General features: G+C 47.4%; 3 protein-coding genes and 1 pseudogene across 4 annotated transcripts; 2 read left to right on the plus strand and 2 right to left on the minus strand.

The window, feature by feature from the left end:
- The first annotated feature begins 34 nt into the window (after nucleotides 1–34).
- On the plus strand, nucleotides 35–2,115 carry Arl4d (ADP ribosylation factor like GTPase 4D). Its single transcript, XM_059269743.1, has 2 exons — nucleotides 35–119; nucleotides 890–2,115. Exon 2 carries the CDS (start codon nucleotides 995–997, stop codon nucleotides 1,598–1,600), a length of 606 nt encoding a protein of 201 aa, XP_059125726.1. The 5' UTR covers nucleotides 35–119; nucleotides 890–994; the 3' UTR covers nucleotides 1,601–2,115.
- A 30,540-nt stretch (nucleotides 2,116–32,655) lies between these two features.
- Nucleotides 32,656–34,119, minus strand: LOC131916411 (large ribosomal subunit protein uL18-like; annotated as a pseudogene).
- Nucleotides 34,120–76,348: 42,229 nt separating this feature from the next.
- Nucleotides 76,349–116,766, plus strand: Dhx8 (DEAH-box helicase 8). Of its 2 annotated transcripts, XM_059271858.1 has the most exons (23): nucleotides 76,349–76,715; nucleotides 81,989–82,074; nucleotides 82,842–82,914; nucleotides 83,298–83,383; nucleotides 85,031–85,140; nucleotides 85,497–85,916; nucleotides 87,341–87,485; nucleotides 87,578–87,781; nucleotides 88,445–88,532; nucleotides 90,896–90,993; nucleotides 92,895–93,042; nucleotides 96,633–96,814; nucleotides 97,834–98,028; nucleotides 98,314–98,499; nucleotides 98,596–98,806; nucleotides 100,099–100,280; nucleotides 102,099–102,239; nucleotides 105,950–106,105; nucleotides 111,485–111,622; nucleotides 113,055–113,183; nucleotides 113,343–113,539; nucleotides 114,116–114,295; nucleotides 115,789–116,766. In XM_059271858.1, exons 1-23 carry the CDS (start codon nucleotides 76,568–76,570, stop codon nucleotides 116,006–116,008), a joined length of 3,723 nt encoding a protein of 1,240 aa, XP_059127841.1. In that variant the 5' UTR covers nucleotides 76,349–76,567; the 3' UTR covers nucleotides 116,009–116,766. The 2 variants fall into 2 exon arrangements, with proteins under 2 accessions (XP_059127841.1, XP_059127840.1); XM_059271857.1 differs by lacking the exons at nucleotides 76,349–76,715; nucleotides 81,989–82,074 and having other exon boundaries at nucleotides 82,787–82,914; nucleotides 115,789–116,764.
- Nucleotides 116,767–119,227: 2,461 nt separating this feature from the next.
- Nucleotides 119,228–121,412, minus strand: Etv4 (ETS variant transcription factor 4). The gene is made up of 5 exons (XM_059269745.1): nucleotides 121,307–121,412; nucleotides 121,082–121,150; nucleotides 120,721–120,893; nucleotides 120,371–120,472; nucleotides 119,228–120,057 (listed from the first exon to the last, which is right to left on the minus strand). The coding sequence occupies exons 1-5, from the start codon at nucleotides 121,359–121,361 to the stop codon at nucleotides 119,833–119,835; spliced, it is 624 nt and encodes a 207-aa protein (XP_059125728.1). The 5' UTR covers nucleotides 121,362–121,412; the 3' UTR covers nucleotides 119,228–119,832.
- Between the last annotated feature and the right edge of the window lie 5,102 nt (nucleotides 121,413–126,514).

The raw sequence follows: 126,514 nt of genomic DNA on the forward strand, positions 1-126,514 counted from the left end.
GTCACGAGAGGGTTTTTAATGCTCAACCTGAGCGGCGGCGCCGCCAGGTCCGCTGTGGATGGAACGCGGCGTGCGGGGCTCCGGTCCGCGTCGCTGGCGGGGAGTGCGGCTGACTGAAGGTAAAGGGGGGTGTCCGGGCGGTGCAGGGCCTCCGGCTTGCGGGGTTTGGGGGAGCCGGTGGCGGCAACGGGAGGAAGGCAGGCAGGACAGTGGCAGGACCGTGGGGATGGCGCTCACAGCCCCCGAGGGCGTGTCGGCGGTGTGGGTTTGCGGAGGGCGTGTGGGAGCCGGACAGGGTCGGGGCTCGCTCTTCGGGCACACTGCCCGACCGTCTCCCTCCTGCGAGGATTCTCCTCCGGGGAACGGAGGTCATAGCGTCTGCTTCCACTCCTCAAGCTGGGAGAGGCGCAGTAAAACGACCTTCCGCGGGATCTAGCCCGCAGGATCCCGCACCCTCGAGGATCATAGCCCCTGAGGGTTTCTCTGGCCTGGGACCTCTCCTAGGGCCCCTTGGGCAGGAGGACGCCTGTGTTACACCTGTAGCTTTTTTTTTTTTTTTTTTTTTTTTTGGTTAAGAAAAGGGGAAGAAGGAAGACACGTGAGATGTGAGCGGTTAGAAGCGCCTGCCCTAAAGCCTGAGGACCCCATTAGATCCCTGAGACCCACATACTCACTTGTCCTGACTCCCACACCCAAGCTGTGTGTGGCTTATACATGCACAAAATCATTTTTTAATGTGGAAAAAGAGGCACCTAACAGCCTTTTTTAATAAAAGGGATTTTTAGAAGGGTGGGATGTTGATTTAGGAAAGGATCCAGAAGCGGCAAATTGATGTTTATTCTAAACGGTTCTTTTTTTTTTTTTTCTCTCTTGACTTTTCCTTGTTTAGATAACCCAGTTTGTGCTACCTGCCGTTTCAAGGTCTCCTCCTCCTCCTGGCCTCTACTGGAGCCCCAGACCTGCTCCTTAGGTCCACCCTGCACCCTAGCTCGCCATGGGGAACCACTTGACTGACATGGCACCCACAGCCTCATCCTTTTTACCCCACTTTCAGGCCCTACATGTTGTGGTCATTGGGTTGGACTCAGCTGGGAAAACTTCCCTTCTTTACCGCCTCAAGTTCAAGGAGTTTGTCCAGAGTGTCCCCACCAAGGGCTTCAACACTGAGAAGATCCGAGTGCCCTTGGGGGGGTCCCGTGGAATCACTTTCCAGGTGTGGGATGTTGGGGGTCAGGAGAAGCTGCGGCCGCTGTGGCGCTCCTACACCCGCCGGACAGATGGACTGGTGTTTGTGGTGGACTCTGCCGAGACCGAAAGGTTAGAGGAGGCCAAGGTGGAGCTACACCGGATCAGCAAGGCCTCAGACAACCAGGGGGTGCCAGTGCTGGTGCTGGCCAACAAGCAGGACCAGCCCGGGGCGCTGAGTGCGGCGGAGGTGGAGAAGAGGCTGGCAGTCCGGGAGCTGGCAGCCGCCACGCTCACCCATGTGCAGGGCTGCAGTGCCGTGGACGGGCTGGGCCTGCAGCCAGGACTGGAGCGTCTGTATGAGATGATTCTGAAGAGGAAGAAAGCACCTCGGGCAAGCAAGAAGAGACGGTGACCCGAGACTGCCCCTACCCTACCTACTAGGGGTCAGTACAGATGATAGGCAGGGCCCGTGACCTCTCAGCCAGCCTGGGTGCTGGACCTCTCCACCTCAAAGGACTGAAGGAGCATGGGGAGGGGGTCCTGATTCGGTGCCACGTGGGGGAGGGGAGATGAAGCGTCTTCTGTGCTCCTCACCTCTAGAGGGTAGAGGCTGCAAGAGCGGAGACATACATGTAAATGCTGACTCTACCTCGACCCTGGTTCTCGGTTTCCTTCCCTAGCGTTTTATTTGGATGTGTATTTTTATTTTTTGCAGGGGGAGGGTGCACAGAGAGTTGCCCAGAGAATGCATTTGGGATGAATGGAGAACACCTCCTCTCGCCCCACGGTTGGGGGAGGGGTCTCCTCAGCTGCTCTTCTAGTCACAATCTTTTGGTGTCTGTGAAAGTGCCAAGAGTCCCCTCCCCCCCAGTTTGTAGATCCCCACCCCTTTTTATAAGCTTGTGTGTCCTCTCTATTACTGTTTTTTAGCATTTGCCTATAAGTTATTAAAGTTGGATGATTCTAGCTCATGTTTTGATCTGGCAATTTCTTCTCACTTACGTAGCCCTATGGAGAGTTCGGGATGTACATGGAGCGTTGGGGGAGGGGGACTGCTTCTCCTGAACTGACAAACACTGACAAATTAGACTGTGTACTTATGGGGTGGCCAGTACAAATTCTGCAGGTAATTGAAAACCCCTAAGGCTGTTGCTGCCTGATCTAGTTTTAGGGGTCATGGCTCCTTTCTGACTTCTCACCTCCTCTGGTCCTTGCTTCTGAGACCAGCTGCTCCTGTGGTCTACCTGTGGGAAGTCTGTCTGCTCTTAGGTCTATCAGTACCCAAGCCCTTGAGGTATTCTGACCATCGCTGCTGCCCTAGAACTCACGTTGGTCTGATTTCTATCCCCCCGCCCCCACCCCCTTGGAGGATGTGGCAGGAATGGAAAGTAATTCCTGGCCTTAAGCCACCTCCAAGAGCTCAATCCTGCTGACTGCAGTTCTCTGGCAGCAGCTGGTGCTGGGGAGACCTGCATTGGCCTGGTGACTAAGCCTGAGTCTTCAGCAATGGGAACAGCTCTTCTCCCCAGAGGGGACAGCAGTCATAACCTACCCACTCCCAACCTGTGAGACAAGATGGGGGAAACACCATCTGCACACGTTACTGGAACAAGCGGAGGGTGGTGAGGTACACACCTGCAGTCTACACCAGCCTTTGGAGGGTGGAGGCAGGAGGGTCAGGAATCCAAGGCTAGTCTGGGTGACGTGAGACCCTGCCCCCCACACAATAGGTGGTAAGATAACACGTTAAGGTTGCCAGGTCGCCGAGATCCTGCTTAGGCTTCCAGGGGCCCCGCCCCCTGCAGGAAGGCCAGCCGCGTCTGAGCAGAACAATACGATTCTCCTAATCTTGCTGGCTGGGAGTCCCGAGGAAGCCAAGGACCGTCTTTTCCAGCCCCCAGTCCCACCTACAGCCTTGGTGCAAACGAGATCCTTAGAGTTGCTTGACAACCCTGCCCTGGGATCTGATAAAAGGCAGGGGGGAGGGGGGTATCTCGGCAGCTCTCTCTGGGGGAGGCTTCTTTTCCAAAAGCCGAAGCTTGCTGCAGAGTCTAGGCCCATCTAGATTTGTCCTTCAACTCCCTCGAAGCTCTTGACAGGACGGGGGTGGGGGTGAGTGTGCACTGATCCGGAAGGGTGCCTAAGTATGCGTCCGTGTGAGGGACTGCTTGACGGAGCTGCTGGGCTGGTTCTGCCAGGAACGTGTGCTACCTGACCTCTGTGACACACCTGATTGATGGCTTTCAGTCCTTTGGACCTGAGTCCTGCAGCTTGGGGACAGTCCCAGGCTGGGAAGGATAGGGGCTGGAAGAGCGCTTGCCCTGGGAGATCTTTCCTCCCCACCCCAATTCTGCTTTCATCAAAAATCTTCAATGACACGTTTTTGTTGTTGTTCTTTTTTGTTCTTTTTAGCATCTAGTCACCTCTAGGATTAAGGTCTTTAGATCTGGGGAAAGATGTTCAGGGATGTGTTCCCTGCTCTATCTCTCCAAGGGGCTTTCTGAGGCTCCGGCTGTTGACTGACTCAGCTAAACACCAGTCCTTCTTAGCTCTTTAGAACCAGAACCTTCTCGTTTACGTTCTAGCCATGGGGCAGGTCAGGGATCATGGTCCACAGGAGGCCTGTAACTGTTCCAGGCCCCAGACCCCTTGGACTTCACTGTTCAGCTGGCCGTGGTGGAGGAAGGAGGGAAGGCTGGCAGAGAGCTATAAAAGCCAGTTGCTTTGACAGCATGGTGGAGAGAAGGGAGCCCTGGGGAATTCTTAGTCAAAAACCACACTGTGTAGCTGGGGTGTGGGGGACACTGGGAGCTTTGGAATAACCCTGCCTTGACTCATCCATAGGACCAGAGAGCTGCAGAGGAGGATTGCCTTCCTGTCTTCTGGACAGGGAGATGGGGTTTCCCGCTCTCCAGCCCTGCCTGGGGGTTCTGAATTTTGGACACTGGGCCAATGAGGTGGGCAAGGACTGGAGGCAGGTTGTATTGCCTTTGATCTGTAAAGTATAATTTTCTCTCACTGAGGCGAGGGTCCCTGGAGCAGGAGTGGCGGCTGGAACTGGATACCTGTAAAGGGAAGTTGGAAGGAGACCTGTAGGCCTAGGGTCCGGCTCCCTTCTGATTCAGCCTTCCCCTCACCGGCCACCACCCTCTTTTCTTGCCTAAGTCTGAAGGTACAATCCAAAGGGAGGGCATTTTCCTAACAAACCTTCCCTCCTTGGAACCACTCCTTCTGGGGGCAGAGATGGTAGTGGGCTCCATTCCTCTGCCCACTTCAGTCCTTTGGTACCGCACATGCGCTCAAAGAAAAGAGAGAGCCCCTAAGGATCAGCGTGGGCAGGGGACCACAGGACACACAGCTACACTGGCATCCTTGCTCGCAGGCGAACAAGATGCCATCACTGAGCTTTCGACTCCCACCCTCCCTCCCTCGCTCCCGTTCCCTCTCCTTGATTAGATTAAGGCCCAGCTTTTGGCTTCTCCCCTCACTCCCTTCCTGGGGAGAGGAAGGTCTTATCTCCTAACCTAACGGAGCTCTTGCTTCAAATCTGGCCAGAAAGTCCACACCCTCCTTTCATACTATGTAGCGTTAGCCTTTCTTTTCTTTTTTTCTTCTTCTCCTCCTTCTCCTTCTTCATTTTCTTCTTCTTTTTTTTCTTTGTTTGTTTGGTATTTGGGAACAGGGTTTCTCTGTGTAGCCCTGGCTGTCCTGGAACTCACTCTGTAGACCAGGCTGTCCTCGAACTCACAGAGATCTGCCTGCCTCTGCCTCCCAAGTGCTGGGATTAATGGTGTGTGCCACCACCTCTGTCTGGCTCATCTGTCTTTTTTTTTCTTTTTATTTATTTATTTATTTAATTTTTTTTCTGGAGCTGAGGATCGAACCCAGGGTCTTGCGCTTGCTAGGCAAGCACTCTACCACTGAGCTAAATCCCCAACCCCTTCTTTTTTTTTTTTTTTTTTTAATAATTTGTTTTCGTTTTATGTGCATTGGTGTTTTGCCTGCATATATGTCTGTGTGAGGGTGTCAGATCCGCTGGAACTGGAGTTACAGACAGTTGTGAGCTGCCATGGGGGTACTGGGAATAGAACCTGGGGCCTCTGGAAGAGCAGCCCGTGCTTAACCACTGAGCCATCTCTCCAGCCCCTCCTCAGTCTTTCTTAAGGCAGACATCTCCCAGAGGGCCCGGCTCAGCCCAACACAAAAGCATAAACTAAGCAGTCTGCATAACTTTTGAAAACTCAGGTGCACGTTCTCCAGCTTGAAAATTTGTAGATGACAACATTGTATCTCAGTATGAGAAAGTCTGGCAAAGGCTGGGCTTGGTAGCACAGGCCTAATACTGGCTCTTGGGAGGAATCAGAGTCAGGCAGATCACTGTGAATTTGAGGTCAGCCAGGGCTGGTGACACTTTGTCTTTAAAAAAAAAAAAAATTAGGCCTCATGGCAAAGCATGGCCTATTTTCCATCGGGGGCCTGTTTTGAAGGGGGGCCAGTGGATGATTAGAAGGGGAAAATCAGAGGAGAGGAGACTTCGAAGTCCCACTCCCAAGTCCCCCCTTATCTCCACATTCCCTCCCCCTACCTTGACCCAGTACATTCCTTGGAAGGAGCAGGCCGCACTACATTTCCAAGGGCATTTACTGCTGAGGAGTCTGGGTGGAATCATGAGATCTCCTCCCCTGGTTGAGGCAGAAGAAAAAAAAAATCTTTCCTTTAAAAAAAAAAAAGTGTTGTTAGCCGGGTGGTGGTGGCGCATACCTTTAATCCCAGCACTCGGGAGGCAGAGGCAGGAGGGTCTCTGAGTTTGAGGCCAGCCTGGGCTACCAAGTGAGTTCCAGGACAGGCTCCAAAGCTACCAGACAAACCCTGTCTTGAAAAAAAAAAAAAAGGTGTTTAGCCAGTGACCCCAGTACTAGGAAGATTGAGGCAGGAAGATTGTATAGAGTTCCATGCCAAACTATGCTACAGAGTGTGAGCCCATCTCAAAACAAAGAAATACTGGGTTGGAGCTTGGGAATCTCCTACCAGTTATATTTCTTCTAAAAACTGTTAAAAACTGTCACTGGTTGGCTGGGTAGGGTGGTGCATACTTCTGATCCCAGATCTTGGGAGACTGAGGCAGGAAGACCTCTGTGAGTTCGAGTCAAACTGTTCCACATAGAATTCCAGGCTGTCTGACATAAAGAAACTTTGTCTCAACAAACAAACAAACAAAAAACCGTTCTGGGACAAGGGAGCAGGAAAGATGGCTCAGTCATTAGGAGAACTGGCTACTCTTCCAGAGATCCTGGGTTCAAGTCTCAGCAGGCACATGGTAGCTCACAAGTGTCCTTCATTCCATCACCCTAGTACCAGGGACCCATGCCGTACAAACGCATACACACAGGAACAAAGTAAGAAAAAACTTGTACTGACCATTCTCCATGGCAAAGGTGATATATCTTACTATGAAAGAAATCCAAACTTAGAAAATGCCTTGCCAGGTGTCACACACCTTTAATCCCAGAACTCAGGAGGCAGAGGCAGGCAGATCTCTGAGTTTGAGGCCAGCCCGGTCTATAGAGCAAGTCCCAGGACAACCAGGGCTACAAAGAGAAAACCTGTCTCGGAAAACCAGAAAAAGAAAGTAGAGAAACAACCTAATCTAAACTTGAGCTAAGCCTTATGAACAAGTTTTGAATCTATTCTTCCGAGTGTTTTTCTTTGCATAGGGATAAAAAGCTATGTCTCTCCAACCACACACAGGGTTATGTAAGGTGTCCTGTTCAGTTTTGCTCTTTTCATTTATATCTTGGACATGATTCATTGCTGACACCTGTGATTTTTCTCATTCTTTTTGATGACTACATGAAATTTCATTATGTGAATGTATCATCATTTTATTAACGAGCTTATAGTGAATTGAGTGTGTGAATGAACCATGAACCTCCTTGTGTATTTGTATACACTCGGGAAAACTTCCTTGTGTCTAACAGTGCTACGTGGGTGGGTAAGATGACCTAGTAGGTTAAGTCCTCTGCTGCCAAGCCGGATCACTAGGGTTTGACCCCCTGCATGATGGAAGGAGCGAACTGACCCCTGATACTTGTCCTCTGACTCTGAAAGTTGTTTTCTGACTTCCACACTTGCACCATGGCACACTCACACAGATACACACACGTGCACACAAAATCAGTTTTGTTTTTGTTCGTTTTTTATTAGTAGAGTTGGGAGTAGTGGCATATCCCTTCAATCTTAATGTGTGCATCTCTGTGAGTTCAAGCCCAGCCTGGTCTATGTAGTGAGGCCCACTAAGGCTGCACAGTGAGATCCTGTCTCGAAAAGCAAAACAAACAAAAAAACAAATACAATTTTTTTAAAGGGGGGATATGTGGCCAGGCGTGGTGGCACACGTCTTTTAGTCCCAGTCCCAGTGGGAAGCAGAGGCAACAAGGCTAGCCTGGGCTACATAGCTTTTTCTGTTTTTAAAGGTGCATTGAGGATATGTATTTAAGGCTTCGCCAGAGTTTGAGGGAGAGAGAAGTTTAAAGTTTATCCAACCCCACCCTCCAACGCTGATCTCCAGGCCTCTGTGTACTGTTGGTACATAGTGTCTTTGCTTGGAGAGGGCAGAAATACACTGAGTAACTGGGTAGAGGATTCACTTGGGTGGGGAGTACAGCTCAGTCTCACCACCACTGCCGGCTGCCTGGCTGGTGGCGGGGGCTGGCAGATGGTGAGGCTCCCCAGCACCGGCGGCGGCTTGTCACAAACGTCAGGCAAAGGAGGCGAAGCAAGCCCCGAAATAAATCCTGGGGTGGAGGGGACTTGGCTCGGGGAGGGAGGCTGAGACCAGAAATGCTTGCTCAGAACTGAGCAGGGAGGAAGTCTCCAGCCCCAAAGAGGACAGAGGAGGTTCTGGAACATGCCTTCTGCCCCCATGCCCTCGCCTGCGCCCCCGAGTGACCCCCGCCTAGCCCTTACAGTGGGGATTCCCTCTAAATGCCATAGTTGAAGGACCCTGATGGCTCTGATTGCTAGAGCGCTCTGGGCTGTTTGGGGCCTGGCCATTCTGGTTCCCTCAGACCTCTCCGTTAATCCTGGCGTACCTCCCCACTACCCCTCAGTGGAGTGGGGTGGGAAGGAGGAGGCTAATCTCCTTCGTACCCTGCATGCCCTTCCTGGTTAATCTAGTAGAAAGGTCCTTGAGGATGGGAGAGGTTACAGCTGCTTCTAAAGTGTGTTGAAAGTGAGGTGTCTTGTCTCCCTCACCCTGCTTGTGTGGGATTAAACACAGGCTAAGCACTCTGCTGTTGAGATATAACTCCAGAACAAACACACAAACAAACAGATTTATCTTATTATTTTTAATTCTGTGTGTGTGCCTCTATGTGTCTATGTGTAGGTATATGTACGTGAATGAAGGTGCCCGTCAGGGCCAGAAGAGGGTGTCAGATCCTCTGGAGGTCCCTTAGAGGCTGTTGTGAGCCTCCTGGTGTGGGTGCTGGGACCTGAACTCCTGTCCTCTGGAAGAGCAGTACTTAGCCCCAAAGCCATCTCTTCAACCCCATTTTTCCAAATTTTTTTAATGTTTGGGGGTTTGTTTTTGTTTTTGTCTTTTTTTTTTTTTCCCCCCAAGACAGGGTTTCTCTGTGTAGCTTTGTGCCTTTCCTGGAACTCACTCTGTAGACCAGGCTGGCCTCGAACTCACAAAGATCCGCCTGGCTCTACCTCCCAAGTGCTGGGATTAAAGGCGTGCGCCACCACCACCTGGCTTGTTTTGGGTTTTGAGACAGGGTCTCAGTATGTAGCTAGGACTGGTGAAAACTCATGGTCTTCCTACCTCAACTCTTCAGTGTCAGGATTATAGGCATGTTATGTACCACCACGTCCAGCTGGTTCTGTGCTTTGGTTTGTGGTTTTATTTTATATACACAGGGTTTCTCTGTGTAGCTTTGCGCCTTTTCTGGAACTTGCTCTATAGTCCAGGCGAGCCTCAAACTCACAGAGATCTGCCTGCCTCTGCCTCCTGAGTGCTGGGATTAAAGGTGTGTGCCACCGCCACCACCACCCAGCTTATTTTATATTTTTTAGATTTGATTTTAATTTTATGTGCGTTGGTATTTTGCCATGGATGTTGGGTCCCCTGGAACTGGAGTTACAGACAGTTGTGAGGTGCCATGTGGGTACCGGGAATTGAACCCAGGTCCTCTGGAAGAGCAGTTAGTGCTCTTAACCACTGAGCCATCTCTCCAGCCCTGGTTTGTGTTTTTATAAAGTCACCCACTGTGTTCCACTCTAGGGCAGAACCACTTTGTGCTTTCCCGAGTTCCCTGAGCCTTAAGGGGGAGAACAGAGCCCCCAGTCTGTCCAGACTACATCCCAGGAGTGACCCACAAAGTAACTGAAGGGTAAGATGACCTTGAACTAACTGTGATCATGACCAGGTTATTCCCCCCTCCTGGGTTTACCCATCCTATATCTAAATCTATAAATGAAGGCCTTAGATGGTGTGTTGGGCAGTCAACAAGTTACGTCAACTTGGCACAAGCTATATTCACCTGAGAGGAGGGAACCTCAATTGAGAAAATGGGCTGTAGACAAGCCTGAGGAGCATTTTCTTAATTAGTGATTGATATGGGAGGGCCCAGCCCATTGTGAGTGATGCCAGGGTGGAAGCATTTAATCCCAGCACTCAGGAGGCAGAGATAGGAGGATCTCTGAGTTTGAGGCTAGCCTGGTCTACAAACGGAGTTCCAGGACAGCCAGGACAGTTACACAGAGAAGGTCTGTCTCCAAAACCAAAAACCAAAAACCAAAAACCAAAAACCAAACAAATAAAACAAAACAAAACAACAAAAAAAAAAAAAAAAAAAAAGGAAAAGAAAAAGGCATGCTGAGCAAGCCATGTGGAGCAAGCCAGTAAGCAGCACTCCTCCCCGGCCTCTGCATCAGCTCTTGCCTCCAGGTTCCCGCCCCGCTTGTGTTCCTGACTTCCTCCAGTGATGAACAGTGACATGGAAGTGTAAGCCGAACAAACCCTTTCCTCCTCAACCCCAAGTTGATTTTGGTCACGGTGTTTCAACATGGCCTTGTTTTTCTGATCCTTCTCCAGTCTCTCAAGTCCTGGGACTACAGGCATGCACCAGCAAGCTCAGCTTAGGCCAGGGGTAGGCAAGAGTAGTTATTTTTGGAGACAGCCTCACACAGTAGGACTCTGACTGACCTGGAACTCATTATCAGGCAGGAACTTTCGTTGCTGTTGTTTTGTGCTACTAGAAATTGAACCCAGGGCCTCATGGATGCTTGGCAAACACTCTCAACACTGACCCACACCTCCCAGCTCCTGGTTCATTTTATAATTATCAATAGGAAATGAAAGTAACACTCTCTCCCTCCCTCCCCCTCCTTTTATCACCCTGTGAAATGAAATTTTGGGCTAAGTTTGTTTGCCTTCTGACTTCTAGGCAGGGACCTAGTCTGTTCACTGCTCTGTCCCCAAGCAGTACCTATCTTTGGTGTCCCCAAAGGCTGGAGGGTGGGGTAGGAAGTGGTTTTAGTTTATAAATGTTGACAGTCTCCAGGAAGGACGGCCAGCAGGTAAGATTGGAGACCTTATCCTGGAAGACTTCCAGGAGGAGGAGAGGTAAACAAAATAACTCTGAGCCAGAACAAAGCATCCCGATTAAGGAGAGATTCTGATCACAGAGCATCCTGATTAAGGAGGGACTCTGAGCACAAAGCATCCCGATTAAGGAGGGACTCTGAGCACAAAGCATCTCCATTAGGGAGGGACTCTGAGCACTGGCCTAGAACAGTCTTGGCCCTGCCAGTCACTCAGGAGGGAAGGCCTGAGTCTGGAGGGTAATAAACCCAGTTTCGTTCCTCCCTTCCCTGTAAATACCTGACCTAGGACACTCCCCAGAGACTGTCCACCACTCCCCTCCCCCAGCTCTTCACTGTCACCTGAGGACATTCAAGTTCTAGGAGATGCCTGAGATGGCCCATTCCTGGGCCAACAAGATGGCATTGTAGGTAAAGGTGGCTGCTGAGCCCCGTCCCCGAGACCCACATGGTGGGAGGAGAGATCTGACCTCCACGTGCGTCCTGACACACCGCGCGCGCGCACACACACACACACTCACACACACCAACCAACCACACACACACACAGACACACACAGACACACACACACACGCACACACACACACTCAATGAAATATAATTTAAAAACTGAAGATGTTTTTTAGTTAGTTTCATCTGTTGGTGGTACACGCTTGTAATCCCAGCACCCGGGAGGTAGAGGCAGAAGGTTCGAGGTTGTTGCTGGAGAGATGGTTCAGTGGTTAAGAGCATTAACTGCTCTTCTAGAAGACCTGGGTTTGGTCCTCGGCACCCATGTGGAAGCTCACAACCATCTATAACTCCAGTTCCAGGGATATCAGACCCCCTCTTCTGGCCTTCTTGGCCTTCTCAGAAACCAGGTGTGTGGCAGACAGACAGACAAGCAGGCAAAGCACCTATATACATTTTAAAAAAGAGTCCAAGGTCAAGGTCATCCTTGACTATATATTGATATGTTGAGTTCCTTTGCTGCCAGCCTGAACTACATGAGACCCTATCTCAAAAACAAGTTATTAATTAATTAAATATATATATATATATATATATATATATATATATATATATTGTTTTTAGAGACAGGGTTTCTCTGTGTAGCTTTGTGCCTTTTCCTGGAACTCACTCTGTAGCCCAGGCTGGCCTCGAACTCACAGAGATCCTCCTGCCTCTTCCTCCCGAGTACTGGGATTAAAGGCATGGGCCACCACCGCCCGGCTTAAAAAAATTGTTTTTAAGATAGGGTTTTTCTGTGTAGCCCTGGCTGTCCTGAAACTTACTCTGCTTTAAAAAAAAAAAAAAAAAAAAAAGGTTTAATTTGTTTTTATCATTTCTTTTCTTTAAATTTTTTTTATTTATTATGTTTGTTTTTTAGATAAGGGTTCACTATGTAGCTGGCCTGGAACTCTCTTTATCAGTGGTTCTCAGTCTTCCTAATGCTGTGACCCCTTAATGCAGTTCCATAAAATCATTTTTGTTGCTACTTCATAACTGTAATTTTGCAACCATTACGAATCACAATGTAGATACCTATATTTTCCTATGGTCTTAGGCGATCCCTGTGAAATGGTTGTTGGACCCCCAAGGGGGTCATGACCCACGTGTTGAGAACTGCTACTCTCTATAGACCACAGGCTGGCCTAAAACTCATGGAAATGCATCAGCCTCTGCCTCCAGAGTTCTGGGATTAAAGTCCTGAGATACCAGGCCTGGCCTTATCTGGTTTTTTGTTTGTTTATTTTGGCTTCTTTTGGCGCAAAGTCTCCTGTGGCCCAGACTGGCATCTAGTTCACTTTGTAGCTGAAGTGAAGTCCTGATTCTTCTGCCTCCATCTCTCCAGGGCGGTGCTGACAGGCACGTCCATAGTCTCCCCTCCTCCTCATCTTTCTTCTTCATCTGCAGTGTTGGAGTTCAGCCATGGCCTTGCACACACTTGGCAAGCCCTATACCACTGAACGACATCGTTAGCCCACATCTCTTTCCTTTTAACCTTTAAAAAATGTGGCTGCCAGAGCTGGGAGTGTGGCTAAGTGATAGTTTGTCTAGCAAGTTAAAGGCCCTAGGTTCAACCCTCAGGACCCTAAACAGACAAAAAAGAATGTGGCTTCAGGAAACATGGAAGTCACACCTGTGGGTCATGCCTGTTGACGATGTGGGTCTAGATATTTGGGAAAGGAGACATTAGTGAAAGATGTGTTGCTGCTCTTCCTACCCACTGAAGTCGGAGGAGAAAAGGCCCAAACCTTCAGCATCCAGAACAGACTTGCAGGGAGGCCCCTTGGCAGGGAGAACTGAAAAAACCCGAAAGATCTGCCTGCTCCCTTCCTGGAAGGTTCTCAGGGCAGCAGCAAGATTTGCATATCTTGAATGATTTTAAGATATCTTCACACTATGGTCTTCCATGACCCATGACTCAAACCTAACCTAGTTAGGCAGTGATCTCCCAAGCTCTCCCTCCCCACTTTTTTTTTTTTTTTTTGAGATAGGGTCTCACTATGTGGCTCTGGCTGTCCTGGAACTTGCTATGTAGACCAGGCTGGCCTGGAACTCCCGGGGATTGCCTTCCCCTGTTCCCTGAGTGCTGGGATTAAAGGTGTGTGCCACCACACCTGGCTTCATCTTAGCTTCTTTAAGGGTGTTTTTATTCTACAGATACTTCTTAACTCCACCTGGTGACAAGCCCAGGTACGTGACATCCACAGAAGATTCCTGACACGATTTCACCCAATAGTGTCTGATCTCTCATCAGACTGCTGGAGCAGCAGCCACAGTATTGACAGCCTGAGGTTACATCATCCTGCCCCTTCACCCCCCACCCCCCAAGGTGCTGGAGCAGTGGGAGGGCTTCCTCCCTCGGGAGGATGATGCCAGCTGGGGATCTAGATAATCCAGAGATCTGCCTCTAATTTTGTACAAACATAAGCAGGTAGTGTATATGTAAGCTGGATGTTAACGTACGTGTGTGTGTGTGTGTGTGTGTGTGTGTGTGTGTGTGTGTGTGTGTGTGTGTTTTGAGTGGAGAGGGCAGTCCTAGAATAACCCCCTTAACCCATGTATCTGCCATCCAGAGCATGAATCCAGTCACATTGTTCATCAGTTGGAGCAGTCTGAGTGGTATTTAGGGTTGGCGATCTGACACATTCTAGCCACTGGAGATACAATGTTTATACAAAGATACGTTTTAACTTGTTGCTCTTGCACAGGACCTGGGGTCTGTTCCTATCACCCACATGTTGGCTCATAGCCATGCATACTTCCAGATCCAGGGGATCCAGTGGGTACCAATAGGCATTCTCATATACACATAAAATAAATAAACCCAATAAAATAAAAGGAAGTGGATTGGGGAGTTAGGTCTTTAGTTCAGTGGCTGAGTACATGCTCACTCTACACAGGCTGTAGTACCATCCCATCAGCATAAAGGAGAAAACTGTCTCTCATTTGCTCATGGAGACACAAACAAGGGTCCCTGGTTTACATGGAGCAGTCTCTCTAGAGAAAGGGAAACAAAATGGGTCACAGGAGCCAAGCAAGGCTGCCTTCACAGCTCAGAGTCCGGCTCCGACTGGACCCTGCAGAAAGCTTTGGAGATGCATTCCGCAAAGAATCCTGCCTGGTAGCTAAGGCTGATGGTTCACATCTGTGACCCCAATGGTTCAGGAGGCAGAGACCAGAGGATGGCTATGTGTTCGGGACCAGGTTGGGCTACATAGTAAGACTGTCTCAGACAAAACCAAAAAGAACCTTTCTCCTCCTCTTCTTCCTCTTCCTCCTCCTCCTCCTTCCTTTCCCAGTGAATTTTTATTAGTAGTTGCATCATGATTTAGGGTCCCAGGGTAGGGACCATCATATACCAGGTTCCCCTTTACTCTCTGAAAGGACAGAGAACAGGAAAGAACCAGGTCGGATCTTCCCAGGAAACGTGCCTTCTGCTCTGGGGCCATCCCAGGCTGAGACCCTTGATACTGAGCAGAGGGACTTGTGTATACACTGGTACCACTCACATGCAGAGATATCCTCAGTACACACACACACACACACACACACACACACACACACACACACACCTTATGGTCATTCCCTTCTTGAAGTGGTGGAAGTACTGGTTAAAAAAAAAAAAAAAAAAAAAAAAAACCAACTAAAAACCCTTTACTCCTAAAAGAAAGAAGGGGAAAACCAAAAACAAACTGCACGAGGTGATCCATGCCTGCAGCCCCAGAGCTGGGAACATGGGTTGAGGAGCACCAGGAGCTGGGCCAGCCTTGGCTATATAGTGAGTTTGAGGTCAGCCTGGGCTACAGGAGACCCTGACTCAGAGAAAAAAAATAAGATGGGCATGGTGGCAGAGGCAGGCAGATCTCTGTGAGTTTGAGGCCAGCCTGGTCTACATGTGAGTTCCAGGATAGCCAGGGCTATGTAGAGAGACCCTGTCTTAAAAAACCAAAAACAAACTAAACCCCAATGAAACAAAATAAAGTTAAGCATAGGGGAGCAGGCCAGTAATCATAGTGCTTGGGAAGCAGAGGCAAGAAAGTCAGGAGTTCAAGGCCCTTAGCTATATATTGAGTTTGAGGCCAGGCTTGGGCTACATGAGACCTGAGCTCAATCACATCTCCATGCCTCCTGCACACACACACACACACACACACACACACACACACACACACACACTCCGCAGAAGAAGGCTGGTCTTTTATGCCTACATCATCAGATGACTAGCTGCTGGTAGCTCTGTGCATCCTCTAGGCCGAGGGCAAGTGTCCAAAGAAGGGAAGCTTTTGGCAGCCAACACATGCCCCCCGCCATCCCCTGACAGTGTAGGGGGTCTAGGTGGAGTCTCAAGGGCATCTATTCAGTGTGTAGCTGGAAAATGCAGGCTGACCCGAGACACTGCCTCCATCACTACTCACGTTGCAGTTCAGCCCCCCCCCCCTTCTCTGGGTACTCTTCCTCTCCCTCATCTGTCCTCACCCCACCTCATTCCACCCTCCATTCTCAACCCCTGGATCCTGCCTTTGATCTTGCCTGGTTGACCTTGACATTTATCCGGAAGTCAGGATGAAGCCCTGAGCTTCTTTGAGAACCACTGGGGAGCTGGGCCTCGGGGTTTTCCCTGACTGTTGCCCTTGCTCAGTGGGTCCTTAACTGCCACAGCAGAAGGCTCTGGGGTCCCAGGGGACGTCAGACATGAACTCCTTCTCTTGGATTTTCTTTTTACTGGTTCTATCCAACCTCACTTCCTGTCACAGAGAAAGGACTGCTCAGGAGCAAGTCACACACCCCTACCACCACGATTACACACACACACACACACACACACACACACACACACACACACACACACACACACCCCACACCACCCCGAAGCTCAACTCCTACTTAGATAACACAGGACACATTCCCTTGACCGGGAAGGGCGGGCCTGGCCTGGTTTCCTTTGAAACTTTAGATCAGAAACGACACCTCCTTTCCTGGTCCTTTCCCTGTTCACCACCCAGTGCTAAGCTGGCAGGAGAGTAGAGGAGATGGCTGGTTAGTGGGAGGGGTGGGCCCAGGGGTGGAGGTGAGCAGGCTGATGTCTGAACCTTTCTCTTCTTCTGGCACAGCCCTATCTAGAGGAGCCAGAATCCTGAAGCAAGGGGCAAAGGAGAAGAAATAAACGTTCTTTCTGGGCATCTGGCTGCTGTTTTACATCCAAGATCAAACCAGAGAGCTTGGTGTCATGTCCTCATACCCGCCTGTCCTTTGGTCCCTAGCATATGGTTGTCCTGTGGTGGATGTGCCTCACACACACACACATACATACATGTACACACACACACACACACACACACACACACACACACACACACACACCCCTACATTGTTGAAGGTTGCCGTTGCCTCCTGGGAAGGGAGTGAGGGAAAAGCTCCCATCTCATGTGGGTGGTCACATACCTGTCCTCCTGGGAGGTGACACTTGCACTCCACCTCCACAGGTTTCAGGTGAGCCTCACCCTAGCCTTGGTCCCATGCTGTCAGGGTGGGCAGCAGGGACTGAAGGATCGAGCTGGCCTAGTGCCAGCAAGGAGGGCACTCTTAGCTGCTCCTGGATGTGCCAGCAAAGCAACTCTCCCAAGGACTAAATCTGAATGAAACTCCGCTGAGGGCCCAGTGACAGTGTTTGGTCCAGATTGCTGGAAAAGCCTCATGGATGCCTGAGAAAAACACCCAGAGACCTCTTAAGGATGGGAGGGGGGTCCCATCCTTCCTGATGAGTTGTGTGAAGGCTAAACTTGGGGCCTTGGCTGGACAAAATGAGACTGGTAGCCCGAAGTATTTGCCATCCCTGAATTGGGACTGCCTGACTGGATGTGTCTTCACCCCATTAGGCAGGGGCTGGGACTGTAATTGCTGTAATTCGTTGATGAATGCAATTTGCAGCCGGCTTCTCTCTGTGTGACAGGCCTCAATTACAGCTGCCAAGGGATCCAGGGACTGGATGTTGTTTTCATCTCCTTTGCCCGGTCTCCCCACCCCAAAACAAGAGGGGTTCTTAAGACTAGTTAGGTGAACAGCCATTTACCCACTTATGCCTGGAGGTGGAATTTTAGAAGAAATGGTAGTGGAGAGAAAGAAAAAAGTATGAAATGGTGTATGGGTTTATTTATCGATTTGATTTGATCCAGGGTATCTTTGTGCAGCCCCGGCTGGCCTGGAACTCTCGGGATGGAAGCAGATTCTCCTGACCTGTCTCCCAAGGGCTGGAATTGCAGGCATGCGCCACTATACCTGGCTTGTTGTTGTTGATTGCGTATGTGTTGTTTTGACAGGTTGTAGCTAAGGATGAGCTTGGGTTTCTGATCCCACTGTCCCACTTCCTCAGTGCTCAGATTACGGGCCATGCCATCATGGTTTTATGGGTGCTTCGGACTGAATCCAGGGGATCTAGGCAAGCATTGTATAAAAGGAGCCACATAACCAGCCCCTTGATTTGCTTATTTCTTTTTTAAAAGACAGCGTTACTCTGCTCTCCAGTCAGCCTTCTCAGCCCTTTTAAAATTTGTCTTTTTTCTCCACCAGCCTGGAAGAAGGTTGGTGCCAACTCCCACTTATATTCATTTCCCTGGGCACTGTCTGGCACAGGGCAAGCATTGGATAATGTTTTGATTTTTTTTTTCCCCCAGAGCTGAGGACCAAACCCAGGGCCTTGTGCTTGCTAGGCATGAATTTTTTAATTAATTCATTAATTTTGAGACAAGGTTTCTCTGTGTATCCCTGGCTGTCCTGGAACTCACTCTGTAGACCAGAGTGGCCTCGAACTCAGAGATCTGCCTGCCTCTGCCTCCCGAGTGCTGGGATTAAACGTGTGTGCCACCATGCATGGCCAATTTTTTTTTTTTTTCTAATTTAAGACAGAATCTTACTACATAGCCATGGCTGACCTAGAACTAGCTCTGCAGACCAGGCTGGCCTTGAACTCACAGAGATCAACCTGCTTCTGCCTCACTCATCCTGACTTTAAAGGTATGTATTACCATGCTAGGCTGGGCGTGTTTTTAAGACAGATTGATGTTCTTAGGTAGATGGATAGATGGAGTTGATAAATGGACAGATGGATGGATGGACTAGAAAATGTATAGGTGGATGGATGGGCAGAGAGGAAGTTGACTAGAGAGAAGGCTGAGTTGGGCTGGAACAACTGGACTGTCTTTGGATATGTTCCTTCTGCATCCCCATCCCCCACAACTGCTTTTTGTTTGGCTTTGGGAGTAACTAACACACCTACATTTAGGTCCAAGAACCAAATCAACTTCCAGAGCCAGTTAGAAGTTAGTTAAAAGTGTCATCCTGGAGTAATTGATGGCTTTGCCTCCCCCCACAGAAAGTTAGGGTTTAACCACACAAACACAGTGTTTGATGAAAATACTTCCAACAGACAGCTGATGGCAGTGCCGAAGACTGCCTACAAGTACAACTGTTTAAAAATACGAGACAAGGGAGAGAGTAGGAGGCACGGGGGGGGGGGGGGGGGGGGGCGCGGGGGGCGCGGGGGGCGGGAGCGTTTGGTGCCTTGCAGCTGGTGAGATAATCAAAACGCCGGGACCGGAAAGGCGGGAGTTAAGATGGGAGGCATCTTAGGACTTCTCAGGGGTCAGGACAAGGGACTATGAGTAGAAAGTTTCCAAAGAAGATGGAAGGTTGGTGAGATGTGGTAGGGAAAGATGCTTGTCGCTTGTGGCCAAGCCTGATTGATGACCTGAGTTGGATCATTGGGAACCACGTGGTGGGAGCAGAGATATGACTCCTCTAAGTTGTCCTCTGATTTCCACATGTGCAATGTGGTGTGTGTGTGTGTGTGTGTGTGTGTGTGTGTGTGTGTGTGTGTGACTGATGGGAACCAGGGCCTCGCTCATACTTTCCAACTGAATTATACACCTCTAACATACATGACTCTGTATGACTGTATCTTTTTTTTTTTTTGAGACAGGGTCTTACTGTGTAGCCCTGACAGGCCTGGAACTCACTCTGTAATCCAAGATGGGCTCAAATTCACAGAGATCTACCTGCCTCTGCCTCCTGAGTGCTGGGACTAAACATGGCCCCTATTCATGACATGTGGGTGTGGGAACAGGAACACACACACACACACACATACACGCCACTGTGTGTATGTAGAGGGCAGAGGGCAGCTTTCAGGAATGTTCTCTCCTTCCGTCATGGCTCCCAGGTTGCTCAGCTTGTGAAGTAAGGGATTTTTACACACTGCCTGCACCTACTTTTCATTTAGCAACAGTATTTTGAGCTTCTGTTCTGCCGAAGGCCAGCCTAAGAACTTCAGCCCACCAGGCCTGAGGACAGGAAGCCCAGTCTGCCTGTCTTTTCTTCCCCACTCCTCCTGGGTGATCTCATCCACACCCATGGTTCACTACAGCCTGACTTCCAAGCCTTCTCTCCTCCAAGACAAGCCCCACCTCACCTCCTTGCTGGTTTTCAGCTCCTGGCTGCCCCTGGGAACCTTGAACTCAGGAAATGGCGAGCAGGTCTTGCCTGGGCTTCCTCTAAGCTTGATCTTAGCTTCCCTGTCTCCAATTGCAGCACCCTTGTTCTCCCAACATCCACGTGGGAACCTGGGACCCTCCTTTCTTGGCCCCTGTCCCCCATACTTGTGACCATGACCAGTAAACCAACCTGTTAAAGACCTGAAGGTCTGCCTTGGCTCCCTGCACATGAAACTCTGAACTGAGGTCCCCACCTGCTTTTCTCTGGGGTATGGTCCCAAGTTCTGTCACCTCTTGTCCTCCCATCTTGTGCTCCGGGTTGGGTGCCAGGCAGAATTTTCCAAAATGGGAGTATGGGTCAGGCACATATATCCTAAAATCTTTTGCTCAAGTCCCAGCTGCGGGTTTTGTTTTTGTGGAAATGGGAGCGGACAGAACCTCACTCTGCAGCTTGGGCTGGCATCAAATTCTCTGTTACCCAGGCTGGCCTTGAACTCACAATCTTCCTGCCTCGGAAGTAGCTGGAGTTATAGGCACGTACCACCATTCTTGGTTGTGGGTTTTGTTGCTGTTGTTGTTTTTGGTGTTTCCCTGACAGTTGAACTCCAGGGAGGCATCACATTCACTGTTTAACCAACCTAGCTGGCCTTCAACTCATGAAACGTCAGTGTCCAGGAGTCTTATGTTGTTTATTTATGTGTGTCTGTGCCTGTGCGAGCAAGAGCCCTCGAAGGACAGAAGAAGGCATGGGATGCCCTGGAATGGAGTCACAGTTGGTGGTAAGCCACCTAACATTCGAGGGGACTAGGAGTTAGGTCCCTGATAGGCAGACAGACAGGGAAAGCGGCCACCGCTAAACGATAATGATGGCAAGCTTCTCACTTCATCCTCATTCTCTGGAGACAAAGGTCAGACAGCTTGAGACAGAGGCACACTGAAGACTGTTTAAAAACAAACAACAAACAAACAAAAAACAACCCAAGCTGGACCACGGTGGTGGTGCACACCTTTAATCCTGGCACTGGGGAGGCAGAGGCAGGCGGGCCGATCTCTGATCTACAAAGTCAGTTCCAGAACAGCCAGGGCTGTTACACAAAGAAACCCTGCCTCTAAAAACAAAACAATAACCCAACAAACCCACCAACCCTCTAGAAGAGACCAGGTTTCAGCTTGGCATCCCCAGTCCTTGCCCACCCCTGCTGAGCCTTGCTCTGTGTGTGTCTGTTTATCTGTCTTGCTGTATGTGTGCGTCTTCAACTTTAATAAAAGTAGTTTTCATCTGTTGACTCTACAGCCAGGTCTGAGATTTTTCCCTGCTCCCTCCCATCTGTTTCACTGGAGATTTTTTTTCCTGCCTTTTAATTCTATTGATTGATTGATTTAATGTTTATTGGTGTTTTGCTTGTGTGTAGGGTGTCAAGCTCCCTGGAACTGGAGTTACAGACAGTTGTGAGCTGCCATGTGGGTGCTGGGAATTGAACCGGGTCCTTTGGAAGAGCAGCCAGTGCTCTTAACTACTAAGTCATCTCTCCAGCCTCTGCCTCTTAATTTTTTAACTGCTAGAGAAATGAACCCAATCCAGATCCTTATATGGTAACGTGTGTGCTGAGACTTGAACTTAGATCCTCTTGGAAGAGTAGCCTGCTCTCCTAACTGATGAGTCATATCTCTAGCTCAGGATTTTTTTGTTTTTTGTTTTTGTTTTTTAAGACAGACATACATGCACATACACACAAATCTGTTTTTAGTGTTTCTGTGTACATAATTCTAGGGATGAATATATAATGATCAAAGAAAGGCCATCAGTTTGAGAGGGGGACAGGAGAGGGGTTGGAAGGAGAAAAGAGAAGTGGGAAAGTGATGTAATTACATCTTAATTAATTAATTATTTTTTATTTTTTATTTTTAATTAATTTTTTTTTTTCGAGACAAGGTTTCTCTGTGTAGCCTTGGCTGTCCTGGGACTCAGTCTGTGAGTAAGGCTGGCCTTGAACTCAGAGACTGTCACCTGTCTCTGCCTCCCAAGTGTTGGGATTAATTAATTACACCACCACCCATGTAATTACATTTTAATTAAAAAATTTTTAAAAAAATCAATGGATCAGTGTGGTGGTACACACTTGTATCTCAGCACTTGAGAAAATGAGGCAGGGGGATTATCCCAAGTTCCAGGCTAGTCTGGGCTATATAGCAAGGCTTTGCCTAAAACAAAACAAAGCAAAAACCCTCTGCAGTGACACATGCCTGTGATCCCAGCACTCTGGAGGCAAAGGAGGGAAAGTCTGGGTGAATTTGAGGCCAGCCTCGTCAACATATGGAGTTCCAAGTGAGGGCTGCATAGTGAAATTCTGAAAACAAACAAAACAAAACCTCAACTAATAAAATAAATCGAAAATCCTAAAAAAAAAAAAAAAAAAAAAAAAAATGAAAACAAAAACATTCTGAGTTCTTCCAAACACACATCCTGGTACCCGTGGCCGGCCACTCTCAGCCCCAGGCCTCGGCACAGGGTGCTGCTATAGCCTAGGCATGACTTTTCCCCATTTTCACCAACTTAGTTCCTCCCAGGGAAGTCTGTCTGACCATCTCTCTGGCCCGACTTTATGCCCGCACCGTACCTAGTGCCCTCCTCTTCCCCGGCAGTATATTACACGTCGGCTTGTGTCTCTCCCACTCAAACGTGTGAGTTCTGGGGCAAGCACACTGTTTTTTTCTTGTCTGTAATCTTTACTGTGTGTGTGTTGCCCGGCACATAGGGTGCTGGGTTAAATGTTCATTAAATGAGTGTCTAATCTGAGCTCTCTATTGTCCTTTGGCCCATCCTTCCTTTGGGGAAAGCCTATTCAATAATGTTTATGATAGGACTTGGGATGTGCCATGCAAACCGGAACGGTTTTCTCCCTCCTCTTCCTCCGTCTCCCAGAATTCACAGGAGCCCCACCCTTGGCATAGACGCAGGCCACTTATCCTGCGGAGCGTCAGCTGCCACGCAGCCCTCCCCTTCCTCCCCAGCTCTGTCTTCCCTCAGCACAAATCCTTTTTCCTTTTTGGGTGTTCAGAGCTCCGAGAGCAGAGGGCTGAGTGGGAGGGAGGCAGCAGTGGGCTGTCTACAGGGAGGCAGGAACGGGGTGTGGGGGATCCAAGATGTGGGTGGAAGCGCTGCTATGGGGAACCTTTTGAGGGAGAAAGAAAATTTAGCTATTTTAGAGTCATGTTGGGAGGGGTAGCTGGGATACACTCTGGGGCTGAATCCTCTGGAGCGTTGATAAGCAGAGATCGGGGGAGGGTGGGTTAGTTAGCTAGTTTTAATTATTTAGTTAGGCTCTCCCCTGCCTCAGCTTTCTGAGTACTGGCATTACAGGCAGGTGCCACCATGCCTGGCTTTAAGCAGTGACTATGAAATGTCCTTTCTGTGGAGGGAGCCTGGCTGGGCACATGGGTGTGTACATGTGGGTGAGCAGCCATCTGTTCCTTTGCAGGGAAGTCCCCCAGCCCTCATCGGAAGGTGCAAGAGGGAAGGGCCACATTCTCTTAGTTCCTCCAGGGACACCGCTGCGGTGGTGCGTAGAGGAGGCCAGCAGTATTCGTGACACACCAGCCTTAGTCACCACCTGCCTACAGGGATTCTCTGCCCATCAAGATGAACCTCAAATAAAAACATGACTTAGCGTGCCAAGCTGTGTCTGGGAGACCCCAGCCGCCACGGATGGGGCTGAGTCACTGTGCTACCCATCTCCAGGCGCCCACAGAGAGTATGCTGAGGACCAGTCCCTCCTTCCCGCATGCTAGTGGAGTATCAGGCCCTGGGCTGGTGCAGCTGGTGGGAGACTCAGGATGGCTTGCTCACCAGGCTGTCTCCACAGGCCCTGACCAGCTACATCATTATCTCTGCCTCTTAGACAGTCTTTACAACTCAGAATGTGCTTTCAGGAATAGAGGTGGGTAGGTGGTGCATACCTTCTATCCCAGCACTCAAGGAGTAGAGGCAGGCAGATCTCTCTGTAAGTTCAAGGCCAGCCTGGTCTACATAGTGAGTTCCAGGCCATCTGCCTGGAAAAAATAAAAACACACAAAGGGACTGGGAAAGAAGATCTAACAAGTTACCTTCTGTCGGAAGTGACTCAGTGTCTGCCTAGGATGAACATATGATGCTCCTGGAGAAACAGCATAGGTGCCTAGAGAGATTGCTCAGTGGTGAAGATTATTGGCTGTTCTTCCAAAGGACCTGGGTTCGATTCCCAACATCCATAGGCAGGTCACAAACCAGCTGTAATTCCAGTTGCAGGGGATCTGACACTCTCTTCTGGCCTCCATAGCTCTCACGGGCACTAGACACCAGGCATATGGTACACACCCATTCATGTAGTGTGTACCTACACACATACAATAGGATTTTTTTTTTTTTTTTTTTAAAGACAGGGTTTCTCTGTGTAGTCCTGGCTGTCCTGGAACTTACATTGTAGACCAGGCTGGCCTCGAACTCACAGAGATCTGCCAGCCTCTGTCTTGTGAGTGCTGGGATTAGTTTAGGGGTGTGCACCACCATCACCTGACTGGAATGTGTGTTCTTTTTTTTTTTTTGGTTTTTCGAGACAGGGTTTCTCTGTGTAGCTTTGCGCCTTTTCTGGAACTCACTTGGTAGCCCAGGCTGGCCTCGAACTCACAGAGATCCGCCTGGCTCTGCCTCTCAAGTGCTGGGATTAAAGGCGTGCGCCACCACTGCCCGGCTGGAATGTGTGTTCTTAACACTCTACTTTCTCTCTTTCCTTCCTTCCTTCATTCACTCACATGACTAACATTCCCCAAGCCCTTCCTTGTGCCTTTCTTTGAGTACTGGACCTGAAAGGATATTGGAAAGCCACATCTGGTTCTTGTCCTCAAGTTCTGAGCAATCTATAGAACAGAATTCCTGAGGGTTCCAGACTTGTGCAATCAGTGCCAGGAAGAAGGGACCCAGAGGGACCCTAACATTTCAGAGTCCTGTTATTGTTCCTCCCCACGTCCAACCTCCCTCAGGAAAACCTGAGTTTTCCCCTGCTCTCGTGGGCCCAGGGGAGACAGCAGATGGACATCTCCTTGCTGTAGCCTTACACTAGCTGCCCTTCTGTCTCCCCACCAGGCATGTATAGAACCCGTCTGGCCGCGATGGCGGAGGCGGGGACACTTGGAGTGCAGCCTGGCGGGTAGGTTATTTATTCCATCACTCAGCTCACAATACAATCCCAAACTTCCCTTGATTTGGCTAATTCAAGAGATTAAGGCCCAGATGTGATGGGGGCAGGGCTGCCACTAAAGTGTCACAAACCCCTCATTTTGTACCAGCTGATGGGAGACCATAATTGTCCAGATGGTAAGAAAGGGTGATTAGTCCCTTTTTTTATATCAAACCCCAAGGGAGTTGAGAATTAATCACAGAGCCTGGTGGGAGGGGCTCTCCTCTCTCGTGGCTCCCTCTCTGGCTGGTGAGAAACTTCCCAATGAATATGCAGGAGAGGATGCTTCCAACTTAGCCCTGGTCCATTCGAGCTACAGCTTGATTCTGGAAGGCTCTGTGCTCAGCTTCTCTCTTTATGTCCTCTACACACACACACACACACACACACACACACACACACACATACACACACACACACACACACACACACACACACACACACACACACACGCTCACACTCTCCTGCTTACCCTGCTTAATATGTTTTTAGTTCTTTGTTGTTGTTGTTTGGTTGTTTTTTTTTTTTTTTTTTTTTTTTTTTCCAGACAGGGTTTCTCTGTGTAGTTTTGATGCTTGTCCTGGATCTCACTCTGTAGACCAGGCTGGCCTTGAACTCACAGAGATCCACCTGGCTCTGCCTCCTGAGTGCTGGGATCAAAGGCGTGCGCCACCACCGCCCGACTATGTTTTTAGTTCTTGATAACACTTGCCAAGTTAATGTTCACCAGGATTGACCTCAGCTATTTGAACTCCTTATAAGATTTGCTTCTGTACATTTTTTATTTTATTTTGCTACCAGGTGAGCAGCCAAATTCCCTTCCCAGAGGGGGGCAGAATGGAAATGACTCTTTTACTAGCTGATCCTTTCTGGTTGCATCCCCCGCTCCCCCCCCTCTCTAGGTATCCTTGTAAGATCTGAAGCTATGCTGTCTACTTCTTCAGTCTGGAAGTTCTTTGTTTGGCCTCTTTCTGGAGTCCGTCCTCCTCCTCTTCTGTCTTTTATTTCTCCGTCCTCCTCTCTCCCTGTCCCACTCCTCTCCCAGTTCTGTCTCAGCCCTTTCCCACTCCGTCCCTCCCTCCTTAAGCAGCACATGCAGGTGGTTGCCAATTCAACACTCCTCCTCCTCCTCCTCCTCCTCCTCCTCTGTTTTCCTCTGATTTTTGATTTTGTGAGATTCACAATGTGTCTCACAATGTGTAGCCCTGGCTGCCTGGAATTCACTCTGTAGACCAGGCTGGCCTCGAACTTACAGAGATCCATCTGCCTCTGCCTCCTGAGTGTTGGGATTAAAGGTGTGCGCCACCACGCCAAGCTCATTTTCTTCTTGTTTAGGGAAGGCGGTCTCTCCTTGGTGCCAGTAGATGAGTTATGATTGGTGCAAGCAATCATGTTAACCATTTGTCTTGGTCCAGGTTTTATTTGAGGGTGGACACATAGCGCAGTGCTTGACAATGGTGAGCATGTAAGCTGGGGGGATTTCAGACAAAAACATGTGAGGAGAAGCTGCCCTTCATGCTTTGAAAAAGATTTGAGGATGGACTGGGAAAGCTGCAGCATCCTTCTGCAGGCCAGCAGGGCTGTCCACAGGAAGCCGCCCGAGATTCTGTGGGCCAGCAGAGCTGTCCACAGGAAGCCGCCCGGGAGCTTGGTTGCGGTGAAGCCCGTGAACAGTGGATCCTGGAATGAACTGTCTGGTCTCAGGTTTAAGATGCCGTAGAGTTGGCATTTCTACGGCCAACATCGGCCAGCATTCCTGACAGTCTAGGGGAAACTTTGGAGTCTCCAGTGACGTCAGCTCGGCCTTGTTGTCTCCTAAGTTTAGGTGTTTTGTTTGACTCCTTGTCCTGTAGCTTCACAGATATCTTCACTTGAATGTCTGAAGCCTAAAACAAGATCCCATGTGTTGCTGGGAGGGATGGTAATGCCTGTAATCCCAGCACTTGGGAGGCAGAGGCAGGTGGATCTGTGTGAGTTCAAGGCCAGACTGATCCACATAGTGAGTTCCAGGATAGCCAGAGATACAAAATAGAGAGACCTGTCTCAAAACAAAACAACCAAAAACCCACCACTACCACCAAAAAACCACCTTGGACTAAGGCAGCTTATAAATGGAGGCATTTAATTGGGTTTATGGTTTCAGAGGGTTAGAGTCCAGGATGGCCGAGCAAAGGTATGATGGCAAAAACATCTGAGAGTTCACATCACAAATAGGAGGTAGAGAGTACACACTGGGAATGTCGCAACTCTAGAAACCTCTAGCTCATCCCTAGTGACACACCTCCTCCAACAAGGACACACCTCCTAACCCTTCCCAAGCAGTTCCACCCACTGGGGACCAAGTATTCAAACATACGAGCCTATGGGAGCCATTTCTCATCCAAACCACCACAACAAACAGATAAATGCCAACAACAGAAATCAAACCAAACAAAAAACCCTAAATACACCTTATATCCTCTTACTGTTTTTTTTTTTAATTTTTTCGAAACACAGTTTCATGTAGCCCAAGCTGGCTTCTTCAATCTTTTTTTTTTTTTTTTAACGATTTTTTTTTTTTATTTATTATGGATATACACACCAGAAGAGGGCATCAGATCCCACTATAGATGGTTGTGAGCCACCATGTGATTGCTGGGGATTGAACTCAGGACCTCTGGAAGAGCAGCCAGTGCTCTTAACCGCTGAGTCATCTCTCCAGCCCCCAAAGTCCCTAGCACTCTTAAATCATATGTGGTGGTGTATGCTTGTAATCACAACACTCAGAAGGTAGAGACAGGAGGACCAAGAATTTAAGGTTAATCTTGGCTACAGATTGAGTTGAAGGACAACCTTGGCTACCTGAAACTCACCTGCCCTGCCCACCTCCCCCCACCCCCTGCAACTTTTATTTTGGAGACAGGGTCTCACTCTGTAGCCCTGGCTGTCCTCAAACTCACAAACCTGTGTCTGCTTCCTGAATACTAGGATTAAAGACTACCACATTGGGCATGGAACTCTATCTAAAAACAAAAAAAGCTTCAGAGGAAGAACTTAGCTTTAAAAAAAAAAAAAGTGGCTGGGCGGTGGTGGCGCACGCCTTTAATCCCAGCACTCGGGAGGCAGAGCCAGGTGGATCTCTGTGAGTTCGAGGCCAGCCTGGGCTACAGAGTAAGCTCCAGGAAAGGTGCAAAGCTACACAGAGAAACCCTGTCTCGAGGGAAAAAAAAAAAAAAAAAAGAAGTGCTTGAAACTGTGCAGATGCTTGTTTAATAGTCTCCCAGGCTGTGCAGTCTGGAAGCAGGACTGCTCGGCAGTTCAGTGAGGTGTAGGAACCGAGATGCTGTTGGCTTAGAATCACTGAGATTCCTCAGGACTGCAACAATACAGCCTCAAAAATAAATAAATAACAAACAAACAAATAAATAAAATTTAAAAAGAATGCAGCCTCAGCACCCATTGTCTGAAATCCAGACAATGGTCTTCCAGGGAGGAGAGTGGAGGGCTCTTGGTTGCTTGCACCTTCTGAAAACCTCTCTTTGGTGGGAGGCAGTTCCTTCTAGGTACACCTCTTGAATTCCAAGCCGGAACTATGTTATGTACCTCTTTGGATCAATCGCACTGTGGTTTGGAGATAAGGTGTTCTCCCCAAAGGCTCATGTGTTGAATGAAGGCTTGGTCCCCAGCTGGTGCCACTGAGAGCGGACTGGACCATGAGGACACTCACTTTCATCATCAGTGACTTAGTCTGCCGATGGGTTCGTATTGGATGCGCTGGCAAGATGTGGACTAGGAGGAAGTGGGTGGACTTGGAAGGGTTTATCTTGTCCTTAGATTCTTTCTCCTCACTCCAACCCCTCTCTCTGTCCCGTTACGGTTCCATGAGGTATTTTCCTCTGCCATACCTTCCACCATGGTGCCATGATGTTTCTGTTTTTGTCACAGGCCTAAAAACAACAGAACCCTAGCCGGTCACTCTGAGCCAAAATCAATCGTTCCCCCTTTAATTGATTTTCTCTGTGACAAAAAGTGACTAACATGGATCAATTCCTGGCAAAGGGAATGGTAATGACCAAGATTGGAAAAGACAATTCTGACTCGTCCTCGGCCCAATTCTGACTCGTCCTCGGCCCTGGGGACTGTCCCTCAAGAGCACCTCTTTTGATTATTTTGGTTTTTTTTTTTTCCCTCTCTTTAAAAAAAAAGATTTATTTTGGACAGGGCATAATGGTGCATATGTTTAATGCCAGCACTTGGGAAGCAGAGGCAGGCAGATCTCTGAGGGTTAGAGGCTTTGGAGACCCACGGAGCTGTAGATACAGGTGACTGAGCTGCCTGACAAGGCTTCCGGGAACTGAACTCTGTTCTCTGAAAGGGAAGTATGAGTTTTTAACTGCTGAGCCTTCTCTCCAGCCTCTCCCGCTTGGTATCTTTTTTGGGTAGGGTAGGTTAGGTTGTTTTGAGCCTGGGTGACCAGAGGTGACCCTGAGTTCCTTCTGCTTCCATCTTTCTTTCAAGCGATGGGATGACTGGCATGCACACCACACCTGATATTTTTGTTGTTAATTTTTCCCTCATGAACTCTGTAGTCTAGGCTGGCCAGGAACTCACTACATAGCTCAGGCTGACCTTAAATTTGAGGTGACCCCCCCCATTTCAGCCTCTAGAGTATGAGAATGGCAGCCGAGAACCATCACACTGTACAAAAGCAGGCATTTCCACTGATTTTCTCTGTTCTGGGTCTGAGTTCTTTCAGGGCTGATTTCTTGAGCACTTCTTAGCTCCTTCCCATAGCTCCATGGTGAAGTGCTTCCCGCTGGTACAGTCCCTGAAGACTCCACATTTAATGACTTTCATAGAGGGTGATAAAACACCATGACCAAGGCAGCTTACAGAAGGAAGGGCTTGTTTGGGGCTTCTGACTCCAGAAGGGTAAGAGCCTGTCCCCACCACACCCAGGAAGTATGACAGCAGGCAGACGCGGCAGCAGGAATAGCTAAGAGCTCCCTTCTCAAACTGCAAGCAGCAAGCACAGAGAGAGAGAGAGTGAACTGAGTGTGAAACCTCAAAACCCACCCCGCAGTGACACACTTCCTCCAGCAAGGCCACACCTCCTAACAGCCTTACCAACTGGGGACCAAGTATGTAAGTGCCTGGGCTATGGGAGGAGGCTCATTCAGATCATCACATCCTAGCCAAGGCTGATAGTGTGCAGTTCTGTGAGTGCAAACCACAGGCCTCTAGCCTGGCCGCTGCACACACTGGTGAGGGGTGTTCTCTGCATGTGCCGTCAGTGTCGTTGGCCAGAACAGGATGGAGCTGAAATTTCAGCTTTAGCTCAGCTTGGCCAAGCTGTGTCCTGTGACACGAACTTGTGTCTCTTTGAATAGAGAAGCATTTTTCCAGTGTTTCAAAAGGCCGCACTGCCTTCTAGGGAAGTACTACTACCCACATATACTCCCAGCAGTATTACATGGGACTCTCCCTGCATCCCTCCCTCCCCATTACTACGTATTTCCACTTGAGAAACTCTTTCAATCTCCTTTTTAAGAGAGTTTTTTTCTTACTTAAAAATATTTAGTTTATGTGTATGAGTGTTTGCTCGCATGCATGTAAGTGTACTGCGTGTGCACCTGATGTCTATGAGAGCCAGAAGAGAGCATCGGATCCTCTGGAACTGGAGTTACAGGCACTTGTGAGCTGTCATGTGGGTGCTGGGAACCTAACCTGGGTCCTCTGCAAGAGCAGCAGTGCTTATGACTGATGGGCCATCTCTCCAGCCCTCCTCTTGTATTTATTGTTGCTGTGTGTATGGATGATGTATGTGTGGGTGCATAGCCAGAGGAGAACTTTATGGGGTTGGTCCTCTTCCCAAATTTGTGTGCTCTGAAGGTTGAACTCAGGTCTTTAGCTTTTTAAAGCAAGCAGTTCACTCTGTGAGCATCTCACTGACCCCTAAATATTTCTTCTTAAGATTATATTTGTTGGAGTGGAGAGATGGCTCCATGGGTAAGAGCAAAGACCAACACGGCAGTTCTCAACTTCAGTTGAGAAGTTCTGTAACTTCAGTTCCAGGGGATCTGATGCTTTTTTCTGACCTCCAAAGGCACCAGACATATACATGATGTATAGACATACACACAGGAAAAACACACATACATATAAGATAATAATAAAATGTTTTGATTTGTTTACTGCACATATATGTGTGTGCATATAAACTTGGGCCAACACACCAAGGTGTTTTTTTGTTTTGTGTAATGAATCTTTCTTGTTGGACTTTCTTTGGACTGCCAGCCCCCCAAATAATGACACAGAGACTCATTAATTATGAAAGCTTGGCCTTTAGCTTAGGCTTGTTCCCAACTAGCTTATTTCTCCTCCATTCTGTATGTCTGACTCTTTCTGTGTCTGGATGGCTTGAGCCTGCCTCCCTTATTCCCAGAGTTCCTATCTCTGCCCAGAAGTCCCACTTATCCTCTCCTGCCTGGCTATTGGCCATTCAGCTCTTTATTAAACCAATCAGGTGCCTTAGGCAAGTGAGGTAAAATGGGGACACATCTTTACACAGTTTGCTCAAATATCCCGAAATGATTTTTTGTTTTGTTTTGTTTTTTGATACAGGGTTTCTCTATATAGCTCTGGTTGTCCTGGATCTCGCTCTGTAGACCAGAATGGGCTTCAAACTTAGATCCACCTGCCTCTGCCTCCCGAGTACTGGGATTAAAGGTGTACTCACAGCTACACACACAGGTAGAAGTCAGGACAAGTGGTGGGAGTTGGTTCTTTCCTTCCATCAGGTGGGCATGGGGATCCAACTCAGGTCCTCAGCCATGGCAGCAAGCACCATTACCTGCTGAGCCCTCCCTCCCCCCCCAAAAAAAGAGTAGAATGACCTTGAATTGACCCTCCTGCCTCCATTTCCCAAGTGCTGAGATTACAGGCATGTACCACACCATGCCTGCTTAGAAAATCTTTAATAAGCTCTGTGGCCTGACCTTGGCTCCAACATTTCTCTAAGCTCTTGTTTTCTCTCCCCCAGCTTATCTCCCTGCACATCTCAGATTCTCCTGTGACTCAGGTCTGTGAGAACCCCTTATTTGGGGTTAGGGGCCACTTCCAGCCCATTTCTCATTTTATTAGTCTTTTGCCAAACTGAGTGTGTGCGTACACTGTCTCACTTGAATTCCTTTCTTGCTCCCTGCTTATTCTCAAAGACGTGGCTCAGATCCCACCTCCTGCTGGAACATTCCATGGCCTTTCTAGTCTACCCTCTTATCTATCACCTCTGAATTCCTTCAGTTCAGTGGGTCTTAACCTTGACTACTTGTTGAGATAAACCAAGGAGTTTTAGAAAATGCCATTGCCAGTGGAGCATGGCAGTACACACACCTGTCATCCCAGCCCCTGGAACACTGAGGCAGGAGGATCAAGAGTTTGAGGCGAGCCTGGGCTATACAGCAAAAGCCTGCCTCAACAACAACAAGAAAGTTATTAATACTTACTTAGCTTGTTTGTAGGTGTATATTTTGAGACAGTCTCATGTAGTACAGGCTGGTCTCAAATTCACTCTGTAGTCAAGGATGACTTTGAACTCCTGATTCTTCTTCATCTGCCTCCCAAGTGCTGGGATTATAGGTGTGTGCCACAACAGTTAATTCAAATGTATGTCGTTAATTTTTTTTTTGGCTGCTTAGTCAATAAGTTTATTATCTTTATGAAAAAATCTTCATAGAAAATTGCTTTAGCTCCCAGCAGCCCTTTCCTGAGCTCTGAGGAAGCTTGCCTTCTTTTGAGCAGCCCGATCTTTCTTCTGGGCAAGAGACATTTTGGGTCGATTCCACCTCTTCTTCACTTCTCTCTTGGGCTTCTTCTCATAGACTGGATTCTCTCAGATAGCAGCGTGAGCTTTCTTATACATCTCCTCCATCACGTCTGGCGTCACGTTGTTCTTGAGGTACTGAGAGAACTGTTTCTTATAAGCATCTTCGTCTTCCTCCATCAGGTAGCGCATGTAGTCTGCGACATTCTGACCCATGATGTGCTTACGGTGTACTTCTGCATTGAACTCCTTGTTTTCAGAATCATAACCAGGGAATCGTTTGGTACTATGAGGAATAGACAAGCCTCCATCCACAGCTCCCTTCAGGGCCCCAAAAACTTTATTGCCAGTTGTAGTCAGGGCAAGACCTGCATCCAAATAGCAAGTGAAGGCACCAGGCTGACCATCAATGCTTTCCACATTGTATTCATCTCCAGTCACCTCCACATGGCCTTCATAGATCTTGTCCATGCCAAACCTACTGAGAAGCTGAAAGACTCCCTGACGGCAGTCTTCCCTCAGGAGAGACCCTCGCCCAAGGAGCACACCGAGACCACGAATCAGATGCAAACAGCAAGAGGCTTTATTCCGGAACACGGGTACCCGGGGCGACACAGTCTCTCAAGAAGCTCAAGTGACTGGCGCGCCCACGGGCTGGAGCAGAGGGTTTTTATAGGGTCGGGCACGGGTACAGAAACAAGAAGCCTGGTTACCGGGTTCTGATTGGGTGATGCAAATGAGGCCAGTTCTGATTGGATGAGGCCAGGTTCAAACCCAGGTCAGCTCGTGGTTTTTCCCCCGAGCTTCTGTCTAGGGTATAGGGGGTTTTCCCGACCTTTTTCTGACCTTTTAGTTCCTCGCTCTGGGGCTAGGTGGCTGACTGAACTCCTCGGTACCTCTCAGGCCTTTTTTCCAAAAGCAACTGAGCTAAGCTATGTTAGGCAGGGAGGCTGGGTGTCTTTCAAAGCCTGCGGGCCAGCAGCAGGCCAGTGCAATAGGCCGCAGCATAATCTGTCAGGCCAACTTTCACACTGTACTTGGGCAGCTCGTGTGCATATGCTGCGCACACGATCATGTCCCCTTCTATACGGGCATAGGCAATCTGGCAGATGATATCTCTGTTGGTTACACGAACTACCATCCTGTAGTTGGGTGTGTTGTACTTACTTTTGTCTTGGATCACCAATCGTTTCCGAGCATAGTAGTCAGTTTTACCCTCTCGCCCGCCTTCTAAATCTCACTTGGTATCTCTTAAAGTAGGCCTTATTCTTGACAACTTTCACAAACCCCATCCTGTGGAACAACAACCCGCAACCGCGGCTCCACACAGACCTGCCAGCCGGCGGTGCTAGGGGGAAAAAAAGACTGGAGTGTCGTGCGCATGCGCAGTATGTCTAATTTTTTTTTTTTTAAACACTGCTGAAGATCGAACCCAGGGCCTCACATACGCTAGGCAAGCACTCAACCAACTGAGCTACATTCCCAGCCCTAAATTATTATGATCTAGCGGTCCAAGCTTGTCTGCAAAAGCAATGTTTGAGACCAGTAGGTGGTTGGGAAAGTTGGCTGGGTGGGCACATGTAACTGTGACAGTATTGAAATACTGTGCAGGGGCCAGGCGGTGGTGGTGCACGCCTTTAAATCCCAGGACTCAGGAAGCAGAGGCAGGAGGATCTCTGTGAGTTTGAGGCCAGCCTGGGCTACAGAGTGAGTTCCAGGATAGTCTCCAAAACTACACAGAGAAACCCTGTCTCGAAAAACAAAAAACAAAAAACAAAACAACAACAACGAAAATATTGTGCAGAGGCCAATGAGCCCGCTCAGCAGTTAAAGGCACTTGCTGTCAATCATAATGACCTGAGTTCCATCCCTAGGACTCACATGGTGGAAGGAAGGAAAGACTAACTCATGCAAGCTGTCCTCTGACTTCCATATTTATAACATTTATTTTTACCAAATAAATGAAATATAGTGAAATACTCAACAGTGTTAATATTGTCAGCCTTGGCTGAGGGGCTTGCTCATGTCCAGAATCCAAAGTATGACAATACTGTGGAATTCTTGGTTTAAAGAACTGGCTGATGCCTTGAATATCTTAAGATCAATGTTTGTCTTTTAGTTTAGGGGCAAAACCAGAAAAAAATGGTTCCCTTCCCCAAGGAGGTGGTGTCCCAGGTGCCAGTGCTGACTCAGCTCCCAGCTGAAAAAAGGGAATGCATTTTCTTCAGAAAAGGGATTTTTCAAAGCAAGAGTGGGATTGGGGTAAGGAGAAGGCACAAGAACTTGCTTTGGAAGAGGAACAGGTGAGAGAGGGGCTGGAAGAAGGCCTGTAAAGTGTCATGGAGGCCAGACACAACTGTAAAGAGACCCAGTTACCACAGTTTCCTCCTCTCCCTGGTCATTTGTCAAAGCTGTGGTGGCGGACTGAAGTTCATCTCCACTGTTTGCTCAATGAAGCTTGAGACAGTCCCTTAATCCCTCAAGGGACCACAATAAACATAAAACCAGATCCTTAGCTTTTCTTTTTTCCTTTTTTTGAGACAGGGTTTCTCTGTGTAGCTCTGGCTGTCCTAGATCTCACTCTGTAGATCAGGTTAGCCTTGAACTCACAGAGATCTGCCTGCCTCTGTCTCCTGTGTGCTGGCATTAAAGGTCTTTAATGATTATAAATAAATAAATAAATAAATAAATAAATAAATAAATAATAATAATAATAATTATAATATTTTGTGTCTGGGTGTTTTGCCTAAATGTTAGGTCTGTGTCTTTGGAGAGCACTGGATCCCCTAGGACCGGAGCTACAGATAGTTGTGAGCTGCCATGTGGGTTCTGGGAATTGAACCTGGATCCTCTGCAAGAGCAGCTAGTGTACTTAACTGATGAGCCCCAGTTTATCTATTTTTAAGTGTGTTTGTCTGGGCACCAGGTATATGTGTGGTGCACAGACGTACATGCAGACAAAACTCCATCCATATAAAATAAAATAAGAATAAAACAAGCTGGGCAGTGATGGTGCACGCCTTTAATCCCAGCACTTGGGAGGTAGAGGCAGGAGGATCTTTGTGAGTTTGAGGCCAGCCTGGTCTACAGAGCAAGATCCAGGATAGCCAGGACTTCATAGAGAAACCCTGTCTAAAAAAAAAAAATTGTTTCAGTTCTGTATGTCTGTGTGTGAGCATGCTGTGTGCGTGTGAAAGGGCCTCGTAGGTATCCTTAGAAGCCAGAAGAGGGTGTTCGATCCTCTGGAGCTGTAGTTCTGGAGATGGTGAGCTACCCAGTGTGGGTGCAGGAAACAAACTTGGGTCGTCTGGAAGAGCAGCAATCACACACTAACCCCGATTCTAAGTTAATTTAAGAGATTTTTTTCTTCTGGTTTAAAATATTTATTGAGATTCTATTTTTATTTTAGGTATATGAGTGCAGTGTGTGTGGTACCCTCAGAGTTCAAAAGAGGATGTTTGATCCCTTGGGATTGGAGTTACAGATGGTTGTGAGCCACTCGATGGGTGTTGGGAATTGAACCCTGGTCCTCTGGAAGAGCAGTCAGTGTTTGTAACTGCTGAGCCATCTTTTGTTTTTGTAGAGAGGGTTTTGTATTATTCTCCAGGCTGGTCTGGAACTCAGGGTGGCTTTTAATCCATGGCAATCTGGCCTCAGCTTCCTGAGTGCTGCAGTTATAGATTGTAGGACTCCATTCCTAGTTTAACTTCATAGTTTTTTTTTCTTTTTTCTTTTGGTTTTTCGAGACAGGGTTTCTCTGTGTAGCTTTGCGCCTTTCCTGGAACTCACTCTGTAGCCCAGGCTGGCCTCGAACTCACAGAGATCTGCCTGCCTCTGCCGATAGTTTTTTTTTCATTGTTGTTGTTGAGACAGGTTCTCACCATGTAGTCTGGATGTAGAACTGGCTAGCCTTGAACTCAGAGATCTGCCTGCCTGTCTCTGGGATTAAAGATGTGCACCATTCCTGACTAGATTTTTTTTTTAATAATATAATCTGTTCCCTGTGTGAGTGTAAACATTCATGTGCATCCACATGTGTTCATTAATTGCCTTCCGTGATACATATTCATTTAAATTTTATTTATATGAGTATTTTACGTGCATGTATGTATGTTCATCTGGGCATCAGATTCCCTAGAACTGGAGTCACAGACAGTTGGGAGCCACTATGTAGGCGCTAGGAATTGAACCCAGGTCCTCTGAGAGAGCAGTCAGTGCTCTTAACTTCTGAGCTGTCTCTCCAGGACTCCACTTGATGTATTGAGGCAGTATCTATCACTGACATAGAGCTTGCTGATTTGCCTCACTCTAGCAGCTAACTTGCCCCATGGTTCCCTAGTTCATGCCTCTGGAGTGCTGGGAGTATAGACAGGCTGTCACACCTGCCCAGTGTACCCACGGAGCCAATGCCCCAGCCTCATTCATTTGATAGCTTTAAAAAATAATCTTGGCCGGGGGCAGTGGCTCAGTAGGTAAAGGTATGGGAAGCCCAGCTATGAGACTCATGTAAAAGGTGGAAGGAGAGAACCGTTCCACCAAGTTATCTCCTGAGCTCCACGGCCCACGTGCACTTCCGCTCTCCCCACCATATGATATACCCATGTGCACACACACAAATACACATGTTGATTAGAATAAATAAAAAATAATCGTAACAATCTTATATGAATCCCGTAGTGTTTTTATTTAACAGCTTTTGCCGCCTCAGAATTGGTGTTTGCAGGTCATGCATGGCTGGGCATAACCCAGAAAGACAGGATGGCTTAACTGGTCCTTTGTCTCCGGGGTGTTGGCTTTTGCCACAGTGGGAAACTGCGCTAAAGACAGATAAACAAACGCCTCTTCCAAGCGCACCCTGCCTGCTGGGTTACTGGATCCGGGCTGAGACCCTGGGTTCCCGCTCACAAATGAATTAGCAGCAGAGAAAGGCTGGATGGTTGTTTTAAGGGTGGAGTTGAAAACCTCTCTCCTGTCTCCAGTAAAGGGAGACTCTATGGAGATTATATAAAAATGTCTGATTTTGCTCTAGCGAACACACTTGCCTCCTTCAAACCTAAGGGCTGGCGGTGTCCTTCCCCAGCCCGGGGGTGGGGAAGCTGCCTTTGTGTGGCTTCCAGGCCTTATGCGCTCTTTTGGAGTTTGATTTGCTGAGCAGGGAGGCATCGTAAGTGGCTCAGCTCTCGGGATGAATGGCTAAGTGAGGACACTGATGAACAATTTGCACCCAAGAGGCGGTTTGGGGGTTTGGTGAATAGCCCGTGATTGTAGATAAACACCACCTGCCACGCGGTCCACCGCAGCCCCCCCTTCTTCTGGGGAGGGAGAGTTCTCTACAGAGCGGGGGAAGCTGGCCTCCTTTCTCTCCACTCTCCAGCGCTTTTATGCTAATGCTTTGGAAAAACTGGATTTCCAGGCAGTCTAACCGGTTCCTCTGGGGAGCAGAAAGAGCCTCTTCCTAACGAGCTTCCTGTTCCTTTGGATTAAGATGGAAATGGGCAACCAACCGCAGAGGCCCTGGTCGCGTGGCCTGGGGATTGAAGATTTACTGGAAGGAGACTCCAAGATCCCATAGATCCTTGGGAGGCTAAAAATCTGCATTTGCTGTTACTTCATTTTGTGACCCGGTCTATGTATGTGAATTTGAGTCCCTTTTGCCTCAGACTCTGGAATGCTAGGATTATGCACCTCTCTCTGGAGATTAATTTAATTAATTTGAATCCCATTGGGATTAAAATCCTGCACCACCCCAGCTGGTCCTAAAAACACTCCAAAAATTATGTGTGTAATTCTTTAAATTTTTATTTAAAATTTAAAATTTAATAACATGTGTGTGTCATAGGAGGTTGGAGGACAACCTTTTAATTTTATTTTTTGAGACAGGGTCTCTTTTTGTAGTCCTGGATGTCCTGGAATTCACTATGTAGACCAGGCTGGCCTTCTCTTCACAGAAATCCACCTATCTGCATCCTGAGTGCTGGGATTAAAGAGGATAACCTTTGGGAGTTTGTCTTTTACCACATAAGTCAAGGGATTGGACTCAGGTCATCAGGTCCGGTTGTATGCATCTCTACCTGATGAGGCATTTTGCCAGCCCTGAAATGCTTTTTTTTTTTTTTTTTTTTTTTTTTTTTTTTTTTTTTTATAAATGATCATTGGTGTTTTGCCTGCATGTATGTCTGTGTGAAGGTGTCAGAAGCCCTGGAAGTGGAGTTACAGACAGGTGTGAGCTGCCATGTGGGTGCTGGGAATTGAAGCCAGGTCCTTTGAAAGAGCAGCCAATGCTCTTAACCACTGAGCCATCCCTCCGGTCCGGACCTGAAGCACTTTTAAGACACGGTCTTACTGTGAAGTCTGGGTCGGCCTCCAATGAGTGTTCCTGAGCTTCTTGCCTCAGACTCTAGCCCTGTGATGACAGGTGTGCACCACCCCACCCAGCTAAAAGGTGAAAATGTTGGTGAAATAGGTGCGCTAAGCTGCTGGGAAACCCTGCAAATTATTCAGTACTTCTTGGAAAGTGTCATGAACTTCGTGCCAAGAGCCAGAAAGATGCCCACACCCACTGACTCAATATTCCTGTTGCTGAGAATTATCTGAACAATTAAAACAGAAGCAGAGCTAGACGCGTGAAGGACACAGTGCAGCGTTACTTCTAAAACCGAACACCCAAACCCGGGAAGCTTGGAAGTTAGCTAAACCTTTCAGATGATTAAAACACATCCCTGCAATAGAGCATTGCACAGACACTTCAGTGGGCTGGGCATGTGGCTTGGCTGGTAACCGTTTGTCTAGCATACATGAGGCCCTGGGTTCAAGCCTCACTATCATATGAACTAGGATGGTGGTGCACGGCTATAATCCTGTTACTAGGGAGGTGGAGGCAGAAGAATAGCAGTTGAGGGTCATTCTTGGCTGTATATCAAGTTCAAGGTCAGCCTGGGTTATAAGTCTCATGTATTTTTAAAAAGAAAAAAGAAAAAAACAGGACTGGAGATATGGTTCAACAGTGAAGAGCATGTACCACTTTAGCAGATGACTGGAGTTTGGTTCTCAGAAGCCATCTCAGGCAGCTCACAGAGGCCTGTGACTCTAACTCTAATGCCCTCTTCTGGCCTGTGTGGGCATCTGCACTCATGTGCACATACCCAGAAACAGACACACTCATATTTCAAATAATTAAAAATAAAAAGTAAGGAGCTGGAGAGACAGCTGATCAGTTAAGAGCACTGACTGCTCTTCCAGAGAACCTGGGTTGGTTTCCCAGCCTCCACATAGCAGCTCACAGCTGTCGGTAACTCCAGTTTCCAGGGGATCTGACACCTGGGGTACATGCATGCAGGTCATTGCTCACACACATAAAAAAATAAAAATAAAAATTTTCTTTTCAAAGAAGGGTACTGGCTGTAGTAGTTCAGGCCTTTAATCCCAGCACTTGGGAGGCATACGTAGGTAGATCTCTGTAAGTTGGAGGTCAGTCTGGTCTACATAGTGAGTTCCAGAACGGCCGAGACTAAACAGAGAGACCCTGTCTCTGGAGAGTAGGGGGAGAAAGAATAGCTTTACATTTTTTACAATTATTTAATTACTTATTTATTTGTGTGTGTGTGTGTGTGTGTGTGTGTGTGTGTGTGTGAGAGAGAGAGAGAGAGAGAGAGAGAGAGAGGTGGTGCAGAAGTCAGAAGACAGTTTGCAGGAGTTGGCCCTCCCCTACCCCATGAGTTCTGGGGGATGAAGTCGGGACATCAGGCTTGGTGGCAGCGCTCTTACCCATTGGGTTACTTTGTGTTCCCTTGCAGTATTTTAGTGTCACATTCTTTCTCCTCCTGGTAGAAAGCATTACTAATTCCTGCTCTTCTTTCTCCTCCTGGTAGAAAGCATTACTAATTCCTGCTCTTCTTTCCTCCCAGGTTGGCTTTTTAGGGAGACTAAACGAGAAACAGAAAACTGTCTGTGCTCATGAGGGCTGCTGGAGGTAACTCCACCATACACAACTTCTTATCCATATTATTCTGGTTCGTTAAGACTGGAGAGGCCAGGGGTACAGCTTAGGGATAGAATACTTGCTGAGCATGCACGAGACCTTAGGTTTGATCCAGGAACTAAAACCAACACAATACACACATGCATGAACACACTCTTTCTCACATACAAACCTAGAACAAAAACAAAAGGCTGGGCATCCCCTCCAGTCTCTGCCCATCTGAGCCCCGGGTTGGGGAGTGCCAATGTGAGGATTCTGGGTGCTCTCAGGCACACTCAGTAAAGCTGTATACGGTTCTATGGGGCAAGCACTGTGGAAAAAGGAAAAGAGACACAAGCTACTGCTACCCTGAAAAGGCTCTCAGAATAGAAGATTTATTCCTTTTTCAACCAAAACATAACAACAACAAAAAAAGACTAAGAAGAAAAAAATGTTTATCCCAGTGGTTTTCAGATGAGGTTTATTTTGGAATCCTGCCTCTCGATTACTACCACCGGGATTTAGCAATTGGAGGGAAGGATGGACCTGAGCAGCAAATTATCTCACTCATGTCCCTGATGCCCCTGGGTGGAAACAAACAACTGGCTAGTTCCCACTTTGGATGTGGGTATGCAGGCTGTCCATAGTGCAACTCTCGACGGTTTTATTCACGTGATGGTTAAGAATGGGGATTCTGAAACCAGAGACCCTGAAACTAGCTGGAAGCCCTTGGGCACATTGTGTATCTTCTGTGCACCTCTGTCTCTCTTTTGTAGTGTGAATAGTATCATAGCTTACAATAATAGTATAAGAATCTCAAGGATTTTCTTAGGGCCAACATTAGTTACTTGTTTTTCATTTTAGTTTTTTGAGACAAGTTCTCTTTCTACAGCCCCAGCTCACCTGAAACTTGTAACCCTCCTGCCTCAGCCTCCCAAATCACGGGATTGTAGAAGACTGATTAATACAGACAGAGCTTAGAACAGTTCTTGGTGCATAGTAAATGCTCAGTTAATTTCAGATGATGATTATTCTCTGAACAGTATTTGCTGTTCTTGCAGAGGATCTGAGTTAGGTTCCCAGCACCCATGTCAGGCAGTTCTCAACCGCCTGTAGCTCCAGCTCCAGGGCCATCAGGTTCCGTCTTCTGGACTCTGCAAGGTATCTACACTTTTATGTGCACATGCCTCCACACAGACACATACATATATACATAATTAAAACAATATAAAAAGATAAAAAAAAAACACTGAGAATGTCTAAGAAGAAGAAAAGAAAAGTGAGTGAGAGAGAGACAGAACAGAGACAGAGACAGAGACCTGGAGCGACACAAAAGGCTGCCTTCAGCCAGGTGTGGTGGAGCACTGTATCTGGCTCTTTTATTTTTGTTTTGTTTTTTAAAATTAAAGAAATTAACCAGATGTGGTGGCTCATGCCTTTAATCCCAGCATTTAGGAGGCAGAGGCAGGCGGATCTCTGAGTTCTAGGACAGCCTGGTCTACAGAGTGAGTTCCAGGACAGCTAGGGCTGCACAGTGAGACTCTGTCTCAAAAAAAAAGAAAAGAAAAGAAAATTATGTTTACTTACTCATTCTGTGGGTAGGTATTGGCACATGTAGTCTGAGGACAGCTTGCAGAAGTTAGCTTTCTCCTTCTACCAGGTGAGTCCTCAGGATCGAACTCAGCTCCTCAGGCTTGGCCTCAAGTGCCTTTGCCTACTGAATCATCTTACTGGCCCTGGTTTTTTGAGACAAGGTCATGCTGTGTAGCCCTGGCTGGCCTAGAACTCACTATGTAGCTGAGGCTAGCTTACAATTTGAAGCAATCCTCTCCCTCAGCCTTCTGGATGCTGGGATTGCAGGAGTGAGCCATCACACAGGGATTTAGTCCCTGAAATTCCGTAATTGGTGACCCATGTCTCAGTGACCCATGTCTCAGTGTAGCAGTTGGGTCTTTGAAAACACAAATGTCCTGGGAAGGGAGACCCAGAAGTCTCCAACATCCAACAGGCATATGTTTATTAAGTGGCATCCTTCCTCCTCATTAGTCCCCTAGCAACAAATGGAGGCAGCAAGAGCATGTGGGGCAAAGGGAAGAGGTCTCACACTGCAGAGCATCCTCCATCAGAACTGCTGACGGCTCATCAACCATGTTTACTGACGGAGCAGTGGCCCTTAAGGAGTGGGAGAGAATGTTCTGATCTGTTTGTCTGGCTTGGTGAGCAGTGGGAACGACTGTGGCTGTTTACTTTGCCAAGGACTGATCTGGCCTGATTGCTCTGAGGTCAGAGCAGAGCTGGCTGGGTCTGGCTTTTGGCTTCCAGAAACAGTTGTTCATCAACCATTTGCTCAGCCTCACTGGCTCTCGAATTTTGCCACACATTGAAATGATCTGGGAATGTGCAGGACCCTCACCGCACCTCAGACTAATTACGATAGCGTGTCAGAGGAGGGTTGCCAGGCATCAAAGGCTTTAAAGACCCCTGGGGGTTCCACTAAGCATTTGGTATCTGAGGCACCTTCAGTGACACGTGACAGGTGAGAACTTGTTCCCATCCTCCAGACACAATACTTGATTTTTGTTGTGTTTTTTCTTTAAGGCTCAGTCTTACTATGTAGTCCAGGCTGGTCTCCAATTCCTGATCCTCCTGCTTCTGACTCCTGAGTGCTGGGATTACAGCCACATGCCACCCATATATAGTGTTGGGGAACTGAACCTAGGGCCTTATGCATGCTAGGCAAGTTCTCTACCAAATGAGCTACATCTCCTCCCTTTTCTTTTCTTTTTTCTTTTTTTGGAGCTGAAGATCGAACCCAGGGACTTGTGCTTGCTAGGCAAGCAAGCGCTCTACCACTGAGCTAAATCCCCAACCCCTCATTGTTTTATTTTATATTATCAGAGAGTAATTTGTTTCTGTTTATGTAGTTTTATTAATTATTTTGTGAATATGTAACTCTCAGATCCTAAAACTCATTCTCTCTCTTTTTGAAAATTATATTTATTTGTGTGTGTGTGTGTGTGTGTGTGTGTGTGTGTGTGTGTGTGTGTGTAAAGGCATGGGTATGTGTGCCTTGGCATGTGTGTAGAGGTCAGAGGACAGCTTGTAGCAGTCAGTTCTCTCCTTCCACCATGTGGGTCCTGGGGTATCATATTGATGTTGTCAAACTTGACAACTTTGCCCACTGAGCCATCTTGCTGGGCCGCAAAATTCCCTCTCTCGGAGTATACAGTTTCTGGAGATGCGTATCTGTAATTCCAGACATCAGGAGGCCGAGCCAGGAAGGGGCTGAGGTCAAAAGCATCCAGGAGTAACAGAGTCCCTAGCTCATCAGTAGTTCTCTCCTCTCTCTCATCCCTAGAGATGAATCTTCTTCTCTGTCTCTATGAATTCACCCTTTGCTTCCTTTTTCTTTTTGGTTGCTTGAGACATGGTCTCATGTAGTCAGGCTGGCCTCAAAGTCCTATATAATGGAGAATGGCCTTGAATTCCTGATCCTTCTGCTTCCACCTTCCAAAGTGCTAGGGATCTTTCTTTTTCTTTTCTTTTTTTTTCTTTTTTCTTTTTTTGAGACAGCCCTCTCTATAGTCCCAGCTGATCTTGGAGACAGCCCTCTCTATAGCCCCAGCTGATCTTGGAGATAGCCCTCTCTATAGCCCTAGCCGATCGTGGGTTTATAGAGATCCACCTGCTTCTGCCTCCCTAGTGCTGGGATGATAGTTGCTCGTTTTGGGGCATTTCATAAGAATAGAATCCAACAGTGTGTAGCCCTTTGTGTCAGACTTATTTCACTTAGCATAATGTTTTCAAGATGCACAGTGAGTTGGTCTGGATGGACAGACATGCTTTTAATCTCAACACTCAGGAGGCAGAGGCAGGAGGAGCTCTGTGAGTCCCAGATCAGCGTGGTCTATAGAGTAAACTCTAGGATAGCCAGGACAAAATAGAGACCCTGTCTCAAAAAAAAAAAAAAAAAAAGACAATGAGTGTTACAGCGTGTGTTGTTCCTCCATTCTTCTTTTCATTGCTGAATAATGGCATTGTATTCCAATGTTGTCTACTCACTCAGCTGATGAACACTTGGGTTGCTTCCCACCTTTTGACTATTGTGAATAACAAATGCTGCTATAAACACTTGGGTACATGTTTTTGTTTGAACACACATTTTTATTCTATTGAATACTTAGACATGTAGACATTCATTGATTAAAAGACTTGGGGAGCAGATTTAGGATCCTCAGAACCCACCTAAAAGTCTGGTGTCTGCAGCTCTGATGTAATTCCATCCTGAGGGAGGCAGAAGACGTAAAAAAAATTATAAAATCAAGTTGGACTATGTGGTGACATCCTTAATTCCAACACTCGGAAAGCAGAGGTGGATCTCTGGATTCTAGGCCAGTGGCTTCATAGTGCAAGCCTGTCACAAGTAAATAATACATAAATAAGTAAATAAATAAATAAAATAAAAATAAAGGTCTGGAGAGATGGCTTCAGGTTAAGAGTGATTGCTGACGGGTGGTGGTGGCGCACGCCTTTAATCCCAGCACTCAGGAGGCAGAGGCAGGCGGATCTCTGAGTTTGAGGCCAGCCTGGTCTACAGAGTGAGTTCCAGAACTGCCAGAGCTACATAGAGAAACCTTGTCTTGAAAAAAAAACAAAAACAAAAGAAGAGCCAGAGCGATGGCTGTTCTTGCAGAGAATGTGGGTTGAATTCCCAGCACCCACATGGAGACTCGTAACTCTTTAACTCCAAAAAATATTTTTAATGAAAAAAAAAAAAAGCCAATCTTTAAATAAAACCACAACAAAAGAACGGGCCTGGGGAGATGGAGAGTGGGTAATGGGCTTGCCATGCCAGCTTGAGGACCAGAGCGGCTCAGAGAACCCAGAGCTCACGAACTTGGCTAGTCTGGCTAAGCAACTTGCCTTAGGGACTCCAGGTCTCTAGTCTCTGCCTCTCCTGGTGACAGGTGCTTTTACCTCCTTAAGGAAATCCAGGGACACCCTGTTCTGGTTTTAGATATGGTCCTGGGAACCCAGGGTCTTGCGAATACTAGGCAATGACTCCACCACTGAGCTACACCCAGATGCTCATGTGGTATTCTATAATAATTGTTATTATTATTATTATGTTTTTAGAGTTTTGAGACAGGGTCTCTGTGTGGCTTTGACTAGTCTTCGACTCTATATAGACCAGGCTATTCCTGGAACTCACAGAGATCTGCCTGCCTCTGCCTCCTGAGTGCTGGGATCAGCTCCTGGTGGTATTTGAGCTGAGCCCCACGGACTGGAAGGACCTCCAGGAACTAAGATGAACGGATTGAAAAGGCAGCAGATGCTCTTTGGAAACCCGCATTTGCCCCGTCCTACATTCTGCCCTGTCCTACATTCTGCCCCAAAGAGGGTAGTGTTTCTCCTCTTTCCCTTGTTCCGCCCCCTCCCTCTTCATCCTGGGCTTCCCCTGCAGTCCTTCTCCTCCCTCATCTCCTCTCTCTCATCTCATCTTCTATGGCCTCTGGCGTCCTTGGCTTTTTTACAAGGTCACTGAGTTTTGGGTCAGTGCTAGTCCAAGCCACAGGGTCACCTTTATCTGCGTATCAGGACACCGCTTCAGGGCTCTCCTGCTGCAGCCTGGTGCCAGGGCTCAGTGAGACTTTGGACGGGGGAGTGGGGGAGGGGGGTAGGGGTGGGAGGTGGGGTATGGTGGGCTAGAGTGAGGATGGGGGGGTTCATTTCCAGTCCAGTACTGAGTGAGTTTCTGGGCAGCTATCAGGCCTGCGTAGGAACTGCAGCTGTACCAGTCCGATCTTGTTCAGTTAATAATTTACTGCCGGGGAAATGGGAGTAAAATGAGCCCGGAGGCATATCGTATGTGAACTTTGGGGTACCTCTGACAGCAATTTGTGTAATTTGTCCAGACAGATCCTAAAGCTGTCTGAATTCTAATGTTCTGCCTGCCACCCTGACCCCGTGGGTCCATTTTATTAACATGGTTGCCTTTGATTTATGTTCATTTTATTGCTCTGGTTTCTCTGTTCAACTCATGACCGGTGTGGTGCTGAGTGAGTGTGGAAATGACTTTGTGAGGAATTAGGTTCCCAGGTGTCCTTGTGTGAAGAGACCCGCCGGCAGCTACAGCTAGCTCTCTGCTCCGCTTTGCCTTGCTGAGACATCTTGCAGCAAACCCCTGTGTGCAGGGCTAGCTTTAACATTCTGTGCTGAGTGTCTGCTGGGTTCCCTACTTCTAATGCTGTAAATAGAGTTCAGGAACCTCTAAGGTCATCATGTCCTTTTCTCCTGTCCGGAGGCCATCCTGAAATCCTGATTGTTGAAGACCTTCTAGAAGGTCTTGGCAACTGTGTCCAAGAATCTTACAGTTCCATCCATCAAAGGTTTTGTAAAACTTACACAGAAGTAAAGGATTTGCTTAGTTGGAGATGAAAATATATATCTGTAATTCCAGCATGGGGGTAGCTGAGACAGGAGGATTGTTACAGAGTGAGACCCTGTCTCAAAATAAAAGCAAGACACAAAGGACAGGTGAGAGCGAGGAAGGAAGAAGAGGTGGCCAGATATGATAAATTAACACAGACTGGAAGCCTTAGGTGCTCAGGAGGCGAGGCAGGAGTGTGGTAAGCTTACAGTCTGCCTGGGTTATAGAGTAAGTTTGGGCTAGCCTGGGCAACTTAATGGGCCCTTGGCTCAACCTAAAAAGGTAGCCAGCTTGATGGTGCACACCTTTTTTTTTTTTTTTTTTTTTTTTTTTTTTTTTTTTTTTTTTTTTTTTGTGGTTTTTCGAGACAGGGTTTCTCTGTGTAGCTTTGCGCCTTTCCTGGAACTCGCTTTGGAGACCAGGCTGGCCTTGAACTCACAGAGATCCGCCTGGCTCTGCCTCCCGAGTGCTGGGATTAAAGGCGTGCGCCACCACCGCCCGGCCGATGGTGCACACCTTTAATCCCAGGGCTCCAGATGCAGAGATAGGGAAATTCTTATGAGCTCACCCAGCCTGGTTTCCATTGAGAGTTCCAGGACTGTCAGAGCTACATAGAGAAACCCTGTCTCAAAATAATGATGATAATAATGAATAATAATAGCAATAATAATGGTGATAATAAGTGTAATCTTAAGAAGAAAGAAGGGGTTGGGGATTTAGCTCAGTGGTAGAGCACTTGCCCTGGGTTCAGTCCTCAGCTCCAGAAAAAAAAAAAAGAAAGAAAGAAAAGAAAAGTTCCACTTAAAAATTCTAGTGTATTCTGGCAAATCTCCGTCCACAGGCCAACAGGTCAGTTGCCTAATCATATTCTTCCAGTCACTTAAAGTTGTTTAACCTTTGGGGAAACACCACCACAACCAGGCTGCCTTAAGTGAGGATCAAAGGAGCTGAAAGTGCTAAGCCCATCATGCCAGCCCCGCACGCCTCCTCAGTCAGTCCATGCCAGGAAATGAGGAATTTCAGATGCAAATGTCTGGAGGTCACATCTGGCTCATCAGCCCCTCAAATGCCGTCTCCAGAGGCGCTGGAAGAGTCCAGTGGGTCCTGTCAGCTCCTGGTGATGGATGGCTCACATCAGCTGGGCTGTCCCAGGGGCATTCTTCAATGCATCCCTCGTCCACCTGCCTCCTGGACTTCCAATCTGTCACTAGCACAGGACAATTTAATCACTGTAAAGAGGCTGCCCCTGGGCATGTAGGCCAATGACTCTAGAGGGACAGCCAGTTTCTCCTTTCACCTCAGCTATCCTAAGCACAGGAGGTTTGCATTTGCCAATCACAGGTCAGGGCAGAGAAGGACCCAAGGCAGCCTTGAACTCCGAATCAGAACACCTGGATCCGGGTCTTAGCACATCAATTCTGTACCAGCAGAATTGATGGTCACTTAACCTTTCTGATCATTGGTGTCCCCTGCAGTAATATGAAGCTAACAACTCCCAATTATCACATGAGGAGTTTGTCACAGAACTCAGACAAATAATTTAGTGGAAAAACAGCATATGAACTTAAAGTGTTTTTGTTTTTGTTGGTATTTTTTCGAGACAGGGCTTCTCTGTATAACAGCTCTGGCTGTCCTGGAACTCACTTTGTAGACCAAGCTGGCCTTGAACTCACAGAGATCCACCTGCCTCTGCCTCCCGAATGCTGGGATAAAAGGCGTGTGCCACCACTGCTTGGCCCTTGTTCTGCTTTTTTAAATTCAGGCTGGGCTGGAGCTCACTACATACATAGTCCATGGTTGCCTCTAACTCACCGAGAGTCTTCTGCTTCAGCCTGCTGAGTGCTGAGTGACAGATGTGAGCCATTACCCACCTTCTGTGTGCTGCATCTTTTACTGTGTGTATGTTTACAAGTGTATGAGCATGAATGTGTGTGTACACACGTGTGTGGAGGTCAGAGGTGACATTGGGTGTGCCTCATTCTTGTGTCCCAAGCAGTTAGCCGTCTCCCCAACCTTATCTTTTTTGTTTTGGTTTTTGAAAGGATTTCTCTTTGTAGCTCATGCTGGCCTCAAACTCACTATGTGGAAGAGACTAGGTTTGAATCGACATTAACTCTATTGCCTGAGCCTCAAAGGGCTGGGATTCTAGTCATGTGCCACCATGCTCAGTGTATGAACTGTGAAATGTTCTGCAAATGTAAAGCATTTTGGAGCTGGGGGTGTGGACAGCAGGTCTTAAGTGATTTCTTTCTTTTTGAAAAAGATTTATTTGCTATGCATGTGACTACATGTGTGTATGTGACTGCATGTATGTTTGTTCATTGTGTGTATGGGTGCCCACAGAGGCCAGGCAGCATCAGCCCCATTATCATCCAGGAACTTGCTAAGAAGGCAGTGTTCCAACCTAATTAAAGCTAGAGTTTCTCCCAAGCTCTTACCTTGGCACCTGGCAGTCCCTGGAGAATGAGGTGTTCTTGCAACTGAAAAAACCAGGCCACTTTCTCAGCACTCCTGGGAGGGAGTATCTTCCCAAAAGTGCCTGGGAAGGGAGGAAGTGCTGGGCCCTGGGGCCAGGGAGGGAGCCTTTCTCACACCATAAGCTGAGTGAGAGTGTTGTAGTAAAGGCTGCATCCACCCTGTCCACTGATGACGGGCTGGCAGGAAACCCTTTTATCCTCCAAAGTGAAGAGACAAGTGGTAATAACAGTTTGGTGGAGGCCGAGTGTGTGTGTGTGTGTGTGTGTGTGTGTGTGTGTGTGTGTGTGTGTGTGAGAGAGAGAGAGAGAGAGAGAGAGAGAGAGAGAGAGAGAGAGAGAGAATGGTTTAGCCTAGATGGCCGCATACCTACTATGAGGAGCAGTTAGGTCTGTCCTGTAGTGAGCTACAAATTAAGACTGTGAGAGGTTCAGTGGGTGAAGATCCTTGCCACCAAGGCTGATAAACTGAAGTTCATCCCAGGAACTCACACGGTGGAGGAAGAGACCAGACTCCAGTAAGTTGTCCTTTGACTGCCATACAAGATGCTCCTATGCTCTCCTCCCAACAAATACATTAAAAACAAGAAAACAACAAACCAACCCCTAACCTCCAGGGGCTGGGGAGAGCAGAGCTGGTAAAGTGCTCGCCACACAAGCCAGGAAACCTGAGTTCAGATCCCTAACTCCCACGTAAAAGCCAGACACAGCAGCAAGCGGGAGTCTGTAATCCCAGTGCTGGGGTGGGCAGGGACAGCTGGTCCTTGGAACTCATTGGCCAGCTAGCCTAGCTGAACTGATGAGTGCCAAGAGTCAGTAAGAGATCTTATCTGGCCAGGGCAGTGGTGGCACAAGCCTTTAATCCCAGCACTCGGGAGGCAGAGGCAGGCGGATCTCTGTGAGTTCGAAGCCAGCCTGGTTTACAGAGTGAGTTTCAGGAAAGGCGCAAAGCTACACAGAGAAACCCTGTCTCGAAAAACAAACAAACAAACAAACAAAAGGGCAGGTGTAGTAGCCACACTGTAGATATCAGCACTTGGAGGTGGAGGCAGAAAGATCTCAAGTTCCACACCAGTCTGAATGACCTAGTTAGTTAGTAAGACCTTGTCTCAACAACCCCTAAACCAAACAAACAAAAGACAAAAACAAGAAAAAAGAAGAGGGAGGGAGAAATTAGCTTCCAGTACCTTCCGTCTCCAGGGTCAATATGGCACCCGAGGCTGCCAGTTTCTCCGTCTTTGCTAGTGTTAGACCCGACACCTTCCCGCCCACAGGTGGGGAAGACACAGGAGGAAAGCAGGTTTGCTCTGGGCTAGGAGGGAGTCCAAAGGTGGGAAGACAATCAGGCCCAGCCAGGGCAGATCGGGCCTCAGTGGAGCTCACGTTGTTCCATACTTGAGGACAGAAATCAATTCTGAACTGTGACAAAGCCTGGAGGTGAGAAGTGGCTGGTGCTTGATGTGGGAAATGAAGTATTACATGCTGGGAGCGAGGTGGCAGAGCGCTAGCCCTGGGTTCCATCCCCAGCAGAGCAGGAAAATATAACTGTAATACTCTAGCCTCCTTAGCACAAGCTCCAGAAGCAGGGGTAACTCACCAGGCTGAGGAAGCTTGGAAGGCTGAAGACAGGGTCTGGCTCCTGGTCTGATGGCAGACGCTAGCGGTCCCTCATCTGTGTTCCCCTTTCTCTGGGATCTTGGGCTTAGAAACTGGATGTGAGTTAGGTATGTTGGGGCAGGCATGCAGTCCCAGCACGTGGGAGACTGAAGTAGGAGGAGCAGTGAGTTTGAGGATAGCCTGGGCTACACAGAGAGAAGTGTTTCGGGACTGGAGTGCTGGCCCAGCTGTTTAAGAGCACTAGGTGTTCTTGCAAAGGAATCTAGCCAATTGTGTGTGTGTGTGTGTGTGTGTGTGTAAACAAATGTGCAGGTGGGTATAGTACAACAAGAAGAAAAAAAAGAAAGGAAGGACTGAGTGCAGGTAGTGGATATGAGTTATGAAAGAGGACATGAAGCCGGGCGGTGGTGGCACATGCCTTTAATCCCAGCACTCGGGAGGCAGAGCCAGGCGGATCTCTGTGAGTTCGAGGCCAGCCTGGTCTACAGAGCGAGATCCAGGAAAGGCGCAAAGCTACACAGAGAAACCCTGTCTCGGAAAAAAACAAAAACAAAAACAAAACAAAACAAAACAAAAAAAAAACAAGAAAGAGGACATGAACATAATTACTTTTCTGGTTCCAATTCTGTCATGGATATTTTGGTTTTGATGATTGTACTGGCTAATTTTGTATGCCAACTTAACACAAGCTAGAGTCATCAGAGAGGAAGGAGCCTCAGTTGAGGAAATGCCTCCATGAGATCCAGCTGTAAGGCATTTTCTCAATTAATGATCAATGGGGAGGACCCAACCCATGGTGGGTGGTGCCATCCCTGGGCTGGTGGTCCTGGGCTCTATAAGAAAGCAGGCTGAGCAAGTCATGGGAAGCAAGCCAGTAAGCAGCTCCACTCCATGGCCTCTGCATCAGCTCCTGCCTCCGGGATCCTGCCTTGCTTGGATTCCTGCCCTAACTTTCTTCGGTGATGAACAGCAATGTGGAAGTGTAAGGTGAATAAACCCTTTCCTCCCCAACTTGCTTTTTGATCATGGTGTTTCATGATTCACAGCAATAGAATCCCTAAGACAGTGATCCAAAAGTATATTAGTATCTAATAAAATATATTAGATACTGAAAATGTAAAATTTAATGTAAAGGTCCACAGCTATTCCAAATGTCCAGTTGAACTGTACATGGGGTTATATAGTTTTTGACTCTGGTTAAATTTGGTATGTAAGGCTAGGTGGTGGTGGTACACACCCTTAATCCCAGCACTCAGGAGGCAGAGCTGATCTCTGTGAGTTCGAGGCCAGCCGTCTATAGAGTGAGACCCAGGACAGGAACTAAAACTACACAGAGAAACCCTGGCTCAAAAAACAAAACAAAAAAAATTTTTTTGGTATGTGATATTTTAATTTATGTGCAAGTATTTTTGTAATAAAATTTATAAACACATGCATTTGGGGATTGGAAAGCTGATTTAGTGGTTAAGAACATTGCCTGCTCTTATAGACAATCCAGGTTTGGTTCCCAGAATTCACATGGCAGCTTACAACCATTTGTAACTCTAGCTCAGGGTGTCCATCACCTTCTTCTGGCCTCCATGTGTGCTTACACTCATGTGGTACACATAAACTTGGGTAAGCACACACATGCACAGAAAAGTAATAAATACATAATTTTAATAAATACACATTATACTTGTTTGCTTGTTTGTTTTTAATTTATTTTATTGTTTTATGTGTAAGGGTGTTTTGTCAGGTGTACACCTGTATGCAAACATGCGTGCTTTCTGTCCATGGAGATCAGAAGAGGGCACTGGAGCTCCTGAAGCTGGAGTTACAGACAGTTGTGAGCTGCCATGTGGGTGCCGGGAACCGAAACTGTCCTGTGCAAGAGCAGCCATCTTGGGAGCAAGGTGGCAGAGCGCTCTCAATCACTGAGCCGTCTCTCCAACCCCTGTCCTTGAGTCGTGTGTCTTTGACTTTGGGTTTGACCACCATGTCTGGCTATGAAGTGATGTTTCTTGATTCAGGATCAAGGTTGGAGTAGTTATACTCAATACCGACAAGCCTGACACAAAGTGGGTAAGGAGTGTGTACTAAAACTACAATACCATAGCAAAGAATAGAACCAGAACGTAAACTACAGCAACATCCACCCAACTCCTGAACCTGGTAGTTGGAGGAAACAAAATACCATCTTGTTCTCTTTTCTTCTTTTCTGAGACATGTAGCCCAAGCTTGCTTCAAATTTACTATGTAGTCCTGGTTATCTTTGAACTAGCAGCAAAACACACAAAATGTATCCATTATTAGTTTGTGTGTGGGTGGGTGCATGGGCCATGACACGCCCGTGGAGGTCTGAGGACTTTACAGAGTTCTCACCTTTCTCCTTGATATGGGTTCTGGGAATGAAGCTGGTTTCCAGGTTTGTGTGGCAAGCACCTTTACCTGCTGAGCCATCTTGCTAGCCCTGTTTCCATTTAAGAGATGAGAAAATGGAGGCCTGGAGAAGTTAAGTGACTTCTCAGGTTGGCTAGGTAGGAAATAGCAGATTCAGAATTGGAATCCAAGTTCCAGAGCCTTCATTATGCTCTTCTGCATCTGGATGGCCAACTTGTCCCAAGTTTGCCCAAGGCTTCCTCAATTTGGGATGCTAAAAATCCCATCCTGAAGGCCGGGCGGTGGTGGTGCACGCCTTTAATCCCAGCACTCGGGAGGCAGAGCCAGGCGGATCTCTGTGAGTTCGAGGCCAGCCTGGGCTACCAAGTGAGTTCCAGGAAAGGTGCAAAGCTACACAGAGAAACCCTGTCTCGAAAAACCAAAAAAAAAAAAAAAAAAAAAATCCCATCCTGAGAGCTCCAACAACAGGCAACCCAAGAAGGTTGGTCACCCTGTATCTGAAATACAGATTCTCAAGGTCAGCTATTCGGTAAATAAGGTCGTAATTACCTCTAGAGAGAGCAGCACCCAGTTTGCTGATCTCTAATAAGATAGAGGGTTGTGAAAATGACCTTGTGAGGCTGTTGCTATTAAAGTAGATGCTACGTAGAGGAAATTTGTGGATGGGACAAAAAACGGGAGCCAAAGAAAACAACTCCAAATGAATGATAATGACCGGGAGAGAAAGGGCTTGGCCGAGGGCTGGCGTGATGAGGACAGCTAGCAGTAACCCGGGACAGTGAAGGGGATGATGGCACTAGCCTTGCATCACATGCCAGGGTGTGTCTTGGCAACTTTCTGAGGCAGCCATGTGATGGCACTTTATGGTGACCCCACTATACCGAGACAAGATTGGGGTTCAGAGAAGTTAAGTTAGAAGAATCTTTGCAACAGTGGAGGCAGTCCACCCTGCTGGGAGGTTATTTGAGAAGACCCCAGGAGGAAGGACATAGACTTAGGTTCGGTCTTAACTCAAATGGGTGCTTCCAAATGTTTTTGAGGTGCGGTTTTTCCTGGATCCCCTCAGGACAGGTTTTTGCAGCCCTGTGGTCTTGCCCACATTGGAAGTAGAAATCATGATAAGGATAAAACACCAGTCTAGTCCTTTCATTCACCAAAGACGTTACATTCCTATAGCCAGTAGCCTTCTTTTATTCAGAGCTTGCTGCATGACCCACGGTTTGTGACTTGGCAAGAGCCAGCCATCTCCTGGGTGACTGACTTGGCTGGATACTTGGATGTTAATGAGTGACCCAGGAGAACACACGGAAATGGGTGTCCCACGATTTGTCCCGTTGCTTCAGGCAAAGCTCCAACCCCCTGGAACAGCTAGTTTCAGTTCACGCACCTTGGTGTGTCGGTCATCTGTCACCCTGGACGGTTTGCAATTAATCTTCATTTGTCCCAATCTCTCTCTCTCTCTGGTTTTGTTTTGTTTTTTGAGACAGGGTTTCTCTGTGTAGCCCTAGCTGTCCTGGATCTCACTCTGTAGACCAGGCTGGCCTCAAACTCAGAGATCCACCTGCCTCTGCCTCTAGAGTGTTGGGATTAAAGGTGTGCGCTACCACTGCCCAGCTATCCCAATCTCTTTTTAAAAGGGATTACCAATGGCTTCCTTCCTACTGTTTCGTTAGAATCTTTCCTTTTGGGTGGGAGCGATGGCTCAGCAGTGAAGAGCACATACCGCTCTTGCAGGGCACTTGAGTTTGATTCCTAGCACCCAAGTCAGGTGGATTGTGACCACCTGTAATTCCAGCTCCAGGAGATCCAATGCCCTCTTCTGGACTCTGAGGGCACCTGCACTCACATGCATGCAATTAAATAATGTGAATACACATAATTTAAAAAGAAAAGAATCTCTTCTTTAAAACCAGTGCCAGTCAGAAGTAGAAAAGAGCTCTTTAGAGCTGATAAACCCACAAAGGACTTCTGCTCTAGTGGGTGGTATTTTTCAGAATTCAAATGGCTACAATTGGGTTTGCCATAATTTGTTTTGTTTTTTGTTTTTTTGTTTTTTGGAGACAGGGTTTCTCTCTGTAGGTTTGGCACCTTTCCTGGAACTCACTCTGTAGACCAGGCTGGCCTTGAACTCACAGAGCTCCATCCACCTGGCTCTCCCTCCCAAGTGTTGGGATTAATAGCAGGTGCCACCACTGCTGGGCCATAATTCTGTTTTTAAAAGACAACTCAGTGGTTAAGAGCACTGACTGCTCTTCCAGAGGACTGGGGTTCAATTCCCAGTACTCATATTGCAGCTCACAACTGTCTGTAACTCCAGTTCCAGGGGATCTGACACCCTCACGGAGACATACATGCAGGCATAACACTAAATACACTTAAAAAATAAAAATCAATAATCATTTAAAAAAGAAGAGAAGAACAGCAGCAAAAACACACATGTTGGGCTGGGCATGGTGACACACACCTTTAATCCCAGCAGAGCCAGGCAGATTTCTGTGAGTTCAAGGCTAGCCTGGTCTACAAAGTGACTTTCAGGACAGCCAGGGCTATGTAGAGAGACCCTGTCTCAAAATACAGTGGGGGAAGGGACATAGGGGATAGTTTAAAAGTTTGCTTTGTGGTTTGGGTGTGGTGACACACACTTTTAATCCCAGCACTTGGGAGGCAGAGGCAGGCAGACCTCTGTGAGTTTGAGGCCAGCCTGGGCTACAGAGCAAGTTTCAGGACACCAAGACTACACAGAGTACCCTGTATGAAAAACCAAAAGAAAAAAGAAAAAAAGAAAGCTGGGCTTAGTGGGCTTTGGTGGTGCACTGCTTTAATCCCAGCATTTGAGAGGCAGAGGCAGTAGGATCTATGAGTTCGAGGAAGCTAGCCTGGTCTGTAACGTGAGTTATAGGCCATTGTGGTGGTTTGAATAAAAATGCCACCCCCAAGACTCAAAGGGAGTGTCCTTACTGGAAGTGTGGCTTTCTTTGAGTAGGTGTCCCCTTCTTGGAGGCAGTGTGTCACCGGGGGCGGGCTTTGAGGTTTCAGAAGCTCAAGCCAGGCCCAGTGTCACTCTCTTCCTGCTGCCTGCTGATCCAGTTGTAGAACTCTCAGCTACCTCTCCAGCACCACGTCTGCCTGTGTGCCGCCATGCTTCCTGCCATGACAGTAATGGACTAAACCTCTGAAACTGTAAGCTAGCCCCAATTAAATGTTTCCTTTATACAAGTTGCTGTTGTGATGGTGTCTCTTCACAGCAATGAAACCCTAACTAAGACAGCCATCCAGGCTTGTAAAGTGAAAACCTGTCTCAAAACCAAGGAGAAGAAGAGGAGGAGGAGGGAGAGGAGGAGGGGGAAGTCAGGAAGACAGGGACGTACGTGAATGCGCAAACAACATTTTTTAAGAGAGGAACCACTGTTGGTATTGGAGGGCTTTTGCTTTATTATTAAAAGTTTTGCCCCATTTGTTAGTTCCTGTAAGGATCATGCTGAGGACCTGATGCACATGCTCTATCCCTGAGCTATACCCCAGACCCTCTTTTTAAAAGGAAACCCCGACTTAGTGGGTGTGTGGGATATGATTTAGAAGTTGTGAGTGGAAGAGTAGCTATCTTCATGTCTCCACAACTCTGTGTTAACAAAGTACATGTTAATGTGAAATTTACCTTCTTAACTGCTTCCTGGAATCAAGTTCAACGACACCAAGTCCATTCATGTCCCTGTGTAACCTCTGCCACCTGCCATCCACAGAACCCTTTTCTCAGAAAACTGAAACTCCAAAATCATTAAACCATAACCCTCACTCTGCTCCTCCAGCTTCAAAAGAGAAAACAAACTATTTTAGGATGTCCCTAGAGAGCATTAAAAATATGCAATTGTCTCCCTCAACTGCCTCAGGTCTCTTTCATCACAGTTTCTGGGAAGGGATTATATAGCTGTATATTTATTACATAGCATCTACCTATATGGAAGTCAAATTTCAAAAAATTCCCCTGTACAAATATGGACAGGAAAGGGACCTCGAAGTCATAATTCCCTGAGGCTGATCAAGTTTTTTGTTTGTTTGTTTTGTTTTTGTTTTTTGAGACAGGGTTTCTCTGTGAAACAGTCCTGGCTATCCTGGAACTTAGTTTGTAGACCAGGCTGGCCTCGAACTCACATTTGCCTGCCTCTGCCTCCCGAGTGCTGGGTTTAAAGGTGTGTGCCACCCTAGCCCGGTGGAGGCTTATCAAGTTTAACAGCAAAGTTACTGGGTAATCAATGGTCCAGACAACAGTTAGATGGGATAGACAGATGCTGGACTGACAACATTCTGAAGTAAGCTAGGTCAAGTTGAGTTTGGGGGGGAGGGGCAGTCAGAGAGGGAGTTCAGTGCTGAGATGGAATCCATGACCTTGCACATGCTAGACAAGCACACTACATCCCCAGTCTGGAAGATGGTCTTCCTCCTCCAATCCCTCCTCCTCCTCTTGAAATAGCATCTTGCTATGTAGCCCAGGCTGGCCTCAAATTTGGGATCCTCCTTCTCCAGCCTTGCAAGTGTTAGGTTTACAAGTGTGAACAGCCATGGCTGACCCTTGCACAGAGAGCTTTTAAGTTGCGCTTAATGGCCCACAGTAGTATTCAGTTCTCAGTTTTCTGTCTCTCCTTTTTTTGAGACAGGGTCTTGTGTAGCCTAGGATAGTCTTGACTTCATCATGTAACCAAAGGGCTATAGAAATGGTTCAGTGGTTAGAAAGGTTTTCAGTTAGAGATTCACACCCAGTTCGTTTATCTGTTGCTGTAGCAAGATATGTTACAGGCTGTTGCCAAGGCATCGTAAGCAAAACATTGATGGGACTGGAGAGATGGCTCACTTGTTAGGACTACATATTGCTCTTGCAGAGGACTGGGGTTCAGTTCCCAGTCACAGCTGTTAATGACTCTAGTTCCAGGAGCTCTGATGCCATCTTCTTACCTCTGAGGGTAAGACTTACACACGGTACACGTACTACATGCAGGCAAAACACTCACACACCTGAAATAGAGTAAATAATTTAAAAAAAGAAAAAGCCGGGCGGTGGTGGCGCACGCCTTTAATCCCAGCACTCGGGAGGCAGAGCCAGGCAGATCTCTGTGAGTTCGAGGCCAGCCTGGACTACCAAGTGAGTTCCAGGAAAGGCGCAAAACTACACAGAGAAACCCTGTCTCGAAAAACCAAAAAAAAAAAATAAATAAAATAAAATAAAATAAAATAAAATAAAAAAAAAGAAAAAAAGAAAAAAAGAAAGCGGAATATTGGGGTCTGGGTTGCAGCTTAATTGGTAGAGCGCTGGCCTAGTGTGCACAGAGACCCAGATTGCATCCCCAGCACTGCGTACACTGTGATCCCATCACTCTGGAACTGGAGGGAGGAGGATCAGGAGTTCTAGGCCAGTCTTGGCTGTGTGAGACCACCTTCTCAAAAATAAAAAACAAAGTAGAATAGGGCTGGTGGGGTCACTCCGCAGGTAAGGAGGCTTGCTGCCAAAGCTGACGGCCTGAGTTCAATCCCCAGGACACCCATGGCAGAAGGAAACAGATTCCTTTCGATCCCCAGGACACCCATGGTAGAAGGAGGAAACAGATTCCTTTCAGGTTGTCTTCTGACTTCCACTTATGCACCCCAGCGTGTATGTGCCTCTCCTCATAAGAAAGAAAGAAAATGCAATCAAAATTGCTCCAAAAGTAGAGTAATGGGCTCCAATGGCCAAGCCTGTGGCCAGAGAGAGCTTAGAAGCAATTTCTCCTGAACAGCTAGCTAACTGGTTTGCTTGCTTCTCCCAACACCTCCTTTAAAATTTAAGGATTAAATGGATCATGGGCATTTGCCCTGGCGCTTAGTAACCCAACTCCTATTCCATATACACAACAGCTTCTCCTCTGCCTGGCTCTTCACGCTTACCTTTAAAGACCTGGGATGGAGAACTGCCCTTAACTCTGTGTCCTTCCTTGCTCAGGATTTCTATGTCAAAACTGTTGCATGCGTTTTCCTTTTGTGGTTGTATGCTGCATGTGTGCCTTCCATCTGAAGAGCTAGCAGATACCCACCCTGGATATCCCCCAGGGATGCCCGGGGCAGGGGGCACTCAGTAAGAGTCCCATAGGCATAAGTGGGACATAGGTCAGCTAAGAGACACAGAAGAGTCTACCAGGAGAAACCGGTTTCCTGTGTAAGGGACCCCCTGGTTGTGGGTCAGATGACTGGGCATTAAAGTACCCTCCCAGTCAAAGGAGCCTGTAAAAGGCACATTGCAAAGACCTAAACCCTTTTCTTTTTTCTTCCCTGCTACAACATGGTGGCTAGCTGCTCTACCGTCAGAACCCCAATTTAACTGGGGTTCTCCAAACACCAGAGAACATAAGCATCTGTCAGGTGCCAGGAGAGTGAGTGACAGATGCCTCTTAGGGGACTCAAGAAGGCAGCTTCAGCTGGGAGGTGGGGGGAGGGGGAATTCCCCAAGTGTCAGTTATGCTTCTGCCCACATTTACATCTTGATCTAATTTCTGCATATGATTTCAGAATCAATATTCTTCTGGTGGCAAGGGACTCAAAGATTGACAGGCCTGAATCACGTTTGTGTACAGAGCAGGGGCTTCCCATGATCTCTTCCTGGGAGTGCCTGCTAATAAAAGGGCAGAGGTTTTTACCTCCATGGGGTTTAGGAGATGGAATGCCCTGCTGTCTTCTTCGATTAACGTCAGGGACCGTAGAGAGCAGCAAAAAGTGACCTGGGCTCTGTGCCCAGTCACTTGCTAGCGCCTGCTCTAATCCTTCCTCCCCCTTGAATGTTTTTGTGCCCGAGTCACAGCGTCCTGACAGAATTTGCTTGAGAAGTGAGACTTTGCAAAATTAGACCTGGATTCCCCAGTACTGCAAACAAACAAGACCAAACAAAACCCTGGGCACACTGGGCAGCCAGCCCTGACTTGGCAAGTTCCAGGTCAGTGAGAGACCTTGTCTCAAAAAAAAAAAAAGAAACAAAACAGTAAGGTTTTGGGGAATAAAACCTGATCCTTGTGTCTGGCCCCTACATGAATACACACACACACACACACACACACACACACACACACACACACACACACACAAACACACAGCTTGGGACTCAATCTCAGTGCCCCCTTGCTAGCTGCTATATTGGTTTTTGTTGTTGTTGTTGTTGTTTTAAACAGAATCTTATGTAGACTGGACTAGTGGGCTGGCACTGAACTCTCCATGTAGTCAGGGTTAACCTTGAACTTCTGATCCTCCTGTCTCTATCCCCCAAGATCTGTGATTATAGGAATGTAACACAATACTTGACTTTTCTGTTTGTTTGTTTGTTTGTTTTTGTTTTTCGAGACAGGGTTTCTCTGTGTAGTTTTGGTGCCTGTCCTGGATCTCACTTTGTAGATCAGGCTGGCCTCGAACTCACAGAGATCCATCTGGCTCTGCCTCCTGAGTGCTGGGATTAAAGGCGTGTGCCACCGCTGCCTGGCCATGCTTCGCTTTTTTAAAATGTGATTTATTTACTTGGGTTTTTTGTTTGTTTGTTTGTTTGTTTTGTGCTGGGGCTTGAACCCAGTCTCGGGCATGCTGGGCAAGTACTCTCTCTTTAGCTTAGCTGTTAGGGTAGATAGTCACTTCATGTCATGAAGCCATATTTTCTCATTTCAAGTGGTCTGTACTGGAAGTTTCTCTGGTCCTGCCTAGCCCTGTAGTCCAGACAAATCTCTCCCACCGCAGTCCTACAGCCGCTTATAAAATAATCACCCAGAGGCCTAATATTAATTACAAACTGTACGGCCTATGGCTCAGGCTTCTTGCTAGCTCTTATAACTTAACTCAACCCATTTCTATTCATCTATGTATCGTCACATGTTCCGTGGCTTTACCTGTGTTCCATTACATGTTGCTCCTTGGATGATGGGTTGGCGTCCTCCTCATTCTGCCTTTCTCTTCTCACTGTCTCTTGGATTTTCCCACCTGGCTCCATCCTGCCCTGCCATAGGCCAATGCACCTTTATTTATTAGGCAATGGGAGCAACACATAGTCACAGCTTACAGAAAGGCATCCCACAGCAGTGGTCACTGAGTTTTGGGAGCCCATGGAATGAATGAACAAATTTACTGAACGAATGCTGTGCCTCTGGCACTGTGCTAAGTGCCTTTTACCTCTTCTGTGGAATGCAGTCAAAACTGTACCTACTTTCTGTCCCTCCCGGCTTGCCATAGAGTCAAGACAAGACTATGGGTGGGAAAGTGCTCTGCAACAGCAAAGGATGTAAGTCATGTAGAGGCCTGTTACCTTTGCCCTTTGCTCTGACTTTCTCCACCCTGTTTTGCCCTCTCATCCCTCTGCATCTGCAGGAGTTTGCCTGGGTGCGTCTTCGTGAGGCTGATTGAGTCCAGGGCTGACTGTCACACTCTGGGAATGTAGTACTTCCTTCTGAACTCATGCCTCGAGGCACACAAGTCATCTTGAAATGTTCTACATCAGTAGGACACCAGCAGATTAAGGCTGAACTGTGTGTGACTCACGTGAAGTCGAAGGGGCTGGGTTTGGTGGCTTGGCCCAGCTCATTTCCATGTTGTCTGGGGCAAGATCTGTGCCTGTGATCTTGGTCTCCTGGAGGAAATAAAGCAGGGGCTTAGAAGTCCCACCCTCCCAGCCAGGCCTCCTTCCCCTGCCATTTTCTAGTTGTGTAAAGATAGTTTTATCCAATGTGGACCAGAAGTTGAAGCATCTTAGAATCAGGGATAGCTTACTAAGGGACTTCTAGAGCATCCTGATTTTTGTTTTGTTTTGCTGGGAAGGGCTTGAACCTGGGGCTTTGTGCATGCTAGGCAAGTTCAATTCACACACCTCGGAAAACTCAGAGGTAAGACCTTGGGAGCACTCCCAGGGGCTGGGAGGTCCCCTTGAGTTTTTAGCCCCCCAAGACAGTCCCATCATGTCTCTACACCTGTTCTCTCAGATGTAAAAAGAAACTAACTGTGGTTGCAGATATAGCTAAGTGATAGAGAGGGCTTGCCTAGAATACGTGGTCCTGGGTTTAATCTCTAGTTTTGTAAACAAATTAAAAATTTAATACGGAGGCTGGAGAGATGACTTAGTGGTTAAGAGCACTGGCTGCTCTTGCAAAGGAAGGATCGGAGTTCAGTTACCAGCACCCACAATGGGCAGCTCACAACTGCCGGTAACTCCAGCTCTCTCTTCTGTGATCTGTAGGTGTCTGTACTCACTTGTGTCATACACACACACACACACACACACACACACACACACACATACACCATATATTAACGACTTGTGCTACCACTGCCTGGCTAAGATAAAAATTTATTAAAAATAAAGAAGATGTAAACTTGTCCCATGAATTATTAACAGAGCTGACAAAAGACACTAGTGGAGTCATAGTGAATGTGAACTTCTTCTGTTTACATAATCCAGGTTTTAAATTCATAAAGGAGACGGGAAAATGTAGAAAATGTAAAAGATTCTTTCTTTCTTTTTCTTTTTCTTCTTTTTCTTCCTCTTCTTTTTCTTCTTCTTCTTTTTGAAACAGGGTCTTTATATATAGTTCTCTTCTGGAGCTCACTACATAGACCAGGCCTTGAACTTACAGAGATCCTCCTGCCTTTGCCTCCAGAGTGCTGAGATTAAAGCTGTGCTCCACCATGACTGGCTAAGAGAGTCTTTCTATGTTAAGAAATTTAGGCTTTCGGGGCTGGATAGATGGCTCAGAGGTTAAGAGCACTGGCTGTTCTTCCAGAGGTCCTGAGTTCAATTCCCAGCAACCACGTGGTGGTTTACAACCATCTGTAATGAGATCTGGTGCTCTCTTCTGGCTTGCAGGCAGAATACCATATGCATAATAAATAAATATTTAAAAAAAAAAAAAAAAAGAAATTTAGGCTTTCATCTCAGCACTTGGGAGGCAGATGCAGGGGGATCTCTGTGAGTTCGAGGTCAGCCTGGTCTACAAAGTGAGTTCCAGAATAGCCATGGCTACACAGAGAAACCCTGTCTCAAAACAAACAAATTTAAGCCAGGCACTGGTGGCATACACCTTTAATTCCAGCACTCAGGAGGCAGAGGCAGGCAGATCTCTGAATGTGAGGGCAGCCTGGTCTACAGAGTGAGATCCAGGACAATCAAGGCTACACAGAGAAACCCTGTCTCAAACAAAACAAAACAAAACAAAATTTAATCCAGGTCTAGAGGTGCTTGCCTGTAATCCCAGCTCTTGGGAGGCAGAGGCAGAAGGATCACCTGCAAGTTCAAGGCTACCAGAGTTTTCACAGCAAGTTCCAAGTGAGATGGGGCTACATAGTGAGATCCTGTCTCAAAAAGATAAATAAGGGGTGAGGGAGACCGCTAAATGGGAAAATTGCTTGCTACTCAAGGGTGAGGACCTGAGTTCGAATCCCCAGAACCTGCATAAAGCCACATGAGGTGGTGTTGCTTGTGACCACAGAACTCCTCCAGGGAGATGGAGGCAGCGGCAGGAGAAGCTCCTGAACCTTCATTGAGACTGGAGCACACAGCAGCAAACAGGAAGTGCTGTCTCCAAGAGAAGGGTAAGGACTAACACTCTAGGTTGTCCTTCACTTCCACATATGGACACCTGCACTCACACACGTGAACACAGACACTCACATGCATGCACACACATCATACATATGCATCACACACGTATAAAATACATGGGGGAAAAAACCCTTAAAGCTATAGTAAGCCAATACGTTAAAAATGGTATTACGGGGGTCTGGAGAGATGGCTCAGTGGTTAACAGCACTGACTGCCCTTCCCAAGAACCCGGGTTCAATTCCCAGCACTCACATGGCAGCTCATAACTGTCTGGAACTCTAGTTCCGGGATATCTGACACCTTCACACAATTGCACATAAAATTAAGTTAAATAAACTTTAAAAAACAGTATTGTGGGTCTAGAGAAATGGCTCAGCAGTTAGCTTCTCTTCCAGAGGACATGAGTTCAGTTCCCAGCACCCACACAGAAGCTCCTAGCCACCTGTAACTCAAATTCTAGGGGGTTTGACCCCCTCTTCTGGCCACAGTGCCCATGTAGAAGTCAGAGAACAACTTTGGGGAGTCAGTGGGTCTTGGGGAGCGAACTCCGATTGCTAGCTTGGCAGTAATAACTTTACCTATTGAGTCAATCTCCCTGGCCCCAACTGGGCTTTATTTTATGTTAACAAAAATAGCTGGACATTGTCTGAAGAACATGTTTTCCTGTGTTCTGAAGGGAAAAAAAAAAAAAAGATCTTGTGAACAAGAGTGATAATAAGGCCGGGTGGTGGTGGCGGTGGCGGCGGCGCACGCCTTTAATCCCAGCACTCGGGAGGCAGAGCCAGGCGGATCTCTGTGAGTTCGAGGCCAGCCTGGACTACCAAGTGAGTTCCAGGAAAGGCGCAAAGCTACACAGAGAAACCCTGTCTCGAAAAACCAAAAAAAAAAAAAAAAAAAAAAAAAAAAGAGTGATAATAAATTTAAGTGGTCAAGGGGATAATTTCTTTGTTGTTTTAGTTTTAAATTTTTATTTTATTGAGATAGGGTTTCTTTGTGTAACCCTGGCTGTCCTGGAACTTGCTCTGTAGACCAGGCTAGCCTCAAACTCACAGAGATCTGCCTGCCTCTGCCTCCCGAGTGCCTGTTTTAAATTTTGATTACATTTATTTATTTATTTATTTATTTATTTATTTATTCATCTATCTATCTATTTATTTAGTGTGTGTGTGTGTGTGTGTGTGTGTGTGTGTGTGAACACTCAAGATACTGCAGGAGTACAAAAGTCTGAGGTCAACTTGCAGGAGTCTCTTCTCACCTTCCATCAAGTGTGTCCTGGGGATCTAATCAGGACCTCAGGCTTGGGGGCAGGTGTACTTACCCACTAAGACACCTCACTAGCCCAAGGGGACAATTTCTTAGTCACACACACCCAGACGGCATTTCCAGGTAGCTATGGATGACTAGCCTTGGGCCTCTCAACTGGGACAAGGTGGCTGTTAGGAGTTGGAGGATACAGTTAGGGTTTAAATCACTCTGCATAAATTTACTTCTGAAAAGCAGCCAAGGTAGAGACTCCATCATTTGTGGTCTGGCTGGAAGTCCCTGAGGCTCATCTTCCCACCTCCCTGTATCTTCTTGCAGATCCAGGATTATAGTAACAACACCTAAAGTATCCAGACCTGTGCCCAAACAGGTGCTTGATAACAGTGATTTACTTTCTTTTTCCGATGCTTAAAACTCTGTATGGGGTGGGGTCATAGACGAGGAGGCACAGTGTTGTGTGTGTATAGTCATAGCTTCTTGGGGCAGGGGGGCTGAGGCAGGAGGACCATTTGACCCCTCAAATGAGTTCCAGGCCAGCTTGGGCAACACAGGCCCTACAGAGCTAATATTAAAATTATCATGAGCACACAAACAAGGCTAGCTGCATACATTCTACTATAAATGCTATTCATGTCACTCAGATACTGGCTGTGGTACCCTCTGATTTCTTTTAACTGGATGCACAGGATCTCACCATGTTCTCAACTGGGCCTGAGCAAGTTCAGTTTGAGATTTTCAATGTTTTTCCTGGCCTGTGAAGAATCAGGCAGGCATCTAGTCCATGTCAATATAAAAAATGCTTGTATTATTTACATGGCGTGATACAGGCACATAGATGTAATGATAGCGTATGGTGTGCCAAAGACTCAAAATAGCGGAATGGCTTTCTAAATTGCAGTTTAAGTATTCTCAAATCACTACTTTTTCCTAACAAGCCTGTGTCCTTACGATGCTGTCAGCACAATAAAAAAAGGAGGAACTATAGCTCTCCTCATTTTCTAGCTTCTGAATGTATGTCTTCTACCACGTGACAGAGTATCTGTGACTAGCCACGTGGCTGTGGGCAAGCCAGGGTATTTTCAGTTTGGAAAACATTTGTGTGTTGATGGGATTTGAGGCTTTGGGGTGGACTTCTAAGAGATGACTCAGACAAGCCTTTAAAGAGAAGGGCATGATGGGTAGGGACTTTCAGGAGTCCAGAGTCTGAATTGTTCGAGAAGTGTAGGACATATTCAGGAGTGGGACTAGGAAGAGGTGTCCAGGCCATGGCGAGAGTGTGGGAGGCTAAGGAGGTTGGACATTGTCAACAAAAGGGGTCATCAGGGAGTGCGGCTTAGCAGAGGAATGTGTGATGTTCTGGGTTTGATTTCCAGAACTGCAAAATAAATAAACATGTAAGTAAATAAATACATAGATAAGTCCTAGCTGGGACAAGCACCAGCCCTGCTCCTTCATCTTTGAAGAAGGTGTTGAAGGAGGTAGAGTGTTTCCTGGCCATCTGCAGCTAAAAAAAAAGTGTATGCACACACACACACACACACACACACACACACACACACAGAGAGAGGCCAGAGGTCAGTGTCAGTTTTCTACTGGCTGGCCATTGAACTCCAGGGTCCTCTTGTCTCTGCTTCCTCAGGACTGAGATCCCAGCTACAAGCCCCCATTTGCTCCTGCCTGGCTTTTGAATTTTATTTCTTAATTTTTAAAGTGGGGATTGAATTCAGGTCTGGGTGCTCGATGTGGTGCTTTATCAGCTGAGCCATCGTCTCCCTGTCCTCATATAAACTCAGCTGACACTAAAAAAGCCAATACATGGCGAAAACAAAAGAAATCCTCTTTGCTCCAGACGTACCCACATAATAGCGGGTTACCTCCCCTTCTTTCTCCCTTTCCTCCTTTAGCCAATTTGCAGTTAAAAAAAAAAAATGAAACAAAACAGGGCAAGATGGTCATATCCTGGGGCAAAAGACTTTGTAAGGCTAAACCACAAATTGGTGTTTATGACTAGCTCAGTCTCACACTAATGTGTGGCAATTGGATGCTTGTTAGGGACCTGGGATCACTGTTGGTCTGGGGGTGGGGAGGGGTGGGGGGCCCAGTCCCCTGTACTCTGGCCCCCTCCTAATTGCCCATATGCTGGTTTTATTTGGTGGCTCATCTGGGTGGAGGGAACTCTGGGAAGAGATGAATTCATTCTGAGTTACCTCACCAGATTGCTAATTTTCACTGTGGTGGCATAATTACTACGGTCCCCAAATGGAGAGACAGCTATTCTGGCCAAGGGCAGCAGCTCTTGCCAGTACGAAGGCCTTCCTATCTGGGTCCACGGAGCATTGGCTAGCTTTGTGGAGATGCTCTGGGATTTGGAACGCAGTGCAGGCTGGGCTCTTACTCTCTATCACCAGGGAAGGCATGACAAAGGAGGAGCCTCTTCTGGGTTAAGGGCAGGGGCCTGGGGTTTATCACAGACCTTTGGCTAAGGGGAGCTCAGCGGCAAATGTCATACTTAAGAATGTCCAAGGTTCTGAGCCCAATCCCCAGCACCTAAATAAACAAGCAAATGACCCTTGGCTCCAGGCCCCCGGAAGCTGCTTTATGCTTGGCTCACAAACAGAAGATCAGCACAGTTCCAGCCTCTTCTCCCTCTTCCCATGAACTCACTTGTTGGTGTGGCTTGGGTTGTGTCTCTCTCCTGAGGAAAATGACCTCAAGCAAAAATCAGAGACTGCAAAAATAGCCAGTCTCTAGATGGGAGGCTGAATTTCATTAGGGATCGGGCAAAACGCCTAATGTAAGAAGTTACTTTGTCTATTACCTCTAATGTTGATTTAATCCCACACACCCCATACCCTCCCACCACCCACACACATACCACACCACACACATACACAACACACACACAACACACACACCATACCTCACCACACACACCACACACCACACCACACACACCATACACACACAGACACAGCACACACCACACAGCACACACACAACACCAAACCCACATTACATACACACACACACCACACATACCACACACGCACACCACACACACACACATACATACACACAACACATACAATACACCACACACACACACACACACACACACACACACACACCACACCACCACCATCCCCTCCCCGCACTAATGTGCTATAAACTTTTTGAAAAAGAAAAAGACGAAAACCTGGGTTGAGAATATAATTCAGTGTTATAATGCTTGCATAGCAGCTAGATACCCTGGGATCAATCAATCTTAACACTACAATAAATAAATAAAAGAATAAACCTATAATGAGATCAAAATATAAAATTTCATAAACAAATATACAGTAATACTTAGGATTCGACAGAAGGTGGAGATGTAGTCAGCACAAGAACCACACTTTCTTTGTTGCTGTTTCTTTCTCCGAGACAGGGTTTCACCGGTCCAGGATGGCCTCACCTTTGTGCTCATCTGGGACTGTAACTCAGTCACTAGCTTGTTGGCCTGCCTTGTAGGAAGTCAAGGGTTTAATCCCCAGCACTGTATAAATTACCCAGTTTAAGGTTGGCTCCTGGTTGGGACCCCGGAACTCTGGAAGTAGAGGCAGGAGGATCAGAAATTTAAGATGATTCTCAAGGACACAGGAAGTCAGAGGCCACCCTGGGTGACATGAGACCTGTCTCAAAAACAAAACAAAACAACATGAGAAATGAAGACAAACAAAAACCTTGCTCTGTGGCTGAGGACGACCTTGAACTCCTGATCCTTCTGCCTCTACCTCCAAGGGCCAGGCTTACAGACACTAGACAGCATGCCAGCTAAATACAATTGCTTTCTGCCTTTCTGCCTCTGTTTTCCCTCATATACTCCCTTTTGTTACTTTTTTGACATTTGTGTGTGTGTGTGTGTGTGTGTGCGTGTGTGTGTGTGTGTGTGTGTGTGTGTGTGTGCCTTTACCTGCTGAGCCGTCTCACTGGCCCTCTCTTATATTTTTGGTTAGCATGCTAAGGAAAGGTTTTGACTGTAACATTTTCATATATGATCTGCATATGAATCATTAGACTTTCTTCTTGTTAACTCCTTCCTGCTTTAATGGCAGATGTATTCCATTACCCCGTCTTGTCCCTCTCCTTCAGACCTCCCTTTCTTCTCTTTCACTATCCTTTTTTACTTTAATGTCTTACAGATACATATGAAATGTATAGTTTGCTTTTATTTTTAAGATTGGGTCTCAGCTGAGCATGGTGCCTCACGCCTTTAATCCCAGCACTGGAGAGGGGCGTGGGGAGGCGAGACATTCAGATCTCTGTGAGTTCGAGGCCAGCCTGGTCTACAAAGAGAATTCCAGGACAGCCAGGGCCACAGAGAAACCCTGCCTTGAAAAACAAAACAAGGCCGGGCGGTGGTGGTGCACGCCTTTAATCCCAGCACTTGGGAGGCAGAGGCAGGCGGATCTTTGTGAGTTCGAGGCCAGCCTGGTCTACGGAGTGAGATCCAGGAAAGGTGCAAAGCTACACAGAGAAGCCCTGGCTCAAAAAACCAAAAAAAAAAAAAAAAAAAAAAAAAAAGAAAAAAACAAAAAAGATAGGGTTTAACTATGTATCCCTGACTGGTCTGGAGCTTACTTGTATTGAGATATGAGAGAAAACACAGTTCCAGGAAAGGCGCAAAGCTACACAGGGAAACCCTGTCTCGAAAAACCAAAAAAAAAAAAAAAAAAGAAAAAAAGAAAACACACAGTCACACAGTTTAGTCCATATCATAGTGTCTGGTTTTTCACTTTCTTTTTGCTTTTTTTTTTTTTTTTTTTTTTGCCTGGCATTTTAAACACAACCAGGAGATGGGGGTAGGGGCTGATTAACAAAAGAAAAGGCCTGCTGAGGAGGAATGTTTTTTGCCTAATACTCTAAAGCTGGATGGATTTAGAGTCCAGAGCATCTGTTATTGATGGCACATTGATGGCCTAAGAACAGAGAGAATTTTAGGTCAGGAATGTTTTGTGCAAACCCGAGGCTGCGCCTGGCCATTGGAAGATAAGAGCGACAGATAATGGATTGCGATGGGATAAATGGTTCTGGCTAGGGTCTGCTCCTCCCTCTTTTGCCCCAGCTGCCCTCGGAAGACAGGGAACAGACCTGCTTGTGTTTTTCTGACTTCCAATCACCTGCCTCCGTGTTATAAACACAGCTCAGCAGAAAGTGCCCTTGGCCAAGTATGGTATTTCTAGTGTTATAATTCTCTTTTGATGTTTTCCACTATCCTTTAGGTCCCTCACGATTCTATCCGGAACACACCACAGTGCCTAGATACAAAGTAGGATGTCCAATACAAATTTGATAAATAGGTTCCAATTTAGAGAAGAATTCGAGGGGGATCGTTGTAGAGCGGCAAATGGCTCACTTCTCTGGCGTCTGTCTCTCCCCATGAGTGCCTAGATGAAAGGATTGAGGTCATTCCTGGTCTCAGGATAGTTCAAAGGCTCTCCAGTGGGGTCAGGCCGTGTTTTATGAAGCATCCCTGCCTTAAAGACAATGACTGTTGGGCGGTAGTCCCACACTTGGAAGCAAATGATTGTGATTTTGCCTTCTAGAAGGAACGCGGGTGTTTCCCTCAGCAGCTCCGTTTCACACCTGTATGAAAGGCCAAAGGTCAGGGCTGTCTTGGTCACAGCAACACTGTTTTGATGTCAGAAAAGCCTGTGGTTCTCTTACCAAGCCCCGAAGATGCTACAGTCTCCTTGCTCTCGGGGCCCTGGGGTCACTATGAGGTTCAGTACTTTTTTTTCTCTGCTTCTCATCTCCTTCCCACCCCCAAATTCTTACCCAGATGTCAGCATTTGGGACAAAGCAGCAACAATGTGAGAATTGGGGTTAGGAGTGAACACATATATCAGTCTAGGAACAGGCGCGAAGGCCGAGGCTGGGGATGCAGCTTGGAGCTACAGTACATAAGCCAAGGCTCCGGGTTCAGTTCCAGGGAAGGAGCGAGGACAGGGGTGTGGGAAAGCAAAGCAATACTGCTGTCACTTTGAGGATAATGGCAGGAAATCATGTTTGGTCTATGCGTATTGTGTGTGTGCCTTCATGAATTCATGCACACCATATGTGTGCAGGCGTCCATGGAGGCCAGAAAAGGGTTCCAGATATGTACCAGGCCTTTTCCTTTAGGGGCCATCAACCAGCTCCCAAATCATGACACAGAGGCTTATTTTGAATGGTCAGCCTAGTTTAGGCTAGGTTCTGGCTAGCTCTTTTAACTTAAACTAACCTGTTTATTTACCTCCGGCCTTTTTACCTTCTTTCTTCCTTCTGTCGATCTTGCTTCGCTGGCGGCTGCCTGGCTTCTTGCCGTGGGCGTGGCTCTCTTTCTCTCCTCCCTTCTTCTCTGAAGCCTAGATTGCTCCTCCTGTCAGCCCCAGGAACAATTGTTTACTATATTTATTACTGTGTGTGTATGGATGCGGGTGTGCAAATGCCATGGTGTGTGAAGGTCAGAGGAACAGCTTGCAGGAGTCACTTCTCTCTTATCACCACATGGGTCTGAGGATCAAACTCAGGTTGTCAGGCTTGGCCACAAGTGTTGACTCTCCCACTCATCTGTCTTACCAGCCTGGTGATAATTTCTCTTCTTTTCTTTTTTCTTTTTTGAGACTGGATTTCTCTGCGTAACAGCCCTGACTGTCCTGGAATTCACTCTATAGCCCAGGCTGGCCTCGAACTCACAGAGATCCGCCTGCCTCTCCCTCCCCAGTGCTGGGATTAAAGGCATGCACCACCACCCCCGGCTGGTGATAATTTCTTACTCAACTCAAGTTATGAATAAGTAGTGACTGCGTACAGGCTGTTTGTTTTAGTTTTTTGTGGTGCTAGGGAATCTCAAATTCAGGGCCTCAAGCTTGCTAGGATTTAGCATCAAGGGAGGGAGAGAGGGAGAAAAGGAGAAAGAAAAGAAGGAAGGGAGGGAGGGAGGACAGGCAAAGTAACATCTTCCACATGCTAGGATTTCAGTTGTGTGCCGCTATGTCCGGCTATATTCACTTTAAAAAAAAGATTGATAGCCGGGCGGTGATGGCGCACGCCTTTAATCCCAGCACTCGGGAGGCAGATCTCTGTGAGTTCGAGGCCAGCCTGGTCTACAAAGCAAGTTCCAGGCGCAAAGCTACACAGAGAAACCTTGTCTCGAAAAACCAAAAACCAAAACCAAAAAAAAAAAAAAAAAAAGATTGATAGAGGCTGGAGAGATGACTCAGAGGCTAAGAGTACTGGCTGCTCTTCCAGAGGTCCTGAGTTCAATTCCCAGCAACCACATGGTGGCTCACAACCATCTGTAATGAGATCTAGTGCCCTCTTCTGGCGTGCAGGCATACATGCAGGCAGAACACTATAAACAACAAATAAATCTTAAATAAATAAATAAATGTTGTTGATGATGATGCATGTAAGTGCAGGTGCATGTGTGCCAAAGAGCACACATGGTTTCAACAGGAAGGCTTTCGAGGGTTGTTTTCATCTTCAGTCATGGGTTCTAGGAACGGAACTCAGGGGCTCAGGCTTGTGCTGGGAACACTGTTACCTGCAGAATGGTCACGCCAGCCAGACATTCACTTGTTAAGAAAAGTTACCTATTTACTTGCTAGTGCGGGTGTGTTGGGGGATGAGTGGAGGTCAGAGGACGCGACCTTTGTTGTCTCTTCTCTCCGTCCACCTTTTCTGCCGAGCCATCTTTTCAGGCCTTTGCTCACTTTTGATCTGCATTTGTTCCCATGTGTCTTATAGGGAGTTGGGGGGCTGGATTCCATGAACACACGTTTAGGCTGTTCCATATACTGTAAGTGTCACAGCTCTGAGGAGGAAAGGTATCCTGGTAATCTGGAGCCAAGGAATACCACAAAGTCACACCACACCCCAAACCTCACACAAGAGATTTATTGGGAAAGACACAGGAGGGTGGCTGCCCCTGCTTGTGAGACAAGCCGCAAAGAAGTGAGCTGGAGTCAGGCTTTATACAGGGTTTCTCTCCAGCTCCACCTCGCCTGCTTTTATATATTGCTGGGGATTGAACTCAGGGCTTCCTGCATGCTACCAACTGAGCTACAACCCCCAGTCCTCAAAATAAAATGAAATACATCTGTCTGTTCATATTTACTGTTGAGACATACTTGCAACAATTCCCAAGCAATTCTAAAAGCTCCTACAGTATTTATTATGATGACACGTTATGATTCTATAACGCTTTTGTTTGTTTGTTGACAAGGTCTTCTTCTTCTTCTCCCCGCCCCCCCCCCCCCACCCCAGACAAGGTTTCTCTGTGTAGTTTTGGCCGGCCCCGGATCTCACTCTATAGACCAGGCTGGCCTCAAACTCACAGAGATCCACCTGGATCTGCCTCCCGAGTGCTGGGATTAAAGGCGTGCAATTTCACCGCTACCTGGCAACAGGGTTTTTCTTGCCATGCAGCTCAGGCTGGCTTCAAACTCACTATGTAGCTAAGGCTTGCCCTTCAACTCATGCTGCCCCCCCCCCATCTCCTGCAAAGTGCTGGGATTTGTCAGACATGGATCACACCTGATATATAGAGTCTTTTCTCTTAGCTCTGGCTGTTCTGGAACTCATTACATAGACCAGGCTGTCTTCAAACTCACAGAGATCTGCCTGCCTCTGCCTCCTGAGTGCTGGGATTAAAGACGTGAGCCAACACACCCAGCTTATAGTCTTTTCTGACAGAGCTTTTAAAATAGCTTTCTGCCTGACTGTGGTGGCACACACCTTTAATCCCATGGGAGGCAGAGGCTAGCATGCTCTACAGAGTGAGTTCCAGGACAGCCAAGCCTACACAGAGAAACCCTGTCTTGAAAAACCAACCAAAACCAACCAACTAAATGAAACCCAGCTCCCTATCTCCCCTGCTTCCTGTTAAATGTTAAAAGTGCAGCTGGATAGAAATATGCAGTTTTAGTAACAAATAGGTGCAGAAAAAGGAGGGTCAAGTGGGGTAAGCTCCCGAAATCTCAACTCCATGCTCGCAGGTGAGCATGCCACCAAAGGCAGGCTTTCCCATTCTATTCATAAGGGCAACAGGAACTCAGATGGCATAGTACCAAGTCCTTGGGAGCCTGGAAGTATGGAGCTGTTGGAGGCTCCACTGCTCTGGTGTTCCTCGGCCTGTCTCATTATGTAGCTCTGGCAGGCCTCCAACTCATGGAGACTGGCCTGCTTCTGCTTCTCAAAAGCTGGGATCAAGGGCCGGGCGGTGGTGGCACACGCCTTTAATCCCAGCACTCGGGAGGCAGAGCCAGGCGGATCTCTGTGAGTTCGAGGCCAGCCTGGGCTACCAAGTGAGTTCCAGGAAAGGGGCAAAGCTACACAGAGAAACCCTGTCTCGAAAAACCCAAAAAAAAAAAAAAAAAAAAAAAAAAGCTGGGATCAAGGAGAGCACCACCATGCCCAGCTTGCCTGCAGTTCTTTGCTCTATCGTTGGGGTGCTGGAGAGAGCTCAAAGACACAATAGTGCAATGGATGTAAGTAAACTGCAAAAACTCTGGGTTTGGTGTCCCAGGTTTCAGCACCAAAATGAAAGTAAACTGATGGCTGAAACTGCAAGGAGACAGTTCAGTCCTAGGGGGCGAGGTACTCTGGACACCTCGAGCTACTCAGAACAAGAGCACTGCCCTGAAGGTGTCCCGGACATCTGGAGCTGTTTAGCATAGCTGTGATGGCTGAACTGGAGACAGTTTAGCCCTACAGGGTGAGGTATCCCGAACACCTCGAGCTACTTAGAACAAGAGCTCTGCCCTGAAGGTGTCCCGGACACCTGGAGCTATTTAGCACAGCTCTGATGGCTGGGACTGCAAAGAAACAGCCCAACCTTGGAAAGGAAAGGTTTCTGACTTCTCAGGAGAGTCAGGCCTGGAAATGCTTCAGCAAGGAAGGGTATCCTGACTCCTCTTTGAGAAGGGCAGGGTATCCTGACTCTTCGGGAAGGTCAGGATATACCTGGTGTGATGGGGGATGGTCTCCCCGCAGGACACAGCAATCCTGCTCCTCTCCTGGACAGCCACAATCTCCGGCTCAGTGTTACCAGCTCTCTCTCTCTCTCAGTCCACTATGGGACGTCTTAGCAAGGTTCTTCTGTTCAACTTCCCCTTGCTCAGTCCACTACTGGACGTCCCAGCAAGGTTCTTCTGTTCAGCTCCCCCTTGCTCAGTAGCAGAGGGGACGCATTTTCTTTCTTTTGATTGATGGGAGGACTGTTCACTTTGGGGGAGGGGTTTCCTTATTTCTCACACAGAGTATTGTGATATGTGAAACCCTTCACTCCCACTGTAAGGCTCTGCCAAAGGGAAAAGTAAGAGTTGGGACACCTGATTTGATGTTCACAGAACAGCTGACATTTAGGGGAATAGGTTCTGAGAGGACTGAGTGTATTGGCAACAGGAGTGCTGAGACCAGCTTTTCTGAGACACTGTCTCAGCTTTGGGGTATACTAGCAACTACCATTTGTGCCTACTGTGGGTCAGCCTCTTTGCATAGCTAAAGTCTTTACCTAAGCCATTTAGACCGTGTTATCCCAGTTTACATAAGAGAAGCCAGAATTCATCGTCTACTGGTGTAAGAGTCATTTGAGATTTCTTGACGACAAGAGGTCACAAACTGAGCCGATCAGGGACTATACACGTCAATTTTAATTTTTCCAGAGAGTCTCGGTTTGCCCCCGCCCCACCCACCAAGATTCTAATGCGCAGGCGTGGACTGTTCCGTCGTGAGTCTTCGAGGGGCCCCTTGCACAGGCCACGGTCGCCCTCTGCTGACGTAGTGCGGAAGCGCGCGGAGCGTGAACGTTAAGGAACCTAAGGGCGGGGAGAGTCCTTCCGCCCGATAGAGGGCGCCGTGCGACGTACAGCGTAACTCGGAGTGTCCGGCCCTTCTCTGAGGACTTCCTGTCTGATCTCGCTGGTGCGTTAACTGCGGCGATCGACGTTCTTCAAGTCACAGTAAACAAAAGAGACGTGCGCCGACCCGGAAGTGGAAGCTGTAGTTCGCGTTCTGGCCGGCCGGAAGGAGACAGAAGGGAAGTGGTAGCCATGGCTGTGGCCGTGGCTACTGCCGGGGTCCTAATGGGCACGGAGCCCGGCCCCGCGGAAGAGCTCGCTAAACTCGAGTACCTGTCTTTGGTGTCGAAAGTTTGCACGGAGCTGGACAATCACTTGGGCATCAACGACAAGGATCTGGGTGAGCTGAAGCAGGTCCCTATGGCCTTTCAGGTTGGGGTCGGGGGAGGCAGGAGAAGAGTGGTTACTGGGCCCAGTGTGTGTGTGTCATCGTGACTTGGGCTCCGGGAACCTGCGACAGGGGCTCCTGCTTCAGAGCCCTCCAGGCTGAGCTGTTAGAAACGGTTTCTTAGAGCTGCCAATGAAGCTACCATCTCCGCTTGAGTCTTGCTTTTCAGTTCTGGGTGGTTTAACGGCGTTAACAAAGCAGCAGCAGCAGCAGCAGCCCCCGCAAAGATGATGAGGATGGTGATTATGGCCGATATTTTCTAGAAGCTCGCGAGATACTGTTATGGGTAGTTCTTCATCTATATTATCTTGTTTGATCGTCGCTACCCTGAGGCGGTGGTCGGCATCTGTGCTGTGAGCTGTGTTTTTGACTAGTCACATATTCTGTCAAACACCAGTCATTGTTTAGGGGCAAACTATGACTAAGGAACCCAAACAGAAATTAAGAATGCCTAGGGACCCAGATCATACATACCTAGACGGAGTCCTTTTGAAAATGAGAGGGCGTGTTTGTGAGTCAGGGGCATGTGGGGAGCAATTCCATTTGATAGGGACAGGGTTGTTTCATTTGTTGTCCCAGGAGAAAATGGTTGTTATGGAGGAAGATGTAGAGCTTGGTGGTAGAAAGATGAGTGAAAGTGTCACCTGCTTTTTACTTTTAAGCATTTTTTCCTTTATTTTCCCTTTATGTGTATGGGTGTTTCGTCTGCATGTGTGTCTGTGCGTCATGTGGGTGCCTGGGGCCTGTAGAGGCCAGAAGAGGGTTTCAGATTCCCTGGGACTAGAATTACAGACAGCTGTGGGCCAACTTGTGGGTATTGGGAGTAGAACCTGAGTCCTCTGGAAGAGCAGCTAGTGCTATTAACCTGTGAGCCAGCTCTCCAGCCCCAAGTGTTTTATTTTATGTGCATCAGTGGGTTTTTTTTTTTTTTTTTTTTTTTTTTTTTTTTTTTGTTTTTTGAGACAGGGTTTCTCTGTGTAGCTTTGCGCCTTTCCTGGAACTCACTTGGTAGCCCAGGCTGGCCTCGAACTCACAGAGATCCGCCTGCCTCTGCTTCCTGAGTGCTGGGATAAAGGCGTGCCCACCACTGCCTGACGAAGACAGCTTTTTAAATGAACATGTGAAGTCATCGGGTGGAGGACTCCAGGGAAGGGGAATGTTACAAGAGAGGTCAGGGGGAGCTGGGAATTGGTAGAGTCCAAACATGGGGTTATGGGGTCTATCTCCAGCACCACCAAAATAAATAATAAACAAACCACATCAACAAAACAAACCCCAAGGGGCCACAGAAGTCAGATTTAGGACTTCAAGTGAACTGTTTTCTTACAGGAAATGGAATGTTACCTCTTTTCCTGGGTTAGCAGATGGCTCCTAAGCTGTCCCACAGCCAGTATGTGTCAGGCCACACTTTCTCCCAGTCTGGTGTGCCTATTTTGTACAGATTTAGCATCCCTAATCTGGAATAAAAAATCTGCACACTTTGAGCTCCACCATGAATCTGTCAGTGTGAATGTACTGCTGCCAGCTTTGAGATTAGCTCTTTGAGTGTAGTGTGCTAAGTATGATTCATTTTTCTCTCTGCCTTTCTCTAAAGAACTTGGTTGAAGTCCGCATTGCCTGGGTTCCAGCCCTGGCTTCATCAATTATTGTGTAGGATGCTATTTCAAATATCAAGACAATAGCAACAGCTTACTTAGGTTGTTATAAAAATATTGGAAGTAACAGTGCTTGACAGAAAACTTCAAAATTTATTAACTATAGGCATTCTTTTTTTTGGTTTTTTGAGACAAAGTTTCTCTGTATAACAGTTCTGCCTATCCTGAAGCTCAGTTTGTAAACTAGGCTGGCCTTGAGCTCAAAGAGATTCACCTGCCTCTGCCGCCTGAGTGCTGGGATTAAAGGTGTGTGCCACCACTACCTGGCAACTATAGGCATTCTTATTAACTTGTAATTATTTGTAAGCTATGCCCATATAGTTGGGTAGTATTTGGCTTTTTCTGAATGTCATCAAAAGTTAATGGCAGCACTGGGCCGTGGAGGCACAGCCAGGCGGATCTCTGTGAGTTCGAGGCCAGCCTGGTCTACAGAGCAAGATCCAGGACAGTCTCCAAAACTACATGGAGAAACCTTGTCTTGGGGTGGGGGGGGAGTTAATGGCAGCTGGGCAGGCACTTGTAATCTCAGGCCTTGGGATATGGAGTGTGGAGGCTGGATGACTAGTAATTCCAGAGTCATACAAAGAGAATCTGAGGGTAGCTTGGGTGTGTATGTGAATCAGGGTTGACTCTGCCTCAAAAACATGTACAATAAATATATGCTAGTACATTTTTTCAAAGATTTATTTTTAACTATGTATTGTATGCTTGGGTGGGTATGTGCACATGTGTGTTGGATCCCCCTTAGAACTGGAATTATGAGCATTGTGAGCGTCCTGATGTGGGTACTGGGAACTGAAATGAGGTCTTCTGCAAACAGAGGCTGTACTGTTTAATTGTTGAGCCATCTCTTCAGTCTCCATGTTGGTCTTTTTTTTTTTTTTTTTTTTTAATAAATTAAAAATTTTACTTTCTGGAGATAGGGCTCATTGGTTAAGAGCACTCACTGCTTTTATGGGAACCTGAATTCAGTTCCCAGCACTCACATCAGATGGCCCATAATCACCTATAACTGCAGCTCCGGGAAATCTGATGCCTTCTGGCCTCCAAGGGTATTTGCATACATGTAGATATTTCTTAGGTACCATTTTATTGCTCTGAAGAGATACCATAACCAAGGTAACTTTTTTTTTTCAAGACAAGGTTTCTCTGTGTAGTTTTGGTGCCTGTCTTGGATTTCCGCTCTGTAGACCAGGCTGGCCTTGAACTCACAGAGATCTACCTGGCTCTGCCTCCCGAGTGCTGGGATTAAAGGCATGCGCCACCACACCTGGCCCAAGGTAACTCATAAAATAAAGTGTTTGATTGGGGGCTTGCTTATAGTTTCAAAGGGTTAGTCCATTGTCATCATGACAGGGAGTGTGGTTGTAGGCAGATGTGATGCTGGAGAAGTAGCTGAGAGCTCACATCCACATCCTGATTCACAGGCAGACAGAGAGAAAGACAACACACACATACATACACAGTGGTCCTGGCATGGGCTTTTGAAACTTTCCACTCCCCACTGACACACCTCCTCCCACAAGGCCACACTTCCTTATCCTTCCCAAAGAGTTCCACTAACTGGGAACCAAGCATTCAAACATATGAGCCTATGGGAGCCATTCTGATTCACACCACCACACTTACTCAGCTTGAAGATTGTATCATCTAGTAATAGCTAGCTGACTTCTTTTGTATAGATTGGGTCTGACCTTCCAGAAAGTGTTCTTCCCTGTGTGTGTGTGTGTGTGTGTGTGTGTGTGTGTGTGTGTATGTGTGTGTGTATACATGGGCTTGTGTTTTTCATATGTTGCCCCTTTAGAAACTGTGTGGCAGTGTGCATAGTTCTAGCTTTATGGTGAGAGGGTATGTATGTACTATCTGGGACAAATCTTTTCCCAGTTTATATGCATTCTAGAGCTTGGTTGAACATTTGGAGTAATCTCTTCTTTTCATTTATAAAACCCACCAGAACATACATGAACAATCTCATCTCAGCCACTTACATTTTCCTCCTTTGGGGCTTTTTTCTTGCCCACTAGTCCACTTGCACTCCCAAGAGTGTTCATTTGTTCGTTTGTTCTTCTTCCCTTCCCCCTCCCCTTCCCCTCCCCTTCCCCTCCCCCTTCTCTTCCCCCTTCCTTCTTTTAAGGCAGCGTCCCATGGCAGCATCCCACTCTATAGCCCTGGCTGGCCTAGAACTCACTATATAGAATAGACCAGGCTGGACTCAGACTCAGAGATCAATCTCTTTCCCCCCTGACTGTTGGGATTAAAGATATGTCTAGCTGTTTTTCCATTTTTATTTTTTAGGTGCGTGCGTGCGTGTGTTTTGCCTGCATCTATGTTGTGTACCACTTTTGGGCAGTGCCTGTAGAAGTCAGAAGAGGGTTTTGGACCCCTTGAAACTTAAGTTATAGACTTAAGTTGTGAGCCTCTATGTAAGTGCTGAGAACTGAACCCGGGTCCTCTGGAAGAGCAGCCAGTGCTCAGAACTGCTAGGCCATCTCTCCAGCCTTCATCTTGCTCTTTTAATTCACTGTCTTTATTTGGATGTCTATCCCTGGTGCAATCCTTCGTCTTGGGACATAAGAACTTGCAATGGGTGCTCCCTGAGCTCACATCTGTGGCCTGGTACAAGCATGTTTTTGCTGTTTCTTCTCCTTATCTTATTTTCAGCCTGCTTTCCCTGGCGTTCTGGACTTTCTCACTGTTTCTCTCCCCTCTGTGCCTGAACTAAAAGGCATGCCTTTCATCTACCCCTCCTAGCAGCTGCCAGGAATTTCAGCTTGCCTGTCCTGTTGTTTGCCTTCAAACACTTAATAAAATTTTCTTGAGCTTCAAAAACTAAATAAAAATAGTTTCTTGGGGCTGGAGAGATGGCTCAGCAGTTAAGAGCAGGGGCTACTCTTCCAGAGGACCTGGGTTAGAGTCCTGGCACCCACACCCATATGGTGGCTCACCCCATCTGTAACTCCAGTCACAGAGGATCAGCACCCTTTCTGGCTTCTGTAGGCACCAGGCATGAGTGTGGTATACAGACATACATGCAGGCAAAACATCTGTCTTAGTTAGGGTTTCTATTCTTGTAAAGAGACACCATGACCACGGCAACTCTTATAAAGGAAAACATTTAATTGGGTGGCTTACAGTTCAGAGGTTCAGTCCGTTATCATCCTGGTGGGGCATGGTGGCGTGCAAGCAGACGTGGTGTTGGAGAGGTAGCTGAGAGTTCTATGTCTTCCACAGGTAACAGGAAGTGAATTGAGACACTCAGTGGTACCTTGAGCATCTGAGATCTCAAAGCCCACCTCCACAGTGACACACTTCCTCCAACAAGACTATATGATATGTACTCTAAGAAGGCAACATCTCCTAATAGTATAACTCCTGTTGGGGGCCATTTTCATTCAAACCACAGCATCTATACACATAAAATAAACCATTAAAAAAAATAGGTTTTTTTCCCTTTGCTCCAAGTAGATTGTAGTTTTTAAGACATTTGGGTAATCTGATTAGTTTTTAATATTACAAAATTTCTGGATGGAGTCCCCGTTTTTAATTCCTTTAAATTTTTTTCATTTACAGCTGAATTTGTGATTAGTCTTGCTGAGAAAAATACCACCTTTGATACTTTTAAGGCTTCCCTGGTCAAAAATGGTGCAGAATTCACAGTATGTATATCTGAAGATTTTTTTTTTCCTTTTTGTTTTGGGATTGCTACTGAATTTATATTTTGATAGGACTAAAGGATTTTCAAATAGGAAGGAGACAGTTTGTACATATCAATTAAATAAGCCATCAAATGTGTAATGTGCCATGCTGGTGAGGGAGCCAGATTTCCAGTGACGCTTTCCTAGGAGAATTTCCATCATTAAGTCTTTGAGGATGTTTCCATTCTTGTTCTGTGAATCAGGAAGTCAGGAACAAGAGTCTAGGTTTTGGAGGCAGTTTTAAAAGATGGGAGATAAAATGGTCCCTGGGCATGGTCTAAGCCAATGGTTCTCAACCTTCCTAACGCTGTGACCCTTTAATACAGTTCCTCATGTTGTAATGACCCCCCAGCCATAAAATTATTTTCATTGCTACTTTATAACCATAATGTTGCTACTGTTATGAATTGCAATATAAATATCTGTGTTTTCTGATGGTCTTAGGTGACCCCTGTGAAAGGGCTGTTTGATCCCAAAGGGGTTGCACCCCCAGGTTGAGAACCACCGGTCTAAGTTATTACTGTAGCTTTATAATGTATTGTAAATATTTTTATACATTTTAAATGTATATTTATATACATTTTAAGCCTTCCATGCTTTCTTGCTTTAGGCAGCTCAGTTCAAGTGCATGAGCACATTTCCCTGCAGCACATCCCTTGCCTCCCTTGTAAGATTCAGTCACTGATCCAGAGCTGACGTGGTCTGTCTTATACTTCTTTTCTTCAAAGGATTCTCTTATCAGCAACCTGCTGCGTCTCATACAAACCATGCGTCCTCCAGCAAAGCCTTCTACTAGCAAAGGTAAGCAGGGCTCCCAGCTGAGCTGAGCCTCCAGAAGGGCCTGGATGGTGACCACCCTGTAAATGGCACTTTGCTCTTAGCTGTTGCTAAGCAAAGGAGTGCTCTAGTTAGATTCTGAGACATTCAAATGAGGACTGACATGCTCCCTCCCTTCCTTCATGGGCACAGAGCTTGTTGAGGCTTTCACAGCCTTAGATTCAGACAATTAAATTGTTTCTAGTAGTTATGTGATTAATATGTAGCAAAATACTATTTGTTTTTCACTTGATACAACTCTAATGTTGAAATTATTTTATTAGCCAGTAATAATATTAAATCTCTCTCTCTCTCTCTCTCTCTCTCTCTCTCTCTCTCAACCCTTTCATGCTCCTTAATGAACTAAGATCCAGTTGTTAAACCCAAAACTGAAAAGGAGAAGCTGAAGGAACTCTTCCCTGTCCTTTGCCAACCAGACAACCCTTCAGTTCGGGTATGGATGCTATCTGGGGAATGTCTGCCCTAGTGTGTGCTCTGTCCCTTCGCATCTCCTTAGTGACTATATGAATTTTAATTTTGTCCACTGTATGATGTTTTTCCAAGAATGGTAGTCAAGGGTGATGAACTTGGGGGCTCGGGGAAGCAGTGGTGAGGGATATGAAATGACTTAAGATTCTGGCCAAGATGCCCAGTGTACAAAATTAGAATATTTTTTCTCTGTTACATATTAAAAGATGTAATTATTGAAATGTTTTCACTTGTAAAAATTTCATTTTAGGCTAGATTGCTGGTGAATCCTTTTAATTCTAGCATTTGGGAGGCAGAGGCAGGAGGACCTCTGAGTCCAAAGCCAGCCTGGTTTACATACCAAGTTCCAGGACAGCCAGGGCTACCTAAAGAGACTCTATTTTCAAAAAAAAAAAAAAAAAGTCCATTTTAGAAAGAATTTACTGAGTACCTGTTAATCTGAGATTTGAGGAGAAAGACCACCAACCTAAATCATGGCCAAATTAATTAAAGCAAGCAGTTAATTAAAGCAATCCTTTTAATTGGTATACATGGGCTGCCTGTTCCTAAGGCAAAATTCAAGAGATCAACATTGGACACGGAGAAGATAAGGTTTTATAGTTCATGGGTTGGGGGTTTCCAAATAGAGGATTTGGCAGGCAAATAGAAGCAGAACATAACAAGGTGGTCATAACAACCTCCTGAAACAAAGATACTGTTGCAAGGTAGTCATAACAACTTTTTGAAACAAAGACATGATTGGCATTCCTGGAACAGGCAGTACAGAACCATTTGTAGTTAAGGTTACAGGTGGGACATAGCCCATTCCTTGAGAAACAGGAGTCATAAACAGGAATGAACCTAGTTTGTCTTTACTATAAGATGGCTTTCAAGCCCAAGATGGAGACAGGCTGGTTCATCATATCTGCTGTGTGCCAAGTACTACTCTTAAGTACCAGGTTAAGTAATAGTAAAGAGAACAGGTAAGATTTTCAGCCCTTTTGCAAATTATATTGCTATTTTGGGAGGGAGAATAGGAAATTAGCATGTAAGTAGCCTGCCTAATGGGAAAGAGATGGGCAGTAAACAAATGGGTGTCAGTGTACCCTGATATCTACAGGGGGTCGGTTCCAGAACTCCCAGGTACCAAGATCTGATAACTCAAGTTCTTCAGACATATATTTGCATATAATATACGTGCATCCTCTCACATGCTTTACATCATTTCCAGATTACCCACTACAGTGGAAGCACTATGTAAGTAGTTGCTGGGCCGTATTGCTTAGGGGGTCAAGGAAACCTGTAAACACGCAATTGACTTGAGTCCAGAATATTGTCGGTACGGAGGGTCAATAGTTTGTGTCACAGCGGATAGCAGTAAGAACTATGGGAAGTAATGAAACGGGGAAGCAAGGAAGGGAAGGCAGGGAGACTGTTGATTTTAAAGTTTTGATGTCTGGAGCCGGAGAGATGGCTCAGTGGGTAAAGGTGCTCCCCACCACGCCTGACACCCTGAGTTTGACCCCAGGGCCCACATCATGTGGGAAGAAGAGAACTGGCCTCTGCAGGTTAGTGATGTGACAGTGGGCAGAGTTTTTTCTTCTCATTACTTTGTTGGTCTCTGACCTTACAGACCATGTTGGATGAGGAAGATGTGAAAGTCGCTGTGGATGTTTTGAAAGAGCTAGAAGCTTTAATGCCCAGTGCAGCAGGCCAAGAGAAACAAAGAGACACTGAGCACAGGTATGTCCCTTGTGTCCTTGTCCTGTTCATTTGTATACTATGACAGTTGAATTTCATGGACCTGTTAAGCAAATCCCGGGATGAGTGTGTGGATTCTTGACTGGCTGTGTACTAGACTGGGTTTTCATTGCTCCATGCCAAAAAGGTATTCTGAAGTTAGAAAGTGGAGCTGAGGGAGGCCAACTCTGTCTGTGGCCTGAGTTTACTGGCCTGTGTGGTGGTCGTGAAACTCCTGTCCAGTTCAGCAGTTAGAGGGTGCCGAGCTTACACATAGTGGCACTGTGCTGGGTGCTTGGGGATGCAGAGATGAAATTGGGTTGGTTTATTTTTCAAACAGGTACTTGTTGATTTATTAGGGACAGGACAAAGAAAAAGAAGAGGAGTCGGAGCCGAGACCGCGACAGAGACCGAGACCGAGACCGGGACCGGGACAGGGACCGAGACAAGGACCGAGAGCGAGACAGAGACCGAGAGCGAGACAGAGAGCGAGATAGAGATAGAGACCATAAGCGGAGACATCGATCCCGCTCTCGGTCACATTCCAGAACACGGGAGAGGACTAAGGGGAAGTCTAGATACCGGTCCAGGAGCAGAAGTCAGAGTCCCTTCAAAGATCGAAAGGACCGGGAAAAGTATGGGGAGAGGAATCTGGACAGATGGCGGGACAAGCATGTGGACCGCCCTCCCCCTGAGGAGCCTGCCATTGGGGACATCTACAATGGCAAAGTGACCAGCATCATGCAGTTTGGGTGCTTTGTGCAGCTGGAGGGCCTCAGGTAAACAGTTGGTACTCTTTCACGTCAGTGATGGCAAAACGTCTCTTACTGCTGTGCGTTCCTATTCAAAGAAGCTATGAACAGTTACACTTTAGTCATTCAGGTATTCAGGAGTTCTTGGAAAGTTTTACTTCTTGTTATTTTTTTAATTATATTTTATTTTTGAGATAGAGTCTCTCTGCCCTAGCTGTCCTAGAATTCTCTATGTAGACCAGGCTGGCCTCGAACTCACAGAGATCCACCTGTCTCTGCCTCCCGAGGGCTGGGATTAGAGGTGTGTGCCACAGTGTCCAGCCTTTTTGTTGATTTTGGGGTTGTGTTTTTTTTGTGATGCTGTGCTTCGAACTTAGGGCCTTGAGTATACTAGGCAAGTTCCCTGCCACATTCTTAGCCTTAGATTCTTCGTTGATTTTGAAATGTCTCCGAGCCGTTTATCCCTTCCTCTGACCTCGGGAGATCTGCCCTCTCTCTGCTGATTGAGACAGTTGAGAATTGAGCTCTCTTCCCCGTCAGTCAGTATCTTTTCTTGCAGAGAGTTGTAATGCTGACACTGTTGTATTGTTTGACCCACTTCTTGGTGCTGCTTTGTGAGCTGAAGTCCTTTCTCCTCTTTGCTTCCTTCCTTCCTGGTGAGTTACGTTCATGTGTGAAGGTGTGTGTGCCTGTATATGAGGGTGCACACGGAAGCCAGGTGTTGACCTTGGATGTCTTCACAGTTGCACTCCACCTTCGTTTATTTGTTGGTTTTGGGTTTTGGAGACAGGGTTTCTCTGTAGCCCTGGCTATCCTGAAACTCTCCCTGTAGACCAGGCTGACCTTGAACTTGAGATCCGCTGGCCTCTGCCTCCTGAGAGCTGGTATTAAAGGCGTGTACCCCCACACCCAGCTTTTACCTTAGCTTTTGAGACAGGGTCTCTCACCACCCCTGGGGTGCTGATTAGGCTGGCCTGGCTGGCCAGCAAGCACTAGGGTCCTCCTGTCGCTGCCTCCCCGTGCTGGGGTTACAGGCATGCACTGTGGCATCTGTTTTCTTTTGCTTTTGAGACAGTGTGTCATGTAGTCCTGGCTACCCTGGAACTCATAGAGATCCGACTGCTGGATTGAAAGGCATGTGCTACTGTACCAGTCTGACTTTTTTATGTGGTGCTGGGATCCAGACTCAGGTCCTCATGATGTGCTGCAAACACTCTACCCACCGGGCCAGCTCCCTCGTGTTTTTGAGAAAGTCCCACCATTGTAAACAGTTATGGAGCCTCAGACTTACTGTGTATCCCAGGCTGGACTGCAGTTCATGATCTTCCCGCCTTGCCTCCTAGGGCAAAGGTCTCAGCCTGTGAAGACTGTTTTGTGCAGTCCCAGTAGTAGAAGTAATTAGGGGAAAGGTTTGTTTCGGCATATTCCAGAAGTGTCTGACTTTCTCTCAGGAAGCGGTGGGAAGGCCTGGTGCACATCTCTGAGCTCCGACGGGAAGGCCGAGTGGCCAATGTGGCTGATGTTGTGAGCAAAGGCCAGAGGGTGAAGGTCAAAGTACTGTCCTTCACTGGGACCAAGACCAGCCTGAGCATGAAGGTGGGTGATATGTCTAGTCTGTGTCCACAGCTGATGGCCCAGGGCATGTTGAGAGACAGCACATGAACAGCACCCTTGTTATTGTGCCCTAGGATGTGGATCAAGAATCAGGAGAGGATCTAAACCCAAATCGGCGTCGAAATCTTGTCGGGGAGACCAACGAAGAGACGTCAATGCGGAACCCTGACAGACCCACTCACCTCTCCCTCGTCAGTGCGCCTGAAGTAGAAGACGACTCACTGGAGCGCAAGCGACTCACCCGGATCTCTGACCCGGAGAAGTGGGAGATCAAACAGGTTGGAGCTCAGAGGCATTCCGCATGCAGCGTGGGGGGTAGGAGTGTGGGCCTAGACCAGCAGCCCGTGATGGCTTCTGTCTACTCAGTAGTTGTGTGAGCCAAGGTATTGCACCTAGTGTGCCTTAGTGCCCTTAATCTGTCCCCCAGGGCCAGTGGTGGCAGTGTGGGATCAGCAAAGTGAACAGAGTTGAAACTTAGTGCCTACCTCGCCTGTGGAGATTGTAATTTTGACTTGGTTGTTACTTTCCTCGTTCTTGTGAGCTTCAGAATGATGGTGTGTCCAGCCCCGTGTAACACTAGCCCTGCAAAGACAGTATTTCATCGTTCCTGCCCTTGGGGAACTCACTGTCCAGTGAGGTAGAGCCAGTGTTAAACATGAAACCGTAGGGCTGCATGCCACATGATCAGTGTGTGCCGGGCGCTGTGGCAGTAAGGGAAGGCCTGGTAACCCTTCCTGGGCACGATACCCCTGAGCCTGTGCCTTAGGACCATGTTGTGCTGTTCCCTGGCATGAGATGTGTGTCTCTGTCTTGACCTGACATGCTGGGTTCCAGGAGAAGACAGATGGGTTTCCTTGTGTGAGATCCCTGGAGTTAACACTGGGACAGAGTCTTGCTCCTAGCACAGATCTTAGTTACAGATGCTGCCTTCTCTTCGCTAGATGATTGCTGCCAATGTGCTTTCCAAGGAAGAGTTTCCAGACTTTGATGAAGAGACCGGCATTCTCCCTAAGGTGGATGATGAAGAAGGTAGTCAGTCTGCCACTTGGATTAGCTGGAGGAGGGTCTGGGAGGGAGATTGTCAAATTGTGTCACTAGAGTGGGCTGTTCGTAGTTTAACTGAGTGGGTATTTGTCACTTGTTTCCTGGGGCTCACCACTCACCTCTGGATAGACAGAAGCACATGTTTAGATAACCAGTGTACCTGTGGCATTCATTCGACTTTGTTTGGATCCAGCACCTTTTTAAAAAAAATATTTTTGAAAAGATTTTAAAACTTTTATTATTTGTTTTTTTGAGGCAGAGTCTTTCTATTATGTAGCTCTGGCTGTAGTAGAACTTGATAGGTAGATCAGGCTGGCCTTGAACTCACGGAGATCCACCTGCCACCTGCTGAGATTAGAGGTGCAGTGCTTGAGTCAGCAGAGGGCCAGAAATCAGATTCTCTGAAACTGGAGTTATAGTGTTGTGGGTTGCCATGTGGTGCTGGAATCAGACCTGCATATCTATTTCTCTACAAGAGAAACAAGTGTTCTTAACTGTCAGCCACTATCCAGCCCCTCAGTGTTTATCTAGGTTGACACTTGAGTTACATTTCATTTAGTTCATTGCCTCGGAGTAATTTGCATATAAATTTGTTATTCATCCATTTTACTTTTTTTCCATGGGATCTCATTATGTAATCTAGGCTAGACTGGACTCCTTTTGTGTGTGTGGATTGTGTGTGTGTGTTTGTGGTTTTTTTTTTTTTTTTTTTTTTTTTTGAGGCAGGGTTTCACTGTGTAGCCCTTTGTAGACCAGGCTGGCCTCAAACTCAGAGTTCTGCCTGCCTCTGTCTCCCAAGTGCTATGCACCACCACAGCCTGACGACTTGGACTCTTGATCCTCCTGTCTCAGCCTCTCTAATGCTGGGATTACAGTCATGTGCCATAATACCCAACTTTTCTACTTTACTTTAGATGCATATATATATATATATATATATATATATATATATATTTAGTTTTTAGGATTGTGTGTGATTGTGTGTTGTTATTATGTGCACTGATGTTTTGCCAGCATGCTTGTCTGTGTGAGTGTCAGATCCTGGAGTTACAGACACTTGTGAGCTGCCATGTGGGTGCTGGGAACTGAACCCAGGTCCTCTGGAAGAGCAGTTAGTGCTCTTAATTGCTGAGCCATCTCTCTATCCCTCATTATTTGTTTTTTTGAGACATAGTTTCATGTAGCCCAGGCTGGCCTGTAATTCACTATGTGGCCAAGTATGACCTTCAACTGCTGATCCTCCTGCTTCTGCCTTTCAAGTGCTAGGATTTATAGGCGTGTGCTACCAAGCCTGATTCTTCATCTTTATATGCTTTTTTTTCTTGGTGGTGCTAGGGATTGATTTGGCCTTGCATACTAGCAGGTACTATCACTGAGCTACAGCCGCTTTTCATCTTTATGAGTAAGATTATTATGAGGTTCCTAAATCAGCCTGTATGTGTGTAAGACCTTTTATTTTTCAACATGTAGAAAAGGTAGATGTGATGGTGCACAGTTGTTACCTTAGTAGTCAAGGCTGAGGCAGGACCATTACAAGTTTGAGGCCAGCCTGGGCTACTTGGTGAGACTGTGTCTGAAATGGGAAAAAAAAATTGTTCCATAGTGAAGTTGGGTGGCAAATGTCTTAATACCATCTAGACTATCAGGACAGTATTCTCCCGCAGGCTTGGCTTCTTTGGAAAGCAGTTCTAACCAGTTCTTGGACTGGAGCTGCAGGGCCTGGAGGGAGAGCACAGTCCCCTGTGGTAGAATTTCACTTTCCTGACACCTTTTTCACCTGGGAAGCTATTTCTTTTAAGTTAAAAAAAAAAATAACATTTGCTTATTTGTTTTGTGTGCATGTGTATGTATATATGTATTTGTGTGTATGCACATATATGTGTGCCGTGGCCCATATGTGGAAGACAGACAGAACATCTTGCTATAGTTGGTTTATCCTTTTACCAAGTGGGTCCTGGGGATCAAACTCGGAACATCAAGTGACTTTACACATGGAGTCATCCTGCCAGGCTAGGGAAGCTATTTATGTGTATGAATGTGTGTGCATGCTTGCATGCGTTCATTTGTGTGTTTTGGTTGTTGTTGTGTTTTTTTTTTTTTTTTTTTTTTTTTTTTAATGTGCATTGATATTTTGCCTGCATGTATGTCTGTGTGGGAGGGTGTCAGATCTTGGAGTTACAGATAGTTGTGAACTGCCATGTAGGTGCTGAGAATTGAACCTGGGTCCTCTGGAAGAGCAGCCGGTGCCCTTAACCACTGCACCATCTCTCCAGCCCTGAATTGTTTTAATGAAAATGATTGGTCATTTCTGTCTTGTTTATGGCTAATTTTTTTTCGTGGATTTCTAGATGAAGATCTTGAAATTGAGCTAGTTGAGGAGGAGCCTCCGTTCCTGAGAGGGCACACAAAGCAAAGCATGGATATGAGCCCCATCAAGATTGTTAAGGTGAGAAGAATGGGGCTTTTTACCTGGAAATACCCACCAGCTTGTTTTCTTGAAGTGATAGTATCAGGCAGGATTCCGGCTGTCTGACTGGTACCCAGGGTCTCTGTCTTGTATCTGGAGAGGGGCTGGGCTCTGTTGCTCTCCTGTCTCACCTTCATCCGCATACATTATGTATTTTGAGAGAAAGCAGAGGTAAACAGAAGAGCTGGCTCTGCCATATTGCTTTGTTGAGGACTTAGGGCTTGCATCTTTGGTGTGCTGGAGGGCAGAGCTGCAAGAACGCAAACCAGAATCCTCAAACATTTTGGTGTAGGAAAAGATTATCTGGAAGGTCTGCCAGCCCAGCCAGCAAGCCCATATAATGCTCCTCATGGTGGTTTGTTTGTTTGTTCTTTGAGAAAAGGTCTTAACTATGTAGCCCAGGTTGGCCTGGAACTTTCAAATCTCTACCTGCCTCTGCCTCCCGAGTGTAGGATTACAGATGTGAGCCCCACATCCAGCTGTGATCCACTGTTAGAGTCTATCAGTGTTCTTCTTATGAGGTCTCAGCTGCTTGCATTGTTAGTGATTGGGAGTTCACTAACCTGTAAGGAAGCATGTGATGAATCTGATCATTAATTCTGTTTGAAACACTCATACTGGTCTGAATTTTAGTTCTTAGGGTTATACAGAAATTTTTTCCATCTCCCCCATGTTCGTCGCCACCATGTTTGCATGTATGTGTGTGAGTACAGGCATGTGGCTGTATTACAGTTCACATATGGAAGTTAGGTGACAACTTGAGGCGATAGTCCTCATCTTCCACCTTGTTTTTGATCTCTACTTCCGATTTCATTGTAGAAATGCTAGGATTACAAAGATACACACTGCTATGCTGGCTGTGTGTGGGCTCTGGAGATCTGAACTCAGGCTCACACTTGTGGGGCATGTGTTTTACTCACTGAGACATCTCCCCAGTATTCCTCTCTTTTTTCATGGATTTTCTTTTGTTTTTGAGTCAAGGTCTTACTACATAACCTTGGCTAGCTTGGTACTCGTTATGTAGCCAAGGATGGCCACAAACTCCCAGGAATCCTCCTTCCCAGCCTCTGGAGTTCTAGGATCATAGCTGTCTACACAGTACCTTGTTCCCAACTTTTCTTCTGCCCTTTATGCATTTAAAAGTAGCATTGTCAGCCGGGCGGTGGTGGCACACGCCTTTAATCCCAGCCCTCGGGAGGCAGAGCCAGGTGGATCTCTGTGAGTTCGAGGCCAGCCTGGTCTACTACAGAGTGAGATCCAGGAAAGGCACAAAGCTACACAGAGAAACCCTGTCTCGAAGAACAAAACAAACAAACAAACAAAAAGAAGTGGGCTTTAGCCGGGTGGCGGTGGCGCACGCCTTTAATCCCAGCACTTGGGAGGCAGAGCCAGGCGGATCTCTGTGAGTTCGAGGCCAGTCTGGGCTACCAAGTGAGTTCCAGGAAAGGTGCAAAGCTACACAGAGAAACCCTGTCTTGAAAAACCAAAAAAAAAAAAGTAGCATTGTCCCTCATTTTCTAAGAGTTCTCATCCTCAAGCTAAACATTCTTTCACTGACTTTTAATTTTATTTGTATGTGTTACAGATGATCCATTTCTTTCATGTAGCCTGAGACATGGATGTGAACTTTATTCCTTCTCCCGTTTTGAAATGACAGTAGTTCAACCATCTGCCCTTTTCTATATTCTTAGGCAGAGTCTCAGTCATGTTGCCTTGGCTGGTCTGAAACTCACTATGTAAACTAATCTGCCCTCAAACTCAGAGATCTACCGTCCCTGTCTCCAAGTAATGGGGTTAAAGGTGAAGAGCACAGGGCCGAGCTAACCGCCCACCTTTTCCTAGGTACTCAGTACATACTCCTCCTTCCTCTGTTGCTTTAGAACCCAGATGGCTCACTCTCCCAAGCAGCCATGATGCAGAGTGCCCTGGCCAAGGAGAGGCGGGAACTGAAGCAGGCCCAGAGGGAAGCTGAGATGGACTCTATACCCATGGGACTCAACAAACACTGGGTTGATCCCCTGCCTGATGGTAAGGCTCTGGAGTGTGGACCTCTTTTAAAAATAAATCTGAGGCTTTGTGTATAATATATAAAACAGTTGGTACTGCAGACACAGAGTGAAAATTTAGCCTCAGTTTCTCTTTTACATTGGAGCCTAGTCATAGATTTTTTTTTCCCCGAGACAGGGTTTCTCCGTGTAGTTTTGTGCCTGTCCTGGATCTTGCTCTGTAAACTGGGCTGGCCAGGCCTTGAACTCACAGAGATCGCCTGGCTCTGCCTCCTGAGTGCTGGGATTAAAGGCAGGCGCTACCACCACCTGGCCCTGCTTTAGTTTTTAAACAGTTGTTTAAAACAGGTGTTTCAGTGACCTTGGTCACATCATCATCTTCTGAACAACTTTAAGACTTTTATTCTAAAGATAGTGCAGTGTAAGGGCTGGCGATGTAGCTCAGTGGTAGGCTGCTTGCCTGGTGTGCATGAAGCTCTAGGATCAGTTCCCAGCACTGGGGGAAGAAAGAATATAATATGATGTAGATGAGGTTGCCCATGCTTATAATCCCAGCACTTGGGAGGCAGAGGCAGGGGATCTCTTTTGAGTTCAAGGCCAGCCTAGTCTACAGAGCAAGTTCCAGGACAGCCAGGGCTACACAGAGAAACTCTGTATTTGGGGGGGGAGGGGGAGTTCCAAGGCCAACTTCAGCTACATTGGGACAGTCTGGGCTGTATTTGATCCAGTCTCAAAAATAACAAAGAACCAAAAGATAGTATAGTCTTTTATGTATATGTGTGTTTGAATGTATGTACGCATGCCATGTGCATACAAGTGCCTTTGGAGGCCAGAAGGGGGCAACAGATCTCCTGGAATTAGAGTTACAGGCAGTTGTAAGCACCTAATATGGGTGCCAGGAGCTGAACTTGGGTCTTCTACAAGAGCAGCGAATGTTCCTAATGGCTGAGCAGCCATCTTTCCAGCCCCTGTTTTGTTTTGTTTTTTCAGTGTGTGTGGGTGTTGTGTCTGAATATTATCTCCATGCACCTTGTGTGTGCCTGGTGCCCATGGAGGTCAGAAGAGGGCTTTGGGTCCACTCAGACTGGAGTTACAGATGATTGTGAGCCACCAGATGGCTGCTAGGAATCAACTTGGGTCTTCTGCAGTAACAGTCAGTGCCCCAACCACTGGCTATCTCTCCTGCCCTGAGTTTCATTGTGTAGTTCTGGCTGGCTTTAAACTTACTGCATAGCTCAGGCTAGCCCTAAATTTGCAACAATCTTCCTGCTTCAGCCTTCTTTGTATTGGGATTGCAGGTTTGAGCTGTCGTGACTGGCTGGAACCTGATCTTTTATAGGGTTTTGTAGAGTATGTGAAGGCAAGGGAGTAGTAGCCTGTGTTAACAGCTTTGCAGTAGACAAAACTTTAGGAAATCTGTGTGGACGGACTAGTGTGTTGTTCTGGTGGTGAGGGATGAGGCAGGATTGGCAGGCCAGGGCTTTATAGATGGTATTAGGTATCTGGGCTAATCCTAAGTGCACCATAGAATATAAAAGTCACTGGGCAGTGGTGGCGCACGCCTTTAATCCCAGTACTCGGGAGGCAGAGGCAGGTGGATCTCTGTGAGTTCAAGGCCAGCCTGGTCTACAGCATGAGATCCAGGAAAGGCACAAAGCTACACAGAGAAACCCTGTCTCGAAAAAACAAACAAACAAACAAACACAAAAACAATATGAAAGTGTTGAATTTCCAAAAAATCATCCAAGGGCTCTGCAGGAGGAGTTGGAGAGGGCAAGAGTAGATGCTTCAGGTGGAGTAGCAAGCGTTTACGATAGTGAGAGGAGAAGATGGTGGCCTGAACATGGTGCTATCAGAGAAGAGGAATATATTTGAGAAGGGTAGCTTGTTGAATGTGGGGATGGGGAAGTAGGAGTGGCCACATAGCTCCAGGTCTAATGTGAGCACAGGAGTGAGTGATGGGTACCTCTGGGATAAGAGACTGACGAGAAACAGGTTTGTGGGGAAAGTGTGATGGACTTGTGTCTCAGGTAGCCGGAAGACACCTCAGTTGAGGATCAGGAATGCTGAGAAGAGGGATCTGTGCTGTAGACAGAATTTGGGGGCATTATGTTAGCTTAGACAACAGTTTAGATGGATAGAACAGATGGATTAGCGTTAAAGGGTTAGAAGTATTCTTCTTCTATTTTTCTTTTTTTTATAATAAAAAAATCTTCTAGAGCCAGGGAGGTGTAAAGTGTTTGCCTTGTGAGTACTTGGACCTCGTTCAAACCCTGGAGCCATGTTAATGAAGCTGGGCATGGTGCTGTGTGCTTGTAATCTCAGCACTAGGGGTGGGGGTAGGTGAGGGGGGCAGAGACAGGTGACTGAGACTTGCCGGCTAGCCAGCAGGGCCCACTTAGCTAGTTCCAAACCAGTAAAAGACCCCGTCTCAGGAGGAAAAAAGGTGATGGCATCTGAAGGACCCTAATGTCCTCTAGGTTCCACAGGCATGGGCACATATGTGTACACATACTCACACATTGATACACATGTGTACCTACATCAACACAATGGCTCGCACACGTGCACACGCGCACAGAATCCTTCATTCCCTAGGAACAAATTCCCTGTGAGACTCCTTTGGCCTCTTTCAAAGCTCACTGATTTGCTGTGTAGATTGAAGTAAGTGGGGTAGGGGAGAGAGAGAGTGTTTTTGTTTGTTTGTTTGTTTTTGAGACAGGGTTTCTCTGTGTAGTTTTGGTGCCTGTCCTGCATCTTGCTTTGTAGACCAGACTGGCCTCGAACTCACAGAGATCCGCCTGGCTCTCCCTCCCGAGTGCTGGGATTAAACATGTGCGCCACTGCCGCCCAGCTGTATGTGTGGTGTTTTAAGAGGGGGTCTTGGGGCTGGAGAGATGGCTCAGAGGTTAAGAGGACTGCTCTTCCAGAGGTCCAGAGTTCAATTCCCAGCAACCACATGGTGGCTCACAACCATCTGTAATGAGATCTGGTGCCCTCTTCTGGCCTGCAGGGATACATGCAAGCAGAGCACTGTATACATAATAAATAAATCTTTAAAAAAAAAAAAAAGAGGGGGTCTTACTATGTGGCCCTGTCTCAGACTTATATATGAATTTAAATGTTTATTTTTATCATTTTGAGTTATGGTCTGTACCCACAGAGCTAGAGGTGTTGGACCCCCTGGTGTTGGTTACAGGTGGTTGTGAGCCATATCTCCTGCCCCTGAGACTGGAGTATATTTTTATGGGTGTTTTTGCCATCAAATTTATAACATTTTTGCATTTTTGAGAGAGCGACCAAAATTTTCTTTATCTTGCTCATTCTTTCACTCCCAATTCAAGCTACAAATTTTGGAGTTAACTTGAAAACATTAAAGCAGGTGAAAGTCCCCAAGACACCACACACTGTATGACCTCCAGCTCAAGAGAGTAGAGCAGTGGTGTCAAGGAAGGTGAACGGGGGCAGAGGTTTCTTTGGGAGAGCTGAAATGTAAAGTTAGGTGGTGATGGGTCACAGCTTTGGGTATAGTATAAAGCCTTGATAACACTTGGAAAGAACGCCATGTAGAGGTAGCTTGAGGCTGGCACTCAAGTTTGCTTTCCTTTCCAGCGGAGGGCAGGCAGATCGCTGCCAACATGAGGGGCATTGGGATGATGCCCAACGACATTCCTGAGTGGAAGAAGCATGCCTTTGGGGGCAACAAAGCGTCTTATGGGAAGAAGACCCAGATGTCAATCCTCGAGCAGAGGGAGAGCCTGCCCATCTACAAACTGAAGGAGCAGCTGGTGCAGGTGGGGGCGCTGTTCTCTGCGTGGGCTGTGGGTCGGGGCACTGGAGCTTGAACCCGGCCAAGCTACAACCCCAGTCTCCTCATTATTTTTGTGTCATTATTTGTGTGTGTGTGTGTGTGTGTGTGTGTGTGTGTGTGTACACGCGTGTGCTCTTATATATGTGTGTGTATGATGTAGGGGCTGGGCACATGCCTGAAGGCGTGTGTGGGGGTCAGAGGACATTTTGTGGGTTGGATTTCTCCTACCTTTACATGGGTTCAAACTCAAGCTTGTGTCAAAGAACCTTAAGCCACCGAGCCGTCTCACAGGCTCCTTATTTTATTTTTTTAGGCATGGCTTCATTCTAGCTGGCACAGGCTGCCCAGAAACTCATTCTGTATCCCAGGCTAGCCTTGAAATAATGTTGGGGGTTGGGGATTCAGCTCTGAAAAAAAAAAAAAAAAAAAAAAGAAAGAAAAAGAAAGAATGATGATCCATCCTCTTACCTCAGCCTTCCCAATGCTGTGATTACAGGTGTGAACCACCATACCTGCCTCTAAAAATTTTTTTTTAAAGATGGGGTTTCATGTATTTTTTATCTGGCCTCAAACTTTCTGAGGATGACCTTGAACTACTGATATTCCTGCCTTAGTTCTGGAATTATGGGCATGTACCACCACATAGTACTAGGGATCAAGCTGGTAACATTCTCCCAGCCCTTCCTTGTGATTTTTTGAGACATCTTCTCATACCATATCCCAGGCTGACCTAAAACCTACTGTGTAGCCTAGGTTGGCCTCAAACTCAAAAACATGCCTCCTTCCTGCTTGGTGTTTTGCCTGCCTGTATGTCTCTGCACGGTGTGCATGCCTGTTGCCTGCAGAAGTCAGAAGAGGGCACTGGGACTACTTAGGTGCCATGTGGCTGCCGGGAATCAAACTCGGGTCCTTTACAAAAGCAGCCAGTACTCTTAATGGCTGAGCCATCTCTCTAGCCCCTGTGGCAAATTTTAATAACTGTTTATATTGTGCTGCTTTCAGGCTGTGCATGACAATCAGATCCTAATCGTAATTGGAGAGACGGGATCTGGGAAGACCACACAGATCACCCAGTACCTGGCAGAGGCAGGCTACACTTCGAGGGGCAAGATCGGGTGTACCCAGCCTAGAAGAGTGGCAGCCATGTCCGTGGCCAAAAGAGTGTCAGAGGAGTTTGGTTGTTGTCTTGGTCAGGAGGTAAGTGGTTGGAGAGGCTGCTGGGTGAATTCCAGAAGAAAAACAGAAAGGCCCAGATACCGATCTATAAAATGAGAATGTTACTACGTTTTTAGATTTCTCCCAAAGGAGAGAGGTTTTCATTGCCATCAAGTTATTCAGGGTCAAGTTCAGGGCAGGGCAGTCTTTGCTAGAGGAAACCACTGTGATCTTGGTTAATTTCCTCTCTACTAGGAATATGAGGGCCAATCTGATGATTTCACAAAGGGACTCTGTTCTTAGGTTTTCTTCTTCTGTCCTGTGTAGGTGGGCTACACCATTCGATTTGAGGATTGCACCAGCCCAGAAACAGTTATCAAGTATATGACAGACGGCATGCTGCTGAGAGAGTGCCTGATTGACCCTGACCTCACTCAGTATGCCATCATCATGTTGGATGAGGCACACGAGAGGACCATTCACACAGACGTGCTCTTTGGGTTGTTGAAGAAGGTAAGTAGATAAACACTGGTTTCTGGAGTAGGGTTTGAGTGCCATGTGACATTTTGCATGGTCTTTTTTAGTAAGCCACCTAACATTTCCCTTTAGACAGTGCAAAAACGACAAGACATGAAGCTGATTGTCACCTCAGCCACCTTGGATGCGGTGAAGTTTTCTCAGTACTTCTATGAAGCGCCCATCTTCACCATCCCTGGTCGAACCTATCCAGTGGAAATACTGTACACAAAGGAGCCTGAGACAGACTATTTGGATGCCAGTCTGATTACTGTCATGCAGATCCATTTAACAGAGCCACCAGGTGAGGGGAGTTGGAAGGCTTTTGTCTTAGGCCAAAAATCCTACTGTGAGCTAGTCTTGAGAAAAACACAGTTTTTTTAAAAAATTTATTTTTATCTTGTGTCCATTGGTGTTTTGCCTGCATGTATGTCTGTTGAGGGTGTTGGATCTTGGAGTTACAGACAGTTGTGAACTGCCATGTGGTTGCTGGGATTTGAACCCAGGTCCTCTGGAAGAGCAGTCAGTACTCTTAACCGCTGAGCCATCTCTCCTGTCCCTGAAAAACACACTTTAAATATAGTTCTCTTTGTAAGTCTCAGGCATGCATATTTGGAATGGTGGTGGAGATGTTAAAAAGGTGATATAAGGTTTAAATGCACTTAATTAAATGTAGATGGATGATAACCTCTTGGTTTATTTTTGTGACCTTTTTTTTAAAGATTTATTTATTTATTATATATACAGTGTTCTGCGTGCATGCATGCATGCCTGCACGCCAGAAGAGGGCACCAGATCTCATTACAGATGGTTGTGAGCCACCATGTGGGTGCTGGGAATTGAACTCTGGACCTCTGGAAGAACAGTCAGTTCTCTTAACCTCTGAGCCATCTCTCCAGCCCCCCCCCCTTTTTTTTTTTATTGAGACAGGGTTTCTCTTCGTAGCCCTCTTGGTTTCTGAGGTCATAGTGTGAGTGTGTACTTTCTGTGTGTGTACAGCAATGCTGTTGGTGTCGCTGTAGCCGCTCACACACAGGTGGAGGCTGCTGGTTTGTACCTGTGGGTCCAGCTACCGAGAGCTAAACCAGGAGGATTGCTTGAGCTAGAGGTTTAGGGCCAGCCTGGACAACATGCTTCAACTCTAGTTCAGAATAAAACAGAGCCAAGCCCACTTGCAGGCTCGTAATCCTAGCTAGCCAGCTAGGCAGAGAGATCTCAAGTTCAAGCCCTGCCTGGACAACTGAGTGAGACCCACTTGCAGGCTCGTAATCCTAGCTAGCCAGCTAGGCAGAGAGATCTCAAGTTCAAGGCCTGCCTGGACAACTGAGTGAGACCTTTTCTCAACACCCCCCCCCTTCCCCCCGGAGCTGGGGACCAAACCCAGGGCCTTGTGCTTGCTAGGCAAGCGCTCTACCACTGAGCTAAATCCCCAACCCCTTCAAAATTTTTAGAATGTGAGAAGAGGGAGGGGATGTGGCTCAGTGGCAGACATGCCCAAGTCACTAAAGTCTACCTCCCGCCACAGAAGAAACAACAGAACACTCCCCACCCCCACCCCCCACAGAGACAGTAAGTGATGCTTCGTTCTCTTCCTAGGTGATATCTTGGTTTTCTTGACTGGTCAGGAAGAAATTGATACTGCCTGTGAGATCCTGTATGAGAGAATGAAGTCGCTGGGCCCTGACGTCCCCGAGTTAATCATCTTGCCAGTGTACTCTGCCCTCCCCAGTGAGATGCAGACCCGAATCTTTGATCCAGCTCCTCCTGGCAGCAGAAAGGTAACATGGGCCTAAAAGGAGGTTGTTCTGAATACTCTGAAGTCACGTGGGGTCTTCAGCCTCCCCGGGGATGGGGTTACAATCACATGCCACCATGCCTAGCACTTTTGTGTGGGTTCTGAGTCTTTTTTTTTTTTTTTAAAGATTTTATTTATTTATTAGGTTTACAGCATGTATGACTGCAGGTCAGAAGAGGGCGCCAGATCTCGTTACAGATGGTTGTGAGCCACCATGTGGTTGCTGGGAATTGAACTCAGGACCTCTGGAAGAGCAGTCAGTGCTCTTAACCTCTGAGCCATCTCTCCAGCCCGGGTTCTGAGTCTTAAGCTCAGGTCTTCAGACTTTTGAGACAAGTACTTTACCAACTGAGCTATCCCCGTGTCTGAGTTTATCATTTTTAAATGAGAATAATTGATTTTACAGCTGGACGTGGTGGCGTGTGCACGTCATGACACGTGTGTGGGTCAGAGGACAATTTGCAGGAATCAGTTCTGTCCTCCCACCGTCATTCAGGTCATCAAGCTTGGTGGCAGGTGACTACCCACTGAGCCATCCTGCTAGACCCTGCATGAATTCTATTTTGTACATTGTTCATTAGTTGATAGACATGAGGTTTTTTCCACTTTGGGATATACCATGAGTGCTTCTGCTGTGAACATTTGTTTACCAGTTTACTGGGGTATCTGTTTCTCTGAGTGTAGTCCTAGCAGTGGAGATAGATGGGAGGGAGGACACATGTGCTGTCAGGAGGTGGAGGGGTGAAAGGTGAGGGAAAAATAACTCCCATGCTTCTACCTTGCATAGCTGGGTGGAATGTGGTTCTAACATGGGAGCAGGTTTGGGAGGGGCAGACGGTGAGTTCTTCCTCTGTCCTCTTTCTGTTGGTTGGATTGGTTCTTTGTTTCTTTTTTTAACTATTTATTAATTTTTTAATGTTCATTGGTGTTTTGACTGTATTTATGTCTGTGTAAGGCTGTCAAAAGCCCTGGAACTGGAGTTACAGACAGGTGTGAGCCACCATGTGGGTGCTGGGAATTGAACCCAGGTCCTCTGGGAGAGCAGCCAGTGCTCTTAGCCGCTGAGCCATCTCTCTAGCTCTAAGGTTGGATTGTTTCTAAGCAGGGCCTTTGTGGCTGTGTGGCAGGTAAATCCCTTTCAGAGCCAGTAGATACTGGTATGATGTGAGATTTTGGTGCCTCCCAGCAATGATTTTTCTAAGCAATTGTGTTTTATGAGCTGAACCTCTGGGTGGAGAAAACCAGTGGCAGAGCCAGGCTGAGAGTCATAATCTAGATCACAGATACTGCTGCGCACACACACACACACACACACACACACACACACACACACACAGTGAAACTCCTCTGTGGCCTCCTGGTTCATTTTACGATGAGGAGAGAAGACGCGGTCCTCCTCCTGTCCACATATGTGCCCAGCCCATTTGTAGTCTAGATGTCTCTGTGGGAGAAAGAAAAATCTCATTTTGCAGTGGCACGTGTGACGCCAGGAAATCTGTGCTTTCCCAGGGAGCTAGAAGAGTAAACTTATAGTAATCATCTGCTCTAGACAGTGAGATGCACAGCTATTTATACCAAATGAGGTTGGCTCCGAGCAGCCTTGCCTTTCCTGCTCTACACCTCTGAGGCACCACCCACTTCCAAAGGAACCTTCAGGTGAAGGCTCCTTCCCTTCTGGACACTGGAGACCTGAGCTGGGGTTAAATGTCACGTGTCTAGGGGGGGATGGCAGCAGATCCCTGGGAAATGTGAGACCTGTTCCAGCCTCAGCTCCCTCTGGCTTTGTCCTTCTCATCTGTAGGTCGTGATTGCCACCAACATCGCGGAAACATCACTGACCATCGACGGCATCTACTATGTGGTTGACCCTGGATTTGTGAAGCAGAAAGTTTACAATTCTAAAACAGGGATCGACCAGCTTGTGGTGACACCGATTTCTCAGGTTGGCTGCATCTGTCATAAGCTTTTCTCAAAATCCTGATGAAGGTCTTTCTGAGACTCGTTATGGTTCTGGTGGGTCCCTTTCCCTCCCTCCTTTCTTTCCTTTCCTGTTTGTTTCAAGACAGGGCCTTGCCAGGATCTCTGTAAGTTCTAGACCAGCTTGGTCTACATATCGAGTTTCAAGAGAGACCCTGTTTTGGGGAGTAAAAAAAAAAAACCAGGGTCTTGCTGTATAGCTTAAGCTAGCCTTAGATGTGGGACCCTCTTGCTTCTGTCTCATTATGGAATAATAGGCATATGGCACCACACTTAGCTTGGTTCTGTATTTTAAACCTTATTGTCCTCAAAGATTAACTTAGTGGGATAAGGGAAGGCTTCATATGATGTATGCTAGCCACTGTGTGTGTGTGTGTGTGTGTGTGTGTGTGTGTGTGTGTGTGTGTGTGTGTGTGAGGATTAAATTTAGGCCCTATATACATTAGGCAAACACTCTACCATTGAGCTATATCCCAGCCCTGTATTTGTAGTCTTTAGAGTGGGGTTTCAAAATTAAATTGCCCCATAAATTCCAAAGTTTTGTTTTGTTTTGTTTTTTAAAGATTGTCTTACGTGTGTTAGGTATTTTTATTATTTGTATGTGTGCATATACTATGGAGGCCAGAAGATCCCTGGAGTAGGCGTTATAGAAGGTCATGAGCTACCTAATGTGGGAACACTGGTCCCCTGCAAAAGCAGTATGTGCTCTTAACTACTGAGCTCTCTCTCCAGCCCCCAAGAACACACGCCTCTGCGCACACATGCACACACACACACACACACACACACACACACACACACACACACACAATTTGTTTGTTTGGTTTGTGTTTTTTGTTTTGAGACAAAGTCTCAATATGTAGCCTTGGCTGGCCTGAAACTTGCTGTGTAGATCAGGATGGATGGCCTTGAACTCATAGAGATCTGCCTGCCTCTACCCTCCTAGCCTCACCCCACTGCTGGGATTAAAGGTGTGTGCCACCATACCCAGCAAGCACGTATTTTTAAAAATACTTAGCAGCAGATAGCTGAGATAGTAGTAATTCATGAGATAATTACCTATTTTTCTGATTATTATGAAATAATCTCTTGCCTAAAGTATATTAAAAAATTAATTACCTAGTTACCTTTTTGAGGGAAATTTGGTGACAGCTTATGTAAAGTTTTAAAAATTAATCTCAGCCGGGTGGTGGCGCACGCCTTTAATCCCAGCACTTGGGAGGCAGAGCCAGGTGGATCTCTGAGTTCGAGGCCAGCCTGGGCTACCAAGTGAGTTCCAGGAAAGGTGCAAAGCTACCCAGAGAAACCCTGTCTCGAAAAACCAAAAAAAAAAAAAAAAAAATTAATCTCTTTAACCTAACTGTCTATTTCTAGGAACATATTGGAGAGTTAGACATGATTGAGTACATATTCAAAGAACAAAAATGGCTGTTCATGGAAAGATGGCTCCTGGATCAGCCAGAAGGGGAAGCAGTTTAATTCACTATAGTATAACCATGCCATGGAGTATTGTGTGGAATTAACTGCTGGTGTATAATATGATGAATGAAACAATCCAATTTTTGTTTACAAAATACATGATGTGCATTTCTGGGCTGAGCATATGGCTGTGCCCCACACTGGAAGCCTGTAGGCAGGATGCTAGCTAGGGCTTTTTGGTGGGTGCCACTATGCTACGGATTGCTCTGTTGGTGGATGATGGGAACTTTTTTGCTTTAGACACTTTTAAATATTATATTCATCCTTTTTTTTTTTTTTTTTTTTTTTTTTTGGTTTTTCAAGACAGGGTTTCTCTGTATAACAGTCCTAGCTGTCCCGGAACTTGCTTTGTAGACCAGGCTGGCCTCGAACTCATAGAGATCCTCCTGCCTGCCTCCCAAGCACTGGGATTAAAGGCGTGTGCCGCCGCCACCTGGCTTTGTGTTCATCTTTTATAGCAGGCCTGCATTAACTTTTATAGTTTGTACAAACCGACCCAGTTGACCCAGTACCAGGCGCTCCTGGGTATCTCACATGCACTGACTCAGGGTTCTCACAGCAGTCCTGAGTAGTAGACAGCACCATCATCATTTCACAGTCAGGAGGTTAGGGCATAGAGGGAGGAAGGGACCTGCCTGTTACCACGTAGTTGGGAGAGGCAGGATTTGGGTCTAGAAAGCCTGGGTACAGCACATGTGCTCTGTACAGCTTCTTAGGACAGTGTGTCTCTCTCCTGATGACCAGTCATTGGCTCCATGTGCCTTTCCTGATTTGGAGAGGCATCATGGGATTCTGTGCAGTCCCAGTGTGAGTGTGTGAGTATTGTCTGGATTTAGGTATGGCTCATTGTCCTTTTTTTTGTTTGTTTGTTTTTTTGAGAAAGAGTTTCTCTGTGTAGCCCTGGCTTTCCTGGAACTCACTCTGTAGACCAGGCTGGCCTCAAACTCGGAGATCTGCCTGCCTCTGCCTCCCGAGTGCTGGGATGTGCCATCATGCCCAAGACCAGCTTGGTCTACAGAGAGAGTTCCAGGACAGCCATGGTTACACACAGAGAAGTCCTGTCTCAAAAAAACAAAAACGAAAGAGAGAGAGAGAGAGAGAGAGAGAGAGAGAGAGAGAAAGAGAGAAAGAGAGAGAGAGAGAGAGAGAAACCATGCATAAGCCACCCATAGACTAAGCCACTGACAGGTTGTTAAGGTGTTTTTCTCCAGCCATTTCATCCTAATCATTTATACAGACACATCAAACACTTCATGAGCTGGACATGGTGGTTCAGGCCTCTAATTTCAATACTTGGAAGGCCAAGGCAGGAGGATCTCTGTGAGTTCAAGGACAACCAAGGCTACACAGACCCCTAGGCATGATGTCAGGCACACACCGTGAACACCATTAATTCCAGAACTTCTCATTTCAGACAGCCAGGGCTACATAATGAGACTCTGTCCCAAAAAACAAACAGAACAAAAAGCCAACAATTAATAAAATTAGTGTCATATTGATTGTAACCTGCACTTTTCTTTTTCTTTTTTTTTTTTTTTTTAAAGATTTATTTATTATGTATACAGTATTCTGCCTGCATGTATTCTGCAGGTCAGAAGAGGGCACCAGATCTCATTACAGATGGTTGTGAGCCACCATGCGGTTGCTGGGAATTGAACTCAGGACCTCTGGAAGAGCAGTCAGTGCTCTTAACCTCTGAGCCATCTCTCCAGCCCGTAACCTGCACTTTTCATCTGATGAGTTGTCATTTTGTCATCAAACATTGCAAAGCCGATTTTAAAGTGGCTGCAAAGTCATTGGTGTGGTCTGCATAATTTATTTAGTTTGCTCCCAGTTTTGGTCATAACTGTGGGGCTGGTGTTTTATGGTCTATTCTGCTCTCTGTTTTTTTCCTTCACCCGCCTTGTGTGTGCTTCCCTGGAACAAACTTCCTAGAAGTACTGAGAATTGGTAAGGGCATCTCTAGTGTTGGGAATGGTCCTAAACTGGAGACTCTGAGAAGCCCGCCCCAGTGCTGTGGTGGGTCTGTCTTTCTGAGCTTCTCTTTCCTCAGCTCTCATGTTAAAGTCTAATGACCCTAACTCTGCTTCATAAAAAGCAATCAGAAAACATTTGCCAGTCCCTCCCGAACAGATTTCCTGGATAGACCTGCGAAGTGATATTTTACAACTGGTACTCTGTATGCTCACCCTCTAGGCTCAGGCTAAGCAGAGAGCTGGCAGAGCTGGGAGAACTGGCCCAGGCAAGTGTTACAGGCTATACACAGAACGTGCCTACCGAGATGAAATGCTCACCACCAATGTGCCGGAAATCCAGAGAACCAACCTGGCCAGCACAGTGCTGTCCCTCAAGGTAAGAACCAGTGATGCCTGGGATTGGCCTGGGGAACTGTCTACCCCACAGACCTCTTAACCTCACGGAACCTCCCTTTGAATGAAGTGCGATGTCTTTCAGTGTCTGATAACAGCTCCCTGTGCAGGTCTGGGCTGAAATTGCAGTCTCCTGGGAGTGCACAGTTTGTTTCTTATTGTAATAACAACAGGATATTTGGTTGTACTAGGTTTTAGTTATGAGACATTTTCTAAAAAGAAATTAGACAATATAATCACTGCCAAACTACAGACAAACGTATTTAAGCTCAGCCACTTTAGCTTTCAGATACAAATCTATTCTTTCCTTGCATTTTGTGTGTGTGTGTGTGTGTGTGTGTGTGTGTGTGTGTGTGTGTGTGTGTATGTGTGCGTGTGCACGCGCGCATACAAGGTCTTACTATATATTGGCCTGGAACTTGCTATATAAACTAGGTTTGGCCTTGAACTTAAAGAAATCCACTTACCACTACCCCGAAGTACTGGGATTAAAGGCGTGTTCCACTACATTGGATGAATTTTGGTTTTTAAATCTTTAACATTTATTTTCATTATGTGCATGTGTGTGCACATGTGTGCATGTGGATCTGTGGATATGAATGCAGATGTTCTCAGAAGAGAGGGCCAGAGGTGTCAGAATCCCACTGATGGCTGTGAACCTGACATGGATGTTGGGGATTGAACTTGGGTCCTCTGGAAGAACAACAAAACTGCTCAGCCATCTCTCCAGCCTGGAATTCTGGTTTATAAAAGGGGAAAGGATGTACTGGTTCTGAAACTTTGCAAGAGGAGGCTGTCCAGGTCCCAGCTGTCCTGCAGGGCTTGCTTTTCAGTCAGAATTCTGCTCTTCCTCTCGCTGTCCCCAGTGAGGATCTTCAGTCTCTTTGGCAGGAGGAGCCACATGAATCATTTCCCAACTCGTGGCATGTCTCCTGACGCCAGTGCTGCCCTGGAGCTCTGGCGCTTCACCAGTGCACAGTGCTCTCTTGTCATTTATTATTCATTTCATGTGAGAGAGGCTAAAGCAGAGCTTCAGAGAGAAGCCCACTGTGGTCCCTAGAGGGCCAGCAGGGAGGCCTCTATGGCCCAGACTGCTTCTTTAGCCATGTGACTTTGGGCAAGTTTATCTGCTCAGTCCTCTCTCTGTTTTGTGAGCTTGTCCTGGGAACTGTTAATAGTGTTTGTTGGAGATACAGCTGGAATGATGCAGGCAAAGGCACTTGGCACAATGATTGCTGACATAACTCTTCATGGTTATTATTCACACTATAAGCAGTTATTGGATACCTGCTGTGCTTGTGATTGCAGACACTTTATGAAGAAGAAGTAGAAAGCACACACCCTTCATACAGACTTGAAGAGAGCATCATTCAGTCACTTTACAAAATTAGCTGACGATGTGTTAGCTCCTGTTTTGTGCCGTACTGTGTTTGTGAACATAGTTCTCACACATAGAACTCTGGAATAGGAGACGTGTTGGCACTGTCATGTCCCAGCCACCTACTGTGGTGTGAAACACTCCACAGATGTGCAGAAGGCAGGACAGTGATGCTATACTCTTATTATTGTAAAATATTCATAATAGAAAATATGCAGCTTGCTTCAAGCTTTTATGTCTGTCTTTCTGTCTGTCTTCCTCCTCTTCCTTCTCTTCCTCCTCCTTCTCCTTCTCTTCTTCCTATTTTTCTTCCTTCTTCTTCCTCTTTATCCTCTTCTTTTTTTTTTTTTTTGGTTTTTCGAGACAAGGTTTCTCTGTGTAGTTTTGGTGCCTGTCCTGGATCTCGCTCTGTAGACCAGGCTGGCCTCGAACTCACAGAGATCCGCCTGGCTCCGCCTCCCTAGTGCTGGGATTAAAGGCATGCGCCACCGTCGCCCGGCTATCCTCTTCTTGTTTGTTGTTTTTTGAGAATGGGCTTCACTGTGTGTCCTGGAACTCACTTGTAGACCAGGCTAGCCTTGGACTTTCATAAAGATCTGCCTACTTCAGCATTGGCATTGAAGGTGTGTACTACCACACCTGGCTGGTGCTGGGTTTTATTTAAACTTACAGCCACAGCACAGTAAGCGCTCACTCCCTCACTGAGTCACACCACTAGCCATTGGAACTTCTTTTGTCATTTTTTTGTTTTTATTTTGAGGCAGAGGCTTGCTGTGTAGCTCAGGCTGGCCCCAAACTTGTGATCCTCCTGTTACTACTCCCAGAGTGCCAGGATCATAGATGTGTGCCATTGTGCTTGGCCATTGTAAGCTTTTTTTTTTTTTTTTTAAAGATTTATTTATTATGTATACAGTGTTCTGCCTGCATGTGTCCCTGCAGGCCAGAAGAGGGCACCAGATCTCATTATGGGTGGCTGTGAGCCACCATGTGGTTGCTGGGAATTGAACTCAGGACCTCGGGAAGAGCAGTCAGTGCTGTTAACCATTGAGCCATCTCTCCAGCCCGACCATTGTAAGCTTTTAAGTGTTAACTCCACAACATTAGGTCCAGTCTTCGTACAGCCATCACCTTGATCTGTCCCCAGAACGTTCACATTATCCCTTTAGCCAGCTTCCCTTTCCCCAGTCTGTAGTCTTTGCTAGTGACTTTGCTGTGTTCTGAATGTGAGTGTGCACATTTACCCAGTCTGTGCATCATGCACATGTGAGTTCAGACAGTATTTGTCCTGCCGTGTCTTCCTGGCTTCACTTAGCAGAGTGCTTTTGAGGTGTGTACAGGGTGTAGTGTGTGCTGGGATCTCATGCCTGTCTTAGGATAACGTTCCACTGCAAGTGTTCAGTGCATTTTCCCTCCATTCATCTGAGGATGGTTATTTGGGGTGTTTCTACCCTCTGACTCTTGAGCCTTCTGCTGCTGTGAACATGAGGGACAATATTGAGTTCCTGCTTTCAACATGTTTTAGATGATTTACATGTGTATGGGTGCTTTGTCTGCATGTGTGTATCTACCATGTGTACGCCATGCCCGAGGAGACCAGAAGAGGGCATCGGATCCCTTGAGACTGAGGTTGCAGAGTTGTAAGCTGCCCCATAAGTATTAGGAATTGAACTTGGAGCCCCTGGAAGAATCCAGTGCTCCCAACTGCTAAGTCATCTCTCAGACCCCTCAATATGGTTTTTTGTTGTTGTTGTTTTAAAGATTTATTTATTATGTATACAGTGTTCTGCCTGCATGTATCCCTGCAGGCCAGAAGAGGGCACCAGATCTCATTACAGATGGTTGTGAGCCACCATGTGGTTGCTGGGAATTGAACTCTGGACCTCTGGAAGAGCAGCCAGTGCTCTTAACCGCTGAGCCATCTCTCTAGCCCCCTCAATATGTGTTTTAGATTTATTTTTTATTATTTGTCTATGTGTGTGTGGATATGTGCACATAGGTTCAGGTACTCCCAGAGGCCAGACTGGTGCATCCCCTGGAGCTGGAATTACAGGTGGTTTTGAGCCTCCTGACATGGGTGCTGGGAACTGAACTCAGGTTCCCGGGAAGAGTAATGTGTGCTCTTAACCACTGACCATCTCTCCAGCCTCCTCTTGATATATATATATATATATATATATATATATATATATATATATTTTTTTTTTTTTTTTTTTTTTTTTTTCAAGACAGGGTTTCTCTGTGTAGCTTTGCGCCTTTCCTGGGACTCACTTGGTAGCCCAGGCTGGCCTCGAACTCACAGAGATCCGCCTGGCTCTGCCTCCCGAGTGCTGGGATTAAAGGCGTGCGCCACCACCACCCGGCTTGATATTTTTAAGTATAAACCTAGGGATATATAAGTTGGGTCATATGGTAAATCTATGTTTAACTTTTTAAAACATTTTATTTTTGATAATTTGTTAGCCCTGGTTGTCCTGAAACTTAGAGCCCTTCCTCTGCCTCCTGAGGGCTAGAATTAAGAAAAACACCGTGCCAGGCTGTGTTTTACTTTTTTTTTTTTTTTTTTTTTTTTTTTTTTTGGTTTTTCGAGACAGGGTTTCTCTGTGTAGCTTTGCGCCTTTCCTGGAACTCACTTGGTAGCCCAGGCTGGCCTCGAACTCACAGAGATCCGCCTGGCTCTGCCTCCCAGTGCTGGGATTAAAGGCGTGCGCCACCACCGCCCGGCTTGTGTTTTACTTTTTAAACCACCACCAAACTACTTTCCATAGTGGATGTTCATATTCCTGTAGGAAGGATACAAGACGCCCTGTTTTTCTAACCTGCTTCACCCCCTGCTACAACACTACTATTACTGTAGTTTTCACTCACGTTGCCCTGCTAGAGCTTGTGTGTCTTCTTTGGTGAAACATCTGTTTAAATCTCTAACTTTGCTCACCACCCCACATCTCCTGTGTGCTTTTTCCTTTTTTCAGTGACTGAGAGTGGAGATGAGTGTGTGTGTGGAATGCATATGGAGGTCAGAGGACAACTTTTGGTAGTTGGTTCTCTCTACCATGGAGGGCAGGTGGGGTGTCTAAGGATCAAACGCAGATTGTCAGGTTTACACAGGAAACAGTTTTATCAGATAGATCATATAACTGGACTTTTTTTTTTGGTGTTTTGAGACAGGGACTCATGTATTCCAGGTTGACGTAGAATTTGATGTGTAGTCAAGAATGACCTTGGACCAAGTTTACCAACCCTTTTTGGGGGGCGTCGGTGAGACAAGGTCTTACTATATAGTCTTAGATGGCCAGGAACACTCTATATGTAGGGCTGGCCTTGAATTCACAAAGATCCACCTATCTCTGCCTCTCTCTTGAGTGCTGGGATTAAAGGTGTGTACCATCTCACATAGCTTCAGCCTGTTTTCAAAATTGAGTTAAAATTTGCCCTTTTGTTCTTTGTGTGTGTGTGTGTTTCACGATTTATAATTATGTATAGCATGTGTATTTGCATGTGGGTGTTTGCACATGAGTGCAGGTACTTTAGAAGGCCGGAGCACTGGATTGACTGACTGTGAGCTGCCCAGTGTTGGTTCTGAGACCTGAACTCCAGAAGAACAGCAAAGTGCCCTTACCTCTGAGCCATCTCTCCAGCACAGAAGGAATGTTTTTTTTAAGTTTCCTGAGGGGGCTAGGGATTTAGCTCAGCTGGTAGAGTGTGTGTGTACCATCCACGAAGCCTTCGATTCCTTCCCTCCCACTACATAAGTCAGGCATAGTTGTGCCTGCCTGTAATTCCAGCACTCCGCAGTGGAGACGGGAAGAAAGTTTCCTGAGAAAATACATGGTGGTTAATCTTCTGAGCGTTGTGTGGTCAGAGTCTGGAGGTTCCTGCCACTCTACCTGGGCTTCCTAATCGCATGGAAGAAACAGCAGAGCATATGACGGGGGAAGCCTCCGTGTTAACTGGGGAGGCTCATCTTCTTCTTACTGTATTTTCTAGGCCATGGGCATTAATGACCTGCTGTCCTTTGACTTCATGGATGCCCCACCGATGGAAACTCTGATCACAGCCATGGAGCAGCTGTATACACTGGGCGCCCTAGATGACGAGGGCCTGCTCACTCGCCTAGGCCGCAGGGTAAGGGGCAGAGAGAACTTTTGGTGCTTTGTGGAGGATGCCTTGGTCAGTCTTCCCTTGGAGAAGGTTTGAGTGGGATTAAATGCTCTTTAGAAGGTGGTGGAGGGGGATGGATAGTGGGAGCCCAGGCTGGCCTTGAACTGTTTATGTAGCTAAGGATGAACTCTGATCTTCCACCTCTGCCTCCCAAGTGCTGGGATTCAGGCAGACACCACAACTGGCCCTAAATGCCTTTTATTTTCTTTCAGGAAATGAGTGGAGTTTATTTCTACTCAAGGCTTATTATTACTGTTATTATTGTTATTATTATTATTACTGTTGTTATTATTATTATTGTGTGTGAATGCTGGAGGTGGTCATGGATGCCAAGTTTGTGGAGTTGATTTTCTCTTTCCACCTTTGTGTGGGTTCTAGGGATTGAACTCAGGTCACTAGGTTGTTTATGTGGCAACTACCTTTATCTGCTAAGCCATCTTACCAGTTTGAAGTTTTGCCATTTTATTTTTTTATTTTATTTTAGTGTAGACAGACTTTTCTTTTGGGCTGCCAGCTCACAAAAATTGACACAGAGACTTATTAGTAATTATAAAAGCTAGGCTTTAGCTTAGGCTTGTTCCTAACTAGCTCTTAAAATTTGAATTAGCCCATTTTTATTCATTTGCTTTCCTCCACATGGCTTTATTACCTTATCTCCATACTGCCCATCCTGCTTCCTCAATGTCTGGCTGGTAACTCTGCCCTTCTTCCCAGTGTCCTCTGTGCCTGGAAATCCTGCCTAGCTATTGGCCACTCAGCTTTTTATTAAACTAATCAGAGTGAGACATCTTTACAGTGTACAAAAAGATTATCCTCTAACATTTTAGTTTTAGTTTTTGGGGGACAGGGTTTCTCTGTGTAGCCCTGGCTGTCCTGGAACTCACACTGTAGACCAGGCTGGCCTAGAACTCAGAGATCTGCCTGCCTCTGTCTCCCAAGTGCTGGGATTAAAGGCATGTGACATTACTGCCTGGCAGGTTTCGCTTTTCAACTTGAATTTTATATTATCACTTTAAAATGTTTCTTCTTAATAAAAAAGACTGTTTACAATTAGTTTTACTCAGTATATATTATTGAATCTAGTCTTGGTTATATTTATGATTATTACTATTATTATTGTTATTTTAAAACAGGTTGTTCTGTATGTGCCCAGGCTAGCCTGGAACTAGCTCCCTATATAGTCTCAAAAACAAATAAAGGGTATCTGCAACATTCTCATTCACATCAACAGTAGTTATGTTCTTAGGCTCTGAGAGCTTATTTAGCAAAGTAAATTTGTGGTGGAGACAGGCACCCCACATCATCATGATGACATCTGTGATGTGCCTTTCATGGCTAGTGAGTCCATATGCATTGTCTACAGGGAAGCAGTTGTAGTTGTTTCTTCTTCCTGTAGATGGCAGAGTTTCCTCTGGAGCCAATGCTCTGCAAAATGCTCATCATGTCTGTGCATCTGGGCTGTAGCGAAGAGATGCTGACTATTGTGTCCATGCTGTCCGTGCAGAATGTCTTCTACCGACCCAAGGTAAGGTGCTCAACTCCATGTCCCGATGGGTGTGGTGACATCAGCCTGGGCTGTGGTGTGTGTTGGAGATGCTATGACAAGGCGCCCATATGTTCTATGCTAGCTGCTCACTTAGTAGTTGTTAGGTAAGGAGTGACTTTCTGCCCCACTGCTTGGCAGGATAAACAGGCCCTTGCAGATCAGAAGAAGGCCAAATTCCACCAGACGGAAGGGGACCATCTCACCCTGCTGGCTGTCTACAACTCCTGGAAGAACAACAAATTCTCCAACCCGTGGTGCTATGAGAACTTTATCCAGGCTCGTTCCCTACGCCGGGCCCAGGATATTCGCAAGCAGATGCTAGGCATAATGGACAGGTCAGTCAGGAATGGGTGACGTTAGTGTTTGGGTGGCCATGTCTCCCTGGGTCTTACGACTGCTCACCTCCAAATGTGTCTGCACAGTTGCAGGTACCTGTGTGCTTGTTTCTCACAGAACCTTTTCCTCTAGTGCTCATCTTTCTTGTGGGCTGTCTCCTCAGGCAGGCATGTGGCTAAGATCTTCAGAAACTTCCAAAGAGGAAGAGAATTGAATTAGTTAACAGTGCTTTGCGTAGTCGGGCAGTGGTGGCACACACATCTAATCCCAGCACTCGGGAGGCAGAAGCAGGTGGATTTCTGAGTTTGAGGCCAGCCTGGTCTACAAGCGGGTTCAGAACAGCTGGGGCTACACAGAGAAACCCTGTCTTGAGGGGGCGAAGAGGGGAGGAATGCTTTGCTTGCAAGCCTCTGGATCATTAGTCCGGGGTTGAATTCTTGCCTGAGCCAAGTGTCTGGCTTTTGTAACTTCCTATTGCCCTCCATGTCCAGCGCTGCCTCTGTAGTGCTTCGAGGAAGGTCCAGCACATGCTCACTGACAGGCTCTTGTCTTCTCTGCTCTTACTGTCCTGATAGGCACAAGCTGGATGTGGTTTCCTGCGGGAAGTCCACAGTCCGAGTGCAGAAGGCCATCTGCAGCGGGTTCTTCCGGAATGCTGCCAAGAAGGACCCACAGGAGGGTTATCGGACCCTGATTGACCAGCAGGTGGTCTATATCCATCCTTCCAGTGCTCTCTTCAACAGGCAGCCGGAATGGTAGGTGGCACGTTCTGGGCAGAGAAGACCCCTAAGTCTCTACCACCCCACTTCTCATTTTGACTTTGCTTGCATTTCTAGAGTAGCAGAAGCTCAAAGTAGGGATACTACCAAGCTCCCCTTTTTTCCTTTAATGTGTGTGTTTATGTGTGTACAGGGCACCTTTGTGCGTGTGTGTGGAGGCCAGAGGACAGCCTCAGGGGTCATCCTTGGGAACACAGTCTTTCTCCTCTTAAGATAATCTTGTTGCCTGGAGCTCACCAGTGAGACTCAATTGGCGCTTCTGCCTCCTCAGCACTGAGATCACAAGTTCACATCACCATGCCCAGCCTTATGTAGGTGCTGAGGGTTGAACTTAGATCCTCATTCTCGGAAGGCAAGCATTTACCTACTGAGTTGTCTTTCCAGTTCATAAACAGCCCCTTTAAGAGAAGTAAAATTATAGGAGTGAAAGCAGGGAAAGATCTTAGAAGTCATCTACTGATGAGATGGTCTTAAAAAGATTTTTTTCAAGGCAAGATCTCACTAAGTATACCAGGCTGGCCTCGAACTCACAGAGACCCGCCTACTTCTGTCTCCCAAATCTTGGGATTAAAGGCATGTGCCACCACACTCAGCATGGTTTTTAAAAGTTTAAACCAGGCATGGTGGCTCATGCTTGTAATCCTAGCTCTCAGAAGGCTGAAGCAGGAAGATTGCCTTGAGTTTGAGACCACTCTGGGCTACACGTGGAAATGCAGTCCCAACAAACAAAACAGGGCTGGTGAGATGGCTCAGCAGATATGGGTGCTTGCTGTGCAGGCCAGACGGCCTGAGCTTGATCCCCAGAACCCACATAAGTGTAGGTGGAGGAAGAAAACCGACTCCTCAGAGTAGTCCTCTAATCTCCACATACTCCACAAGCTCACACTCACACACACGCACACTTAAAGGTGTGTGCCCCCACACCGGCACTACACGCGCTGTGCCTTGTCCGCTTGGCCCTTGGTAGTAATCTCTGGAGCTCCTCTCCAGAACCTTAGGATTCTGTGGAAACCAGCTGAGAAACCAGTTTGATTTTACAGATCAAGAAACTGGAATTTGCCGGGCGGTGGTGGCAAACACCTTTAATCCCAGCACTTGGGAGGAAGAGCCAGGCAGATCTCTGTGAGTTCGAGGCCAGCCTGGTCTACAGAGGAGATCCAGGACAGGCACCAAAACTACACAGAGAAACCCTGTCTTGAAAAAGAACCTGGAATTTAGAGAGGAGACAGAGCTGTTTGATTGTCACTTGATTAGTTCAGGCCTGAGACAGGACTAGAGCTGTTTCCCTGCCAGCAGTCTTGTGTTGAGGGAGTGTGTAGGCTCGCAATAATGGGGTGTGGCTTTCATAAACAGACCACAGTCTTCTGAAGGATTAGACAAACTGTCAGCTTAGCTGTGGTCCCCAGGGGACCAGACTGGCTGTGGGGTGGAGCCTGATCCAAGGCCTGAGTCCTGTCTCTCTCCCACAGGGTGGTCTACCATGAACTGGTGCTGACCACCAAGGAATACATGCGTGAGGTCACCACCATTGACCCCCGGTGGCTGGTGGAGTTTGCTCCAGCTTTCTTCAAGGTCTCCGACCCCACCAAGCTAAGCAAGCAGAAGAAGCAGCAGCGCCTGGAGCCTCTGTATAACCGCTATGAGGAGCCGAATGCCTGGAGAATCTCCCGAGCCTTCCGGCGGCGCTGAACGACAGCTGAGCACACACTCAACTCTCCTGCAGCACATGGCTTCCTCTGGCTGATGACAAGCTGGTCCTGTGATGGCCTATTTTCCAAACCTGTCTTCATAGTGTACGATAGAAACAGACTTAAGCAGGACTTTGGCCAGAGCCTTTAATCTCGGGAGGCAGAGGCAGGTGGATCTCTGAATACGAGGCCAACCTGGTCTGCAGAGCTAGTTCAGGGTTAGCCAGGGCTACACATTAGAGAAACCCTGTCTCAGAAAATCACACACACACACACAAGTCAGGCAAGTTGTTCATCCTGGCATGGGTGATGCATGACACACAGCAAGGGCCCTGATACCCCAGCCTGTGCTTGCTGAAGGAATGAACTGTGACACTCATGTCCCATGTTGACCTCATTCCCTACCCTTCCCCAGCCTCTGTACTTGGATTTTTACCTCCTGGAAATATTTATTTTATTAAGGAAACAATGGTTTATTATGACTTTTTATTGTCGGGAGAGCAGCTGAAATGTCAGTCTCTCAGCCCAAGTTCAGTGTGGGGCCCTTGGTGGAGTCTCCTAACAGCAGAACCTCTCTGGGTCCAGGAACGATGCTAAGGCCAAACCTCCAGTCTGTCAGCACCACTGGGGCTAGCTCAGCCTTGACAGCACATGGCCCCAGATTAACCAAGTTGTGCAGAGTGCTTCAGGCTAGTGCCTGGTGTTTGGGGATGTGGCATCTGAACACAAAGCTCTCCTCAATCCCTTGTCCTTCCTGTCATACTCCTCATTGAGCAGTGTGTTCTGTTTCCTTTGAAACATAGCAAGTAACGACACTATGTTTGTGGTTTGTTTCTGGTTTTCCTCCTGAAGTCTTCAATGGACCGAGCAAAGCCTCCTTCCCACCATTGCCAGCAGAAAGCAAGCAGAAGGCCTCGCAGCTGGTGTGTGCTGAGACCTGTGCTCTGGGTGGTTCATTCATTCATTCTCCTAGTTCCCCCTTCAGAGGAACTAAGGTGGTTGTGTGTGAAGGGAGACCAGCATGTCCTGCTGAGCCAGACTGGAGCTTGCTGAGGAGCCCTGGGGGTAATGAGCTCGTCCTGGGCCATGGCTTTCCTCCTGCAGTCCTCGCCATGTTAGTAAGTTCTAAATCTAAGTTAACTGCCGAGTGGTAGGCCAGATACCAAGAGACGGCAACATTCTTGGGCATGTGACAGTGTGTGGTAACTGGTGGCAAAGAAGCCACCCTAATGACAAGTCTGAGAATCCAAGGAACATAGACCAGGAATTGAGGGACAGAATGTGTGTCCTTAGATGTCACCCTGGGAGGACCTGTGTGAAACAGAAGTAGGAACCCAGCATCTAGCTCCTTAAAAGGAACATTGGACAGTTGACAGATGTACATGTCATCCTCGCAAGGGGCCATGCTAACATCCAGACTGTTGTCCTTTTCTCCCCTCTCTGCTCTCTCTTCTGTCCTCCTCACTGGAGATGGAATGTATATCCTCCATACTGAGCCCCAGCCCCAGAAAGGGTGTTTAATATGTCAGGACCACAGAGCTGATTATGGATGCATCTGTAGACATTTCTTCACTTTGTAACTCGAGATCTGGGGTTACTTCTCTGCCATGACAGTACCTGGGTCTGACCTGACTGCCCATCAGAATAGCCATTTCAACTAACGGCCAAGACTATTTTGAGGGGAAGAAGTCTCCTGTTGAGATTTGGAGGGTGAGTTGGCCTGTCAACAGTGGGCAGTTGGGCCCTTGGCCCTGATTTCTTTTCATACCCTCCTCCCCCCAGTGTGTGTATTTGAAACTGGGTCCCACTTTATAGCCCAGGCTGCCTTTGGATTCAGCCTCCCAAGTGCTGGGTTTACAGGGGTAATTCACCAGGCCAGTTTTGTCTCTTTAGAAACAAAAAATTGCTTAAAATATTTTATGTGCATGGGAGCTTTGCCTGCATCAGGCATGTTTGTGTGCCATTTGTATGTCATGCCTGGTCCCTGCAGAAGTCAGAGGAGGGTACCAGATCCCCTGGAATTCAAATTACAAATGGTTGTGAGCTGTCATGTGGCTGCCGAGAAACCCCAGTCCTTTGCAAGAGTCCCCAGTACTTTCAATAGCGGAGTCATCTCCCCAGGCCCTTGTCTCTCATTCTTTCTCAAGCCAGTATTTCCTAGGATTGAGAGCCCAGGAGATGATGTGAGTGGGTCTTGTGCACAGAACAGGAATCTTCTTGGCCACTATGTGCATGTGTGTGGAGGTGAGAGGACAACCCATAGGGAGTTTGTTCTCTCTCTCTCTCCACCACGTGGATGCTGGGGATAGAACTTGGGTAGCTAGGGTTGGCAGGAAGCAAGCAACCCTTACCCACAGAGTCAGCCTGCTCCGCCTAAAACTTTAACCCCCAGAATTGGTTTTCTTTCTCTAGTTCTGAATTGAGTCACTACATTGATTTTCAGTGTTTCTAAGAAAAGTGGTGCCTTGTATTTGTGGGTAGCAGTTGGCTTTCCACTGAATGGACTTGTTTTTAACTGAGCCAAGTTCTAGAAAGCTGGCTCTAGATACAGATTCTGTCCCTTCATGTTCTTGATCTGCCTGTCACAGCTCCTCAGTCATACCCTGTGACGTTTCTGCCACCCCGCCCCCCCAAAAAGCCTACCCAGAACCTGCGGTCACCTCCTCCCCTGCAGCGTCTTGTTTGGGTACCTTTTTCCTTTTCCATTCTCTAAACACTTGTCCCTGACCTCAGTAAAAGCAGCAACCCGGAGCTCATGTAGGAGGAAGGACGAGCAGTTATGATAAACATGGTCTCCGGGTTGTGGGAGCAACTATGATCACAAAGCCATAGACTGGTGTCTCCCTGGGGACATTCCTTGGGACAGGCCAGCCAAGGGACAGTCAAGGGGCTCCATTGGGGTTAAAAAGTACCCACCCTCTCCATTATTTCTGGATCCTCACATGATCCTGGGCTGGGGAAGAGCAGATTTCCCCAAGTCCATTTTCTAGAGGGAAACCAACGGCCAGAGGGATCTCGCTTCCCTCCAGATCTGCAAGGGAAGGCCTGAGCTAGAATCCAGGAACAGCATCATCACATGTCATCATGTAAGGCCTTGGGACAGACTTCAGACTCTGGTCATCTGCTTTATGGCCATAGCTCTTCCCACCCTAGAGCTCACAGAAGCAAAGAGCACACGAGAACTAACAGGAGAAGCAGAGGTGTTTATTAAGGTCTGGCAGATGAGGTGAAGGTGGAACTAGGCATGGGTAGGCCTAGGGCAGAGAGCCAGAAGGCCCCTTGGAGCAGGACCTCTCTGTCCCTGCCTCTACCCAGCACCCACCCCAGCTGCCTCCCACCTGCTCCTGCCCCCAAGAGCACAGCACCAAGAACACAGGATCCCGGCTCAGGGCAGAGCCCAGAACCCAGGCTTCCGTCTCCCACGGCGGGAGAAGTGGGGGTGTCCCAGGAACCCCTTGGCCCTGCTGCCATAATAATAAAGTTTCAAAGCCCCTTGTCTGTCCCCGGAACAGAACAAACACTGGTTCTCTGGTGGGAGTGGGGAACTGCCTCCCAGTAAGACCTAGGCAGAGGCCAAGCTGAACTCCTGTGGGCAGAGGTGAACCACAGTGAACTTCAGCGTTGCTGCCTTTAGACTTGTCCTGCCTCCCCTGTCCTTCCTGCAGACTCTGGTGAGCAGCCGAGTCTGGCCAGGAGTAAGATGGGATAGTGGAGAGCTGATCCTAGAGACTTCTGTGGGTATGAGCATGAGGGCTTCCCCAACACCAAATCTGTTGATATGTACACTGGGCAGCCCCACCCATGGCAAGGGGAAGCCACTGGGGCCTAGTAAGAATATCCACCTTTGTGGCTAAAGGGCTGAGCGGGGCCAGCCAGTTCTGGGAGGTAGGCAGGGCTCTCATCCAAGTGGGACAAACGGACTGTGTCCTCCTCACTGACTGGCCGGTCAAACTCGGCCTTCAAAGCTGGACGCTGATTATCTGGGAAGGCCAGAGAGAACAGGGCCTCGGGCTCACACACAAACTTGTACACGTAGCGTTCGCCAGCCACCTGTGGAGAGAGGGCTGTCAGGCCAGACATGTGTACCCTGCCTCAATAGGGAATTTAGAAGACCCTGCCCGTCTCATGGATCACGGAAACACATCAGGACCCCTTGCCTTCCCCCACTGGTTCCTCTTGAAACCCATTCGCTTCAGGCTTCAGGATTACTCACACATTTCAATCTCAGAATGCTTAGGGACCGCTCAGTCACTGTTTAGCAACTTTACAGAGGAACCGTGGGATTTACATTTTAGCGCGTTCTCTCTCAGCCCATGGCCCTCCCTCCACCCCTCCTCACGGTCACGCCAAGACCTCACCCGACCTTTTGCATGATGCCTTTCTCATAGTAGTATCGCAGTGAGCGGCTCAGCTTGTCATAATTCATGGCTGGCCGGTTCTTCTGGATGCCCCAGAGCCTGGCGACCTGGGGACAAGAGACAAAGTATTTGGGTGGAGATGCCATCTCTGAGGAAAAATGGGGGGCAGGGGAGGGTGGAAAGCGCATTTGAGATTCTTGGTGCTGAGATCATCTTGACTTGTTACCATACAACAGACTCAGGCTTGGCAAGAACTAGGTCAGCAGCTCGAGGGTGACAGTGGAGGCAAGTACCATCCTTTCTCCTCTCCAGGCTCCTACGGTGCTGGAGAGGAGGGGTGGGAACCAAGACCCACCTCTTCAGGTTCAATTAGTTTAAACTCCATGCCCCGGCCTGTCCAAGCAATGAAGTGAGCATTGGTTGGGTCATCCAGCAGGGCCACCAGAAACTGCCACAGTTGCAAGGCACCCCGGCGCTGGTACGGTGGCCCCTCCCGGAAAGCTCCAACCCCTTCCTGCTTGATGTCTCCTGGGAAAGTGGAAATAGGTGTGAGGTACATATCCCCGAACCGACCTCCTTCCCTTCCCATGGGACGTCCCCAAACTTTCCTGTGTGTCCCGATCTCTCCCAACAGTGAAATGTGACTCTTATAGGACCCAGTGTGATAGGGGTGGAGAAGAAGGGCCCTGACCCTCCTATGCAGACTCTTCTCTGACCTTCAAATTTTTCAGGGACAATGCAGACATCATCTGGGAATGGTCGAAGAGATTTCTCATAGCCATAACCTTGAGGAGGAAGTTGGGGATTGCTCAGATCTGAGGGTTCACCGATTGGAGACCCCATAGAATCTAAAGGCACTCCTGCCTGGGGTGATTCTCCCCATGCAAGGATCCCTCCCCCCATGAGGAGGCCTTTGCCAGGAAAGGAAGGGGCTGCCTTACCCATCACTCCATCACCTGGAGAGGGCCCAGAGAAGCCCTCTGCGTGGAGATACATGGATGCACACCCAGGGACATCTGGGAAGGGAAGAAAGGGTGATGCTGTTAAGTGGCTGAAGTGAAGCGGAGAAGCAGGGGAGGAAGAAGCCCTACGTACACTCAAGAAGTTCACACACTCAAGAAGTTCGTGTCGCTGGCCTGCGGTCCAGCAACTGTCCTTTTCCTACCAAATCCCAGGGGAAGTTCACCCAGAGGGAGCTGGAAGGTTGAGGCCCCCAGTTTGAGGGCTGGGGCAGAGGGCATGGGGGCAGCAGCTGGGACCAGGCAGCCTGTTCCGCAAGGCCCAAGATTCCAGGGAGCAGCTGTTTCCTGTGAGTTCAGGGGAAGGAGGGGGTGAGAGATGAACCTCCGGGGGTTGGGACGGGTTCCTCTAAGACTTCCTCTGAATGGGCACATGTCCGGTCAGCAGGTCAGGTTCCAAGCCCAGTAGTCTGTTTTTGTTTCTCTCTCTCCCTCCCTCTCTCTGTGTGCGTGTGCGTGTGTGTGCGTGTGTGTGTGTGTGTGTGTGTGTGTGTGTGTGTGTGAGAGAGAGAGAGAGAGAGAGAGAGAGAGAGAGAGAGAGAGAGAGAGAGAGAGAGGCAGAGAGAGAGAGAGAGAGAGAGAGGAGAGAGAGGAGAGAGAGAGAAGAGAGCAGGGCTGATTTTTCTCGGGTCTAAGTGCGTTCTACCGGGTTCCACGCCATGGAACTGAAACCTCCCAGCTCCACTTAGGGAAAGCGACTGTGTGAAGCCACGCTTCAAGTTGCAACCCTTTCCCGCCCCCTCCACTCCCACCTATGAATGAGCCGCTGACACCCGACACCTCGGGGGAGGAGACAGGAGGGAGGGTTCATTCATGCCTCCATTTTGTGAATGGAATTCCTGACACCATTCAGGAAAGCGGAGGGAGGAGGGGCAGGAGTTCAAGGGCAAGTAACACGATCCCCTTCGGTCTCCAGCCTTTGAAGGTCAGCAACTCAGAGCATCTCCCTCTTCCAGCCGCCACTTCACCAGGCTGGGGGCGGGGGCGGGGGTTGGTGTTACAGCCAGGGTGTGAGGAAGGGAAGCACCTATTCTGTTCTCCCTGGAGCTGCTAGGGGTTTGTGGTTCAGCCCCTGACCCAGAAACACTGTGGGCACCAGGAAAAGAAAAATTCTACAATTCCAGCCAGCTCTGCAGCGTGTTCTCTCTCTCCCCGCCCCCTCCATTTTTTTGAGACAAAGTCTCACTCTGTAGCCCAGGATGGCCTGAAATTCATTATGTAGCTCAGGCTAGTCTTAAACTCATGGCCAATCATCTGCCCTCCCCTCCTTAATGCTGACATTAATAAGAATGAACAACCACAGAGCTCGCTCTCTCTCTCTCTCTCTCTCTCTCTCTCTCAATAGACACTAGTCCAGGCTAGCCTTGATGCTGATGATTATCCTGCCTCCACTTCCCAAGTGCTTGAATTACATGGGTACACATGTTCAGCTCCTGGAGATAAGGACTAATGACGAATCCTCTGGCTGCATACTCTTGTTTCAGGCACAGTACTCTGGTCTTAGTGCATTAATTAAAACTCTCAGCCGGGCGGTGGTGACGCATGCCTTTAATCCCAGCACTCAGGAGGCAGAGGCAAGCGGATCTCTGTGAGTTCGAGGCCAGCCTGGGCTACCAAGTGAGTCCCAGGAAAGGCGCAAAGCTACACAGAGAAACCCTGTCTTGGAAAAACAAAAAACAAAACAAAAAAAAAAAAAACCCAAAAAACTCCCAAACCTCTAACAAAAGTAAATGCCCAACCCTTCTTACTGCCAAAAGCTGTAAGGGCAAAGGTGTTATATACCCTATCATTTTATCTGAATGTCAGCTGGCTAGAAAATGATCATTCTTTAGAATATATTTTTTAAAAAGTGAATGAGTTGGATTATGAACCATGGAAAGGCACAAACCTCACTGCTCATAGGAGTACATGCCACCCCACCTGGTGACCCGCCCCCAAGAGTCTCTTACCTGAGTCATAGGAGAAGTCTGTGCACTCCTGTTTGATCAACACCCCCGCCCCTGGGTACCTGTGCCCACCGACCCCACCCTGGCTCGAAGCCGGCTGGCCAGCCTGTTCATACAGCGGATCATGGTACTCCTGCTTGAAGCTCTGCTGGGGGTAGGGTGGGCAGGGCTCCGACAGCTGGTGTTGGTAGGGGGCTGGGAGAGGTTCCCGGCCCCCTCCCTGAGGAGATGTGAAGGAGTGGCACATGTCCACGGGCTGCTGGAAGACGGAGCTGGATGTGATGGATGGAGAAGGAAGAAAAGAGAGTCTTCCATTAGGTCCCCTTGAGCCTATCACTTGCTGACAGGTGCTCCTCCCCTCCCAGCCAGGTCTCTATGGAGAGCTAGGGAATTGAGCCGAGACTGCCTGGCGAGGCCTGGGTCCCTCGGTACTGTGGGTCTTGTCTCCTTACCTGTGCTCACCAAGGTACCCGTGGCCAGGGTGGGACTGGGAAGAGCTGGAGGGTCTCAGGAGACTCTGCTGTTGTTCTGCCCTGGGAAAGGGCTGCAGGGGCGACTGTCCAGGGGCACCGGGGGCGGGGGACTTGATGCCGATTTGTCTGGGGGAGTCATAGGCACTGGAGTTGAAGGGGAGATGGGAATGAGGGGACAGAGAAACTAGGTGACCATCTGTTTTACCCTTCATCCCCCAAGGAAGTGATGATTACAATTGTAGTAGTAGAGGAGTAGAGGAGCTGGGTGAAATTTTATTTATTTATATATTTATTTAAATTTTTGGGTTCTGTCCCCGTCCCCCCCCCCCCGTCCCCCCCCTCCCCCGTGACAGGTTTCTCTCTGTAGTCCTGGCTGTCCTGGAACTCCCTCTATGGACCAGGCTGGCCTCAAACTCAGAGATCCACCTGCCTCTGCCTCCTGAGTGCTGGGATTAAAGGCATGTACCACTACTGCCCAGCAATTTTATTTACCTGTTTATTGTATTTTTGAGACAGGGTTTCTCTGTGTATCCCTGGCTATCCTAGAAGTCACTCTGTAGACCAGGCTGGTCTCTGCCTCCCAAGTGGTAGGAAGGGTGTTTTGTTTTGTTTGTTTGTTTGTTTGTTTGTTTAAGATAGAGCCTCATGTAACCCAGGGTGGCCTCAAACTCTCCAGATGTAGCCAACAATGACCTCCAAACTGATTCTCTTTTTTTCCGCCTCACAACTGCTGTGATTGCATGCACATCATCGCCCGCCAGGTTTATGCAGTGCTGACAATCCAATCAGGACTTCGCGCACTAGACAAGCATGCTGCCGATTTAGCTACATTCCCAGCCCCCAGGCGAATTCTTTTTTCTCTCCCCATCCCCAGGGTCTTGCTTGACCTGAACCTTTCTATGGAGCTAAGGCTGACCTCAGACTCACCATCCTCCTGTCTCAAGCACATGCCATCATGCCTGTCTAAGTGAATTCCTTTTCTTAATCCTTGAACTGAGCCCCTGAGCTTGACAATATCTCTCTGAGGTTTGAGTAGGACAAGGGCCTCCAGGGAGAGACTCATTGTGCTCAGGCCTCAGCACGCTGGGGGCCATCTGTCCACTGTGTGATGCCTCCTGCTAATACTCAGGGATCCTGGCGAGTGCTACCCACGGGACTAGGAAACCCTCCCCTGTCCAACCTTCACCTCGACTGCTGCCTCAGCTCAGGGCTGCCCTCCCATCCCCCCACCCTCAAGGAAGCCTTGACCTCCTGACACCTTGCCCCAGACTCCACCACACCCTCCTGGGTCAGGGCTCACCTGGAATAAAGGCACTGCTCTCCGTGGTGGTAGGGGAGTGGCTTTCTGCTGCAGGACAGGGCGGGTTCTGTGCGGGGACTCTGGGGTTCCTTCTTGATCCTGGTGGTGGGGCTATGGAAAGCTACTGTGGGGTAGGATAGAGCAAAGCCAGAGTGTCACGTCGAGGCCGCCAGGGCCTGTGACACCCCAGCTTTCTGAGGACGGGTTAGGTTACTGGTGCAGTACCCTCCCTTCGGGCTCTCATTCTCTGAACACCGAAGTTGGACGCTTTCGGAATGTCCTGGTTACTCCTGTTATAGGAACCATCTAAGAGTTAACACGCACACCCCCGGCCAAGAAAACACCTTCATAAAAGCGAGCACATTAGACCCAGGGCCTTTGGCTTTCTGAGTGCCCTGGAAAATTCCAAGTGAGAGACATGTTTTCTTATTTGGGGCTATAAAGATGCTTTGGTTTTCTGAGGGAGTCTGGCGATTAGCCCACTTGTATGTCAGCTGAGTAACATACACATGCTCCTAATTATCTGTGAGGAGCATTGGCCTTTTCTGGGCGCTTGCTGGGTTCTCAAAGTCCAGCTACCACTGTGGCTGAGCCCTGGTGTGAGTGATGTCCTGGCCTCCTGCAGTCCCATCAGATGCCCTGGAATCCACAGTTCTGATGTCTGCTGTTTTCCATTCTTGTGCCTGTTTTATTTCATGGATGATGACAGCCGAGAGCAGTACCTAATATGCAAATGTCTTTTCTCATATTTTCTTTTTCTTTTTTGTTTTTTCAAGACAGGGTTTCTCTGTGTAGCCCTGGCTGTCCTCAAATTCACAGAGATCTGCTTGCCTCTGCCTCCCAGGTACTAGGATTAAAAGCCCCACACCAGGCATTCTTTTTCATTTGAGGCAAGGCCTCACTACGTATCCAGATTGGTCTCAAACTCACTATCCTCCAGATTACAGGTGTGGGCCACCATACCTGGCCAAGCATTGTTTCTCAACAGGACACTTGTGACTTGGGGTCAGAATTGGGAGGATGTCTTGAACATTGTAGGATATTTCTGCAGTACCACTGACCACCCCATTTTTACCCAACCCCAAACTCTCCAAAGACATTGACCATCTTTCCTGGGGCAACATCACCAGTGCTAAAGAGAATAACAGAACAATGGATCTGGGTCCTGCTGAGCTGTCTCAAGTCCCTGGCTTTGGCTGGAGAGAGAAAGCATCTATCTGTTCCAAGTCACAGGGCTACAGCTCCAGAGGGGAACCAAGGTCTTCATTTCCAGTCACTGCGTTTGTCTTGGAGTCCATATTCCAGGATGAGGAGCCCTGACTTTCACCCTGTCTTTAGGTGAGAGCAAACTGCTCTCCTCTGGGTGACTCTCTGCCCCCATGACTCACTTCCTGTCTTTCTCTGATCCCCA

The sequence above is a fragment of the Peromyscus eremicus genome, chromosome 8a (genome assembly GCF_949786415.1).
Source record: "Peromyscus eremicus chromosome 8a, PerEre_H2_v1, whole genome shotgun sequence".
NCBI classification, from domain to species: Eukaryota; Metazoa; Chordata; class Mammalia; order Rodentia; family Cricetidae; genus Peromyscus; species Peromyscus eremicus.

Excerpts from the sequence above, each read along its gene's own strand:
- Arl4d (XM_059269743.1), top strand. The coding sequence starts at position 995 with ATGGGGAACCACTTGACTGACATGGCACCCACAGCCTCATCCTTTTTA.
- Dhx8 (XM_059271858.1), top strand. The coding sequence starts at position 76,568 with ATGGCTGTGGCCGTGGCTACTGCCGGGGTCCTAATGGGCACGGAGCCC. Across the intron at positions 102,240-105,949 it reads TGGTGACACCGATTTCTCAG|GCTCAGGCTAAGCAGAGAGC; the intron begins GTTGGCTGCATC and ends CTCACCCTCTAG. Across the intron at positions 113,540-114,115 it reads ATGCTAGGCATAATGGACAG|GCACAAGCTGGATGTGGTTT; the intron begins GTCAGTCAGGAA and ends CTGTCCTGATAG.
- Etv4 (XM_059269745.1), bottom strand. The coding sequence starts at position 121,361 with ATGTATCTCCACGCAGAGGGCTTCTCTGGGCCCTCTCCAGGTGATGGA. Across the intron at positions 120,894-121,081 it reads TGTCCCTGAAAAATTTGAAG|GAGACATCAAGCAGGAAGGG; the intron begins GTCAGAGAAGAG and ends CCACTTTCCCAG. Across the intron at positions 120,058-120,370 it reads AGAAAGGCATCATGCAAAAG|GTGGCTGGCGAACGCTACGT; the intron begins GTCGGGTGAGGT and ends CTCTCTCCACAG.